This window comes from Lagenorhynchus albirostris, chromosome 2 (genome assembly GCF_949774975.1).
Source record: "Lagenorhynchus albirostris chromosome 2, mLagAlb1.1, whole genome shotgun sequence".
NCBI classification, from domain to species: domain Eukaryota; kingdom Metazoa; phylum Chordata; class Mammalia; order Artiodactyla; family Delphinidae; genus Lagenorhynchus; species Lagenorhynchus albirostris.
The window spans coordinates 79,664,003-79,808,181 of NC_083096.1; the positions used below are offsets into that span (position 1 = coordinate 79,664,003).

A 144,179-nucleotide genomic window follows, 5' to 3' on the forward strand; every position below is an offset into this window, starting at 1 on the left:
CCTCTTTCCTTATCAATTTTCTCATTCTTCCCCAGAATCTATTTCAAACTTTCTCTGATCTCAAGCCACCAACCCCTTTACTTCTCAGAGAAAATAGCAAGCACAAAAACCCCTCTGCTTCCTATCTTTATGTTGTTGACTCCCAGATCTACTTCTCTAGTTCAAGTTTTCTCTTCCGAGCTTCAGACACTTACGTCCACTTGGATGTCCCACAGACACAAAATTTTCCCTCTCTCCTCCTAGATCTGCTCTTCCTACAGCCTTCCCTATTTGAATGGAAGACGCCTCCACCATCCACTCAGTTACTAAACCAGAAATCTATCCTTGTCTCCTTCCTCTCACACTTTTCTATGTCTAATCAGTTAAGTTCTATCAATCAGTCCTACCTGTTTATTTCTTGAATATGCCTCCACCATCCACTCAGTTACTAAACCAGAAATCTATCCTTGTCTCCTTCCTCTCACACTTTTCTATGTCTAATCAGTTAAGTTCTATCAGTCCTACCTGTTTATTTCTTGAATACACTCTTATCTTTTTTCCTCGATCTTCAATATCCCCTCACCCTATTAATTGCTCTATTTCTTATTTCGCTAAGAAAGTAAAAGCAATCAGAAGAGAACTTCCATATCCATCACGCCACCCCCAACCTGCTAACCCAGCTGCATTGGTGCCTATAAGGCCCTCCTTCCTGTTACTAAGAATGAACCATCCCTACTCCTATCCAAGGCCAACCCTCCAGCTTTGCAGTAATTCCTACAATTATTTCTTTCCCTATTGTTAATTTTCTCTTCCTACCAGTTATTCCCATTAGCTTACACATATGCTCTAAAATCTGTCTTAAAAAGTTTTCCCATATCTTTGAACTACTATGCTCTTTTCTTCTTCCCTTTGTAGCAAAACTGCTCAAAAGAGTTGTTCATACTTGCCGTCTCTGATGCTTCCCTTCCCCTTCTCTCCTGAACCAACTGTGATTTGGCATTCACCCCTCCCACTCCACGGAAACAGCTTTGTCAACATCATCAGTGACCTCTGGGTGCTAAATCCATAGCCAGTTTTCAGTCTTCGTACTCAGCTTCTCATCGGCACTCTTGGGATATTTTCTTCATTTGGCTTCCTTGACAAATACTCTCTTGGTTTTCCTCATTTCTCAAATTCTCAGTTTTTGCTGAATCCACCTTCTAAAAATCTCTAAGCGTTGGAGTATCTCGAGGCTTAGTCCTTGGACCTTTTCTCCTACACTTACCCCCCTAGGTGATCTCAAGCAGTTCCACAATTTAAAATATTATTTACATAATGTCTCCTAAATTCATACCTTCAACCTGGACCTTTCCCCTGAATTCTGGTTCCATTTCCAGCTGTCTACTCAACATCTCTGCGTGGATATTTAAGCTATTTAATATGTACTGAACTTCCCATTGTCCATGCTAAACTCTCAGTTCTCATGCCTCTTCAACTTCTCCCACACGCTTCCCCATTGAGGTAAGTGGCATCACCATTAACCCAGCCGGTTGGGCCAAGAACTTTGGAGTTACCCTTAACTCCTCTCTTTTTCTCCTGTACCACATCTAATCCGACAGTAAATCCTACTGCACCTCTCTTCAAACTTTATCCAGAATTGACCACTTCTCGAGACTTCCATTGCTACTATTTTCATCCCAGCATCACCTCTCACCTGGATTATTGCAAAGTCTCCTGTTTCTGCCCTTTCCCTCTCTGCTAATTTATCCTCAACACAGGTGTTGCTTTTAAAATACGAGTCAGATCATGTCACTCTTCTGCTCAAAATTCTCCCCGGGCTTCCCATCTCAAAGCGAGAGCCAGTCATAATGGTCGTCAAGGCTTTTATGTGACTTCTCTCCTACCTGTCTCTTCTTACTTGACGCCGGCTGCACTAGCCGCCTTACTGTTCTCGTCTGCCAAGGACCCCCAAGTCGTGTCCTCACCTCAAGCTCTTTGCACAAGCTCTTCCCCTCTCTGCAGTGCTCTCCTAGACATGGGCATGGCTAGCGCCCTTTCTTCATTCAGATCTCAGCTCACTGTCATCTCAGGGAGGCCCTTCCCTGTTGTCCTACATAAGATATTTCAGATCCACCCCCTCACTCTACCTCCAGCCTAGTTACACTCTATCACCTTGTGTTATGGGTGGAATTAGGTCCCTTCAAAATTCACATTTTGGAGTCCTAACCCCCAGTACCTCAAATGTGACTATATTTGGAATAGAGCCTTTAAAGAGGTAGTTAAGGTAAAAAGAGGTCATATGGGCTTCCCTGGTGGCGCAGTGGTTAAGAATCCGCCTGCCAATGCAGGGGACATGGGTTCGAGCCCTGGTCCAGGAAGATCCCACATGCCGTGAAGCAGCTTAGCCCATGCACCACAACTACTGAGCCTGCACTCTAGAGCCCGTGCAGCACAACTACTGAGCCCACACATCACAACTACTGAAGCCCGTGCACCTAGAGCCCGTGCTCCGCAACAAGAGAAGCCACCGCAATGAGAAGCCCGTGTACTGCAACGAAGAGTAGCCCCCACTCACTGCAACTAGTGAAAGCCCGCGCACAGCAGCAAAGACCCAATGCAGCCAAAAATAAATAAAGTAATTAATTATTAACTTTTAAAAACCATAGTTCTCAACTTAAAAAGAAAAAAAGAGGTCATATGGGTGGGCCCTAATCCAATATGACTGGGTAAAGAAGAGAACATTAGGACTCTGACACAGAAGGAAGACCATGTGAAGACACAGGGAGAAGATGGGCATCTGTAAGCCAAGGAGAGAGGCCTTAGCAGAAACCAACCCTGCTGACACCATGATCTTGGACTTCCAGCCTCCAGAACTGTGAGGAAATACATTTCTGTTGTTTAAGCTACCTGATCTGTAATATTGTTACAGTAGCCCAAGCAAATCCAGGATCCACCTTGTCCTGTTTTCCCCTGTGGTATTTCTCAGTGCTTGATATTACACATCTGTGTATTTATTTATCTCCCTGATGAGAATGTAAACTCCATGAAGGCAGACTTTACCTTGTTCACCGATGTGTCCCCAGCACTGAGAATAATGCCTGGCATGCACTAGTGCTCACACATTTGTTGAGTGAGCGAGCACCTCTGACACTGCTCTCCTGGGCCCATAATCATCCTCCCAGGTTACTCAGTGCCTTCCTAACGGGTCACTCCCTTTCTTGTGCTCCGTTACCCTTTGAGACGTGGCCCCTGCTTATATCTCCAGCCTCGTCCCTCACGCCCCCTCATGCATCGCCCCCTGGCCAGACTGAACTCTTTCAAGAAAAGTTAGTCCCGCTCCTCTGGCTCTTGTGACACACTGTTTCCTACCCTGGCCCCCGACACACCCTCCCTTTGCCCATGTATCCCTCTCATCTTTTTTTTTTTTTTTAAATTAAGCAATTTTTTTTAAGGAGAGAGAGAGATATTTATTTTAAGAAGTTGGCTCACACAATCCTGGGGACCAGCAAGTCTTTAGGAAGTAGGCTCAGGTAAGAGATGGTGTTGCCATCTTGAGTCTGATGGTTGGAAACTCAGGCAGGGTTTCTACATTGCTGTCTTGAGAATTCCTTCTTCTTCTTCTTTTTTTGGCCATGCCTTGTGGCATGTGGGATCTTAGTTCCCTGATCAGGGATCAAACCCGTACCCTCTGCATTGGAAGTGTGGAGTCTTAACCACAGGACCACCAGGGAAGTCCCTATCCCTCTCATCTTGATGCCTCCCGTGTTTCTGTTTGTCCCTCAGTAGGGGGCTGCCTGTCTTGTCCATTATTGTGTTCCTAGAGCCAAGTACAAGACGTGGCACAAAGTGGACTTCAGCCAAGATTTACTGAATGGATTCTGACCTCTCCGTCTCCTTGTTTCCGCTTTGCACAAAGGGGCTTCTATGTACTCTTCCCCACTCACCACCAGGGGGAAGCATGGAGTAAAGAAAAACACGCGGCTTCTACTGGGTTCAAATTCTGAAGCTAGTATTTGTGACCCTTGGACAGGTGTCTCTGAGCCTGTTTTTCCTCTCATGTAAAACAGAGATAATTATACCTACTAATTAGGGTTGTTGTGAGAATTGAGTAAATATAAGGGCGTTCAAACTTTCCTTTTTGCCCTTTGGCTATTTCTTCCCCACTAGATTCTTAGCTGTAACAGGTTTCCTCAACTAGTAGGAAACTGGGATTGTTCTTTCCAGCCACCCTCTCCGTAGGCAGTGCCTGCCCTTACAGAGAAGAGTGAGCCTGTGTGTGCGGGAGAACTCTGGCCCCTCGCCCACCAGTTGTGCAGCTGTGGGCAAGTCATTTAACTTCTCTGAGCTTATGCTTTCCCAACTATAAAACAGTGACGTTGCTATTTGCCTCCCTGACGATTTGTTCTGAGGATGGATGTGCAAAGCATTTCATAAACTCCTAACCAGCCCTTGCCCTTGACTCCTTTCTCTTAATGCTTTTGAAAATGAGTGTTGTTAAGGTTAAAATAATTTCCAGAGGGGATCTCATCCTTGGATGGCAAAGTAAAGGGCCTCCCAGGATAGAGGAGAGCGGTCACTCCTCTTCCCCCACATAACCGGGCTCGCTCGGGTAGGCTGATTTCATGGGGAACTCACCTGCCAAACCCTCCTGAGGGCCTCATGGCTTATCTTACTCAAGAGCTCTTGGTCTGGTATGCAGTGGGATGAAATAGCTGTTAGTAGACAGGGCCAGGCATTGCTATATGCCGGCACCCCTTTAATAGTTGCATGTAGACAGTTTAAAAGAACAGCAAGGACATCAAAACTCTGAAAGTTCCACCTGGAGAGAGGGAGGAAGAAAGAGTTCCCACCCCACCCCACCCCCAGACCTCAGAGCACTGGGTCTTGGCATGGTGACCTGTTTGTATTTATTATAAGAAACTTGGGTCTTTGTAAGTGATACCTGGCACCCCTTTTCCTTAGCTGGACTCCTCTAGGGCACTGCCCGTGTACCTGCGAAGGAGGCTGGGAGGGGCTAAGAGCAACTACTTTGTTTACTATATGCCAGGGACGTATCATTCTTCAGCTTTGGGGCCAAGAGCTGTGGTTTGCTGTGTACCCTGGGTCTGCTAGGGCGAGTGTGAGTCCCTTTGGCTGGCTGGAGAATTGTCTGGGGAGAGGCTGTGTGCTCTGTTCAGACCCTGCCTTCTAGTGGCCAAGGGGACCAGCCATGCAGTCCTGACCCTCTCAGTCCACCCCGCCAGCCTCTAGGAACCTGGTCCCTGTCCAAGGGTGAGTGGAGAGAGGGGAGAAACGCTTTCCCCAATAAAAAGCTGGTCTTCCCTGAGCTCCTTTCTCTCCACCTGGCTTTTGAAATGTACACTTCCCTGAAGGTGGGAGGTGGTGGAAGAGGGCTGGTGGCATGGAATCTCCATTTCTCAAGCAAAAATCCAAACTAATGTGTAAGGACTTGAGAGAGAACTGGTCTTGGAGTCACGAGCTGTGAGTTCAAGTCCTACCTCTGTATGTACTTTCTGTGTGACTTTGGACATTCTGTTAACTTTCCATTAACAAGCCTGCGTATCCTCATTTGTATGGTGGGACCCAAATATAGCGCCTCCCTCACAGAACTATCCCAGGGGTCACATATGTAAAGCACTTCATAATGTAAAAAATGTTATAAAAATGTGAGGCATTGCTCAAATTATTGCCAGAAAAGCCTCTTTGTGGCTCCTTCTGAGTGTTCCTCAGGCAGCCGTGGCAGTGGGCGCCCCACTCTAGATGGGCTGCCATGGGGGGTTAAGAGCCTGGTGACTGTTTTAGAGGCACTTAAGCCACTTGTGGGATGGTAAGAGAGCACCCACCTTGGAGTAAAGAACCAGGAACTTGAATTCCAGCTTTACCACTTTCCTGGGCTCTGTGACCATGTGCCACTCACTTAACATGGCCAAGTCTCTCTTCATCTGTATATTGAGGATGATGATACTCTCTGCACATTGGAGAGGGAAAGGGGTGGAGAGTGTAAAGCAAAACCACTATATAAAAGGGCCTGGAACATGGTAGCTTCTTAAGTACAAACTTTGAATCTGCATCTTCATGTACTTGGGGCTTAAAGAAACTACAATTCAGCAGCTTGTTACATGCCCTGAAGTTTTGAGTTGCTCCTTGTGGTGTAGGGATGTTTAGAGAGTGCAAGCATGTGCTTTGAAATCAAAAGTAGGGCCTAGGTAAACCATTAAAGGAAGTGTGCTGCGGGGTAGGTCTGTTTATATTGGTTGGAAAGCAGGGCATTTTTCCCTGAGGCAGGTTTTCCATGGAGGAAAATCTGGATTCAAGAGAGATTAAAAGTCTCAAAGGTAAAGGAAAGATGTAAGAAAATGGCCTGTACTGAATCACTGCAAAGGACAGTATTCATCAGAGAATTAATTTGGAAGGAAATAGAGTGTGAAATAGCAGCAAGGCTTTCAACTCTGGCCTTAGAAACCCAGTCAGTGCTTCAGAGGCTCGCCAAGGCCCAGCCTGGGAGCTACCTCCAGAAAAGCAGCCGGGGGATGCCCAGAGACCACAAATTGCTGAGCTCGGGAGGAACTGATTGAGTGTGTAATTAAGGGGAGGGTTGTATAACACTTGGGTAAGTAGAACTTGATGGGGTCAAACCAGCAGGGCTTCTGGGAGATGAGAGAGCAGTCCCTGGAGCTGCTAGTAATGGAAGCCAGATGCATCATGTTAGACACAGCTTACCTGGGCCTGTGGGGAGAAGGATGGAAGAGATCAGGAAGGAGAAAGGTTGAAAGAATGATTGCTCCCTAGATCAAAGCGTCCCCAGATGCTTAACACCCTAGTGGCTCAGTTCTAGGTGTAAGGTAGCATTCTGGAGCAATGGGCAAAATCCCCAGAAACTGAAGATCAGAGAGGCTGTGACTTGGCCAAGATCCCATAGCACGATGCAGATGCAATGGATGCTGAATCTTGACTGTGGGTCCAGAGTGTGTCTTGGTATACGCCAGTGATGGTGACAGCTAGGAGGGAACTGTCAGAATGCAAAGGGGGCATCTTTGATCACGTGTAGGGATTAGCAATGGAAATCATTCATGTTATATTTGTGGAAAAAATGGTCATGTGGAGGCTGAACACTGAAGCAATTAGGCACATTTAGGAACGCTTGAATTCCTATAGCTGTATCCCTAGCATTCCCCTAGTACAAGAGGCCCCTCATGATAGGCCCTCTGCCCATCTCTCCTACCTCTTGCTCTTCCCTCAGTTCTTGAGACGTTGGCTCCCCCTCGTCATTCAGACCTCAGCTTAAATGCGACTTTTTCGTATGAGAATATTTCCTTATGTGTTTATGTGTATGTTTAATTTAGTGTTTATTTTTGCAGAGACACAATAGAAACTCAGTGGTTAAACAGACAGGCTCTGGAGCCAGACAGCCTAGGCTGATGCTCCATCCGTTAGGATCTGTGTGATCTCGAGCACGTGTCTTAACTCCTCTGTGCCTCAGAACACTTAATCTATAAAATGGGAATAATGATAGTACTGTATTTACTTCATAAGATTTTGTGAAGAATAAACATATAAAGTGTTTAGAAAAATACCTGGCCCATAGGAAATGCTCGATAAATGTTAGCTATTAGTAGTAGTAGTATTAGCATTATCCTGTCTCTCCCTCTATAATCAGCAGGAACCTTGTCTGGTTTGTTCACTGCTGTGTGTTTCTCCAGCACATAGATCATGACCTGGCGCGTGCAGCCTCAACACATATTAATTGAGTGAATTTTCTGAATTAATAAAGTAACTAAATCAGGGGTCAGTCATTCTTCAGGGAGATGTTTCATGTTGTACGGTAGGCCTCTGCCCTTTTGGACATGTTTTTTCAATGGTTTGCGTAAAAATATAACTGAATAAACATAGAGTGCAGGCTAGTCACATTTACTAAGTGCATAAAACTGGGAGGAACAGCTTATTGAACGAATGAATGAGAGTGAATAAATGATAAGTATGTTAGATATGTCCAGATATGTCCATGTTGATATCTTTCTTTTGTTCCCGGGCCAAATATTACAAGATGTAACTTACTGGGGATAAATACAGAGTTCTTGATCTCACAATCAGTTGCCCACAACAGTATAGGGGTTGTAGTGAGCAATTTGTTCAGTGTGAATCAATAATATGATGTGTTCCTCAAAATTCTAAGTGTGCTGTGTCTGCACTGGTCCCTGAAATGAAGGAGGTGATGGCCCTGTTTTGTCCTGCGCAGCCCGGAGCACACCCAGAGGGCTGTGCTCAGATCTGAGAGCCAGACTTGGTAGCAGAGACAGACAAACATGTCAACTGGAAAAGGACCATCAAGGGGGAGGAATGGAGGCGCCGAGGGAACATCGAAGATTTTTTTATGTGGATCCCAGGGACCACACTCAGACCAGAATGTAAGCTATAGGGACATGTAGACTTTAGATCAATATAAGGATAGTCGTTGAAATAATCAGAGCTGCCATGCATGAACTGGGCTGTCACTGGAGGATTTTGAGCTTATACTGGCATTTTGCCAGACTATGGAAAAGGGTCGCACACCAGCCAGGTGGTGGAATAAATGGCCTTCAAGTCTCTCCCCACCCTGAGAATCTGTGCTCCTATGATTCCACAGCATCCTTCATTCCCTGTGAGCAGTCTGAGTCAGAGGCAGGCCTCGTTTTGTTTTTCATGTGGTCAAGGATGGGGTTTGGTCCTCTAATTTGATGATTCTGAACTTTAAAGAAGAGGGGAGTGCTTGAGAATCTGGTGACCTCAGTATAACCCTGTTAAAAGTGTTGCTACCATCACCTTGGGCCGGTTGGGCTTTGAGACTCCAGGGAATAGTGGCCCTTGAAATAGTACCTTCTTGCTACTGCTCCCACCATCCCGTCTCAGAATTTACACTCTGGTGCTTCTTTCTCTAAGGCTTTTCTGTGCTGCTTTTCAGTGCCCAGGAGAGCAGCAAGAGGGCTCCCTGGGTCTCTCTTCTGAAAGAAGAAACACGATTTCCAGCTCCAGCTAGAACCTTCCTACTGCCCAGTCAGCACACATCTTGTGAACTTTTGAATTTACTCACTAGCGCAGCCATTTCAGATCTTCTCTTTTTGCATTGTGAGCCCCGGGATGAATCTCAAAAATGCTTTGATAACTCAGCTTGTACAAGGCATATGCATGTATGTTACCTGATATCAGTCTCATAAAAACCCTGTGACATCCAAATGTAAAGCTGCTGGCTCCGAGGGAACAAAGCTCTGAGGGATCAAAGTCAGTGTTCCAGGGAGAGGCAGAGGCAGGACTCAGAGTCCCACCTTGGACCTTGAGGTCAGCTTGGTTTTCTCCCCATATCCCCATACCTGTCCTCTGGGATGTGGCTTTCCTTTTGCTTTGCCTCCTTCACCACATGTGGTACCTTCTTCTTTTCACTTTCCAGTATCTTCCTTTCTCCAAAGCTTACATCCACCTGTGCTCTGGTTCCTTTTCTGCTTCTTGTGATCTTCCTGCCAAGGATGGTAGGAGTACTCTTGCATCCTCAATCCCTCCCACTCAATTGGTTCCTTCCTTTCTGTCTTAAAATAGTAATATTTCCATTATCTTAAACTTTATTTCTCCTTTCCTTCTAGCTATCATCTTATTTCTCTTGCCTAGTACTGCCAAACCTACTGAGTGTATTATAACTCACTATCTGTCTCCTTGTCTCTTTCACACTCAAACCCTTTTCCCTGATACTTACCCTTGCAATCTGGCTTCCTTTTTTTTTTTTTTTTGCTTTATCAAAACTGTACTCTGGAAGACCAAAGCATCATTTAATCAATTTTGAGGCCCATCCTTAGTGCCCTCTCATTCTTCAATTCCTCTGTACCATTTGGCCCTGTGGACCATCTCCTATTTCTTGAAAACCACTTTCCCCCCTCTCAGGACGTATACAACTCTATACATTTGTAGCTATTCCACTGACTGATTCTTTTTTATCTGGACAACCATTTCCTCATCAGTTACACGAGAGAGGTGGGCTAGATCATTTCTAAGCTTTCTTCCTATTCTATGAATTTCAGTTTCTTTGGTTGAAACTTCTCCCCGCTTCTGACTGTGCCAATCCTTCATGACTTAGTTCTTGGCCTTCCATGGGACTCTCTTTTCTCCCACTTCCATGGACAGATAATCTATACTCATCTCTATGTGGAAAAATTCACATCTCCATAACCAATCCAAACCTCTCATCCCCCTGCCTTTACTTCCAGCTGTGCACACATAGATGCCACATCATCACTCACTTCATACTCAGCACTTCCTCAACCCCCAACAAGCACTTCTCCCCAACTCCCCCAATTTTTATCCGTGACACCCGAGGCTTGGGTAAGGTGGGGTGAGGAGGGGAAGCTAACTGCTTTTAAACTATATTCTGAGAATATAATGAAAAAGTAAAATATAGGCCCAAGTATCTGGGGGAAAAGATTTAATAAAAGAGAGAGACAAAATGAAATCACTTAACTCCAAATCTCTTTGCTATAAAGGGAACCAATCTTCAAGCCAAAAATGGGCAAACAAACATGGTTAGGAGGGATCAAAACCTGAAAGAGGTGAGCACATAACACCGGGTTGCTTTTAATGACTTCAGAGCTTCATATCCGGTGAATAATACCCTGAGGTAGATAAAGAAGTTATAAATGTTACTTCAGAGAATTATCTATGAGAAATTAAGATATTTTCAGATTTTGAGTCTCAGAGAGCCAAAAATACAAAGGCAAATGTGGTCCTAGTTTTTTAAAACCCGTGAAATGTTAGATTCCAGAATCTGAAGACCAAGAGCTCCTTGGCCTCCGGTAGAGCCTAGAGTGGACTCTGAAACTAATAAAAGTCTGTGAGCACTTAGAGAAGAAAGCAATAATTACCATTCAGAGTCAGTACTTAGCTAAAGTATTTCTTTTGTTTGGGTTAACAGACCAATAAGTCAAAGATTCCCAAGAAATTGATAAAATCTTTTTGGTTAGTTTATGTTTCTCAGTCTTACATGTTGGCAGTTTCCTTTTCTTTCATGTCATACCTGTGCTTGTAATCACCTGTTCAGTGTCTGCCTTCTTCAATCAATGGGCTATGAGCTTGGTGAGGGCAGGGTGGGACCATTCCTGACCACTTCACTGCTGTATCCATAATTCTTAGCTTTGTAGGTACTGATTAAAAGAATAGATAAAAGGATTAATTGCTTAATGGATAGGTGGAAAATGTGAACTGGATGATAATAGATTTATAAGTGATTGCAAAAGTATACTTAAAATATTAATGAATTACTGAATTGATGCCAATCTAAAGATTAGCTCTAACTATAAAACTCTTGGAAGAAAACAGGAGGAAAGCTTCATGACATTGGATTTGGCAATGATTTCTTGGATATGACACCAAAAGCACATGAAAGAAAAAAAGTGGATAAGTTGGACATCATCAAAATTTTAAAAGTTTGTGCTTCAAAGGACACTATCAACAGTGAAAAGGTAGCCCATGGAATGGGAGATACAAATCATGTATCTGATAAGGAATTGATACCCAGAATATATAAAGAACTCCTACAACTCAACAGACACAAACAACCCAAGTCAAAAAAGGGCAAAGGTGACCATATGTGTGTGTGTTTATCTCTTAGCTTTCTATCCTGTTCCATTGATCTATATTTTTGTTTTTGTGTCAGTACCATACTCTCTTGATTACTGTAGCTTTGTAGTATAGTCTGAAATCAGGGAGCCTGATTCCTCCAGCTCCATTTTTCTTTCTCAAGATTGCTTTGGCTATTTGGGGTCTTTTGTGTTTCCATACAAATCGTGAAATTTTTTGTTCTAGTTCTGTGAAAAACGCCATTGGTAATTTGATAGGGATTGCATTGAATCTGTAGATTGTTTTGGGTAGTATAGACATTTTCACAATGTTGATTCTTCCAATCCAAGAACGTGGTATATCTCTCCATCTGTTTGTATCATCTTTAATTTCTTTCATCAGTGTCTTACAGTTTTCTGTATACAGGTCTTTTGCCTCCTTAGGTAGGTTATTCCTAGGTATTTTATTCTTTTTGTTGCAGTGGTAAATCGGAGTGTTTCCTTAATTTCTCTTTCAGATTTTTCATCATTAATGTATAGAAATGCAAGAGATTTCTGTGCACTAATTTTGTATCCTGCTCCTTTACCAAATTCATTGATTAGCTCTAGAGTCATGTACCACAATGTTCATTGCAGCTCTGTTTACAATAGCCAGGATATGGAAGCATTCTAAGTGCCCATCGACAGATGAATGGATAAAGAAGATGTGGCACATATATACAATGGAATATTACTCAGCCATAAAAAGAAAGGCAACTGAGTTATTTGTAGTGAGGTGGATGGACCTAGAGACTGTCATACAGAGTGAAATAAGTCAGAAAGAGAAAAATAAATACCGTATGCTAACACATATATATGGAATCTAAAAAAAAAAAAAAAAAGGTTCTGAAGAACCTAGCGGCAGGACAGGAATAAAGACACAGACATAGAGAATGGACTTGAGGACACAGGGAGGGGAAGGGGAAGCTGGGACGAAGTGAGAGAGTGGCATGGACTTATATATACTACCAAATGTAGAATAGCTAGCTAGTGGGAAGCAGCCGCTTAGCACAGGGAGATCAGCTTGGAGCTTTGTGACCACCTAGAGGGGTGGGATAGGAAGGGTGGTAGGGAGATGCAAGAGGGAGGAGATATGGGGATATATGTATATATATAGCTGATTTACTTTGTTATAAAGCAGAATCTAACACACCATTGTAAAGCAATTATACTCCAATAAAGATGTTAAAAGAAAAAAAAACGGCAAAGGACTTGAATAGACATTTCTCTAAAGAAGATATACAGATGGCCCATAAGCACGTGAAACAATGTTCAGCATTACTAGTCATCAGGACAATGTAAACCCAAACCACTTCACACCCATTAGGATGGCTATTATTAAACAAACAAACAAACAAACAGAAAATAACAAGTGTTGGCAAGGATGCAGAGAAATTGGAAGCCTTGTACATTCCTGGTGGGAATGCAAAATGGTATAGCCACTGTGGAAAACTGGCAATTCCTCAAAAAAATCAAGCTTAGAATTACCATATGATCCAGCAATTCTACTTCTGTAAGTTAATGAAGTTGACTTACATTAAAGATTAATTAAAGGGCTTCCCTGGTGGCGCAGTGGTTGAGAGTCCGCCTGCCGATGCAGGAAACACGGGTTCGTGCCCCGGTCCGGGAAGATCCCACATGCCGCGGAGCGGCTGGGCCCGTGAGCCATGGCCGCTGAGCCTGCGTGTCCAGAGCCTGTGCTCTGCAACGGGAGAAGCCACAATAGTGAGAGGCCCGCGTACCGCAAAAAAAAAAATAAAATAAAATAAAGATTACTTAAAAAAAAGTTAAAGCAGGGACTCAAACAGATATTTGTATACCCACGTTTATAGCAGCATTATTCACAATAGCCAAAAGATGGAAGTAACCCAAGTATCCATTTCCAGAGGAATGGATTAAAAAAAATGGGATATATACACACAATGGATTTACTCAGTGCTAAAAAGGAGGGAAATTCTCATACATGCTATAACACGGATGAACCTTGAAGAAATTATGCTAAGTGAAATAAGCCAGTCACAAAAGGACAAATACTATATGATAATTCCATTTATTCAAGGCACCTCGAGCAGTCAGATTCATAGAGACAGAGAGTAGAATGGTGGGTGCCAGGGGCTGAAGGGAGGAGGAAACAGGGAGTTATTGTTAATGGGCACAGAGTTTCAGTTTTGCAAGATGAAGAGTCCTGGAGAGGGATGGTGGTGATGGTTGAACTACGATGATATACTTACTACCACGGAATTGTACACTTAAAAATGGTTAAAATGGGGGCTTCCCTGGCAGTGGTTGAGAATCTGCCTGCTAATGCTGGGGACACGGGTTCGAGCCCTGGTCTGGGAGGATCCCACATGCCGCGGAGCAACTAGGCCGGTGAGCCACAACTACTGAGCCTGCGCGTCTGGAACCTGTGCACCGCAGCAAGAGAGGCCGCGACAGTGAGAGGCCCGCGCACCGCGATGAAGAGTGGCCCCCGCTTGCCACAACTAGAGAAAGCCCTCGCACAGAAACGAAGACGCAACACAGCAAAAATAAATAAATTAATTAATAAACTCCTACCCACAACATCTTCTTTAAAAAAAAAAAAGGTTAAAATGGTAAATTTTATGTTAGTTCTTTTTTAGCACAATAAAAAGAAATAGGTGAAAAAAAAAAGAGTAACTCTAATTGTGAACTTCAGGACTTTATTTTGGGCCCTTTCATCACTTGGAGAGAACCAAAACAAACAATGTTAGAACAATTTTCTAAGGACTTTAAGATTCTGGAATAATGGATTAAAATTAATATTGAAATTAAGGAGGAATAACTGTAAAATTCTGAATGCAGAATATAAATAAGCAAAATTTATATAGGATTAGGGCAATGACTTATTTTACATGAAAAAGATCTTGGCGTTTTCATTTCCTAAAATTCCAAAGTAACCCCACAGCAGAAATATATTTTTTTTAAAGATAGCTTTCCCCTATTCGTAGAACCGTGTTCAGGTAAAAGGAAGTAACAGTCTCACTGTGCTCAGTGCTGATCAGACAAGACTGGGGCACCACTCTCTTCAGTTCTCGGTATTGTACTTTCAAGGAGTTTATAAGCTGTAATAAAACAGGATAAAACTGTGAGAACTGTTAGGAAACTCAAAACCAGATCTCACAGTTTTTGGTTGATGAATAAGGGGATTTAGCCTGGGAAAAAGAAAATTAAGAGGGACAGAATAATTGTTTTCAACTATCTGAAAGGCTGGCCTGTGAAATAAGGACTGTCTTTATTCTGTATTTACTCTTAAGAGCAGAATTGGGATAGACAGAAAGCTAAAAGAAGGTTGATTCTTCGTGTGGCAGAATTTTCTAAATATTAGAACTGATGACATTCAGTAGAATGGCCTCCCCGGTACTGGGTGGCCACCTGTCAGGAACGCTGTAGGGCAGTAGGTGGGTCCTTTCCGACACCATGATTCTAGCTTCCTTTCATTTTCTCAGTCTTGGCATTGTTTGACTCCTCCTTCTTTCCCCCAATATCTAATGACGTTTTCAGGGCTCTTCCTTCACAGCCCTCTTGGCTTTACCCTTTACTCTTCACCGCCATTGCCAGCAGCCTTACTTCCTCATCCCTGGATGACTTGTGCGTGCTGCCAGTCAGCTCTTCCAGCTTTAGGGCTGCTTGCTTCAATCCATTCTGCATGCCCCTGCCAGACTCATTTTATAAAATATTTACCATGTAATTCCCCTGCTCAAGACCAAAGAGTGGTTTCCCAGTGCCTCCCATGTCAAAATGAAATTTCTTTTCTTGCCTTTTGGGGCCATTCTTATTTCCCTGTCTTTTCCATCTCACATTCTATTACTCAAATGATCTATTTTGGTTAAGCTGTTCGCTTCAATGTCAACTAGCCCGATTGTCTTCACCGGTTCATTCCCACTCCATTCCCTCATGTGTGCTGTCCTTCTGTGTATCCCCCGCCCCCCCACCCCCGCTTTATTATAGAGACCACCTCATGTACCACAACCATACAAAATCTTTCCTGGCCACCCAAACTCACGCTGATCCTTCCTTTCATTCACCGAATAAATATATACTGATTGCTCTTAGAATGCAGGTACTATGCTAGATGCTCGTGAACAAGTGATGAGCAAGAAAAATTCGGTTCCTGACTTCATGGAGTGGGTGAGATAGAATAAACAATTGCTGTAGAGGACACAAATAGGATGTTGTGCTACAAAATGATGATGTGCATATGTGTGTGTGTGCGTGCGCGCGCTGAGGATGGGTGGATGTTTTGATGGGGTAATCAGAAAAGGCCTTTCTGAGGAGGTAACAATTAAGCTGAGACCTGAAGGATGTGAAGGTGTCAGTTCTATTTTACAGCCATTGCTAGTATATATATCTCTTCAATTAGATGTAGGCTCCTTGTAGGCAGCTGTTATACTTTCCTTTTACTCTGCTGTGCCCAGCACAGTGCAGGATCTAAGATAAATGCCCAATGTTTCTTATAAGGCCCTTGCTAAAACCATGGATTCTGTTATATAATGCTAAAGACCATTTCTTTCCTGGGCCAAGTGACGCCTAGTTCATACTTTGTATGGATGTGATCCTTGTATTTCCTTATTGGTATTATTACACTTTTAAATAATAAAGATTATATTTTAAAGGCCTTGCAGACACTAAGTATAATAGGAATGAAGAGGATTGTAGGAATTCTCTAGCTTCATTGACAAGGAAAAGACAAACTAATCTTTATGACAGTATATTGACATTTCAAAACTAGCATTTAATTATTTACATACTGTAGTATATTAAAAGTACATATACATTTGTATAAATAAATCTGTGTGTGTGTATAAAATTTTTTAATAGCTCAACTACTGACAGCTGTAACAGAGAACTTCACCAAAGCCTTGGAAGAACTTTTGCAGTTTGGAGAACAAAATAAATCACAGTAATCCATGATTCCCTGTAACCAAATACACTTTGAATGAAGGCAATGGTGATGACTCAGTGTCTAGCAAGGTGCTGGGCCCGGCTGGACTGCATTTGATGCTGGGAACTGAGCCGCCAGAGGCCAGAGCTCCAGAGATTTTAAAGCCCAGCCGAAAGCACATGCTTAGATCAGACTGATTCATGGGGAAGGGCGAGAGTTTCCAGGAAAAGAAACTCTCGGCGGAGCTGTGGGGTTTCTATGTGGGAAGCGGGGAAAATGAAAGCTCCTGAAAGCTTGGCAAAGACTGAGAAATAAATACAGGCTCCCAGGAGTCTTCAACGGAAGAATCTTAGGCTGTGACCAAAAAAAAAAAAAAAAAAATTTTTTTTGAAAAGTTAAATCCACCCTCAACACTAATTAACTGGACACTGAATACCACTGAGATTTCTAAGTCCTTTTTGCCTTTGACCCTAGCTCCAGCCACAGGAGAAAGAAAGAGGGAGTCTAGCACAGAGCTGTGGGCAGGTTGTACAGTATGAAGAACCAAACTTCCTGGAGTCACACATCAAACCAGTCCAGTCCTGTCCCCCTCTCCCCACCATGGGGAAGACCTGCACTTTCCTAAGGCTGGGCTTTTTTTTTTTTTTTTTAACCTGTTCTTTGGAACCCTGGGGTCCCTCATAATTGCTTCAGGCTCTGAGGGGGGATTTTGCAAGGGAAGCCTGAGTTCTTGTATGTTTGGTGAAATAACTGAATTTTTCCATGCTTTAAATACGTGTGAGGGACACATTTCTGAACCTTCTCTTTATCTTCTTTCTGTGATCATATACTCACCTTCTTCCTCTGGCAGTATTTGTTGCCAAGCACAACTAAGCACTGAGCCAAAAAGTTAACAGTTGAAGTGTGGTTACCTATAGGCAGAAAACAGATCGGGTCTGTTACAGTAACCCAGATAAGGAGCCATGTGAGGGGGAGAGAGAGAGAGAGAGAGAGGCTTTTTTAATTTACACAATCCTCATAGCATACCTTCTTTTTAATCTAGTTTATGATTTAACTCCCTCCAGTATAAAATATTGGGCCACAAACTGGCTTCTGGGCTCTATAAACTGTTTGCTTTAAATGTGTCATTAAAATTTTACCACCAAATTAAGATTCCTTGACTTTTCTTAAATATAAGTGTTTGTGATGTTGAAAAACATGACTGGTCTGGGTTAGAGAAAAGAAAGTGACAGTAGGCTCAACTTATTTAAGCAGCAGAAGAAATATGATGCAATTTGATGTTTTTTAAAGCAAAAGAGATGAGTCTGTGAGTTTAAAGATTTCGTAGAATAAGCAAGTTTTTGCATGTGATCTTCCTGTGGTTCTCTCACCCCTCCCCCAGCCTATCCTCCACACCCCAGGGCAGTAATCTTTCTGCAGAGCCAATCTCATCACCAGATTCCCGTGCTTAAAACTTGGAAGTTCAAACTCCTCAGCGGGCCACCCCAGGTTATCCTGTGGCCTGTTCTCTTTCTGAGCTAATTTCTTCTCTCCACCCCCTTTGAAGAGCCCAGCCAGCTGCAACTAGCAGGCCTTTGCTGCCCCCACTTCCTGTTTAAAAGCCTACCACCACCCTCCACCAGGAAGTACTCCCTCCTTCAAGAGCAAACTCAAAACCACCTTTCGTGGAGTCTTCACCGTACCTTCTTCTCTGGCCTGTGGCACTCTGTCCGCACCTTCACTATGGCAATGCACGGAATGGTCAATTCACACACGCACTTCCCGGTCCCAGCCTTAGCACAGTTCTTGACACACACTAGGCACTCTCTAAATGGTTGCTGGTTGCTGAATAAATGAGTCTTTGGGTTAAATACAGCTTTCCTCTCCTCTCAGCACTTTAAAAGTAGTCAGAAAAGGAAAAGGAAGTGACTAAAGTGTAGACAGTTTAAACGGAACACAGTACCCACCCTGTCTAGGGTACTCCCGGCCACTGGGAAGGAGAAAGCAAGAATAAAGATAGAGACCAGGATCCCAGCTCTGCTTGGAGCTGCTGGAATTTCTCACAACAGCCAGGACCGGCTACTTCATCTGTGGGGCTCAGTACAAAATGGACATGTGGAGCCCCTGGTCAAAGATTATTAAGAATTTCAACATGTGGCGGCAGAGCATTAAACCAAGCCGGGCCTTGTGCAGCTGCACAGGTCGCATGGCCAGGAAGCTGCCCTGATGACAGAAGTTGCATCACGATCACAATATCAAGAAGTACAGGAGAGCAGGGAAGCTGGGAGAAATTTTGGATCAATTGTTTGGATCATAGCTTTAAAATATGTAAAATTGTTTTAAAACTTATTTTCTCTTGCCCCAACCCCTCATAAGGCCCCTTCAGTTATGTTTGCTTGTTTTCATTTATAAGTGCAGATCCTTTAAAAAAGTAATTTTATTTCACATTGTTTTAGGGAAAATACCACATACGCTTCATTAGTCCTTAAGAAATAATGCTATGATCCACACCTCACGACTTACCCCAGAAATGAGGTTACACATCATTACTGTATCTCCTTCATTTAATCCCAAAATTTTGGCAGGGGCAGGAGTGGGAGAGACTGCCTTGGCTTTCACGGGATTATGTTAACGTGAAACATCTTTATCACCCCTTCGCTGTTTTAAAAAATCTTGCATCATTAGTTCTCCATGCAAAAGCATCCAACCTCTCAAATGTGATTTTATTTCATAGCAAGAGTGGCAAATTAGAAATTGTTACATTTAAACCCCAAATGAACTTGGTTTATCAGATGTCATCATGATGAAATGTATAAGCTGATAATGTAAATGAATGAAGATTTATTGAAGGGGTCTTTTCAAAACCCAGCTCCTTTGAAACGGGTAAGTTGGTCTGCACTGCTGCAAGTTCTCCAGCAGGGGGCAGCGCGGAGCGCCACATCCCCAGCCTCTCCCAGCAAGGGTCCACAAGACTCCTGCCTGCCTTTGGCTCCCTCCTTGGGACAGACGCAAAGGGACCACACAGCATTAGTGACCACAGCACTATGAGATGCAGCAGGAAGTGGGGCTGCCCACGAAGCCGGACCAGTGGACAAACGCCAGGTCCCAGCCTTCCTTTCAGGGCTCTCATCTCACGCTCCCCATGCCTAGCTGTTTCCCTGTTCTCTTCTATTACTTCAAAGCCAGAGAACCTAGGAACAGGGCTAAATTCATGAAACAAAATGCTCGTTGTACTCTCCTAATTTCTCCACAAGGTAAAATTTTCACCGCCCAGGACCCTCTGTAAAGATCTGATTGTGTCAGAATTCTTAAACCAGTGAGCCCAGTTTTCTCAACTGCAAATGAGATGATTACGACCTACTTCCCAGGGCCCCTCAAGAATTTGCAAGGGAACGCAAGTAGAGTGGAGGTGACTGGTAGAGGAGGTGCTCAAATTAAATCTCACTTTTGTGGTCTGGGGCTCTTGTGTTACTGAGAAGATAGTGCTGCTGAAGGTGGAAGAGAAAATGACTCTCAGAACACTCTCGGGGAGAGAGAGAAACATTCACAGGTAAAACTCAGACTGTGGAACACCAGCAGAGCCCCATCTGTACAAGCCTGTCTGCAGACGACTCTGCACCTGCTGCTCCTCGCTTAGATTCTCTCACCTGAGAACAAACACGCACACAGACGCCCACTTGCTTAGCTAAAGACGCCTACAACTCAAATACACACACCAGAACAAACCTAACTGTACAGAAACACAAACAGCTGGTCCCTTAGAGGCGTACCTTGCGGGACACACGCTGACGTGCCGAAGGTGTGTGCGTGGAAGTGAACTGTGTAGACTGAGCAGGGCCTGCAGAGGGGACGCGGACAGGCAGCGGTGGGGAAGCAGAACGGACGACAGAGACCCACGATTGCGGGTGCAGTAAGAATACTTCACCTTGACAAGCTCCAGGGACATTTCATGGCTTTTCAAATAACTAAAAATATACCTTTGGCCTCTTAATTACTTCACGCCATTACATTGGCTCTCACAAAAATTCCCAGTAAAGACCATGAATTACCTCTAGAGGTGGGGCATGGGGACCAGGGCTGCTCTTCTGCCTATAACTAGGATTTCCTGATTGGGACAGAAACAGCACAGGATCAGTCTACACGGGTAGTTACTCCTCAACAGCAAGCAATACGCTTCATCTGCAAAAGCACTTTTATGTACTTCCCCTAACCTTCACCCAGATCAACTCCGATACAAAGCTACTATGCTTCTGGGTCACATGGCAACTAATAAGCCCAATACTGAACAAACAGGAATCCAAATGGACAAAAAAGGCAATTCAATTTTGTAAGAAACAATATATTTTATTTTTCTGACACCACAGCTCTGGTGAGTGGTTTTGTACCAAATTTAATGGAGGTTACACAGAACGTTTGACGCATGGGACGGGGAGGAAAGGGAAGGAAACACAAAATTAAAAACAAAAACAAAATCTTGGATAGCTTTTAGCATCTGTTCCACTCCCACATTAATAAAATTCACTTGGGAATTCCTAATAAAAGGAGAACAGAAAACAAGGTGGGCAGGGAAGGGTAGGCTGGGGAAGAAAAGACGAAGGGCAAAGAAGACCATTGAGCATCCCAAAGACAGACCTTTCCCTCCCAGAGCCGGGACAACGCTCGGCATGGAAGGCGAGGCTTCGTTAGATTTATTTCCCCAAAATAACACCGTGTATTGCAGCTGCCAAAGGGAAAAAGAGAGGAGGGAAGCAGGGGGTCACCAGTGGGGGACACAACAGGAGGAAACTCACTTAACCAAGAAGATAGGGAAGGAGAGAGGAGGGAAAACAAGAGAAAAATGTGAAGGTGGGTCTTCAGATTGGGAGAGACAGTGCTGAAGAGCACTTGAACTGAAAAACAAATGTCCTAAGCATCATTATTTTTAAAAAGAAAAATCTCCCCCCTCCCCCCACCCCTCGCTGAACTTAGTTCCTCTTTTTGTGCTTTTCATTAATACTCTGCTCTGAGGTCGTAGTTTGGTTTTTCTATACACTGGAGTTGAAAGAAAATAGTCCAAAGGTCTGAAGATGGATTCTCCACCTAAAGTAAACAGCCCAGCATTCCTGTTCTCTTGTCCCAAAGACTAAAGTCTCTGCTAAAGTCCCTTTTACAATATAGTACAGTACACACAAAAAAAATAAAGCCCAAAGCAAAAACAAAACCAGAAAAGAATCCTGGGAGAAGCCAGTCCAAAGGACGTAAACATACAGAGAATGGTGCAACACATGGCCCATGGCAATTCTCAAAGCACGGCTACAGATCCCCAAGTAGGTGCTATCATGGGATACCCAAGTCCACAAAAATAATTCTTAAAAAATAAATCTTAAAAAAACACACCTGTTGATTAAATGAATAATTTGTTTTCAGATAAATCCATACATTCTCGAGTTCCCCCCTCCCCCAAAGCAGCCCTTGGGTCTCTGTTCTCCTATTGCATGACCAACAGTACTCCTGGAACTCCCTCAAAGCAGCTCTCAGGACCTGGAATCTCATCTTGACAAGGATCGGCACATCCAATCTTAGCAGCTTAAAACATCATGTTTCCTGGGTTGCCAGGTCCTTGGCTAAATCCACCCATGCCCACGTCAGCGGCCATGCTCCGGGGCCTCATCTGTGGGGGGATCATGATGTTCTGTTGGGGTCCCATCATGCCCTGCATGGACATCATCATGCCTGGAGAGCCCACAGGCCCAGGGTGGGTGTAGAGCCCGGCAGGCCCTCGATCCTTGCCAGGAATCATGCCCACGGCAGCAGCTGGATTGCTCATCAGGGTGGGCTGGCCGGGCATTGTAGATTGTGCTGGTGACATCATCCGATGGTGAGGTCCCATCATGCCTTGCTGGAGAAAGGCTGGTGGTCTCATTGGGTTGTGGCCTGGCATGGATGGAGCTGTACCAAGAGGGATGTCCGGAGTTCCCACCGGCCCTGGACCTCCCATGCCAGGTAATGCTAGTCCCATTCTGGGGGCTTGTTCGCCCATCATCCCCTGCATGTGCGAAAACCCAGGTCCAGGACCCTGGGGCTGTTTACGGCCTGGGACTTCCCCTCGAGGGAAATATTGCAGTGTCTGGCTAGGCTTCTCAGATGGAATAATGCGAGACAGATCAAACTCAGGTATTCCGGTGGCTCCAGGTCGGATGACCTCCTGAAGATCTGGGTCTGTAAACACTGAAGGCATGCTGTTCCCCAGGACAGCGAAGGAGTCAGGACCCCCTGGGCCTCCAGGCTTGCAAAGTGCTGCATCTGCTGAACTTTGGGGCAGGTTGCTGGGGCGGCCGAGGGGCCCTTCTCCTGGGAAACCCATCCCTCCTGGGAAGTTGCCCTGCCCCCCACTGGGGCCATTGTGAGGAAATGGAACCTGCTGTGGAGGAGACTGAACTGGAGGGAAGCCCTGGGGGAAACCCATCCGTCCTTGAGGTACCATCGGAGGCTCCTGGGACCCATGCCCCATGATAGGATTGTGTGACATCAAGCCAGGCCCCATCGGGACCCCATGAGGAGGTATGGTGGGTCCCATGGCATTCGGAGAGGGCATCTGATTGGAGTGAGAAAGTGGCTGGGTCATTCCCATTGGACTGAGGGTTGGCATTGGAACCACGGGGTTTGGACCTGAAATTCGAGGATTCTGTGTATTAATGCCCAGTCCTAGAAAAATAAAGATATCAAAGGAATCAACTTAACCGAAAGCAACTCAGGAAAACTATCATAAATCAAATTAACAAAAAAACTATTGTGCATCAAGTGTGCATGGTACTGTGCTGGGGAAACATACAATGCACAATCTCTGCCCTCAATAAGGTTATAATACATTTTGGGGCACACAAACCAACAGCTCTACAAGACAATATATCATTGAGTCTTAAACTGTAGGACATAAAGGTATATAGAAGACAGCTAGGAAGAAAGTCTCCTGTGTGAAAAGTTACAAGTGAATATGCAAATGAGTACAGTCTTCTTCATTGGAGACATTTAATATAGAAGAAAACAATTTGCCTGGATGACTTAGTATGGTCCTTTTTGGAGACTAATCAGTCCTATGAGTCTAAGAATCAGCAATAACAACAAGGAAACCAAACAGGCCTTTTTCAATTGATACTGGACATCACTATTTTATATTACCTTACAGAGAGAGCATTTCGAACTCTACGTTACGTGAAATGGTAAAGAAAAGCCAACTTTTAATGGAAAAGGAAAACACACAGGTTCTACTATGGTCTCTGGGACATTTAAATATTTGGTCTCTCCATGGAGTTAACCACTGAGAATGGTAAGGATGGTGCTTGTGCCACACACAGAGCATGCCCTAACCTGCCTGATGATAAAGAGCATCCCTAACAATCAGAATGGAACTGGAACCAGACACCCATGGCTCAAAAGTCATGGTCTCTTTACTGACCACCTTCACCATCCCAGATCATGTCCTATTAGTGAGATTTGGGGAGACAGGAGGTGTAGGGGTGAAGGAGAACAGAATGAGTAGGGAAGGGAGGAATTTTATTCTCTCTCTAGTCCTAAAGAAAGTGATTCTCTAGGAAATAGGGGCTTTCCATTGTCTGAAATCCTGTGGCTGCTTGTGGTTTGAGGCTGCCCTTCCAGGAAAATATCTGAGGACTAAAGACATTCTGATCAGCATGTTGAAAAGATACCGCTCTCAATTTTGTGCCAGGAGGACCTCCCCAACCTCTACCAAAAAAAAAAAAAGCATCTAGGTACACAGAAGCATCAAAATTTCCATAAGAAAGTGACAAGAACTATAAAGAAGCCTGCTTTCTTATCAACAAACACTGAATTAAGCTAATAAAAAATACTGTGATCATTCTCTTCCTCTAGGCAAGACACTTTAGTTTTACTGAAACTAACTCAGATAGTATACTTTTCCAACTTGGTGAACGTCCAGCCATCAAGAAAAGACTTCAAGAAGTTTTTCTTTTGTCCAGAGCTAGCTCCATATCCTATCTTCCTGATTTCTTACCTGGCATATTATTCATTGATGGCAAGTTGGGAGAACGAGCTGGAGGGGAGTCGTCATCTGAGCTGGCCACGGTCTTGATGGCATCGTGGTATAACGGGGTAGAACTGGGCATTGCAAACTTGGACATTCGAGACATCATAATAGACAGTGGGTTCTGGGAAAGGGTCGGCTCTGGAGGCATGGTGTAAGGTGTACTAGAGGGAAGACTTCCCGGGATACTCACAGAGGCAGACTGGCTGGCTGTAGGAGGTGGGGGGCCACCTAGGAGAAGAAAGCAAAATAAAAAAAGGGCAGGGAATTAGATTTCTCTTGAAAGCTACTGGGCCTATCGTTATGAACGAGCAGGGCCAGGAATGAGACAGATGAACAGGACAGTGTTATTAGGCCCAGGACATGAATCATCAGTCTCTAGTCAAGCTCCGTGTGTGTGCAGAGGGAGACTGCAGTGTGAGATGGAGGTGACAGCTCAGCAGATGGGAAGACAAACGCACCAAGAATGCATAAGAAATATTAGTTCAAACTTGGGAAAACCATGGGTTACAGGCAACTCTTATGGATCTCTTTCCCTTGCCAATCACAATTTAGAATTCGACTCAGGCATTAGTATGCTAGGAAGCCAGATTAGCAATCCCACCCCAGGTACTAACCGAATCGCCCTACACACGCTCTTGATTGATTTTCTGCCACCAAGGTGTCTGAACTGAAAAGGTCTGAGGGGGCAACTCCACTGTACTGCTTTTGTGAACTGCTACCTAACGGAGAGACACACTTGAGCTTGGGAGGATAAATCTATCTTATTCTGATTCTAGTCTTCCTCAAGTGGAGACAGCACAGACCTAGTATTTATACCTCAGTGCTCATCTTCCACTGACCTCCTCTGGTCCCGTTCACAAAACCACCATCATCAGTGAGAGCTTCTCCTAGGAAGAAAATACTAATAAATTGTAGCTGATCTCTGAGAACAGCAGTTTACCAAGGAGAATGTTTCGGTAACAGTTTCTATGGTCAACACATATTTACGAGAACCACTCAAGTCTCTCAGCAGCCTCTCCTCTTTGCTTGGGATGATACTCAGACTCTCTTGACATGATGAAGGGCAGCCCTCTGAAGTGGGTGGATCTAGTATTTAAAGGCACATTTACCCACTGTTGAGACATTCTATTCCACCACCGTGAGTTCACTGTGCAAATGTAAATCATTCAGTGAAATGACACACATTTCCCATTTTCCTCCCAGTCCTATCTGAGAAACATATTCTGCACTAAGAGCATAACCCCATGGAAGTACGCACTCTGCCACAAATACGTCCATCTTGGCAAAAGCCACCTCCTTTGGTTGCATAATCAGGTTAAGACACCAGTTTTCTTAAAGGATGTAAATCAGGCTTTTGCAATCTCTGGCTTTAAGGTGCAACTGTGAGGATGAAAGCATACTGACCTGACTCTACACTTCCCAGCATGGCTGGGGAGGCCATGGTGAGGGGTGCTTTATGGTTTGGAGGGATCCCGGGGCTCTGAAGGGGAGGTTTTGGAGAGGAGGTCCATCCCGGTGACGGGGCGGGAAGTGATGGAGACTTGAGGTGAACAGGCGAAGCAGCAGCAGACCCCAAGACAGGGGGGGACTTAATGGAAGCAGCAGCAGCTGGGCCCGCCAGCATGCCTGCCAGCTGCGATGGAGTCTGGGGGGACTTGAGGTTCCCCGAGGGCGAGCCCAGCATTGGCGACTGGACTTGGCGCATCGTGGGAGATTTCAGAGGGTTAATGCCTGGGGAATGCACCTGGCTGCCTGCCACAGAGAGATCCACGGGCTTCCGCCCCAGGCCGCGCTGAACGGAAGGAGCGGTGTTGAGGCTAGTGGGGTTACTAGAAGGGTTGAGAGGTAGTGGTGGCATATGACTGAGCCGGCTGTTAGTCCTTTGGTCGGGCCCAATTGGTTCTCTGAGATTCCGCAAGCCACTGTTGCTGCCTGGACCCTGAGACATGGGGAGGAACGGCCTGGGGCCCATGCCATACTCTTGCTGAGGGTGCTCGCCAAAGGGCAGGGGCACCATCTTCTGCTGAGCAGGCAGCATGTCTGCACCGCCGGCGCGGAGTTTCATCATCTCCTCGGGCCCCACCCCAGCCTCTCTCATCTTCTGAGGTATCATCTGAGAGTTGGATCCCATGTTGACATTTAGACTGACATCTCCCTTCATCCCACTAGGAACCATCCCAAACTCAAGTTCCCGACCGGGGCCCATCTGTGGGGGCATTCCTTTTGGAAAGTCACCCCTAGAAGGGCTCAGCGGGCCCTCTACTGGTATTCGAGGGAAGATGGGATTACTCCCCGGCTCCATGTGTCGCTGGGAGCCAGGGATCAGCCTGTTCATCTCCATGCCGGGCCTGATGCCTTCCATGCTCATCCCCGGGGGCAGACCCAGCTGTTTCTCTGCCAGCTGCTGTTGAAACATCTCTTCAGACAATCCTTGGGGGTTTGGGAAACGTTCCCCTCGGCCAGGACCACTGAACACGCCCTGGCCAGGCGGGAAGTTTCGACCGTCTGGGATTTTTGGCACATCGTCTGGCCAGCTGACTCCAGAAAGACCTGGTCTAGATGCTGGGTTGGGGACATTAGGCCCCTCCATTTCAGAGTTCATCATTCCTGCAAATCCAGGGAGGCGCATCTGGCTACCTGGCATGTTGGGGTGGGGAGCCATGGCCCTCGGGGGCAGAGAATGGGGCATGTTGATACCGTCAGCAAAGGGCTCTGCACCCCCAGGCCCCCAGGCCTCACTGGGGGTCATCTGGTACGGAGGGGGAGGCCCTCGGACCACTCCCCGCGGCCCGTGCTGATGGACCATCATGTCCTGGAGGGAGCACTGCTGCACGACCACTTGCTCCTGCTTTCTCCTCTTCTCCTCATAGAACTCCTGCTGCAGTTTCAGCCACGCTATCTGCTCAGGGGTCATGTGATCCAGGTGGTCGGGTCCAATGGGCCCAGACTGGGAGTTCATGGAAGGTGGAACCATTTCATCCGGAGAAAAGGGCACATCTCTGTGTCCCTGAGGGCCAAATGGAGCCCCCACGTCTGTCCGGGGCCCAGGTCCCTTACCTAGGCTTTGGGATTGAGCCATCATGGCCTGTATTGGCCCTTCTGGTTTTTTCTGAGGTCCATCTAACACCCCAGTATTCTGCTGGGGTCCCCCACTCTGTCCTCCCGGGAATTCTTTCTCATCAGGGAAAAGCATGCGCTGGATATCTCTGAGTGTTTGTAAGGAGCGCTCCCGGTGCTCCAGCTGCTCCTGAGACAGTCCGTCGGGGTTCTCTCCCAGCGGGGGCGGCTCTCCACTGGACACCGGTGGAGGTGGGGGGCCTTTGGGATCTGCTGAAGAGCTACTGCTCCCCTGGGAAACGGGAGTCACCGCTCGGTTGTTGGGCGTCGAGTTTGGCCCGGTACCGTCTGGCGGCAGTGGAGTGGAGCTGGCAGGGCTGCCTACAGAAGGAATCAGTTTGTTTTCTACCCCAGGACTATCCCGGTCCAGGGGACGCGGGGGGGCGGCAGGCTTGGGTGCTGGTGCCGGAATGGGTGGAGTTGGCTGCAGTCTGGTGTTCTGGGAGGAAGTCTGGTCCTGGTTGGCTGGAGTGGGGGGCTGTTGTGGGAGAGGTTTCGGATCATTCCGAAGGGCAGATATCTGTGTGTTCTGAAGATAAACGAGATTTTAAAAATCATTGGTGAACTGAACAGAAGGGCAATGAAAAGAGCAAGATATGTTATAAAGGACTTGTCCCAGCCACATAAATCTACACTGACACTTGCTGTAGAAACTGCTCATGTACAACCCCACTCTGGACATGCAGACATTTTGATTTCTTTCTCACACTTTGCTGTCAAACGGCATCCTCTTTCCCTTGCTGAATAACTTTAAAGCATGCCAAGGGAAAGCCACGCTGCCAAAGTGAATACATTTGAGTATCTATTTCGAGGAACAGGTTTGATATCACATGTCTACTATGTGTTTCTGATTCAGGGAGAGATTAGTTTCTTGGTATGTGGGAGGCTGTACCTAACACCTTTTTCTTTCCCCGAAAGTATAACTGGATATGTAGACTTCTCATTGTCAATCAAAAAGTCTGTTTTCAACTGAAAGAGAAAGTCGTTGTCACCTCCAGCTCTGTACTCTGCCCGTCAGAGGCGGGAGGTACGGCCGCTCCACTTCAGTGTTTCCCCTGGCACGGTGACTAGTGAGGTACTCCTATCCTCGAGTTTCCAGGGGCCTGACATCTCCGATTTCTGTTTTCAGTTTGTGATCACTGATTCCATACGAGAATTTGTACATTAACTGTAGTAAGACCATCTGTAGGCAGGAAGGGTCTGCAGAGAAATCTGAGGCTATCTAGCTTGTGCTGTCCCTTGATCTGTTCTTTCTAATAGACAGCACGCGGCCCTTTCTACAGGCTGGATGATCGCCTTATTATTATTTATTAAGTACCGATGCTATACTAAGTCCTGGGTAAAGGCACGCTCACCTACAATAGGTGACACGGACACTGTCAGTGTCTGGAAGAGGGACTTGTAATGTTCTGGGTCTACACCTCGGCACTGCTGGAGGTACTGGTACTAGAGAAGGGCGGTAATGAAGAACAGACAGGCCCAGTCTAGCGACTCCATCAAGGGATCTCTCACCAGCCTCCAGTGAGCCGCGTGATCCCTTTTTGATGTTCACTTGCTCCTACCTGTTCGCTTAATCCAGCCTGTATTTCCAAACCCCTAACACTCTTACTTACATCCCCACCTACTCTCTGGAACGTTTATCAAGGCGCAGATTTGTACAGGAATCATCATACATATCCCTGAACACGAACAGTTCACGTTCCGTGGGTATGTATGCAAATGTTCCACTTGCTGGTATTCTCCATGCATCTGTGTCTGCAGACCGAGACTGGTGGGGGTAAGACTGGCTGAACTTGGATGACTCTGGATGTTGCAGTGTCCTCTGTCTCTCTGACTCCTTAACTGGAGTGTGGAGGTCACCTTAATTTTCTCTCCAGTGCTAGTTTAAGTTTGGTTCTGTTGTTAAGGGTGGTCACTGATTTCCTACAAGGTGACCGTGACAGAAGGAACAGTTTAGTACCACCCTTTATATTTTAGATTTGGAGCAATGGTGATTGGACTATTCCCAATTCACTCCTTATAAACTCCTTTTCTGATTTCATTTTAGTACCAGAGAAGGTGGAAGTGAAAACTGTCTTAATGACTTAAGATCTGTCATTAAGTCAATAAAATGTCGGTTTGAGTTGCAATGTACCCCGTGCATTCCGAAATGATATAAATTATAAATAAACAAATATTTTTAAAGTATAAATTTAAAAATATATACATTTAAAATATTATACGTATCCATCGTCTACCCTTGAGTAGCAGAGATGCAGAGTGACATGAAATTCTTTTCCTAGGCCTAGGAAAGCCTAAGCCTGCTATGTCACAGGGGGGACTTCTATGTTCATATACAACAAGAACGAAATGTCATCCATTCTGTATTGAATTGTCACTTCAGTCGTTTATTGTCATTTAACTTTTCCCATGTTTAAGACTCATCCAAGTTTTAGATTTTATGCTTCCTGAACTCAGGGACTGTACCTTGAACCTCTAGTGTCCCCACAGCATTTGGTGCAATGCCTTGACAATGTAAGACACAAGAAATATCTTTTGGTTCAATTTGGAACACTACATGTATTAAAACAACCATTATATGCATTTTCTAATGTAATTTATAGTAGGTGCTTAAGTTCCAGAGAGGAAACAGACTAACATTTACTATAATTTTGGAAATATCAAGCAATTAAAAGCATTCAATGGTTCTCTCACTTTGAAATAAATAAGAATCATTTTGAAAGTCACTGAGACCTTAATTATGGTATCATCAGCATGTACTCCAGTACTGCAGTTTTTGTTGCTGCTTTTTCTCTGTTCTTCAAGTAACTCAAGAGTGTTTGCTATTTTTTAAAATCCTGCTCTTTACAGAGGGTCTGAATTCAGAATTTCCCAGAGATGGCTACATGACAGAAATCCTAAGATATCTAAATATCTCCTTTTTTATGTTGTACCTCTTCTCTCCTAGTAATTCATCAATATATCAGCGTGTTAATAGAAAAGGCCAATGCAGTGTGATATGCCTAAAACCACACAATTAGGTTAAATGCTCAGAATGTAGTTTATACCATCAAGATTATCTCCCATTGAACCTTCATACACTGTTGGTGGGAATGTAAATTGGTGTAGCCAATATGGAAAACAGTGTGGAGATTCCACAAAAAATTAAAAATATAACTAACACACAATCCAGCAATTTCAGTCCTGGGTATTTATCCAAAGAAAACAAAAACACCGATTAGAAAAGACATGTACCCTTATGTTCACTGCAGCATTATTTACAATAGCCAAGATATGGACACAACCTAAGTGCCCATCAATAGATGAACAGATAAAGAAGATGTAGTACATATATACAATGGAATATTACTTGGCCATAAAAAGAATGAAATCTTGCCATTTTCAAAAACATGGATGGACCTAGAAGGTTTAGGCTAAGTGAAATAAGTCAGACAGAGGAAGACAAATACTGTATCATTTCACCTACATGTGGAACCTAAAAAACAAAGCAAATGAACAAACCTAACTAAACGGAAACAGAGTCATAGATACAGAGAACAAACAGGTAGCTGAAAGAGGAGAGAGGGGTTGGGGAGAGGAGAGAAATAGGTGAGGAAAATTAAAAGGTACAATCTTTCAGTTACAAAATAAATAAGTCACGGGTATGAAATGCACAGTGTGGGGAATACAGTCAATGACTATGTAATATCTTTGTATGGTGATAGACAGTAACTAGACTTATCATGGTGATCATTTTGAAATGTACAGAAATATCAAATCACTACGTGTATACCACAAACTAACATAGTGTTGTAGGTCAATGACCACAAAAAAACAAACTCATAGAAAAAGAAATCCGATTTGTGGTTACCAGGGAGGGAGAATTGGAGGAGGGTAGTCAAAAGGCACAAACTTCCAGTTATAGAATAAATAAGTACTAAGAATGTAATGTACAACATGATAAATATAATGAATGCTGCCATATGTTCTATATAAAAGCTGTTAAGAAAGTACATCCTAAAAGTTCTCACCACAAGGAAAATATATATTTTTTTCTATGTCTTTAATTTTGTATCTATATGAGATGATGGTAATCATTTCGTCACATATGTAAGTTAAAGTATACAGTATACAGCACAGTAGGCTGTACACTTTTTTTTTTTTTTTTTTTTTTAGGCTGTACACTTTTAACTTATACGGTGCTGTCGGTCAGTTGTATCTCAATAAAACTGGGAGAAGAAAAAAAGACTATCTCCCACCTTTACAGTCACTGCAGAACCTTTAAACCATTATTCCGTTTCCAAAATGACATACCAGAGGGGCTGTGCTTCTCTCTGTCTTGCTGTTAGAGATGTTCTGGATGTGGAAAGAGACAATAGTTTCAACCTGGCCCTTCAATACAGCTTCTGCAGCTCTGCAAAGACAGAAGAGATGCACACACTAGGACTTGTTCCTATTTCACTAACTGTAAATTTAAAGCACTTTAACCGATTAAACTGGTATAAGAGAGGAAGGAGAAGTATAAAGAACCACCAGCAATGTTGAATGAGAAGAAATCAAGAGAAAAAGGTTTTCATTATTTGTCTATCATTTATCATCAAACTTCTGAAATTAAAAGATAGCCATTAGCAAATCTCAAAAAGAGGTACTAAAAACCCCCAGGATTTTCTCCTTCAAAGTCATCCACTCTAGTAGGTGTTTTATAGAGCATCCTAGCTCAAAATCCCAACCCAAGAAGGGTAAAATGAATTCTCACACCTAATAATAATTAAAGGCTGCCAAGATTCATTCTATATCTCAATTTTTGAAACCTTAAATGAAAAAAACTAGGGTATATTCACATTTTAAATAAATAAATAAATATCCATTGACCCATCCATCCACTAGAGACATATGTACCAAAATGTTCACAGTAGTTATCTCTGTAAATTCCTGAGATTTTTTTAGTTGTTTACATTTTCTAATTATTCCAAAATGGACATTACTTGTGTCATTTTAAAAAGAATACTAAGTTGCAGAAAAGTGTATATTGTGCAATCAATCCCTTTTGTGCTTAAAAAAGTATATATATGTATATTTGTACAAGCACAAAAAATTTCTGGAAGGAAAGCCAAGGAAGTAGCATCAATGGTTGCCTCTGGGGAGTAGGGGTGGGGAGGTTTTATATTTTATTTTACCTCTTTCTGTAGCGTTAACTTTAAGTAATAATACAAGTGGGCAAAAAAAGGATCAATCTTCAAAGGGAGTAAGAACTTAGATGCCCAAACACACAAGCCACGCCAACAGCAAGACATAGCCATCAACTTACTTATTGGCCATCTCAGTAGAAAACACATACACCACTTTGGCGGGAGTCTTCTGAGCAGGTGTGGGCTCTGGGGCAGTAGTCTGGCCATGGGAGGGGGTGGAAGACCTGGGGACTGTAGCATTTGACGGGGTCATCGAGTGTGGCGTGTGCTGGGAATCCTGGGACTTTATGTGGTCAGCAGAATTACATTCTAAAAGAATGAAAAGAGTCATGTCATAGAAAGAATAAAACTCTTTTTTCTGCCAGCATTTACAGCATCATAATGCAAACACCTTGAGAATTTCAAGGAGGAAGTACCTTGCTAAGAGGAAACCTCTTCTATTCATAAAAACACTTCTCCCTAAATGACTAATTACAAAGCACTCTTCCCCCACCTCCTTACTTCTCTACTATGCATTCTTCAGATATTAGCATAAATGTCCCTCCTTCCTGGAAACCCCTTTTGGATCCTCCTGGACTGGCTGCCCCTGCTAGTTGAACCCATAGCCCCCGAACTCCCCTTATTTCAGCATTTATCAAATTTACTGTAATTGTTTAATGATCTGCTGTCTAGGTGCATTCAAACCCTTGAGGATAGCAACTGTTTCTGTTTTGCTGACCATGGCACCCCCAGCCCCCAGCATAGTGCTGGTGCTTGTAACAGGCCTCCTACAAATACCTAAAGAAGAAAGGAAAGACAGGGGAACGATCACCCAGGTTCTCATTTCAAATTTGGGTCAGGAAGTAACACTTCCACTGCTTGAATACTAGTTTCATGTTCTGGCCTATAGTTACGATTTTTTACTTTATACTAGGAGGAAAAAGCCTAAAACCACAGCCATTGGTCCTATACTCTTTCTGGCTCACTCCATTTTGGTGCCTACTGTATCTCTACTACATGTAGCCACTCGTTCCTGCCACACTGAAACTGACTGTGACAAACCTGGACTAGTGCCAGGGCTGCCTCTTGTGCCTACAACTCTGGCCAAATGGCAGCCAGAGTGCACAAAACCCAAGTCTTGAAGGATAGATTTGATGGAGAGGAGGAGTGTCAGAAAGACCGCTCCAGGGTGGACCTTGGCATAGACAAGCTGGAGCTACCGGCTTGACACTTAAGTACCAAGAGTACGGAGGCCAGAAACATCCACAAGAACGTGGCTAGGGCCGTGGAACATCCTAAAACGCTTGCATCCTCAAGAGCAAGAAGTCAACAAGGTGGTTCCAAACTATTCTTAGTTAGCAGGAAAACGACCAGAAATAGTTCCATCTTAAACTGCGAGAACTCCTGAATCTGACGCGCCTACTCTCCCCACTTGGCTGCTATTAGGCTCTCTGGCATCCACCAATGTCAGAGGCCTTTCCTCAGGAATACCTACTTCCCTCTGAGTCTCAAATATCTTATAGACATACCTTTCATGTCAGAGTCATCGTTTGGAGTCCCAGGATCTCTCTGATCAAAGGAGTCGGCGGAAATACTTCGCTCCCTTTTCCCCTTGCCCTTGGCACCATTTCCAGCCCCATTCTTCAGCCCCATGCTCCCACCTGGGCCAGGGAGTGCTTTAGGGGTATGGCCCCCACTCTTGGAGTCACAGGGGGATGGCTGGGATTGGCTGGCTGAGCCCCCCTGTTTACCCTGATTGGAGAATTTGGAATCCAGCTGGGGGTTTCCAGATGGGGACATCACTGTAGGGGGACGGACCATCACCTCCTGCTTTGACTTAGGGCTACTAAAAGAGACAAATAACAAAGGGAGATCAGACACCGGATGCAACTGGGCAGCACAAATTAGGGAGGACTGATTTTTATCATGGGTCAAGGAGACCTGGATCACTAAGTAACCACCCCACCTTTCACCGCAGCCACTTGCTTGCTCCCTCCTCCCCGCTCTCATCTCAGAGCTCTCAACAGAGAGGAGGATCAAGCAGAGTGGCCTGCCAGGCCTTGGGAACCCTAGAGTCACATGGGGACCCATCTCTAGGGCTTCTGTCAATACAGGACAACGGTTTCTATGTACATAGAGAAATGACTCTACACTAAGACTAGCTCAGAGTAAACAAACAGACATCGTTAAGATCAAAATACCACCCGCCCCTCAGCTGATGACAAGGAACAGCTGTAACAGGAGACTAGCCTCCCTGCTGGAAAATACGAGCAGGTCCAGGAGAGCGCGAGGAAACCTGCCCATGACTGGCAGGTTAGGGAAACCCTCCAGGACATACTCCCTGAACAAGCAGGATCACACCAGAGCAGACACACTAACCACTGCCGCCAGGGGAGAAGGAAACAATTCTTTTAGGGCGTCAGCTTAACTTCCATGGAACAGAGGAAAAAGCCTCACGGTGGGAGTCCAGGGGCTGGTGTTTCAGTTCTAGGACCTTAGGCCTCCTCACCATTCCAGGTCTCGGTTTCCTCATTTGCCAAGTTTAGCTCACTGTACTGGCTGGTCTTTAAGGTCTTTTTCTTTATGTTTTGGTGAGGAGAGGGGTGGTAAATAGGAGCAGCCAGGTAATAATGGACAAATAATAACAGAGGAAAACTCTAACCTAAACTCTGATTCACTATTCTATCACTATTTAATTATCTTTTTTTCTTTCCCCATTCGCTTCTAATTCAACATGTTGTTCCACCAGTGAGCATTCCTGGTCCACTATGACATCCCAAAGGGGCAGCTGGGCCAGGCCCTAGCCCTCACCTCTGTGTGTTTCCTGACGGAGAGTTCCTCACTTTAGGGTTACTGGAATGCATTGATTGAAATCCTGAGCTTGCAGCCACAAACAGGGACGGGCTCACCGAGTTCCTCTCGGGCTGCAGCAGAAACAGCTGCTGAGGACAGCGGCAGTGGCCCACTGCTTGTTGGGTGAGTCCCTTAGCGCTGGCCACCTGCACGCCTTTTTCCTCTTTGTTTTTCTCCGCTGTGGAAGTGGGTCCTGTCCCCTTGCGGCTCCAGCATTCTCTGGGTGTGTGCCTCCTGCTGCCAAAGGAAAATCTCGCATCTCCAGGGCACACTGGGAGCAAAAAGAGCAAAAACAGAGACATCAAACACCCTTACAGCAGGACCAAGGCTAAAGCACCGTCAACTTGATGGCGCAGAGCTAGATGGTTCCTCAGCTTCCATCAGGGTTAAAGGAAAGGGAGATGTTCATATTCCGGCCAAAAGGCCCTGGTGCTAATGCAGCTAAAGGGTGACTAAGACTTTCTGCCAAGCATACAAGCCTCCCACCCAAGCTTCGTGTACCAGGCGTTTGTAAGCAGATGAGAAAGACATTTTTATCTTTAGCCGTATATCCTCCCTTACATTTCTCTACGTCCAAATACAAAACCCTCAAAAACCTAGGTTTTTCTTTCTTCAAAACAATGCTTTGAAACCACTGAGTACTCCAAATCCATAGCAACTATCTGGTGTTTCACCTCTGATGGCTCTGAAATGTAACCAACCCAACCCAATTTCAAACCATGAAACAAATTACTCTCTGTTTATATTCTCAGGGCCTCAGGGTGGGGAGACATTAAAGGAGGTACTTCTGAAATCAACTATTGAGCCAATACAATCAGTTCTGTCCCCTGATTTCTATCATCTTTCTACTAAATTATGCTGAGTACGTGTCCTGTGTTCTCACTGCTTAATGACAGGAGCTGTAGGCATGGGTAAGCATGGGAATGATCCATAATGCGGAAGGTAAAAGAACATCTTTGAAGGCTAAGATATTTTTTGAGCCAATTTGCAAGGCTAATTTGAAGCATAAAGGTCAAGAAAATATTCCCAAACCTAGCCAGAGAACAAATGAGAAAGCCCTTTATTTAGGGAAGCCTAAACAGGGAAAACCAAGATATACTTTCAGTCACTGGTCCTTCCAGGGCAGTTCCAATGTGGTTTTTTGGTAACCACTGTCCCCCCGCACCTCCCGCTCTACCTTCTGGTATCTTATCCATGGGGTATAGGACTGAATGAGGATATTAGATGCAGGATTAGTGGCTAAAGAATCAAAGGGAGTTAGAAGTAGCTTAGGTGTTACATACACTTTGAGAGGCTCAAGAACTGGACTAAAATTGGGAGGGTCCATTATATTCTAGGACTTGGCACTGAATATGATCATTGTCAAGTGTTAGATGTCTATTTCTTCATTTAGAAATTTGCAACAGTCCCAGCGATTTTACCTGAGACCATGAGAGGAATTTATGGAAGTTCTGAGTGCATACAATCACGTTTTTTTCTTTTAAATGAAGAAGTCAGGAAAAAGAAATAGAATACAATGTTACGGAATGTTTCTATGCTGACCTTGGGAGAAAGCATCCTAAAAATATTTTGGTCTTGATTATATTTAAGGTTGTATGTTTATCCCCCACCACCTTTAGCTTTTTTTGTTTTTCCAGTTTAGACTATAAAACTGATTGTGGCTGTCAAGTTCAACATAATATATGATCATACACCATATTGTAACCTCCCACTAAACATCGGGAATCACTGGTAAAACAGAAGTGGTAAATGAATCTTGCATGGACAAAGCCATCAGAAAACATTCACCTCAGGAAAAAAAGAAGTTATCACCTATACAGTCCCCTTCTGTAACTTCTTCTGGTACTTTCTGTCTACATCACACATTCTAGCACTCAATCATACGTCGAATTGAATAGTCCCATGTGTATTTTTTTTTTTTTTTTTGCGGTACGCGGGCCTCTCACTGCTGCGGCCCCTCCCGCCGCGGAGCACAGGCTCCGGACGCGCAGGCCCAGCGGCCATGGCCCACGGGCCCAGCCGCTCCGCGGCACGCGGGACCCTCCTGGACCGGGACACAAACCCGCGTCCCCCGCATCAGCAGGTGGACTCCCAACCACTGTGCCACCAGGGAAGCCCCCATGTGTATTTTTTATCTCCCTATGTAGACTATGCTCTTTGAAGACAAGAACCTTGTTTTAAAGTTCTTTGGTTTTTCTATAATACTCAGCGTGACGTACTAAGAATGTGGTTGGACTCTTGGTGATGTACCCAGTTCCTCTCAGAGCAGAAACACCTGGCACTTGTGTTGCACTCTCCTTCCAAAGAAACTCTAAACATATTACAAATATCAAATCCCCTCAATCTGCCAGGCATTTCTGATGAGCTGGTAGCAAAGATTATTTCTAATAATAATAATCAATGGCATTTTACATGAATGAACGGAACACACAGGTGTGAATAGGCTTCTCCCAGGTTTCGCATCAGTGCTCTCTGACCTGCTCTTTCCTCTAAGCCGTCTCCTTACCATTACTTTACGGGTGGAGAGACAGCACAGAAGGCTGAAACAAGCTTGTGGGCTCACCTAGTGATGGGAATAAAATCCAGGTGCTTTAACCCCTAATCCAAGGGAGTTGTTGAAGTAAGTCACCCTAGCTTTAGCCTGACACCAAAAACAACCGAGCAAGAAATCTGCCAAGTATCTTATCATACAACACCAAAGAATAAAATGAGGCTCTTTCAGCTCCTACATTTTCAGGTTAGTGCTCAAATGTTTACCTTTAAGGACTAGAAAAGATCTTCCACAGAATGGTTAATTGTAGCCAGAGTGAGATATTTCCCCAGTATAACTAAATCTCCTAACTCTAAGATCTGCTTATATAATTTTTCTCTCTTTTCTTCTTAAATAATACTTAAAATTTTTACTATGTGTACATACTAACTCATTCACAACAACCACAGAAGGCAGGTCCTACTACTATCCCTATTTTAGAGATGAGGAAACTGAGGCTCTGAAACAGTAAGTAATTTGCCCAAGTAAGTTGGGTCGCACCCCAGTAAGTGGTGGAGCTGGCATTCAGCCAGACACTGGCCATGCTCTTCATCACTGCAGTGCCTGGCTAAGCATGGACTTGGTGGACAAGGTGAGCCAGTACACAGAAAATGCTTAGCAGCACAACATAAACATTCAGGTTAACCATGACTACTGCCATTCTCTAGCAAGCTCACCTATCCTGCCTAATGGCATTTCTTACCTTCGCCGTCTCCAACCATCATCCCCCTCTCCTAGTGCATGGCCTTGCCCAGGACTTAACAGGGATAAGAGAAGTCACCAGGCAGGATTCCTCACCACCAAATCTGCAAATCTCTTTTTATCAGTACCTATCCCATCTTTCTTCCCTATTAATGAAACCGAAAAAAAAGCCCACTTCTCCCCAAAGGTCAGTTCTACCACAGGTGATCTAGGTCCCATCCCTTCCAGCTTACTGAGCACCCTCACTCTCTCCGGTGGCCACGTCTCTACGTCCTGCATCTCCTGGATATTTCCAATCAGCTTTCAGACATGTTGTGGTATCTTCCAGATTAAAAAAAACAAAAAAATTAAAGCAGAACAAAACCAGCTCTGGCATTCTATTCCCCTTTGGAGCCAAGATTCTCTACCAGAGTTGATGAGACACAGTCTTCAGTTCCTTACTTGCCATTCACCCTTTAACCATTTTAAATCAACTTCTACCCACAGATCACAAAAACCATGACTTTTGTTAAGGTCACCACTGACCGCTTTTCTAACCTCATCTTACTCCATCTCGTAGACTCTGCCAGTTGATCACTTCCTTCTTGAAACTCCCCTCTCTTGGTTCCCATAATACCACACCTCCCCAGTCTTCCTCCTTCCTCTCAAGTCACTCTTCATCTGCTTCCTTTGCTGGCCCCTTCTCTATCCAATCTCTACAATTCTGAGTTCCTCACGACTCTACCCTGGGGTGTCTTCTCTTCGTATTCTATAAGCTCTTTACATGCCAACAACTCCCAAATTTCCATCTCCGGCTCAGCTTCTGCTCTGCTGACCTGTATACACAACTGCCAACTTGACATCTAACTAGATGTCTGAAACCTAACAAAGACAAAGATGAATTCTTCTTCTGTATATAGCCTCCCTCCCAAAAGTATTTTCCCTTCAGTTTTCTATGTTTCAGTAAATGGCACCTTCATCCACCCAGCTGCTCACGACAGAAATTTGGAGTCATTCTTGACACCTCTCTCCCTCACCCCTAACCTTCCATATCAAGTTGAATATTTTTGCTGAGTGAAGAAAATCTCAGCTTCAGTGTTTCTTCTTCAGAGAGAAAGGATACTGTATAGCCACTAATCTAGACGAAATTCTCCATTACACTCTTTTCATAGCATCCTGTGTTTTTCCTTCACAACATTTCCCATGTTGTATGATTATGTGATCATTTGCGTAACATTCATCCCTCATGCTAGACTCCATGAAGGCAGGGATCAAGACTGATTTGTTCATCCTTGTATTCCTAGCACTTACTATAGTGTCTGACACGTGCTATTTGCTCAAAAAATATCTGTTGAATAAAAGTTGAAGCTTTCCCCCAAGATCATCTTTCTAAGCCACGCATGCTCTCTAGTGCTATCATCCGTCAGGCTACTCACCAAAACCCCAAGGGTCACGATACAGCAGTGCTCATCCTGGAGGGGAGGAGCTTGCGGAGTCCAGGAACCCCTGTCTCAAAGGTGACCCTCACCTGGATGAGGATAAAATAAAGAAGAGTTTCTAAGTGATTAAAAAAAAATCAATAGTATCATTGTTACTATCTTAAGAGAAGAACAGGTTTCCTATTTATTCTAGAGTATTAGTTTAAGAGGAAGTTATCACCTCCCATGTAAACAGAACCACCTTCCAATTATTACAGGGTATATTATCCAATCTGTAGATATCTCAAGGGCCTTGTGACTTTCCCTCCTTCCCAACTGCATATTTTCTTTTCAGAAACTGGAAAAATATTAATAGCAAATAAAATCAATTTTTCTACTTTTCTGAACATTTAGTAGGAAAAAAAACCCTCACATTTTTGCTTCTTCCCATTCCTAATTAGTACAGAGAACTGAGAGCTGACTGTAAAGGTGAAAGATTCAAAATTCCAGATACACTTTTGAATTCACAAAGTGCACACCATTCACAGTTCCTCCCTACTCTCAACTGTAACTCTACATGGCAAGCATGCAGCAAGGAAATTTATTTTCACATACTTTTGTGGGAACATATGACTGAACAACAGGACCAGATGATTTCCTTTGCTTGAGAGCCTACTGTGTGTGAAATGCTATACTGACTTGAGCTAGATAATTCAATAAAACACTAAGTAACTCACCAAGCAGAACAATTTCCAACATTAGTCCTTGTAAACTAGAATTATAACACCAAGCCTCCCCCTTTGCCCAGAATTTATAGTTTTGAAATGGCAAGGAAGAACCAAGTTCCAGATTGTCCTAAGGTCGAATTATTTAGGAATCTTTAAAAGGAAACTCTATAAGGTTACCACAAAGTTGTAAATAAATTCACAAATTAGTCTAACTTAGGTCAGAATCACCTCTATAATTCCGATTTCAACTCTTCCAATGATCCTTTTCCACTCTCCTGCTCTAAGAAGTCAAGTTTATTACAACTATGTCATGTTTAACAAATTTCGTTTCTATGCTATGACCACTACACCATAAAAGGCATAGTATCAAACTTAGAATGTGGAACTAAAAGGCCTCAGGATTCCATTCCTAGCTCATTCTTAACTTCTGGCATGCCAACTACTCAAAGGCTTCCTCTCAGAAAAAGCACACAATAGGAAGAACCAATCTTTCCCAAACATGTGGAGAAAAGAAAACTATACTATGGACTTATATAGAAAACTTTGGTCCAAACAAAATGCTAATATATGTTTTCATATTCAAAGAGTAAAAACTCACCTACTGTCCTTCAAGCTAACAAACTTCAAGCAAGCAAATAAATTTATATCAAGCTCAAGAGTTTCGACAGAATTTAACCATTCAAAAACGAACGTCATCTGTCATCATTTAGAGTAATGGCTACCCAAAGTAAAATGTCAGCACAAATATCCCTTCTTTGTGAAATTTTCCTTGATTCCAAACTATCCCCAGGAATGTCCTCCATGGCCCCACAGCATTACATTCATGACACTGTTAGAACACTTTAAAAATTGTTTCCCTGTTATATATAGTCAGGGAACCCCCCCTGAGGAAAGGGTCATCATCTCAGGGCCCAAAAGAAACTCAATAAATGCTGGTTGATTTGTGTATTATAATGAGCTTGAGGCTTGTGTATTGCTACTCTTGCCTCACATTCATACAAATCAATGATGACACAATAAATACTTGTTTAACTTCTTACCATCTGCCTTTCCTAGGAAATAATTTATTGCAGAAGTCCCTGTTCATAGAAAAGTACAAGGTAATTGCACTTACAGTTATGACTTGCATTTAACTTGATGACCTCTGCCTTGGGAACTGCTACAGTAATGAACAAATATAGTTTTAACTTACAAGAGACCCTACAGAAGCAGAAACAAAATCCAAAATGCAGACTGAATCACAGAAGTTGCGTGCTCATCATCGGGCTCTTTACCTTTCAAGATGTCCAATTTGCTCTCTCTTCTAACATTGGGACACAGAGGAACTTTCCAAGAGTGATCTCTGCCTCCCAAACAGAAAGGAATTTTTAGGTCAAAGTGGAGTAACACCAGCTAGTCCCACATTCAGTCCTACAGGAATGAGAAGAATGGAAAAGTTCATAGCCCATTACACCATCGGCAAAGAAAACCACCCATTCCCCAATGCTCTGTGACCAAAACAATATTTGGAAGAAGGAATAGTAAGAAAATAATTAGGTCAAAAATGGGGAAGGAAGGCAAAACCACTAAAACTCAAAATGCAAGAAGCTGGAGCACTATAGCCTACTTCTATCCTATTGAAGACTGGGAAGTTTAGAAAAGCAAAATCCATCAGGCACAAAAGCCTCATTCTAATCACTGTTTTTAACTTTCTCCCTAACCAAGAACAGTTATCACAGGTTGTAAAATAGACTTTTATTTCATATCTTCTCTATGCCCTTGTTCTTAGCATGGTGAAGATGCTGAAAAAAAACTATAAACCTTAAAAGGCAAGTGGCCATTAGATAATTCAACTTTCAAAAATCAGCTGGTCTACAGCAGGACCTCTTAACCTGGGATCCACGACCTCTTAAGGGGTCTCTGGAGAGACTTGGGAGGGGTGGCACCTGTGAACCTGGCTGGCGAAAATTTTGATCTTCACACTCACTAACCTCCAAGTAAAAGTTAGCACCACCTTTAACTGTGAATGTAGGTAACAACCCACAGTAGTATTAGCAATCCCCTGACTATGTCACCAAGAGGAACCACAAAACACTTCACATCACATTACAGTTGTTGCAGATCTCTCAACATAATATTTACACTCATCACTACTTCAAAATTATAGTATCATTAGGCCTGAAGCTACATTTTGTTATTTAATGTGTTGTAAACATACAAACTACTGTACTACAATTGTTTAACAGTTTGATAACTGTTTCCGTGTCATTTGTAATTCTATATATTTTAAGTCATACATTTAAAAAACATGATTCTCAGAAGGGGTCCTATGCTTCATTAAATTGCCAAAGGAAAACATGGGACGTAGAAGATCAAGAACTTCTGATCTAGAGCACATAAAGTTTCTATAGACCCTAACATAGTCACCAAGGCAGACAGACAAGTAAGTCATTCCATTAGCAGTACTTCATAGTTGAAGAAAATTAAGCCACCAGGAAGCCAAGTAACATGGCCAAGGTCACACAAATTTAGAGTCAGCATCAGCCTAGGTTAACACTCACAGCATGTACAGTCCCACTCTCTCATGGGGACCTTTGCTTACATTTCTACAATTGTCATCACTATCCTGTTTTACCACTAAATGGGGAAGAGGTATCACCTTTCAAAACTAATATAAAACCAAAACCTGGACAACAGAACAAGGTAGATGTATAAGGTACTCCTTTTTGTTCCCTGATCAAGCATGCTGCTGTAATTGTTACAGAAGCTGAATTTGGTCTGTTCCAGAGATAGCAGTTTTTTACAAGTGAGAAAAAAGTTGGGCTACGTAAACTTTCATTCCCAGAAGTGTCCAAGGCACTGTGCAGATAAGCATTAACTTGTTAAGTGCTGCAATGCATTGTGAGTGGTTAGGGCAGTGGTATCCCCACTTCATAAATGGGAAAACTGGAGAATAAATATGAGAGATTTGTTTAAAGTCACACATAAGTCAAAGCCAGCTTCCTGATTCCAAGTTCAAGGCTCTAACCACTATACCAGATCACCATGATCAAATATTAAGTTGATTATAATGCTTGTGAAACCTCTGTACTTTTTTCCCCTACAAGCCAGAGAGCATTTTCTTTTTTTTTTTTTTCTCTTCAGTACGCGGGCCTCTCACTGTTGTGGCCTCTCCCGTTGTGGAGCACAGGCTAGGGACACGCAGGTTCAGCGGCCGTGGCTCACAGGCCCAGCTGCTCCGCCGCATGTGGGATCTTCCCGGACCGGGGCATGAACCCGTGTCCCCTGCATCGGCAGGCGGACTCTCAACCACTGCGCCACCAGAGAAGCCCAGAGAGCATTTTCTTTTGATCCATGGGAACAGACACACTTTTGAAGGCTATGGGAAAAATATCCCATAGAATAAATTCCAAAGTACGTAAGTGCTTTTTCACTTACACTAGTCATCTAAGAATCCAGGTCAGGAATCCTTAGCTCAGGAGCCAAGTTACTACATAAAACCTGCCTTATAAGAAGAGAACAGTATGGAAATTGTTCCTTCATCTTTTAGTCAATGACCTTCTTATCGATCTACCGTTATGTTTAGGAACTATTATCATCTTACATTCAACACTGTTATTACAAAATAATATTCTAATGGTTCAATACCATTAGATCCTAGATTCTAAAACTATGAAAGGTCATCCCTATCTCAACTCTGCATTAAATTTTCTCTTATCGAAACCACTAATTAATGGAATCCTCATTCCCCAAAGCATCCTTATGCCATCTAACTGCTTTTATTAACCCATTTCTGTGTTCTACAGATTGGGTCTTTTTCAATAGTTAGTAAGGAGGTCTTTCTTAAATTTGTACTTAGGACCATAACATTGTTCACACTAAATCCTTGTTAAACCTTCCCATATCATTAGTATCCAGTCAAAAACCTAAATCAACAGAACAACCATGTTGTACAATCTCCATGAAGAGTGAAAAGTTCTTGTCCACACAGGAGTCTTATCTACCAATATTCATTTGCACCCCCTACCCCTTACTCTCAACGACTTATCCTTCCTACCTGCTAATTCTGATTCATCACTTTGTGCTCAGTGTACAAGAGTCCAGATCTCTGACCTAAGAATAAACACTTAATTCTTGAATATATCAAATGCTAACAAATACTCCATCACACACCATTGATCAAAATGTAACTCTTTACACAGCCACTCAATCATTTTCCCACTAAAGTCATTGCCAGGGATCTGTCCATGTCTGCCCTAACCACAGTCTAACTCTGCACCAATTCTACCCCACCTTAGTCTCTCGCTACCAACACATAGTTATGTCCATTTCTCTACTTTGTTTAGTAACTTTAATAGTCCCCAACTGTCTGCAGTCTAGGCTCTAAGTCACTCCGCTCTATCACAGGGCAGGGCTCTGGAGGACAGATTTCAGGCCTCCTCCTTCAAGGCTTGGGAGCCTTCACCTAAGGCCCCCAGCAACACTGTTATAGGCCTCTGGCCCTTCCCTCTGAACATAATAACCAACCCTGCTGTTTTTTCCTTGGGATATCTCCATTTCACCAGGCTCGCCCAACACTAACCAGTGACATCTTAATAGTCTTTGCAACTTTCAAAGGTTAATGGCTACAGCTCCACTTTGGAAACCACTGGTGTGTCCACGACCCCCACAATGACTCAGTGACCTAGACATCCCCACCTCACCTGTTGGAGCCCTTTACTACACGAACATTCTTCTTCGCTTTCACTTCTCCCCAACCCTCCAACAAGTCACTGGCCTGCAAAGTCCCCTGTACTTCACTATCCATCTCCGGGGTCTAACAGACCCCACCAGACTCAACTCGAATTCCCTCATTTAGCTCTCCATCTCGCCCCTCGAATGCCCCTTCATCCCAGGACCCTGGGACCGTCCCATCTCATCGTTTAGTCTCTCCAAGCACCGCCTGGGACACATCCTCTAAAAAATAAACCGAGAGATGCCTCCGTCTCTCCCCACCACTCAGTGAGCGGTGGGCAGAGGACGCCCCCCCATCTCCCCCTACAGGTTTCTCTAGACTCAACTCTAAATCTACGACCTCGATCCCCACCGCTTCTCTCCCCTCACCCCACCCCCCCAGCCCTTCGCAGCTTTCGCTACCCCTGCCCTCAAACCCGCTCAAAACACGCGGACGCGGACCCGGCCCCCCCACCCCCGGCTTCGGTCCTTCCCCTCCCCCTCCCCCTGAGGTGCCACTTACCCCCGAGGCAGGAGTGGGGGAGGGGAGAGGAAGAACAGAGTAGGGGAGGGGGCTTCGGTCCGGGGCGGCTCTCAGCCCCGGGGGGCCGGGGCCCGGGCCAGCGGCAGCGGCGGCGCAGCGTCTCCCCCCGGCGGCGGCAGCGGCGGCGGTGGCGCCGTCCCACTCCCGCAAGCACACATAGGCTCCATTGTCCGCCGGCGCCTCCCCCTTTCCGGCACCCCCCTCCTGGTACCGCCCCTTCCCCCTCCCCTCGGCCCTCCCCCAGCCGCACCGCGCCACGAAAGGTACCGCCGGCCCCGCCTCTGACGCGAGCGAAGGAGTGCCCCCTCCCCCCGGCCCCGACGTTCCGCCCGGCGGGGGAAGGGGGAACGCCCCTCCCCGCCTCAGTAAGGGCCCCGCCGCCGGGAAGGGCCCGCCCCCCTCCAAGGGAATGTCACTTGTCCCCCTTCCGGAACGCGCGTAATGGTACCAACCGGCCGCTTCCTCCTCCCCCTCCCCTGCCTTCCCGAAGAGGCACCGCCCCCTTCGCCCCGCCCACCAAGTAGCCTCGCCTCCTCGACCCCGCCCCTCCCTCCAATATTTTACTATGGGGCCGCCCACCGCCGGCACCACCTCCTGCTTTGCATGGACACGCCCACCAGGTCCCCGCCCCAGTTCGTCACCCGGCCAGAGGTGACGCCTATTCCCCACCTTAAAGCGGCAGAGCCCCCTTTCTCAACTAAAAGAACCTCCCAAAAGGCCGGTGGGGTGGGAGGGGCGGCCAGGGAGGGTCGCTTCGTTCCCGCACCTTCCTCCCCACGCACACACTCACCCGGACCTCCCCACCGCCTCTCGCAGCATTGAGAAGCAACCCAGTGGAAAAGGCGCGGAGGGGGGAAGGGCAGCGTGGAATTTGGCCATCTTTGACAGAAATACATTGGGAGCTGCCAAAGGAAGGGGTCTTTCCCTCACACTTCCCTGCTGTCCTGGTCCCGGCCTAGTCCTCAATCTTCAAGGCGACCCCCCGCGCACCTCCCGGATGCGGTTCCACCCTGCCCCATCCCCTCTCCCGTCCCTTGTCTTCACCCTTCAATCTCTGCACTGCCTTTGCTGTTGCCGGCTTTCTCCCCTCCCAAGGGTGCAGGCCCCTCTTGGGGTTGAACTCTCCTCCAGCTTCTCCAAAGCACATTCTCGCCAGGTCCCGCAGATGCGTTGGCTGGTGCAGGGTTTCCCCTTCCTTATGGGGTCCGGCCCAGCCCCGCTCACGCATCGCTACCTAGTGCCCATTGAGGACCTCCACCTAGATCCTCGAATCGCTTCACAACCGCTTTTTTAATCGCAGCATCACTTCCCTGATTTTTGGAAGGCCTGTGCTTTGGAGAGCTCAAAGCCCGGGCATCCCGGCACTGTCCCCTGTGAAGTGAGAAGGTAACCCATTAGACTGCACTTTTTCTTAGAAGGAAAAATGATGGCATCATGGTGAGCGCATGTTGCTGAATAAAGCTCGGATTCCCACTACTCCTGTTTTATCTTTGTGGCCCTTGTTGCTGCCCTGCCCAACTGTTATTACAGACCTGTCGGCTCCACAGCCCTCCCCAGAACACAGTGTTACATCTCTGTGTTTGTAGAGTCTTGATCTAAGATGTTTCTGCAACTATATGCACTGGCCCGGCAGCTTTTCTGAATCAGTTAAGCGAAGACTGCTTATGTTATAATGTACTGCGTATTCTCCCCGAAGATAGATGGAGGCAACATGGCCAAGAGAAGTAGATAAATTTTCTTCTGCTTTTGCTTCTATAACCATGGTTTTAACCAGGTACTTATCTCTATGTCACTTTCCCTGTCTAGAAAATAGGAAACCTTCCTTAGGGCAATCTTTTAACGAATGGTGCTGGTTGTAAAGGATGGTACAGGAGAGCCCAAAATGATAAAGCTTTAGAAACCATTTAAAACTGTAAGCTGGTCATGTAAGTTTCTATACCATGGCTCCCCAGCTTAGATTCTCTGAAAAACTGTTTTTTTCATAGCAAGATGTTTTCTCTTTGTCTTCTGTTATAACTGAGCATATAAATAAAGAAAAAAGACAAAAGCAGGTATAAACAACATAAATTTAGGATCGATTGAAGGATTCCAAATGGGAAATAATTAAAATGCTTTCTTGTCAAATTTTGGTGATAGAATATTTGATGAAACATAGTAGGCACCTCTGTAAAAGAAGGCAGGAGGAAAAAGTCAGGTATGGACATATGAAAAGACAACTAAATCCAGAAATACACAAGAAGCATTTGGGATTGCTAAGGTAGATGGAAAGAAGGGATTCACAGACTTATCTGTAAGAGAAAACCACTATTAAAATAAACTCTGGCCTGGAGTGTTCCAGACCAGATCACCTCTGCTCAGAGAGCTCAAAAGACAAGCTCATTATAATAATGACACACATGCAAAAAAGTCTTAACCATTTTACTAGGCCTTACACCCTCACTTAACTTTGACACTTTATATGTGTCAAAGTTCGGAATTATTTATTGAACCAGAAGAAAAAAGCAAATGAATATTAAATGTGCAACACTAGGCTAAAAGAGCAATAATACTAGAATTTAAGCAAGCTGAAAGTCATGTTAATTTAGCTACCTTGCGCAAGGGATAGAAATGCACTTTAAAATATTATTTATTGTAATGAAATAGTTTATCTATTTTTACTAGAATTCTTTCCTCTGAATTTTCTAACTTCCATGCATTTCCATCTCACTTGAGAAAGAATTCTATTTTGCTGTACAGGTATCTAGTACACTGTATATACATAAATACTAATGGATAATGATGAAATCATTGTTAAAAGCATCCTCTAAATAAAAGCTTCAAACTATTTCTGTCACTCTAGAAATTCTAAGGTAAATCATTTTTTAAAATCCAAATGGTAGTATTGTTAAAAATAAAAGCTTTCAACACTAAAGAGATCTGGGTTTGAGTTTTTACTTTCTGAAATTTGCTTCTCATAATGATGATATGCACTCACTGTGATACAAACATGGATTGTATGTCTGGCTTCTTAGTTCTTCAAGTAATCACAGCATCTGTTATTTAAGTGTGCCGCCAGTCTTTTCTACCTGTGAACTCCACCTTCGAAACACTTTTGTTCTCTCAGCTCTTGATAAACGTATACCTAAATTTTAGGGTTGGAAAGAAATACCTCCTACTTTACAGATGAGAATTCTAAGACATAGAAGTTTAATGACTTGCCAAAATTATGCCCATTTTTAGGGACTAGAATTTAAGTCCAACACTCTACAGCACTGTTCTAACCTCCAAGGATTATTCATTCCTAACAATATTTACTATTGTAGGAGAGAACATGAAATTCTACCTTAGGAATGATGAGATCAAGACTCAGAAGGGTTGAACCCACTCAGGCAGCTGCTGCTAGGTTTATAAGAGGCCCTAATAAATCCTGGCCTTGGTCAAAGCCCTTAGTTTGTCCACGATTTCCTGCTGCTTATACTGTTTCTTACCAATTCATCTATCTCATTGTCTAAAGCAAAAGTGGCAAATTTCAACCCCAAAGGAATACTACCAAGATAGTCATTTATGACTGAAAATGAGGGGTTAGAATGGAATGGCATCTTGACTTTCACAGTGCTGTAATAAAATAGTCAGGAAGGGATTTCTTCTTTAGGTTGCCCATGGAGGAGAAAAAAATCTCCCTATCCTAGCTTTCACCAGTCCATTTAAGCCAATGGGGAGTCCCAGAGCTTCATCCCCACCAGGAAAATTGAGGGCTAAGTGTCTCTTTTGTAAGGAAAAAATCAAAATTCCCACCTCCTGCCTTCCTGCAGCTCCACCTGGGGCCATTGGCACTCTGATGTGAGCTTGGGTCTTGTTCTGTGTCCCCACATATCTGCTTTCCACAACCTGGGAATTAGAGGCACCCTATCTGTAAAAGCTCTGACAGATCTGTGATGTGACACTCAGATCCCTTTAGACAGTACCACCAATGTTTCTCCTTCACATTCACACTCAAACCTTCATGGTTGTGCCTCCTACCCTCATTGCCTGCCTTCTAAAAGTCAAGCTTTGTGACATTCAGCCCGCAAATTCCTGAGCCCTAATTGATTGATATATTAAATGCTGATCCCCTTCCCCAGCTTTCCAATTTAGCCATAGCCCATCATGGCTTAACAACCTATGTGTTCCATCTGCTCTAACCATTTCTCCCCAGATTTCTTGGTCTTCAGGCCAGTTCTTCACATCTGTCCTTACAGTCTCATGTCCCCTTTCCTCTTCAGTTTCCACTAATTAACTATTTCATTTCTTATTATTAACCTCTTTCCCAAGAATAATTCTGGGAGAGTATTTCTACTACTTCATTTCATTTTACTCTGCTAGACATTTCTCTAGGAATATTGCCCCTCAGATACACTTATGTTATTTTTCCTGGGTTCTGCCTTCACTGCTGAACTCTTCCCACTTCCCACAATCTCTTCCCAGCCTCTCTGTGATTGGTACCCAACTACTGCAGCTTTGACCTCACCTCCATGGTTTGCATCCAGGTTGCTCTTATTAGCCACGTTGCCTTTTGGAATCCTTGACCACCCATCATCCCAGCAATGGAAATTCCTAAGGCTGAGATGTTCCTACATTTGTTTCCACTCCTGGGCTGGCAGACATTACTAGAAAAAAACCATGAAAACAAGAAAATGGATCTCAATCAAATTTCAAGTGATGAAACTTCAATTGAACTTTATTAGTTTTTACTTGGCAATCCTTTTATGCATCCTCATTGCCTCCTATGTCATTTCCCACAGCAATTATTCCAAATTTTATCCACTACTTCTCCTACATTGCAGGACCAACCTTGTCATCTCATCTCACCTCAGAAGGGTTTTGCTCAGTTCTCTCTCTTCCATTTACTTTCTCTTTACTTTAGTATCTTCAGTAAAATCTTTCGTACACAAATACTCTTTTTCTCCCCTTTCTTTTCATTCCCAACTTATCCAAAGGGTAACCTACGTTCTCTGCTACCACAATTCCTTTTCTTCCTCTGTAATTAACCCAACCACTTACCAAAATTCTTTCTCCAGTATGGCCAAACCTAATCACCAAATCCATCCAATGAATATCCTTTCCTTACTCTCTTACACTTTGAATTCCAAGATACGATGATATTCTGGTTTTTTCTCCCTCCCCACCCACCAACTTCATTGAGATATAATTGACATATAACATTGTATAAGTTTAAGATGTACATATAATGATTTGATATATGTATATGTCGTGAAATGATTACCACACTAAGTTTAGTTAACATCCATTATCTCACATAGTTACAATTTTTGTGTGTGTGATGAGCACTTTTAAGATCTACTCTCCTAGCAACTTTCAAATATGCAATACAGTATTGTTGGCTATAGTCACCATGCTGTACATTACATCCCCAGAACCTATTTATCTTATAACTGGAAGTTTCTACCTTTTGAATACCTTCACACATTTCCCCCAACCCTCTACCCTCTGCCTCTGGTAACCACCAATCTGTTCTCTGTTTTTGTGAGTCTGGGTTTTTTAGATTTCACATATAAGTGAGATCACACAGTATTTGCCTTTCTCTGACTTATTTCACTTAGGATAATGCCCTCAAGTTTCATCCAAGTTATGGCAAATGGCAACATTTCCTTCTTTTCTATGGTTGAACTATATTTCATTGTGTGTGTATATATATATATATAGTGTATATATATAGTATATATATATGCGCCACATTTTCTTTATTCATTCATCTCTTGATGGGCACTTAGGTTGTTTCTATGTCTTGGCTGTTGTAAATAATGCTGCAGTGAACATGAGGGTGCAGATATCTCTTCAAGATCGTAATCTCACTTCCTTCGAATAGATAATTAGAGGTCTGTCTTCTTTTTTTAATTTTTAAATTTATTTATTTTATTTATTTTTGGCTGCGCTGGGTCTTCGTTGCTGCGCGCAGTCTTTCTCTAGTTGCAGCGAGCGGGGGCTACTCTTCGTTACCGTGCGCGGGCTTCTCATTGTGGTGGCTTCTCTAATTGCGGAGCCTGGGCTCTAGGTGCGTGGGCTTCAGTAGTTGTGGCATGTGGACTCAGTAGTTGTGGCCCACGGGCTCTAGAGCGCAGGATCAATAGTTGTGGCACACAGGCTTAGCTGCTCTGAGGCATGTGGGATCCTCCCGGACCAGGGCTTGAACCCGTGTCCCCTGCATTTGCAGGCGGATTCTTAACCACTGCGCCACGAGGGAAGCCAGAGGCTGTCTTCTTTCTTGATTTTAATACTTCCTTGACCTGAACATTCCCTGAATGTTCCTTAAACTCCTTGGTTCTTTGATCTTTTCTGTCTCCACTTCTCCCTAGGATCTCTCTCTCTCTCACTCTCCTAACTTCAGCCATCACCTCTTTGCAGGTGATCAACACATCTTCAAGTCCAGCTCAGCGCTCTCTTGAGCTTAAATCCTGCGTTTCTATCCACTCAGCTTGCCCACCTAGAAGTCAGTTTAACACATCAAAAAACAAACTCACCGTCTTTCAAAATTGTCTCATTTCTGAATTCACTGCCTCTCACTTAGGCTCAAAACTTTGGAGTAATCCTGACTCAAAGTTTCCAGCTGTCTATGTATTTTTCTCAATCACCAATGTCCACAAATTCCCACTTAAATCAATTTCTTGTTTTCTGTTCCCAAGTTGAGACTGACTGTTGTAATAATTTCCAAGTAGACATTCCTGCCTCCAGCTTTTCCCCCATCAGTCAATTCTCCATGCTCTTTCCAGATAGAGCTTCCTAAAAGACGTGTGTGTGTGTGTGTGTGTGTATAATCATCATATATAATGATATATGATATCATATATGATATCATTATATATGTGATATAATTATCATAATATATATATAATATGTATATTATCATTTGTGTAGTACCTATTCGTCTCTAATTACCCTAGCCCTACTGGTTCTTCTGGGCCCAGCTAGGGCCCCTCTACCCTAACATCTCAACAATGTCGTATAGCAGGAACAATATTGGCTTTAGAGTCACCTGGACCTGGGTTTGAATATTGGACTGCATTTTACTGGCCAAATAACTTCAAACTTCAATAGGAAAAAACGTTATTTTCTTTATCATTAATTTCAGTCGTAGATGTCTATATCACCAATTTTAGAACATAGCCTAGACACGCAAACTTTTAATGTCATCTACCTTCAATTGTAGTTGCCAATCCTCCCCTATATCCTGAGAGCAGAATCTGACACCTCTTTGTGTTTTGCAGTCATTTAGTCATTGCTATATTTATTGAGCATCTACTAGGTGCAGGGCATCTTGAGGGGGTCAAAAAATGAATCAGATATCCAATTTTGTCCTCAAAGTATAATTAGACTTATATGGAAGATTCATTCATTGGGAAAAAGAAAAGTTTAGTAAATGCTTAATTTGTGCCAGGCATTGTGCAAAGTACTGAAGATTCAAATAAGAGGACATGTTCCCTGATGTTAGGATCTGGGATCTATCTAGTTAGGAATACTAACAAGTAAACATTTATAATCAAGTATAGTAAATGCTGTGATATGGATAAATACCAGGCATTTGGGGCACACAGAGGAGGCGTATCTAATCCAGACAGCAGAGTCAGGAAATGCAATAAGACCTGAGTGGAATCTTAAAGAATGCGTAGGAGTCAGCCAGGCAAAGGACTCAGCAATGTGCAAAGGCTCAGCTGTGTGACAATGTATATAAATAACCACAATGCAAGATAGAAAGTAATATAATAAATAAGTGGCAGAGCAGAGGCAAAAAGTGGCTGTCAGAGGAGATACATTATTGGGAGTTCCATGAGGTGAGCAGAAACTGCTTTGTGGAAGTGGAGGCATTTGAAGCAACCTGAAGGGTTCAGGGGTCAGGTTCAGACATGCCGTGGAGCCAGATGCCTCTTTGCCTTCTCAGCATTCTATGCAGTGCCCTGTACACAGTGGCACAGTGCCTTGTTTGCTGTGATGATGGTTATGATTATGATGATGATGGTGATACCTAGGTTTTTCTCATGAAATTGCCACTTCCCTCTTCCCAGAATGTTTACAAGGGGAGACTCATGATTCAAAAAAGCCATTTCTGGGTGGAGGGGCTCTCAATCAGACTGCCTAGCTTTGAATCCCAGCTCTGCCATTAGAGGGCTGTGCGACTCTAGAAAAATTACTTAACTTCTCTAGGGTCGAGTTTTTTCTTCCATAAAATGGAGTAATGATAGTATTTCCTCACAGGGTAGTATGTGGAACAAATGAATGACTAATGTAGATGTCTAGGAATAGTGCCCGGCATACAGTAAGTGCCCAATAAATGTTGGTTATTATTATTACATTTGTTCATCTCTGGATTATCCACAATGGGATTGGCCTTCGGAGAGATTTTTGGAGCACTAAAAAGGCCATCTCCTCAATACTTCACTTATTCTGACATCAAATCTCACTCACTGGTATCTCTTCAACTCTCCGAATACACTCCTTTAAATTCTATCATTAGAAATTCATACCTTTGGGGGACTTCCCTGATGGCACAGTGGTTAAAAATCTGCCTGCCAATGCAGGGGACACGGGTTTGATCCCTAGTCCAGGAAGATCCCGCATGCTGCAGAGCAACTAAGCCTGTGCACCACAGCTACTGAGCCCGTGAGCCACAACTACTGAGCCCACGTGCCAAAACTACTGAAGCTCGCATGCCTAGAGCCCATGCTCTGCAAAGAAAGAAAGAAAGAAAAAGAAAGAAAGAAATTCATACCTTTGGATTTAAGATGTCACTTCCCCAATCCCTTGGGAAGGAACATAATAGGGCGTTCGCCCTGTTTTATTTTAATAATTTATCTGGCCAGACCTCTATCTTTCTTAACTGCCACGTGTACTGAGGAAATATTATAGAGAAGAAAGAAAAGGCTAATTCTGAAGCTTGGAGAACCTTCCCCAGAAACTTAGGCTAGGAGATACTCAGAGGGCTTTCTGAGGGTAGTAGGTCCTCTGGGATTGGAGAAAGAGGTGAGATAGGAGAGAGATGACAAGAAGTAATGAGGACAACAAAAACAAGGTCATTTGTGTCAGTAAAGACAGGCTTTACTAACTTAACAAACAGTGCTGACCTTGACTTTGGAACTCTTCATCCACCACTCCTTTCTCCACTCTGTGCTGTGTTTTGGAATAAATCATTCTTTTCAGGATACATCTTGATTCTTATTAATGAAGGAGACTATACAGTGCCCAAGTATCCCTGGTTTTAAAATTCTATAATGACTTTTACATGTTGGCTTTCTTCATGATCAAAAATTAATAAATACCTACTGTCTTAGTGCCAAATTAAGTAGAGTGAGAATTTCATTAGAGGCTGAAGAAATAGTCCCTCTCAGGGACCTTACAGTACAATTGAGGAAGCAAAAAGATTTCAGGGCTTCCCTGGTGGCGCAGTAGTTGAGAGTCCGCCTGCCGATGCAGGGGACGCGGGTTCGTGCCCCGGTCCGGGAAGATCCTACATGCCGCAGAGCGGCTGGGCCCGTGAGCCATGGCTGCTGAGCCTGCGCATCCGGAGCCTGTGCTCCGCATCGGGAGAGGCCGCAACAGTGAGAGGCCCGCGTACCGCAAAAAAAAAAAAAAAGATTTCAATAACAATTAATTCCTAAATTGTATTACAGACATGACACAAACTCTAGACTTGAAGGAAAAAAAAAAAAAAAGCAGTGAGGAAAACCTGGAGTAGCAAGCAATAATTTGAAGGGTCAGAAGTTGAACTGGGCCTTGAAGAATAGGATTTGGGCAGTTCCAGGAGGGGACAATGACCCCAGAGGAAGAGAGACAAGGAGCAAGCCAGGGACTGAAAAGAGAATAGCATATGTGTGGACCAAAAATTACAACAGTAAAGGTCATTTCCAACAACCATAATGACAGCTGTCCATTATTGAGTATTTAGTATGTGCCTGTAACAAGCACTATTCTGAGCACTATGTTTATATTGTCTCACTTAATACCCATAATAACGTCATGAGGTATGATCTGTTATTCTCATTTTACAGTTCAGGGCTCAGATGGTTCAAGGAGTATGTAACTGTCCTAAATCGTGCAGCTAATTGGGGGCTGAGATTATAACCCAAGTCAACCTGAGGTGAAAGCTCTCAATCACCCCACACTACAGCCTCTCTTCAGTGCGGGTATTAGGATGCAATGGGCATACAATTGGTTAAATAAGTTGGGAATTCATGACACAAAATATAATTTAGAGAAAGCATGCAAGAAGGATACACTGTGAGTTTAAAAAAAAGCCACATAAGGGCTTCCCTGGTGGCGCAGTGGTTGAGAGTCTGCCTGCCAATGCAGGGGACGCGGGTTCGTGCCCCAGTCCGGGAAGATCCCACATGCTGCGGAGTGGCTGGGCCCGTGAGCCGTGGCCACTGGGCCTGTGCGTCCGGAGCCTGTGCTCCGCAACGGGAGAGGCCCGTGTACCGCAAAAAAAAAAAAAAAAAAAAAAGCCACATAAAATAAGCTATAAGGATAGATTCTACAACATGTGGAATGTAGCCAATACTTTATAATAATTATAAATGGAGTATATATAACCTTTAATAATTGTGAATCACTATATTGTACACCTGTAACGTATATAATATTATACAGTAACTATACTTCAATTAAAAAAAGAGTAACAAAAACCCTAGTATTATAAAAGTAACATGCTTACTTTTTCTTCATGATTTATTCTGTTGGTAACTTTCAACCAAAAGATTGTTCATTCTAAATAAAATAATATTGTAAAAAGAAAAGTACCGTGCTTAAAAATTTACAGCCTCAAAAAACAAAACAAAAACAAAAAAAAATTTACAGCTTTTCTATGAATAATTTTTATAATGTCATTTACTGGTAGACATTTAACAAAGATACGTGTATTTGAAAACACTAGCAAATATTGCAATAGATGCCTATATTTATCAAAACAGAACCAAAAACATGTGTATATATGCATTTATATAGCTAAAACAACATTTTAAATCTCCACTAATAAGAAAAAGTCATAGTGTACTGAACACCGCTCGTGGAACCAGGACCTTCCTTTCAGTATCATCCTGCATGGGATTTATAATTACACCCATTTTACAGGTGAGAAAACCAAAATGAAGAGGTTAAATGGCTTGCCCAAGCCTCACAATAGTTAAACAGCTCAGTCCAGACTTGAATGCTAGGCTGGCGGCAACGCCTGTGCCCTTGCTGCTATCCTACACAGCCTCTCTCTTTGAGCAAGGGAAAAACTGTGTAATAATAATACCACTGCAACATACATGGTATTTTTCAAAGCATTTTCACATTCATAGCAACAGCTGGTCCTTATGATAACCATGTGACAGGTTTGGAAGATACCTCCAGCATAGTGAATAATAATAGTAGTCATAATAATCATTAGAATAATAATATTAGCCAGCACTGATTGAGTGTTCCCCATACACCTGGCACTATGCTAAGACCTTTACATGGATTGTATGGTTGGTTCATAACAACTCTATAAGATAGGCTCTATTATTATCCTTACTTGCACATGAGGAAACTGGGGCTCTCCTAACTTGGTGTTAAGAGAGGTTACGTAACTTAATGAAGGAGGCTGGGCTCAGATAAGTTACAGAACTAATTCAAGGTCATGTGATAACGAGGGTGATTCCTGGACTAGAGCACAGATCCCCAGATTCCACATCCACACATGCCCTTTTCATGTTACTATTCTAATAATGAATCTGCAACTACAGGAAGGACAATTTGAAGAGAGAGCTTCAACCAGCAAGAAGAGCAGCTGGAAGACTAGTGTGTAGAGATGATGCAGAGCCAGGTAGCATAGTGTGAGGGGGAATGAAGAGGTGGCAAGGCCAGGGGCTATCTGAGGAAGGTTATAGCAGCTCACTTCTGCAGCATGTAAATATAAGAGGAAGAAAAAATAGCTTAAGTTTGGCTTCTAGCCATAAAATTGGTGAAAAGAGGGGCATTGTGGCCAGAAATGAGAGTGGTTCAAAAATGGTACTGGTCCACAGTAAGATAACACTACACACCAACATAGGATGGATTTTAAAAAAGACAGACCATATCAAGTGTTGTGACAATGGAGAGATGCTGTAACTCTCATACATTGCTGTGGGAAGGGAAAATGGTACAGCCGCCTTTGTAAACAGTTTAGTAGTTTCTTAAAAAGTTAAACATAATTTACCATATGACCCAGCAATTCCACTCCTATATGTCCACAAAGAATTGTATGCGAATGCTCTACAGCGGCATTATTCTCAATAGCCAAACTATGGAAACAATCCAAATATCCATCAACTGATGAATGGATAAATAAAATGTGGTACATCCATACGATGGAATACATTCAACAATAAAAAATAATCAAGTACTGATACGTACTATAACATGGATGCCCCTCAAAATCACTATGCTAAGTGAAAGAAGCCAGATACAAAAGATTATATATTGTATAAGTTTATTGACATGAAATGTCCAGAAAAAGCAAATCTATGAAGACAGAAAGCACATTTAGTGGGACTGGGAATAAGGATCAACTGCCAATGAGTATGAGGAATCTTTTGGGGTGAAGTATATGTTATAAAACTGGATTTTGGTGATGGCTGCACAACACTGTAAATTTACCAAAAAATCATTGAGCCATACACTTAAAATGGGTGAAATTACGGTATGCAAATTGTATCTCAATAAAGGTGTTCTTTAGAAACGTGAAGCTGGTTTGTGAAGGCAGAAAGAGAGTTTTAGAATCACAAGTGACCATTAAACACTAAAGTGGAGATGTCCCACCAGGTAAGAGGGTAGGCTAGAGGTGCAGAGGTGAAAGCCAAAGCCATAAAAATGGATAAGATCACGAAAGAAAAAAAAAAGCACACAAGACAAAAGGAAGAAAGGAAGATGCCAATGGCAAACGTTTGGTGTCACTACCATTTAGGGGCAAGGATGATGGTTTACCTGGGCTAATGTGGTATTTACCCTGGTAGCGACGCATCTATAGCTAATATTCAGATTTACTTGTATTCTCTAAGCATATACCCACTGAGAGCAAAGGTACGTGCCCCACAGCATGGCAAACAGTAGGGTAAATCTACTTGGGGGAAAATTGCCTCTAAGTGACTAAGATACACAAGGATAACTGGGAATGGACTGAATATGTTCCCTGTATTTTGATGTTAAAAAGAGAACTGAACAAAAAAAAAAAAAAGAGAGAGAACTGCACAAACACTTTTACCCAAATTAGAAGTAACATCAGCATTAGGGAGTGCAGTTTTCAAGAGCAATGATATTTCACTTAGTTACTAACAACAAAGAAGACTCGATATTATGCTGGACCACCCCTGGAATCAGACTCTTTGGCCCCAATATTGACTTCTGAATTTAGGAGCCAGCAGAGACTCAGGTAACCTCTACAACTGCTTTCTCACCTCAGAATTAGTGGACCCTTCCTCCTCCTGCCCCCACCCCATCCCTACCCAAAGCTTAGAACTTTGGGGAGGAGACCCTCCCAGGCTAGGGACTAAAGATGTCTTCCCTCCCCCAAGGCCTGACAATCCTTTTTGTTTCTCCTTCTGTCACATTTCTGGTATAAATGAAGCAAAATTAGACTACAGACCTTGGCTGTGAAAATAAAGGATTAAAAAAAAAAAAGATTCAAAAAATCAGGGAGCTCGGGCTTCCCTGGTGGCGCAGTGGTTTAGAGTCCACCTGCCGATGCAGGGGACGCGGGTTCGTGCCCCGGTCCGGGAAGATCCCGCGTGCCGCGGAGCGGCTGGGCCCGTGAGCCATGGCCGCTGAGCCTGTGCGTCCGGAGCCTGTGCTCCGCAACGGGAGAGGCCACAACAGTGAGAGGCCCGCGTACCGCAAAAAAAAAAAAAAAAAAAAAAAAATCAGGGAGCTCAAGATAGGAATGGAAGCCCAAAGTTGGAACAACACTGGCTTCAGGACCACCGACCACCCACATCATATGGGGGTGGGGGTGGGGTCAGCTCAGCAGGGGTTCTCAATCCCGGGTGCAAGGTGGACACCAAGGTAGAATTTAGATGAAAGGAAAATATACCTTTATTTTCACTAGCTTCTAACTGAAATTTATAATTTCCTTCAATTCTGAATGTAGGCAAGAGTTCAAGGTAGAGCAAATCATGACTTTTTACCAATAGAATCACAGATATTTTCACATCATCTTACAGCTGTGGCAGATATCCTAAATATCACTTACACTCATCACTACGACAAAATTACAGTAGTTATTAGATCTGCCAGTAGATCTTTTTTATTAATGCTCTAATAAAGAAACACATGTAATACTATATCACAAATTTGATGCCTTTAATATTTTGATATTTCATTATAACTATTTTTGTTCACAATTTCTTTGTTTTATGTGTTTAAAATCATTATTCTGTCCATAGGCTTCACCAGACTGCCCAAGGGGTTCCATGTCACAAAAAAGGTGAAGGACTCCCTGGCTGGAAAAACTCCCCAGTCCTCATCCAGCACCACCAAAAATGAGCCTCCCTGCTGCGCCTGCGGTCCCACCATTAGTGAACATTTCCTTTGGGTTTTTAAGATTCCCATTAAATTGCAAATGCCCCCAGATGAGAAGAACTTCTCCAAGTGTTATTAGTTAACCCCTTAAATGGGGCTGTTTAGCAGCTAGCTGAGCACAACACCCTACAATTCAATTAAGCAAACATTTATTGAGCTCCTGCAAGCGGTAAGGAACCAGGCTTGGGGATGGCAAGCGAAACTCTGCAAGGTTTCTCCCCTCAAGGGTGCCAGCAATCTAGTAGGAGGCATAAAACAAGTACAGAAAAGACAGCGGAAAGAGAAATGCTAAGGGGAAAGTGCAAAGAGCAAAGATCGTTCTGGGGGAGGGATGGTTCGGGAGGAAAGAGACTCCCTCATGCTTGCATTCCAGAAGGAGTGACTGAGTGTTCACTCGGTGCCCGGTCCACAGAATACAACCTTAGTCAAGGTCACTGCCTAGGGTTAAGTTAAACAGGTAAAACACGAAGTAAGCTACTGGCATTGAGTTCTCTATGGGGTATAAAAGGCCGGGGAAGCACAGAGGAGGGAGTAACTCAGTGCCGGTGGGGGCGGGGAGAGCCTAGAAAGACTGTTGGTTGCGATGAATGTGGCACGGAGGAAGTGACACATGAGCTGAGTCTAGTAGGATAAGTTTTAAAAAAAAAGGGAGAGGAGAGAGAGAGAGAGAGAGAGAGAGAGAGAGAGAGAGAGCGCGAGATGGGGGAAGGGAGGAGGAGGGGGAGGGGCACCGCATTCCTGGCAGAGGTATGTGTAAAAGGGCCTGTTCTGAGAATGCATTTTCAGTAGGAGTTTAGGGATAGTGGAGGAACCCGGCAGGAGACAGGGGGTGGGGGTGGGGGACGTGGAATTGTATAGCCGGGCTGTACTGTGTGAACGGACCTTACATTTAATGCTGAGGAGTTTGCATCCTCTCCCTCTGGAACAATCAGAAAGGCTTCTTGAAGGAGGAGACATTTGAGCTGGGCCTGAAAGCCTGAGAAAAATTTCAACAGGTGGAGATGGGGCAGGGAGGGGAGTGTTTCAGGAGAAACGAACAGCACAGCCAGGCACAGGGCCGATAGCATATGGCTTGGTAAGAACGGTGCTGGAGCCGCGCGTGATCCAGAGCGCGCGGCACGCGGCGTACCTGACGGGGGTTGGGGGATGGGGGGATGAGTGTTAACAATTCAGGTTCCCGGCCGCCACGCAGACCCGCCTAGTCGGGACCTCTGCCGGCAAGCGCGTGGTTACCCATATCTTGACGCGCAGTTGTTTAGTGACTTAATAGGAGAGAAGGCTAAAAGGATGGTAGGCTTTGAATGCACGGTAAGAATCTGCATTTAAATCGGAAGGCAGTGGGGAGCTCCGGAGAATGGACCCAGAGGGAGAGTGGTATTTATCAAAGCCGTACTTACGAAGATTTAGAGACAGGAGAGATGAGGTTGGAGAGTGCGGGGACCGAGGTAAGGGCTGTTACAGACGTCCAGGTAGGGAGTATAATGAAGTATGGCAGTGGCAGGGGGAAGAGGAGGGAAGGGACAAACGGAAAGACGTTCAGATGACAGACTCTACATGGCTCACTGGGCAACTGAAGTGGATGGAGGGTCTGAGTCACAGAGGACTCCAGGGATTTGAGTTGGGCAGTGAGGAAAACAGTAAGGCCTTTAAAAGCAAAGGAGGGGAGGAAGACGCCTTTACTATAAAGCAGGTGAGGAAGCAAGGTGTTGAGGTGTAAAGTGGTGGCACAGAGTCAGAGGCCAAGAATAGTGATATTTCTTTTAAGGGAGCAGCCACTGGTTACTGGTATACAAAATTAGCACAGGTCGCACACCAAGACTGGGATGGGGCAGAGGAAGGCTGCAAGGGCTGCCTTTATCACCATTTTGTTGAGGGTCCCCTAACAAGGTGAAGGGCAATCTGAGCTGTAAACCCAGGCAAGCCCCTTCTGTTCTCAGGAGCTCCCGTTTCCTCCTCGTTGGAAAAGCAGATGATAATAAAACTTATCACCCACTCATCTCATGGGAGTGCTGTGAGAGCAACCAATATACATACATAAATAAGTCCAAGGCACTTGGCAAGAACAAAGTGTGCTGGAAACGCTAAACAATAATAAATTCAGCCACTTCCTCGTCATGATAGTAAACAAGGTGTCTTTCTAAAAAGCAGATATGGTTAACCAGATACTAAATTTGAGGCTGTCTCTAACAACAGGTAATTAAATCTAAACTCTTGATTTTCAAGAATTCCTTCACCAGAGAGTCTCAGAGTGACCCTAATATCTCTATCAAACTGAGGCCTGGACCAGACAGCAATTAATAAACATGAAAATTACTTTATCATCCCCCTCTGCCATTCTTAGTATCAATATGTGACTAATATTAGCATCCAAACTACAGACAGTCCCCACCAGCCCCCTAAACTGTACTCTTTGTCACACCCCTGAGGTCCCTCTCTTGGCAGAAGGGTGCTGTATAAAATATTCAGATCCTAGGTAGGATATGCGCAACCTACACGGGAAAGAAGGCTGTCAGACAGAAAAGAACAGTACTCCTAAAATGACAAAGATAGGACATCCATTTTAAAGGAACACATCTCTAATTATATGTTCCATGCATAGCAAATCTCTTAATAAATCCCACCACAATCTCTGCTCCCCTAAAGAGCAGACCTGATAGGTAATAACTCCCCTCCTCTGTGGTAAAATCCAATTTTCACACCTGGTAAATGAAATAACTCCACTGTGAACCAAGGTCGGGTTGGGGTGAGCCGTTAACAGAAGGTTAGGGGCTGTGCATCATGTAACAGCTCTTCTGGGAGCCCCTTCCAGAGATTTGCTCCTTTTATGCCAGTTGATACTACTTGGCCAGAAAACCTCCAATCTCCTAGGTTACAAATGCTATTTGTCACCTGGAGTGGTTATAAATGAGTACTACGGTTCTGGGGTCACATAGGTGCAAGGCCTGGCTTTGGCCTTTATCTCTTGTTTGGTAGGAAGGTTCCTTACCATTTGTGTACTTTTAGGAGATAAGCTTATACCACATTCCTGACAAATTGACCACGAGAAGGGGAGATGCTACTGAAATTTACAATGGTAAAGGAGTAAAACACTGGAGGAACAAAAAAATATAAAGCCAAAAATCCAGCCAGGATGTGTGTACTGTACAGACTTAATCAGGAACAACAAAAGTGGACATCCACAAGGAATACACACACACACACACACACACACACACACACACACACTCACACACACACTTAAAGATAACTAGAATGTGGGCCAGAAACACATCTCAGGATACATAAGAATTTAGTAAAGGGGATATCACAGATAAGTAGAAAAAGGAAGGCTTGCTCAAGAAATAATGTTGAAATAATTGTCCTACTGTTTGGGGAAAAAAATTCAGATCCTTATCTCACATCATATAATACAAAATTCCAGAGGGATTAAAGAGATAAATATAAAAATGAATTAGTTTTTTTAAAAAAAGTAGAAGAAACATAGATGAATATTTATCTGACCTTGGGGACAGGGAAAGATATTCTTAGAATAAAATCAAGGGAAAAAAATAAATAATTCAGTAGATTTGACTACATAAAAATGTAAAATTCTGTATTTAAAAAAAATCACAAAACTAAAAGTCCAACAACCTAATGAAAACAAAATATTTCCAACAAGTAAGATTTCAACAGCTGTGACTGAAAAGAAGTTAATATTCTTAGTATATAAAGAACTCACACAAAACAATATGAAAAATGTAAATACCTGAGTTGAAATTTAACACTTCACATACACAGAAAATTAACAGAAAAAAAATCACTTGAACTTACGAAAAATTCATTCTAGCTAGTACTCAAAAAAGTAATATAGGGCTTCCCTGGTGGCGCAGCGGTTGAGAATCTGCCTGCTAATGCAGGGGACACGGGTTCGAGCCCTGGTCTGGGAAGATCCCACATGCCGCAGAGCAACTATGCCCGTGAGCCACAACTACTGAGCCTGCGCTTCTGGAGCCTGTGCTCCGCAACAAGAAAGGCCGCGATAGTGAGAGGCCCACGCACCGTTATGAAGAGTGGCCCCCGCTTGCCGCAACTAGAGAAAGCCCTCGCACAGAAACGAAGACCCAACACAGCAAAAATAAATTAATTAATTAATAAACTCCTACCCCCAACATCTTCTTAAAAAAAAAAGTAATATAATAAATAAATCATATTTTCTATGCAGGCCTGGCACAGGATAAACATGTGGTAAATATTTGTTGACTTGTTCAAATTAACAAAAAATAAGAAAATCCCAATGTTCAGTGTGTGGTCAAATGAGTGCTCTCACATGCAACCTGTAGGATTACATATGAAAGCAGGGGTCAGCAAACTGTTTCTGTAAAGAGCAGACAGTAAATATTTAGGGGTTTGCAAGCCGTACAATCTCTGTTGCAACTATTGGGCTCTGCCATCGTAGGATGAAAACAGCCAGAGACAGTATGTAAATGAATGAACATGACTGTGTTCCAAAAATATGCTATTTATGGAAACTGAAATGAGAATTCCAAATAATTTTAATGTCATGAAATATTATGCTTCTTTGGATTTTCCCCCAATCATTTAAACATGTAAAAACCATTCTTATCTCATGGACTGTACAAAAACAGACCATGGGCCAGGTTTGGCTTATGTGTCATAGTTTGCCCTGTCCTAGAGCAACACTTCTGGAAATCAGTTTGGCACTATATATCAAGAGCCTTTAAAGAGGCCATACACAGGCTTGCCAGTATTAAAATAATCTGGTACAAATAATTTTTAAAATGAAAAGTGGAAAGTTTGTACTCTTTTCCCTAATTGCCCTGTAATTCCCTTTCTAGGAATTATTTATAAGGAAAAAGGAAATGAGGAAACTCAGACAGAAATTTATGCAAAGAAGTATCTAAACATCCAGCAGACTGGGAATGGTTAAATAAACCTTGGTACGTTCACAATGAAATATGCAGCCATAAATCTTTTGCAAAAAGTATTTTATGACATTTGAAAAATGCTCGTGATAAAGTTATGTGAAAGAGGCTGGATATAAAATGTATACATTGTCCTATCCTAATTTTGCAAAACATATGTACATACAATTTATATAGATAGAAATATACACATATATGTACATAGAGAAAAGACTGAAGGAAATGCAATAAAATGTGAATGGTGCCCTGGATGCTGGGTTCATGAGTGATTAAATTTTTCTTTATTCTTTTGTTCTAGTAATTCTCTACAATAAATAGTTATTACCCTTGTACTTAGGAAGACACTAATATTGTATTTAAAATAAAATAAACTGGGAAAAAAATCCAGAATCTGAAGTTTACACAGAATAGTCAGAGAAGAAAAAAAAAAAAGAGAAAAGCTTTTCCAATGCAACCTAGATGTAAAATCTTGACAAAATCTGCAATGAAAAACAGACCCAGGCAACTGAAATTCGCCTGGGTCTAAAACTCAAGCAAAATCACCACAGGAGGAAAAAAAAAGTTCTGATCGAAAGCAGCTGAGACCTGGAATCTATGACTGACCCTATACTGAACATATCCCCCAAAGAAGCACAGATTAAAGGACCTGTCCTTGTGCACAGTGTGGATGGGGGCACTCAGATGCTTCTTTTTCCTCCTCTTCCAACAACCGCCCTGCCCCCTGCCACCCCCCCCCCATTGCCAACAATAAACCAAAAAACAACCCCTGTCTCAAGCTTTAGAAAGACAGAATTCTATAAGGAAAGCTTGCTTCTTTTGTTTTGTTTTTAAAGAGGTATGGCTTTTGCTCTTCCAAGTGCTAACTAGCCCTTTACACTTGGATGCATCTTTTGCTGGAAAGAGAGTGGGGAGTTAGGGCAGGAAATGGAGCGTTCCCAAGCAAACTTCATCTCTTTCAGTTTGGTCCAGAACCTGACCTACACACAATTAGTGTATGGCTATCTTTTGGGGAGGTTACTGTTTGCTACTTGATATTCTACCCCTTTATGTTGGTTGCTTCATTTAGTTCTAATAAGAAGCCAGTAAGGAGGACTTTACCCAACATTATCTAAGCAATTGTCATACCAGTCAAGACCTACCAGATAAGGCCTAGAGGAATCAAATAATTTGTCCAGGGTCATCTAGGTAATAAGGGGCAGAACCTGGTTTCAAATCTTCTAAGTTTGTGGCATTGGTGGCTGAGTTTCTAAAGCCAGATTTTAAGGAAAGGCAGGGTAAAGCTCAAGTGTTACCATCAAACACACCTGAGTTCAAGGTTCAAGATCATAGTATGAGTTGATTTTTCTTAGCCTCAGTTTTCTCACCTATAAAAATGGGGATAATAACACCTACTTCTCAAAACTTTTGGAAGTTCAGAAACAATATAAGGAAAATACCCAGCACATTGTAAGTGCTCAATGAATGGTTGCTATTAGGAGAACACAACTACTACCAATTTCCTTTGCTAAGTCAAAACTTAATCAGAAGGTTTCTTCTAGGAAAACAAAGGAGAGTTAAAGTAAAGTAGGGAAATTGCTAAGGTAACCTGGGAAAAGGCTTTTCCTTCCCCTCATTTCCCAGAGAGCTTTAATTCTTTTCTATTTAAGATAAGGGAAGCATGTTTGGGAGAAGTTTGGAAATGGGAGAACGTTATGGCAGGTTCATGCCTTAAAAAGCAAGTCTAAACTCTTTAAGACCACAAACGACAGTGCATGGTGCTTTTCTAGAAGGGTAGAAGCAATAAACATATTCCTGTAGGAAGACTTAGTCTCACAGAGCCCATGAGATGAGCCAAAGGAGAATCTTCTACCCACAAAGAGGAAGGTGGTAACGTCCTTCACTTCCTTTGTGGTTTTAACCTAAACCACAACTCCTCCCTGTTAGTTATGTCTTTTCTTTACATACATTCAGATGTGTGTTAGCTTTCTGCCACCTAATATGTCATTCCCTTCCCTGCCATATGGAAAAACAGCTTCTCTCCCTCCAAAGAAAGCTTCTTCAGCACACAGAAATGGTTTTGAGCTGCTCTCACAACCCATCTATTCTATCCAGAGCCGGTCTGTTCCCAGAGACCTCTGGAAGACTCCAGAGTTCTTCCAAAGCCTGGGCCTGTGGCTTGGAGGCAGAGGGTGTGAATACATGTACTGTACATCACTCAGGCAAAAGAGGAAAAGCCTTGCTCTGAAATGAACGAGGACATCAGGGCTTTCAGTTGGGGACAAATCGAGGAAATAGAACGTCTTGTTTTGTTTTTGCTTTTTTTTTTTTTAAGGAGGAAAGAATGAATGAAAGGGGAAATAAGCACAATGTTCAAGCCAAGTAAAGGAAAATCAAAAAATACCCCAGAAGTGGTAGGTTCAGGAAGGTGGGCGGACGGCTGTCTCCTAACTGCTGCTGTAGCTCCTGAGTTAATATTTGCCAGACTGAGCATTCCTGTGAGTGCCGGTGGGATAATGGGCCCCGCTCAGCATCACGTGAGTTCTCCATCTCAGCCGAGGGACGGGATTTCAACCATATCACACACAGCTCTCATTACTTGTAAGGAAATGATCTTACTGAGGAAAGCAGCACAAACCATAAACACATTTACTTAAAAAGGCAAAGCTGTTAGGTGTACCCCTTAACTTCATGACTAATACCGTGTGCTGGTCTTAGCTGCCGATGTCCTGAGTCCAGAATAGCAATTCCCAGAGCAGATCTGAGAGCCCTTTCAGGTCATGGGCTGTGATATGAGAGGGGCACACTCGGGTTTAACTTTCTTGCCAGAAGGCGTAGAATAACGGTCATTTTCTAAGGAAGAATTTATTAAGCACCATCAATGTCAGGCAGTATATCTCTTCCATAGTGTAGGAAAAGGAAATTCTTTGCCTTTGAGAAGTCTGTAATTTTGTTAGGGAACCAGTATGCCAAATATCAGAGTTCTAAGCCTAGAATCATTTGATCCATTCTCAACTTTTCCCTCCCTCCATCTTTTAGATTAAACAACAATAACATTGAAACCTAGGGAGGCTGATTGACTGTCCTTGGTCACTCAACCAGTAAATTAGCAGAGATAGAACCAATGTTTCCTAACTCCAAGTCTGGGTACCATTCCCTTATGGTTCACTTTTGATACTTCAAAAGGAACAGCTAGAACAAATAACTACACAAGTTAATATGATACAAACCATGTGTACAGCAGTACTGTGGAAGACAAATTAAAGGAATGCAAAGTCTGAGTTGAGTTAGTCCAGAAAGGTTTCTTTGGAGGAAGTTCTGAAGGATGTGTTTGGTGGGAATTGTCAGAAATTCAGTTTAATTCAACAACAATTTTCTGAGTGCCTAATGTGTACCAAGCACTTGGCATATAGAGGAAGAAGCCCAAAAAGATGAATATCACACAGTGTGTGCCCTGAAAGACAGCAGTACTAACTAAATTTATTAATGGCAAAAGGGGAATGACTGAGGTAAGTTACACAGACAGTTATAAGACAGCAGGAGGAAAAAGCAGATTCTTGGAAATATTGTGATGGCAAAGAAAAGCTGGCCAGGAACCATGAGGAAATATACAGTGAGAGGGAGAATTCAGATTGTATTAAGGTTTTACAGAGAGGCAAATTTTTCTAAATTTAAGTTGGGTAAAACGGAAACAATCAATTAACTTAGATTTCAAAAATTTTGGAGTTCATCCTTATAGACATAATGTCTTGATTCATCACATGATCGTAGCCAGATTAATTCAGAGATTGATATCATGGAGACATTTTTTTAAAAACCCACAATGAGACAATAGGTAGAAAACTTTGGAAGCACCGCTCCAAAGCTCATACTGGTAAAATGCTAAAGACAAGAGGACTTAGAGATCATTTGGTCCAATGTCTCTTTACAGATGGAAAGATTAAGGTCCAGAGAAACAAAGCAAAAACTTACCTTTTCTCTAAGGAAAGTGAGAAAGGGTTGGGCCCAAAACTAGAGCCACTTTGTTCTAACTCTAGTGCTAATATTTTCTAAGCCAAAAATTGGGACACAAAATACAAGAGCATTTACAGGCCTAATGGAACAGACTATTTAAGATAAAAACAAAAGGTTACTGTGGTCCTTGATGATGCTTCCAGAACATTCCACTGCATTGGTCCTCTTGTTTTCCAGAGGCACGTTTCAGAAGGGAATCACACTCTACTCAGAGTCATGAGAGACTTCCACAGTCATAAGAGAAGCATCAGAGTCTGTCTCCACCCAAGGTGAGCCCTGGATGAAAAGAAATGCTAGAGGGACTACAGGCAAGTCCTTCATAAACAGAATGAGATGATAAATAACATCAGAGTATCAGTTCCCAGGGCATCAGATTTTCTGCAAAGCCTAACATGCGCAGGGCTCAATAAATTCTAAATATAAACTAAAGTAAACTGATGATGACCTTGGCCAGGGCACTCCTTGGGCATCATAAGATACTCATACAGCAGCAATTTTAACCCTGTTTATCTGTTACTTGTATAAATGCAAATCCAATTATTTGAATATCATGGTTAGATATTTCTCATTATTCAAAAGCCAAAACAAAAAAAAATTCCCCAGTATTAGTGTAATAACTGCCAGAAGATTTGTGGGTTATTCTTGCACTAAAATAAGTCATCCAAGATATGCATCAAGCCCTGTCCACGCAAAATAATATATAATGATGATGTCCTTTATATAGACATTTCTCTTTCGATGGTAACAGATTTGCATGAATTCATACTCATTTTCTCACTTAACTCCCCTAGAGACAGAGATCAGCAGTAAGTTAAGTTGCTAACGTTAAGTGACTGGAACCCATGGCATCTGCCTCATTATGCTGATATGGAATAAACAGCTGTATAGAAACATCATCCTAAGCGTTAGAACAGAACACCCAGGCCGATGCAGGACTCACACTTGACGATGTCATTATTGTCCTAAGTCACGCAGCATTTCTCATTCATTAGGACCATATTTCAAATTTCAATAACCATGATGTTTAGTAATAGTTTCTAAGAATACAGACTTACAGAGCTTTGTGCTTTTGGTTTCTATATATTGAATTCCTCCCTCTCACTTCCTGTTTTTGCCTTGACTAGGAAGTGAGCTAATTCACTTTTATGATTCAGTGTGTACTATGGTGTGTTATCAAGAAATAATACCTTTTAAGGACTTCCCTGGTGGCGCAGTAGTTAAGAATCTGCCTGCCAATGCAGGGGACATGGGTTCGAGCCCTGGTCCGGGAAGATCCCACATGCCGCGGAGCAACTAAGCCCGTGCGCTACAACTACTGAGCCGGCGCTCTAGAGCCCGTGAGCGACAACTACTGAGCCCATGTGCCACAACTACTGAAGCCCGCGTGCCTAGAGCCCGTGCTCTGCAACAAGAGAAACCACTGCAATGAGAAGCCCACGCACCGCAACGAAGAGTAGCCCCCACTCGCCGCAACTAGAGAAAAGCCTGCGCTCAGCAACAAAGGCCCAACGCAGCCAAAAATAAATAAGTGAATAAATAAATTTAAAAAAAAAAGAAATAATACCTTTTTAAATGTATATATTTGCATATTCATCAACTATCTCCAGAAAAACATGGAAAACTGGTTATCTCTGAAGTGGCTGGGGGATGGGACAAGGTGGAAGGGGGGCTTTTCATTTTTATCTTTTTGTGAATTTTATACTTTGGATAAGTATCATCTGTTCATTTAAAAAATATGTTTAAAATTTTTTAATGAATAAACAAATATTCTTGTCGAGCTTCTTAATCCCAAAATATGTTGCAGCTGTGACCAAGATTAACTAGCAGTTGATTTCCAAAGTTTTAAAGGCATTGGCTCCATTCTGATCTAGCTTGCCTCTTATTCCTCCACAATGTTTCTTGTGCCACATTTCCTTTTAAACATCCAGCAAAGTTAACTTGAAGAAAAACATCCCAAGAATTGTGTGTCACTATTCAAAACAACTGGACATTCTTGGAGTGTGCCAAAACTCTAGTCAGGAATCAATGAAATACAGATTCTGAGAGTGCTAGTTACATTTTTAAAACTTTGCAGAATCCAGTGGTATATAAACGCACATAAATTTTATCTGGTTTACTCCAATTCTCTTGGGCTTATTAGATTCAATTACCAATTATTTGACTATGGGCAAAAATCTCTAAATTGTAAGATAAGGTTGAAGCATTGAATAGATAAATATGGTGAATGGTTAAGGGACTTATTGCAAAATTGTAATACAGCACTTTAAAATGAGAGGAAAGAAAATTCCCTATCCCTCCCCTCCAGTGTTGTACTTGTACCACCTAGAGACTTAACCTTGGAATTTTAAAAAATAAAAAAAGGAAGCATGATGCAATGGAAAACACACAGACTACAGGACCACACAGAGCTACGTCTGAGTCACCCAAGTTATTAGTTGGGTGTCTTTGACAATTCATTTAGCTCTTATTTGTTAAATACCTGCTACAGTGAAGGCACTTCGCTGGGTGCTGGGCACTGGGCATACAGCAGAGAACAAAGGAGAAATGAGTTTATCATTTGGTGGGGAAGATGGACAATTAAATTATAATAAAGTTTGTGAGGGAACGTGACAAGGAGCTAACCTAGTCTAGGGGTCAGAGTTGGCCTTTTGGAGGAGTGATGTTCAAGGTAAGACCTGAAGGATGACCTGGAGTTATCAGGTGAAGCAACTCCCTCATTTTCAGGTCCTTGTCTGTAAAACAGGGGTTATGACTGCTATCTCAGAGGTTTTCTCTGAAGATTTAATGCGTTTTGATATCTAAAGCGTTTGGTGCAGCAACTGGCACATAGTAAATGCTCAATAAACGTCAGCTATTATTATTTGTTCATTTTGTACAGCCTTCTCCAGTTTATATATGAGGCTGTGCTCAAAAGTGTAAAACTTACAAAATGAACCTTCAGCCGAATACTTACGTTCTCCTGCACGTGCTACACAGGAGGGGAAGGGATAAGCAGGCCAAGTACACATCCTCTCGGCAGGAATGCCCTCGGGCTCAGGGCAGCACACTCACCGTGACCATGGAGGCAGGGCCCCAAATCTTCTTTGTCACAGGGCTAACGTGTTATATGAGTCAGATCTGAAGTCCTGGCCCCCTAAAAGGCTGCTGGGTCTCCCTGTTTAATCAGACATGAAACAAATGGCGTGCCGCGGCAGAGGCGTACAAACACGCTTTAATTACAATATTGTAACACCAATTAGAGATCTGTCTAATCGAGGACTCGGCACTTCCTGCTCGGATATTACTCCCATGTTGGGATAATTACTGCTAATTAAGCTTGGAACTAATTAGGCTAAATGATCTCATTTATACCAACAAAGATGACTTCTAGGAGTTCATAAGAAAAACTAGGGTGATTTTATCATTCCTGGACTATTTGGCATTTCACACTGGAAATGAAACACCATCCCCTGCCACCAAGGTGTGCAGATAGTTTACTCCTCTGGAATTCTGGTCCCAGATGGCAGCAGGTTCTTCATTTGTCTATGCAGATTCTCCTACACAGTGAAACAAATACTGTAAAAACGCTGTCCTCTCAGATCATGCTGTGTCCTTCCACAGATGACAGTCTTCTCCCCATGAAGGGGCAGCCACTGAGATCAGTGACAGTAGTAAAGGGGGACTACTCACAGCCTTGTTCAGAGTCCCTTTTGCTTTCCACGTACATTTCATGTACAATCAACAGTCTTACCACAGTCTTCAGAGCATACAGTATGACACGGGTTTGGGTAAATTATTTATTCTACCTAAGTCTCAGTTTGACAGCTCTAGTGTAGAGCTAATGATAATGCCATGCAGCATTTCTGTGAGGATTAATAAGGTAACACATACGGAATACAGGATGGTACTTGGCACATGGTAGCCCTCAATAAGCAACAGGACTTTCTTTTTCTTTAAGGCACCATAATACTCACTTCTGGTCTAAGTCCTCATGTTACCTGTCTTGCTACTCTTTTCTGGCATGGTGCAGTGGTGATGGAAAAAGCACATGACAGGGAGTTAGGAAACCTAGTTATTTTCAGGTTTATCTCTAACTAGCTGTGTGACTTGAGCAAGTCACTTCTCCTTCCTGGAAAATAACGACACTTTGCTGCATGTACTGAGCCAGGGCCAGGATTGACTGTTTCACGTGAATTTTTGGACTTAACCTTTATAGCAACACTCCTCATTTTAGAGATTAGGAATCTGAGACCTAAGTAAGTAATTTTCAAAAACAAAAACAATCTGTCACTGTTGTTATATGACAAGGTCAGGAAGTGAACCCGTGTCTCACTCCAGAGCCTGCCCCTCTTAATCACTGTTATACTGAATTGCCTTTTTTTTCTTTCCCATTTGTAACTGAAGCAACTAGAGAAGGCTTCTCTGAGAATCTGTGGTTCTGTCCTATGGGGTGAACCTCTCAACCGTATTCTTAGCCAGCAATACTAATCAATTATGAAGTCTTTATTGTGTGTCTAATACATGCGGCATTCTAGGGAAAATAAGATGCTCCCTCCCCAACACAAACACCTGACGAACTTCATTATTAGACTACCTGCCTTAGAGTTCCTGTGCTTTGACAAATGTTTGCCCCTATCAGAATTACATATCTTAACTCTTTTCACAACTATGAAACTAACTTCCATCTTGTGGAAAATCCTCACTTATGCTATCTTCTTTGGGCTCTACCACTGGGGCTTTTGTTTTTTTCCCTCAGAAAAAAATTCATGTAAAACCATGGACTCTGGTTCTCTTTTATCCTCAGAGTCTAATTAGAGACTGCATAAATATTGAGTACTTATACACAGACAGAAATTCTTTGCTGGATTGTTCTACTGGGGAAAACAAAACCCATAAATAAAGCCCAAACCTCTGTTCTTAAATAATAGAGAGAATTGAAACCTTCAAACCATGTACCTTTTCTTCTAGAGAAGTGTTAAGGCAATCAAAATGCAAAGGCTGGCTGGTCACCTATGGTCAGTTCAGATCAAGAATTTCCTGCAGCCTATCTTGGAAGTGATTTCTGTTGTTGCCAGAAGAGCCTAGAATGGAAATACATCGGCCACCTGACTCTTAGGGGCCTTTGCAGCAAAAGCCTGCCTCCAGTCTTTACCCCACTAGAACGTAAACTCCAGGAGGACAGAATTGTTTTGTATCGTGTTTCATCTCCAGTACCCAGAACAGAGCCTAGCATATAGTAGATGTTCAATAAATGTATGTGGAGCCCTGGGTTCCAGTGCAGGACTTTGGGGCAAAACCAAAGAAGCTTCTACACCTTTTCAGACATGTGGAGCTCTGGGAAGGTGCATCTTTTCTCCCCTTTGGTGCATGATTCTGGCATCTCCTCAGGAGGTAACCTTAAATAGCCTGGGCTGTTCTTTGACTCCTATGTCTGCAGGGCTGCCCACGGCCACATCCTGTGGTGAAGGCAGTCCCTGGGTCTGATTCCCTCACTCTAGGGTCTCTCTGTGGAGGAAAATGACATGGGACGAGGGAAGAGGATGCTTTCTCACCTGTTGAGGAAGAATCCAAGGACCTCAACATCACCCTGCGGAGGGGCTGGTGGGTAGACCCTGCCTGAATGCCCAGAACACTGAGCATTTCCCAACCCAGGAGCTTGGCTTTGACGGAAAAGTGGGTCTCTGTCTGCAGCTAACTCTTTGGAGATTGAAAAACACTTAACTACCCTTGCCTCTGTCTGAAATAGACTACCCAGGGGCAATGTCAAGTTGGTTCCTCACTTGCAAGGTGAGAGCCTTAGTTATGGTTGGTCAGAAAGCACAAAGAGAAGGAAGAAACAATGGAGTTGGGAGCAGAAAACTCAAGTCTCAGACTGGGTAGCTTAACTTTCTTCCTGTGTAAAATGGGGGTAATAAAAGCAATCCTCCCCACCTCAGAGTTATAAGGACCAAAAGGGGTAATGAATGCTACCACTGACCGCACACTGCAAATGTCACATAACAGTGAGTTATTACCTCTTGCCCACTAATTAATTGTCTCTAATTGTAATGGTACCTGCTTGGGAATGTCTGTGACCCACTGTGTCCTCAGGGACGCCTGGGTGGGCCCCATGGTGTATGGCTGGTGGATGGGAGATGCGCAGGCAGGTTCCCTGAGACCAAGTGTGAGTCTGTCTTTGCCAGAGATTGGTTTGGCTGCTCATCTGGCAGGATGTTTCCAGAGATTTACACCCAAGCAGCAGATGACACACACAAGGCCTTCTTGGCCTCCATCTCTTACTTTGCTGGAGATGGATCTATATGGCTGAAGACCTATGGGAGCTAAGGAGTCCTTCCTTATTTTCTACCGGTCACAAGGATTGGTTCCTTACCATTCCTAAGAGCATGGGCAACCCTAGCAAGTGAAGGACTTAGAGAAAGGCCCTTGGTCACAGGGAACCCCAGTGTGACATATTAGAAGAGCACAATTTTAAGGAATCCTGAAAGGGAGCAAAAATTAGCACAGGCTTTAAGACATAATAGGTGATTAATTTGAGGATGAAAAATGAATATATTAATGAATAAATAAATATTTGGGTAAAGCGAAGAAACCTTTTATAAGAGGAATCATCATGCCATTCTCCTGATTTTCATTTTGTCTTTTGTGTGAATACAGTTTCAATGTATCATTTTTGTTTTCTTAATACAGCTGAGATAACTCAGCTTCCGGTGCTATCTAGGGCATGCCAGACAGAGAGCCAGGGCCTCTGTGGCTAGGGTGGTGAGGGAAATATTCTGAATCCCCAAATCACAGCATAGCAGGTCTAAGGGAGAATTTGGGTAAGTCAGCCAACCCCTTCATGTGACAGATAAGAAAACTGTGGGGCTTCCCTGGTGGTGCAGTGGTTAAGAATCCGCCTGCCAATGCAGGGGACATGGGTTTGAGCCCTGGTCTGGGAAGATCCCACATGCCGCGGTGCAACTAAGCCCGTGAGCCACAACTACTGAGCCCGCGCTCTAGAGCCCGTGAGCCACAGCTACTGAGCCCACATGCCACAGCTACTGAAGGCCGCGTGCCTGGAGCCCGTACTTTGCAACAAGAGAAGCCACCACAGTGAGAAGCCCGGGCACCACAACGAAGAGTAGCCCCTGCTCGCCGCAACTAGAGAAAGTCCGTGCACAGCAACAAAGCCCCAGTGCAGCCAAAAATAAATAAATAAAATAAATTTATAAAAAAAAAAAGAAAGAAAACTGTGGATCAGAAAGGTTACATGATGTGCCCAGGTCCATAGAACTATGCCCCTCTGAAGACAGCATGTTGGGATATTTGCCTGAGAAAACATACCAGCTTTCCTCATCTGAGGCAAAAGAAAAACAAAAGTGTTTTACATTTGTTGCTACAGAAGGGAAAAAAAAAAAAATCAATGAAGTTGCCAAAAAACAAGGCCTCCCATTTAAAGGCGTCAGAGAAATGGCCCAGTGAATATGGGCCTCCGAGCAACCCAAGACTGGTTCCTACAAATGACAGAGGTACCGGGAAGTTGCCTGAGGCAGAGGTGTCAGTGAGACCATGTCTTGTCTATTCTTTCACCCCATTTAGCCAGGAAAAGCCCCAAATGGGGCTGGTATCTTTAGGACTATGTACGTCCATCCATTCCCCTTTAACGACTATGACTGTCCCTGAAAATATGATCCACTCTTGCTTCAAGTATCTGTTAAAAGAATATGATCACACATCTGGAGGGCTGAAGGGCTAGAATCTCCCTAGTAAGAACCTCACCATGAGGCCTAACTTTAAAATGGGTCTTCCTAAAAAGTCCTTGAAGTTAGTCTTCCCTGGTAGAAAGAAAGTGGTCCTTCTTTGAGGCTGGGGATCTGATTGACATTTCTCTGCATTCAAGCTTTTGCTCTTTATTCATTTATCCACCTGGCACTTATTGGGTTTCTATTCTGAGCCACAAAATAGGGTAACTTTGGGAAGACAGAATCCCTGAAATGAAGGGATCATTACTCTCCGGTAATTACCCATACCTCTATACCCCTGAAGACTAGATTATCTATCCTTCTTCTTATCTGAGAAATGTTTTCCTCTGTTGAAGGGGTGAAGAGGGGCAAATTTTAACTGGTTGGTTTAATGCATCCGATCATATTCGGGCAAAGGTCACGTGTCACGCAACTGGAGCTAAAGTGAAGAGGGAGGTTGGCAGGCAGATCAGAGACCAGAAAGGGCAGACCACAGGCAGAGGAAGGGTTCCATAAGCTTCTGGACAGTAAAGTAAATGTCAAATATGAAAAGGTCTTGCCATTCATTCATTCAACAAACACGTGATGAGCATCTACCGGGTGCCTGATACTACACTAGGGGCAGAGTTATAAGATTAAATAAGTGGACAACCTTATTCTCAAGGATCCCAGGATTTAGAGGAAGAAACACGAACATACACAACATTATGATGAAATGAAATAAGTTCTAGAAGAAATATGTACACAGTGCTAGATGGAGAAAGAAAATGCTGAATTTGGATATATTTTTAAGGTACAGTCAGTAGATTCTCATGACTGGAAGTAAAAGGTGAGGGAGACAAAGAATTCAATGAGCCCAAGAGTTCTAGCTTAGGGGACCAGATGAAAGGCGGGATTATTTAAGTAGGAAAGGGAATACAGGAAGAGATTCCGGCTTTTTAGATGAAAGTGCATGCATTTTGTTTTGCTCGTGGTGTCCATGGGTGGTTGTAAATGTGTCTGGAATTCAGGAGAGAAATCAGAAAATAATGTTGTATTTGGGGAGGGGGTGCAAAGGGATAAGATGAGGAAGAGAGGCAAACGTAGAGCATAAATATATAAGAATTTGAAAACATGATCCCTGCCCCTACGAAGATAATGCAAAGTTCCCTTCTACCCCATTGCTTTCATGTAGGTCACAAATGGCTTCAAACTGTCAACTGCAGAAGGCACTTTCCACCCTATCTCCTGCCTGACTTTGCAAGATTCACACTATTGACTCCTCAAGGCCTCTTGCAGTTGTCTCCCTGTAGCTTCTGTGATGCCACCTTTCTAATTCTCTCACTTCCCATTTTTTCCCAGCTTTCTTCTACTTTTTTTTTCTTTTTTCTTCTTTTTTTTTGTGGTACGCGGGCCTCTCACTGTTGTGGCCTCTCCCATTGCGGAGCACAGGCTCCAGACGCGCAGGCTCAGCGGCCGTGGCTCATGGGCCCAGCCGCTCCGCGGCATGTGAGATCTTCCCGGACCGGGGCACGAACCCGCGTCCCCTGTATCCAGGCGGACTCTCAACCACTGCGCCACCAGGGAAGCCCTCTTCTACTTTTCATGAAGTATCAGGGATCCCCAGACTTCCATCTCAAGACTTCTCTTTTCATTCAACATGCTACTCCTGGGTGATATCCCATAGCTTCAATTGCCACTTACAAACAGATGGTTCTCAAACCAATATCTCTATCCCAGACATCCTCTGAACACAATAGGTGACATATAGAAAGTATATAATCAACATTTGTCTGTTGAAACTAACTGAGCTTTAGCCGGACTTTTCCCAACCACAGACTGCATTAGGACATCAGGATGTCCCATAGTCTTCAGATTCAGCATAAACAGAAGTAATCTTCTCCTGTGGCTGATCTTCCTTTTTTAACCCCTATTCTTTTCTTTAAATTCAGAAAATGGCACCTTTAATACCCAGGTACCTAAACCGGAGTCCAGAGTCATCCCAGGATCTACTGTCTCACTACCATGTTGTCTTTCAGATTCTACCTCCAAAATGTTTTAAATACACCCCTTCCTCCTCATTCTCACTGCCAATGACCTTCCCCCCTTCCCCCCCAGTTTCACTGTGAGAGTCGGCTATTTAATATCTCTGGCTCTAGTCTTGCCCTGGTCCAAAGTGCTGTCAGAATGATCTTACAGGATAAATTTCAAAGTCCTTGTGGTGGGACAGATCCTTTCTCTCCTGGCCTCTTGCTCATTTCTGTCTACTCTCCCCAAAAAGAATCCTTTTTAAGAAAATATTTACTAAGAAGGCTTGGTTCTCGAGTGGCTTTATGACCTCACACATTCTGTTCCCCCTTAGTGGGTGCCCTTCCTCCACTTGCCTCCGTTCCGCATTTGTTCACCCAGAAGGCTCCTCTAGACCTGTAAAGCTCACTGTAAGAGTTTTCTTCTTCCCCTGCTTCCCCCGGCTGCCTGGTGGTCACCTTCCCTTCTCCAGAATTCTGTTTATCATTTTTTGCCACTTTATATTGGACTGTTTATTCATCACTACACAGTACGCTCCCTTAAGGGAAGACAATTTATCTATGATTCCTAGGGATCCCTAGCACCTGGAACAGTGGTAGGTACTCAGGGAATGACTGAATAAATGAATGAATGAACGAGAATGATGGGAAACGGGACACACGTATAAAAAAGCCGTGGGAAAAATGTAAGCATGTATACAACGATACACATAAAGAAATGCACCTTCTCTTGGACAACTTCTGCTCTGGGCCTATATAGAAGGTAGCCTTTCTTCAAAGATGTCCTCAAGTCTAATTAGTTCACTTACTATGTCTTTTAGAAAGACTGTGGGAAAGAGGGAAGCAAGTAAAAGAAGTCTGCTAAAAGTCCTCTTGAATTTGCCCTCCCATTTCATCTGATCCCTTTCTATATTTGAAAAAAAGAAAAAAAAGGGCTTCCGTGGTGGTGCAGTGGTTGAGAGTCCGCCTGCTGATGCAGGGGACACGGGTTCGTGCCCCGGTCCGGGAAGATCCCACATGCCGCGGAGCGGCTGGGCCCGTGAGCCATGGCCGCTGAGCCTGCGCGTCCAGAGCCTGTGCTCCGCAACAGGAGAGGCCACAACAGTGAGAGGCCCCCATACCGCAGGAAAAAAAAAAAAAAAAAAGTAAAAGATTCCCACTCAGATAGGTGTATAGAAATCACGAACTATTAATTTTTGTCCTGTTTGGAACCAAGTAAAATGACAAAGAGACTGGCTTGTTTTTGCCTTTTTTCCCCAACAAGCTTTCTGGTTCAACATTGCCCAGGTATGAAATTTAATAAGAGAAGGGTTTTAAGCATTCAGTGAGATGCTGGACCAAATGTGATTCCTTGCAACTCTGAAATTTTGTGATTTCATGAAGTCCAGCATTCTAGGTTGAATGGTCAACAGGGTATTTGTTAGGAAGAATTTGTTCTGCTAGGTTATAAAGCCTCTAAAGGCTGTGGAACTCACCTTTTATGAGATAATTTGGCCACATTTTTGCCCTAAAGCACTTAAAACAGAGCCCTATTGGGAGAAGTAACGTGACTCGAACTTTCTTGGGATGAGTGGGTCCCTTGGAAGTCTGAAAAGATAAGGCATTGGCTACAGAGGTCAGTGGGATCATTAGCATATCAAAAGCTTGATACACAAGGCCTTCCAAAAGAAAGGAGACAGTGCTTTATCAAGGAGAATGAATGGGGTTTACCAGTGTTCGTGTGCGCAAGTGAGTTACAGAGCAGTATGCGTGCAATTTGAAAGTGCGAGATTATTAGAACTGAAATGAAACATAAAATTTGAAATAGATAGCCAGCAGTTGAGCAGAAAGGCAGTCAGACCTGCTGGGTCACTAGCAATGCCACCCTCAAAGTAAATAAGGGGATCTCTGCATTAGGAGGAGGAAGAGATTGATTCTTGAGATTGGGGTGGGGGTGGAAGTCGTAGGACAAGAACGGATTTAGGTTTCATTATGCAGGAACACTACTTGCTTTCACTTCTTTTTTTTTTTAATAAATTTATTTTATTTATTTATTTATTTTTGGCTGCACTGCGTCTTTGTTGCTGCACACGGGCTCTCTCTAGTTGCCACAAGTGGGGGCTACTCTTGTTGCGGAGCAAGGACTCTAGGCAGGCGGGCTTCAGTAGTTGCGGCACGTGGGCTCAGCAGTTGTGGCTCGTGGGCTCTAGAGCACAGGCACAGTAGTTGTGGTGCACAGGCTTAATTGCTCCGCGGCATGTGGGATCTTCCCGGTCCAGGGACCGAACCCATGTCCCTTGCATTGGCAGGCGGATTCTTAACCACTGTGCTACCAGGGAAGCCCGCTTTCACTTCTTATATTCTCATAATTTCCTCACATATTTTCCTTCAACAGAGTTAGGCACTACTCCCTACTGAGTGTCAGTTACAAGCCAAGTTTGATGCTTTAAAAAAATATTGATTTTTGTACCACTAATTGTTGAACATATCTGTTTTTTTAAAATAATATATTTTCTCCTTGCTCTTACTGGACTCAAAAATAAATGAAAAAAAATGAATGGGTTCCATTTTGGTCTTGCCTCCTAAATTTCCCTTAGACATATATCAAGTATGTGTGAAATGTCAACTCAATTAGAATATTTTGGAAATAAATTATCTGTGATGGTGAAAAGCAGGCCAGAGTAGAATTGCTATTGTAATAGTAACATGTTAAGGAGATTTTTTAAATCTTACCCTGATTTCCTAGCTTCTGTACAGTCAATGAATTCACTTTTACAAGAATTCATTATCTAAGCCAATGGGTTTGTAAAATCCACTTGTTGGAGTTGTGTGTGTGTGTGTGTGTGTGTGTGTGTGTGTGTGTGTGTGACGTGAGGGAGGGTTAGGAAGGGGTTGCTTTTTTTAGAAAACAAGAGAGGAAAAAAAGAATACAATATCACTTCATTGAGTCAAACACAACTGCAAACAGGCAATGTTAGTATTTGTCCCTTTCCCACATTGGAAGATGTTCTTTTCCCCCCTTCAGCTTCCTAACCACCCATACTCTATTTCCCACAGGGTCCAATTCAGCCATTTTTTCTAGCTTCCATACAAGATTAGTTAATAAAAGACGCCTGATGCAATAACCTCCCATATCCAGAATCCTTCTCTGATTAGCTTTCTCCCAGCATCCCCACTACACCTCCCCCTCCCCCATGGGATATCATAAACATAAAGAAACCCTCATAGCTAGGTCTTAAACCTATAAACAAAAGACAAAAGACAATGAAGCTTTAACCTCACTTTCACAGCTCCCCTCCAGGGTCCTGCGCCTAATTAATTTTGAATATTCTTTTCTTCAGGAGCGTCCCCCAAATTGAATAAACTTCAGGTTCCCCCAAACCTGGACCCACCTCTGCCTATACATATATTTGGTTCTCAAGTACCCAGCTAACCCCTTTCCCAATAAGGCCCCAATGGCCATTTCACCTGAAGAATGGAACCCACAGTTGTTTAATCCACACAGATGTATGAAGGGGCAGGGCAACCACACAGCGCAGATTTTCTGGTATGCTTCCTATTTCAAATGTACCCTCTTGTCTCTAGAAATGCTTTCATACCAACCACATTCTTTGTCTTGATAAATTCTTAAAATATCTCCCCGCCCCCACCATACCTTTAGAACGGTTCATATACAGGGCCCTTGATTGTAGGCTCTCAAAGAAGGTTGATCAAAGGGATAAGAATTTAAAAAATAGGGCTTCCCTGGTGGCGCAGTGGTTGAGAGTCCGCCTGCTGATGCAGGGGACACGGGTTCGTGTCCCGGTCCGGGAAGATCCTACGTGCCGCGGAGCGGCTGGGCCCGTGAGCCATGGCCGCTGAGCCTGCGCATCCGGAGCCTGTGCTCCACAACGGGAGAGGCCACAACAGTGAGAGGCCCGCATATGGCAAAAAAAAAAAAAAAAAAGAATTTAAAAAACAAAACAGGAGTTTGGGGTTCTAGCAGCTTGGAAATTGCAAGTGTTACGTTGGTTATCTAGGAAAGGGCCAGCAGCTGGGTGGAGCTGGAGGGAAGGGAATTAAACGTCTACTGGGCACCTACCATATACCAAGAGCTGTTTACCATTTTACAACCATATTGCATATAACCCTGGGAACAACAATCCCCATTTTAAATTCCCTAGCACTTTGCTTAAAGATCCAATATTTTCATGATTTAAATGATTGTAGAGGAAGTGAGGCCAATCTCATGGAATTTGAGCTGATCTGGGGAATTTATTCAAATTCTCAATCACAGAGTACTCTGGTTCTCAAGGCAGCCAGCTTTCTAGGGTCCTTGTAACTTAACAGAGGCAGTCTTGGAAGGGTGTGCTCCCCAGCTTTCAGCATATCTTCACTGTGACATAGGAAGGGCTCACCAGCAGCATTTGGCCAGGCAGGAGAAGGATGCTGAATGACAATAGCAAGCAACTTGTAAATTCTGTCTCAGGCATATTTTCTTCTGAGATGGATGGTATTAGCAGCCTTGCAAGAGGAAAAGAAGCCTACTGTATTACTTATGTGTCCACAGTTCAACTGTGAAAAGAACAGTGGAAATGCACTGAAGAGTTGTATGAGCTCAAGCAAGTGATCTCACCTCCTTGGGCTTAAATTTTCTATTGTATAAAATTAGGAAGTTGGAATAGATGACGGCCAACATTCTTTTGATCCTTGATATTCTATCATATAGTTGTTTGCAAGTACATTGGGTCTCAATTTCCTCATCTGAAGAACATCTATCTTGGTTTTATCATGGCTATAGGGCTATGAGAAAGAATGGAAAATGGAACTCAAGAAAATCAACAACAGTGCTACCCAATGGAACTTCTTACAAAGATGGAAATGTTCTCCATCTGCACTGTCAAATTTGGTAGCCATTAGCTACACGTGGCTATTGAGTGCTTGAAATGAGGCTAGTGTGACTGAAGAACTGAATTTAATTTTATTAAATTAAATGTAGATGGCCACAGGTGAATATTGGCTACCATACTGGATGGGGCAGATGTAAACTTCATTTAAGACAGAACTTTATAAAGACAAAAGAATAAGAGAGTGGTTTGAGAATTATTTCAATGGAAGAATAAAAGAAGGCATGAGTTTAATTCAAGCAGTTTACAATCAGAGCACTATTATTGTTTTAGACCTTCTAAAAAGAAGGATTTTTTGTAATGAAGGCAATAATAGTATCTTACAACTATATATGATTTTATGCTCTCCAAAGTTCTTTCGTGACAATAATTTGGTCCTCACAACAACCCTGTGATGTAGAAGACAAATAATATGATCTCATTTTACAGAGGAGCAAATTGAGACCCGGATGCTTGCCTAAGGTCACAGATTTCAAACAGTAATGAAGCAATACTTTAAATCAGTCAATACAGACTTCATTTCTCTGGTTCCTTTCACAGACAGTACAACCTCCAATCCTACCTCTTGGCTAACTTCATTGTGGAAGTGGTAACAAATTATACAATACTCTTAAATATGATAATAGGAAAGATGAGGAAAAGCAAGGGACTCAATCTACCAACTAGACCATCAAACCCTAAAAGAATCAAAAGTTAGTTGTGTCTCTTGTGAGAAAAAGAAAGGAGTGAAAAATTAAGTCCCACTGTGTGCCAAGTGTTTTGTAGATTGTACGTGACAGAACAAGTTCTATGAGACAACATTCTCAGCAGCGTTTTATCGTTGATAAAGTTATTAGTCTGAGATCACACGTCTATTGAGTGGTACAACCGGGATTCTGTTCTACAGCTCCTGGCTGTTTTCAGAAGTCACATTCACATTCAAAGGAAAAGAAAGATTCCCACCCTCCCACAAACTCTCCCCATACACACACCTCACCACAGAGCATGGTGCAAAGCGGTTAAGCATGCAGGCTTTGGAGTCACTGAAACTAAATTTGAACTTTAATTTTGACATTTTTCAAGGATTTTAATGCTTCTGAGTCTTGGTTTCCTCAATTGCAAAATTGGGGAACCTTTTTACCTACTTTACAAGGTTTTAAGGTGGATTAAATGAGATAATATGTGAAAATACTTAGTACAGTACCTGGCACAAGTGCTTAGTGAATGGAAGTTATTAATATTTTGCATTATTATTAAGGTGCTACAGACTCTGTGGTCAACTCTAAAAAGGTATTCCAAAACTATTTCAGAAAAAGTAGCATTTTTGCTAAAGTCTACCAAGTAGACAATCTCTGGAGGACAGAATACACTCACTTGGACAATGCAGGTTGAGTCGGAGATTGTAGCTTTAGGATCAGTGATTGAGGCTGAAACATTAAAGTGATGCCTTTGCTCAAAAAGGCCCTGGAGCTGTAATATGTTTCCTGACTTTTCATCTCCCGGAAGACAGATGTCAAACCTGGGCCTGTCTTGAGCTCTAGTCCCACATATCCAATTCTTTGTTGCCCACCTCTACCTGAATGTGACACCTGAATAAACAGCCAACATTCTCCAAAGAGAATCCATGCATTCATTCGTTCATTCAGCAACTATTTATGAAGCACCTCATATATGCTAGGCTTGATTCTAATAATTGAGATATAGTTATGATATGGACACAGTCTTGGAGCTTATTTTTGTTAGAGGGGAAAAGATACAGTGTACACAAACAAGATCATTTCAGATTATGGCAAGTGCTGTGAAGAATAAAAGCAGGATGACGTGATAAAGAGTGGCTGTGGGCAAAGGGTATGGTAATTGATTGATTAGGAAAGGCCTCTCTGAGGAGATAACATCTAAGCTGAGACCTGACTGACAAGAAGGGCCAGTTATGTGAGGGCAGAGTGTTCTGGGCATAGGGTACAGCAAATGCAAAGGCCCTGAGGCAGGAATAAAGTTGGCGCATTTCAGGGACTGAAAGAAGGCCAGTGTGGCTAAAGCTGAAGTACTGGAGAGGGTGCCAAGAGATGAGGTTAGAGCGAACCGGGGCCAGATCATGTAGAGCTTACACTAGGCCATGGTAAGGAGTTAGCATTTCATTCTAAATGCAGTGGAAGGCCATTTGGAGATGATTAAGCAGGGAAGCAATGGGATCTGATTTGCCTTTTAAAAAGATTATTCTTAATCCTGCCATCCCCTCTCCCAAACACATAAATGTAAGTACATAAGTGCATGCATCCAGTTTCTCTTAGGAGCATCATCATTTTGCCAGTTATCTGTCATGCGTGAGTCTCTCCCCACCCCCATTTAATCTGTTGCCAAATCCTATCAAGTCGGCCTCTTGTGTTTCTGAAGTTCAACCCCACCGGCGCATTCCCAGGGCCATCATCCTAATTCAAGTCCTCACCACTTCTCACCATTACTCTAGTAGCTCTCTAACTGGTCTTCCAGACTCTTGACTGACGCTTCCACCCCACATACTACTGCCAGATAAATCTTCCAAAAGTAAAGGTCTGCTTATGTCACTTTTCTTGCTCAAGAACTTTCAATGGCTCTCCACTGCCCTAGAAACTCGATTATAATTCTCTAGCCCAGTGTCTAAGATCCTTCGCTAATATCCTAAGCTACTGTTCTCTCCATACGTGCCTACATTCATCCTATGCTCTGGCTAAACTGGTCTATTTACTTTTCTCAGCACATGGCTTGCTTTTATTTATGCTGTTTCCTGGGTCTGAACGGATGCTTCCTCCAATTACATCTGTGAGATGCCTTAGACTGTTCAATCCCTGGAGTCAAATGATACCATCTTCGCGATGCTTCCTCTGCTCTTTCTGACTAGATGTGAACCTCCCACAGGGTTTTGCCTGACTCTTTTTAAAGCATTTATTAAATTGTTCTTTGTATTATAGTTATCTGTGTCCATGTCTTACTCTGTACTAAATTATTAGCTCCTGGAGGATGTTGACTGAATCCTATTCATTTTTTATGCTTGTTAGTCCCTAGCAGAGAACATAGTGTACAGGAGGTACTTGATAAATATTTATTGAATGAATGAATGAACAAATAGACAATTAAACCTAAAATTCATCTTTAGGTGGCATCGTTCAGTAAGATGATTTTAGAAAATTATGAATAATCATTAGAGGGAATAAGAAGGGCCTAGCCCTTTAATCTTCACCATGGCATTTAAGGGCTCCCGGGAAACACAAATAAGCATGGAAATAGGTTTCCATTGTTCTACATGGAATGGATGTGAGAAAAAGTCACTTGGGAGTTGCCTGAAAATCATATACTGGGTTAACAGTGCCGTAGGACACAGATTCTGTGTCTGTGGCTCCCACTACCCACAGCCCTTCAATCCCCAAGGTCGGTTTATGGGAAATAATGTAGAACCATTGCCCTTAGCAATTAATTTTGAGTTGAGTAGTTCCTTTTTAGAAAAAAAGATAAAAGTTTCAGCTAATTCCCTAATTCTTCACTCTACTATATTAGCATTCCAGAAAGACTGAATTAGCGTGTTGGGGTTTACCTCAATCAGCTGTGTCGGTGAGTTCATTTATCTTCAGCGACGTTGCTCTGGAAGAAAAGTACTGAATGAACTTCCTCACCGAGCAAAAGTTTCTCTTTGCGTAGAAAATGGGCACAACACTTGCTTGGGAAGCAACAAGGCAACCTTTCCTCATTCACTATCTTTTGCTTCATGCGCAGACCTTGACTCTCTTTATGAAGGAGGATAATCAGATGTCCCCATTGTTATTTAAATTATACATATTGCTAGTGCATGGTTTAGTTGCAAACCACCTGTTATTAATTACATCTGAGAATCATGATGCTCCCATGAACTCATGGTGCCTTGTTTTTATCACTATTTAATGGTTAAAAAGACTCCTCCTGGAAGGTTAAGGAATCCACCAAAGATCTTCCCTCAGCGAGAGAGCAACGTGGCAGTCAACACTTCCTCAGCGTATGGCTCACCTCACGCTGGAGTGGCGCCCCCTTATGAATCCCATCCGTGCCCACACACCTTCTTCCCTACCAACAAGCTGGATGCCAGTCATGATTTGAGCAGTATCGTTGGTTCCCTGGATCTTCTGTGCATCACTTCTGTTGTTTTCTTTTCCTTTCTTTTTTAACTTTACAACTGTAATTTATTTTGAAATACGAAGTCCTCATATCATGTGCTGAGGACTGGAAATTGACTTTATTACCAAGAATTTAGGTAGCTAGCTTTTACCAGCTTCTTAAAATCTCGGTTTTCTCTGGGCCTAGCTCCTGGCCTTCAGGACCAACTACTGTTCAATTGCCCAGAGGGTCCAGGAAAGAATCTTTTCTTTCAGACGCTGTTTTTGTGTCTAAGAGAGATCAACAGGAAGGAAACGCTGTGAGTCCCACCTATCCTTAGAGAGGAATGAGGTATGCACTCGCTTGGCTGCGGTTCGCCGGGGGAAGGAGGAAGAGAGTGCACTTCTTTTATGACGTTTGGCTCCTTGAGGTCGGAAGTACTCTCCTGCAGTTCAGGAAAATGAAGTAAAAATGCCATTTCTGGATTTTAGCAAAGTCATTTGCAAGGGGTACATCCATGGGTGGAGGAGAAGGGACGTGAAAACATGGGTGCAAATCCTGGTTCTGCTAACAAACAATCCTGGGCAAGCTCTTTCACCTGTCTCAGGCTCAGTTTGCCTAACTGTAAAACAGGAACAGTAATATCTGGTTCATGGACGTTTTGCCCAGGTTAAATGGGATGGCATGTGTAAGGCCCCTGATAGTCTTATAAACAAGATAGAGAAATATAGGGTATGACAGAAGAATTTGGTGGATTGGTACCGAACAACTAAAAGATTTCCTACGACCTCCCAACCAGCTCTGTCTTTGGCTCTGTCTGGCTCGATTTGTATAGCAATACTTTTGTTAATGCTCGGAGAAACCTTTTTTAAAAAATCTCATTTGTGGATGTTACAGAATTGGGAGAGATGAGTGTCAAATGCAAAAACAAAAAACAAACCCCAACAAAACAAAACAAAAGCCCAAAGTAAAAAATCCTTAGAAAGTCAATTCTAACAAAATAAAGTTTAAAGTCCAGGTTGCCTACATAGCAGTAGGTATTAAAAAAAAAAAATAGAGAAGGAGAGTAAAGAAGAAGGGTCTGTGGAAGGAGAAGTTTATACTTCTGTGATGAGGTGCTGGAAACATCAAATATACTCAGAGGTGGTACCAAGAGAAGTATTGTTCCTAAAGCAAGGGAGGTGATAGTTCTCTATTCCATACGAAACAAAATGATCAATTCTGAATGCCTCTCTTTAAAAGGGATACAGACATCAGAATAGCGGCCAGAGAGATTTCTATATCATGTCCTACAAGGAACTCAGATTGTTCAACTTAGAGAAAACAAGTCTTGGAAGGGCCCTCATACTGGTTTTCAAATACGGGAAGGGCCACGTGGTGCTAGGACAGTGTGAGGTTAACTTTAGATGTCTCCACACATAGAACCAGGACCAGTGAGTAGATGAAAGCAAAGCTCACAAAAGGTGCACTGAGCTGCCCAAGTGGCCCTGCCCTACTGGTGCTTCTCAGAGGCCACAGGGCTCCTTGGGGGAATGTCATCTTCGGGGTTCAAGCACCAGACAAGAGACTGAACCAGAGGAACTCAGATTGTCCTTCTCCTCTGAGAAATCCATGGCTCTCTTTGACTCCAGGGTCTCTCAGTTTTCCCCTGAGAAAAGGTTTTGGGGAGACAAGTCCAAAAGTAACTGTTTTTACTAGAATACATTGTTTTTATTATTTATTTTCTAAAATCTCTGAGTCCTGGGCAAGCACTGATTTCCATCAGCGGCATAGTACTATGGAAAGGGCACTGGATTTGGAGACAGACTAATTTGGGTTAAACTCCAGCTCTAACACTTATCTGCTACTTCACTTCAGGCAAATTACTTGACCTCTCTGAGCCTCACTTTCTTCATCCGGCAATATTAATACTTAATTTAAGGGTTGTTGGGAGGATTGAATGAGATACCACATCTCACTGATTCTAAGATGCATATTTTTCACGTTCAATAGTTCTGAAATCAAGATGTATTTTAACATTGATGGTACGCCATGGTTTAATTGGGAGAAGTTTTTTTTTTTCTTTCACAGTGTCACATAAAGTAATGTGGATCTTACAAAAATCAATTGCAACTTATATTCAAAGGAATATGCTCACATATATTAAACACTTAGCATAATAACTGGCATACGAGTGCCCAATACAGTGTTAATTCCATTCTTCCTTTTCTAGACAACTGCTTCAAAACCTCTTGAGGAGCAGGGAGGGCCTCAAGAATTAATTATTGGAATTGGCCTACAGATTCTCAATACAGAAAATTAATGAGAAGGTTCACACCAGATCCTATGGAGGGTTATTTCTACTCTACACACACACACACACACACACACACACACACACACACACACACACACACACACACACACACACACTACACATTGGGACTTCCCCGGTGGCACAGTGGGGTTAAGAATCGCCTGCCAATGCAGGGAACATGGGTTTGAGCCCTGGTCCGGGAAGATCCCACATGCCACAGAGCAACTAAGCCCGTGCGCCACAACTACTGAGCCTGTGCTCTAGAGCCCGCAAGCCACGACTACTGAGCCCATGTGCCACAACTACTGAAGCCCGGGCGCCTAGAGCCCATGCTCCGCAACAAAAGAAGCCACTGAAATGAGAAGCCCACGCACCGAAATGAAGAGTAGCCCCTGCTCGCCGCAACTAAAGAAAGCCCACGCCGCAACTAAAGAAAGCCCACAAAGACCCAACACAGCCAAAAATAAATTAATTAATTAAAAATTAATTTAAAAAAATTAATGAGAAGGTTTACACCAGATCCTATAGAGGGTTATTTCTACACACATACACATATACTATATATGTATATATACACTCTTTCTCATCCCATTTCCTTGTCATATAAACTTTCTGTACTTTTCCAACTGTGCTTGTTCAGTTTATTTTGTTTCACACATTCTTTGAGCGTAAGGCTAAATGTTTTTGCCCACTTTATCTTAGGAAAGAGGATATCCCTGCCATCACCAACACTCTACCCGCTTCTCCAAAACCTACCATCAAGTTTAATATCCTTCAGCTCTGACTTCTTTCCTCTTCTGGTGCTCAATTCAAGATGCTTTACTTTGTCACAAGAAGCATATAATAAACTCAATGCTGCAAGGATACATCAGTCAGGGAAATTTTTTCTTGACCCCGCTGGTCCAGAACATAATCATCAGAGATGTTTTTGTAGTCAAATACTGTGGTTATAAATGTGGATTTTTCCTCATACAAGAATATTATCTGGGCTTCCCTGGTGGCGCAGTGGTTGAGAGTCTGCCTGCCGATGCAGGGGACACGGGTTTGTGCCCCGGTCTGGGAAGATCCCACATGCCGCGGAGCGGCTGGGCCCGTGAGCCATGGCCGCTGAGCCTGCGCGTCTGGAGCCTGTGCTCCGCAAAGGGAGAGGCCACAACAGTGAGAGGCCTGCGTACCGCAAAAAAAAAAAAAAAAAAAAAAAAGAATATTATCTAATCCTTTATAAGATGTTATCAAGTGTATTGTCTCACTATTATTTTGTGTTAGTGAGTTACCTGGGTTAATTACATATTACACAAAATTCACTTCTTTATAGCTGCCTTCCATTTTACTACTTCATGGTGATATAGCATCTCATCTTACAGCAATATTAGGAATTCATTTGCTAGCTCTTTCTCTCTAATCCAACTTCTGCACAGTGGATTGGTGCTCAGGACCCTCACCAGAAGATGTGCAGCGGCAAAGCTGAGTTTTGTTTTTGTTGGTATAGTCAGTTAGCTAGTTTATCAACGTTTATTGAGGGCCCACCATACACCCACCACTGTGCTAGGTTCTGGAACTAACCAGAGAGGTAAAAGCTAGACCTTCAAGGTATTCATCTTCTAGGCCAGACATGGAACAGAAGCCATACTGAGCCAGGGCTCTCTTAAGTGCTGACACTTAACTGACTAATCTGTGGTCTCCATTCCCTCTGCAAATGTAAAGACAAGGCCTGCGACATGCTGAGTGATCACAGCCAGTAGTGGCTACTCTAGCAGGCCTGCACCCTGCTACTCCCACCTGTGGAGTTGTCTGCTCACCAGAAGCCAATCTGTTTGTTCCCAAAGTTGTTTATGTTAGTTCTTCCTATTATCGTAATAACACAATTTAATTAAAGTTACTTAAAGTAATGAAATATGAGTGCAAAAGAGATAAGTTGTTTCTATAAGATCCAAGTTGAATGTTTGGGAAAGGCACATAAAGGTGAATTACTGAAAATGTACTGGCAACTTAGGCGTGGGAGAGCCAATTGTAAAACATCATTAAATCTAGGGCTTCCCTGGTGGTGCAGTGGTTAAGAATCTGCCTGCCAATGCAGGAGACACGGGTTCGAGCCCTGGTCTGGGAAGCTCCCATATGCCGCGGAGCAACTAAGCCCGTGCACCACAACTACTAAGCCTGCGTTCTAGAGCCTTCGAGCCACAGCTACTGAAGCCCGCGAGCCTAAAGCCCATGCTCCGCGACAAGAGAAGCCACCGCAATAAGAGAAGTCACTGCAATGAGAAGCCCGTGCACTGCAACAGTGGCCCCCGATCTCCGCAACGAGAGGAAGTCTGCACACAGCAACAAAGACCCAACGCAGCCAAAAATAAATAAATAAATTTATTTTTTTTAAAAAAATCATTAAATCTGGAAAAATCGGATTGCCTCACAAAATGTCTTTAAGATCTCACTCCACTTTAAAGAAACTGAGACAAAATGATTGTGAAAGCCTCCGAGGTGTGGCTTATACGAGAAGTAGGATGCAAAGCACTAACGGGAAGACCTAAACTCAAAAGACAGGCCTTGGCCCTACATCAAAAACTTGAGGGATGTTTTAAGTTGAAATAAAGGCTTAAGGAATGATTCCATCATTTTGTATGATTCTTGCTTTAACTAACTTGTTCAGCTAAGTCACCAGCTATTAACTGAATAGGGTATAAGGGTTTCTACTGTTGTTAACATAATAGCCTGTTAAGAGCTCTAATACAGGGTGTGCAGGTAGACAAGATGACTTCTTCCAAGGGAGGAGAGGGCTTAGGATGGGCTGTATGACGGAGGTGAGTACTGAACTGTGTGCCCGAGGATAGAGTAGGAGTTCCTAGGGGAATAAGGAAAAGCCAGTCACTTTCCAGGGAAGGTACTGTCACATGAGTCTGTTTTTAGACTTTTAAAATCAACCCAGAGGCAAGTTAGCATAGGTTTGATTCTTTATTCTGCCATTACTATCTGTCTCTAAGCAAGCTGTCTGTGCTTCAGCGTCTGCATCTGGAAGGTGAGGATAATTGCAGTATGCACCTCAAAGGGCTATTGAGAAAATTACCGGAGATGACCTTTAAATAATCATGCATTAATAAAACCAGATGCAAAATTATCTTAAGGCTTTCTGGGAGCAAGGGAATAGGCATGCTGCAGATGCTTCTGGAGATGATGGAAATGTTGCATACCTCTTCTAAAATCTCCTGCCACTAGCACAAGCAGTAGAAGATTCAAGAGAAGGGAAGGTGTGGTGTAAGCCCCCAGGTGCTGGGAGGCATGTCTGCTCTTGAGATGGGCAAGACAAGTAGGAAGGCAGGTGCACTTGACAACCAGCTCTCAAATTCATACATTACCTCTCACCAACCACTTCCACTAGCTTATTTAGTTCTTTCAACAAACCCGTAATTTTACAGATCCTTCATTTTACAGATGAGAGAACTAACTGGGTCTCATAGAAGTTAAGCATATCACTCAAAGTTGTACAGATGATAAACAGAAATGATAAAATAGAACCCTGCTCACCTTATTCCAAATTCTGTGTGCTTCCCAACACCCCAGACTGTCTTTCTCATGAGCCATTTAGTTGACAAACCATGGGCTGCTATGTCTTGTATTTATTCATCTGTTAAAACTTTTCATAGGACAGGATGCTGCAACTAATAGCTAAAATGAGGGTTGGAGATTATCAAGGATTTCAATTGTCCTGCCTATCTCTGACCTCCATTACCAGGGATAATCAGAAGCTAGCTCTAGCAATTTTCTGTAACTTTCATTAATTTTAAATAAATTTATACAATGTCATTTTCCCCCCTTTATCCAAATTAAAATGTCCTTGTCTTTTCAGTTTCTCATTACAGGCAAATCCCTTGTATGTCTTGCAGACAGTCTGTTGTTTTTCTCTGGATCCTTTGTATTCCTGCTTTGTTTTCTTTGAAATGAAAGGACCCAATGCCGAATTCTGATTTTAAGGTGAAATCATAACATCAATGTATATCATTAAAGTGTTTTATTGTAATTACAGAAATAGTCAATGCCAAATTATGTGCACTATATTATTTTCTGCATTATTCTTTATCCCATTCTCAAAGTTAATACAGCCTATTATATCTCATTCATTCTTCTGACTACGGCTGCACAGCAAGCAGATGTCTCCATTGAGCAATCCACAATGAATCCGAGATCTTTTTCCTGAGCACTTACAAGTAGAGTAATTCAGAGCCCATCAGTGAGTGTGAGCTGTTTCAATTGTTCCTTCCAGTGTACATTAGCGTGTACTTGTCTACATAAAATTTCAAGGAATCACAGATATTGGAGATGGAAAAGACCAGTTTGTTTACCAAGCCTGAAGGAAATAATCCTATCAGTTCATGATATTTTAATGATGCTTATTAATAATAATTACAATAACTGTTTATATTACATGGTTTCTTTCATTCTAAAATCAGTAAGATGATACTTTTTTTGAAAGCAACATTTCTTTTCTAAAAGGGAACTGGGGCTCGGACATCAGTGTTAACCATACCCTACGCCAATCCAACGAAGCCAAGAATTCGACTCAGTTCAGTTCAATAAACACCTCTGAGCACCAACCACTTGTAAGGCAGGGACCCTATTGGGTATTTTGAGGGACACATCGGTGAATAGAACCTAAGGCCCTGTCCTCTTGTTTATTATCTGTTAAGGGATTTGTGATAGTGAGCACGTATGTATAGCTATTATGATCATTCCAAGAAAAATACAAGTAACATGGACACCATGGAGCTGGAGAGATTTCTCAGGCTCCAGGAATTGAGAAAGACTTTGTGAGGAAGGTGACATTTGAGCCAGGCCTTGAAAAAAAGATGAGCATATAGTCCATTGACAGAGCTTGGGAAAAGGGGACTTGAGCAAAGAACCAAAATAAATCAAAACAATAGATCTTAGCTGGGTTTCTACCTCACAGCATAAAGACAAGTATGGACATTCTCAGTGCAAGTGGATAAGGTACGTATGCAGAAGATGTCTACTTGGCCTCTATAAACAGGATTAAGATGTGGAAACTCCATTTAATTAACAACCTGAAATAACAATCAGAACACACAGACTACCGATCATGAATATACTTATGGAGACAAGACAGAATGTTTTAAATTAGGATGTCTCAAAAAAATTTCAGAAATCCTGGTATTGTATGTAAGGAAAATTGGGAAGTCCCAATTGCAGAGAAAAATCTCCAGTCGAAGTGTAGATGGATAAATGACCTATCTGCCGGGACCTTAGTACTACTTAATACCACTCAAAACAGCTGAGAACTGATACTGGTGTACCATTTGGCCATTGGAGGGATTTGCAGGCCCTTGCTGGTTTGCTGGACAACTATAGATCCCCAACTGAGGATGCACAGAATAGAGGATTCCATTTTATGATTCCTTCAATAAAAATATAGATAAGTATAGACGAGAAAAATGCCAATGTGCCTCTATGATTTTTTCCTTTAATTTTTAAAAATTTTAAAACATTTTTAAATTGAAGTTTAGTTGATTTACAATGTTGTGTTTCTGCTGTACAGCAAAGTGACTCAGTTATACATATATATATTGATACATTCTTTTTCATATTCTTTTCTATTATGGTTTATCACAAATACTGAATATAGTTCCCTGTGCCATACAGTAGGACCTTGTTGTTTATTCTCTATGATTAATCAGAGTAAATATTTCTCCACTTTTAGTCAAAGAGCCTAATCTTTGAAAACTCTATCATCTGGCAATATATTACCACAGTAGTTAGCTACTTTATACCACCCTTTATAAAACCCTTGACGTGAAGAAAAAGGAAGCTATAGAAGCCTTCTAGTACTTTGATATTCGTCCCCTCAAAACCATTGCAAATGCCAACTCCATCATGAAGCCTTCCCAAGTTCCTTCCACCACCATTCCCTTCACCACCAAATTAATGTTCTCTCTCTTGATTCCACAGTCCTTCGATCCATTGCTATATGCTTTATCATTTGTTGTGTGAGCATCTATCTCCCTCCACCAGAATGAAAGCACCTTAAAGAGAGAGATTCGGCCTTACGCCTTTTGCATTTCCACAGTGTCAAGCCTATTTTTCACTGCCTGACCCACAATAGACATTCAACACATGTTTGTTAAATCATTTCACCAGGTCTGAGAGACCTTATTTTGACATATTTTAATTACTAAAAAAATTTTCCCTTTAAACCCTTTCCAAAATTTGCCCTTGCTGTCTAATCACAGCACTCAGATTCAGATGCAGCATAAGTGTGTGTATGGCTACCGCTATTCTTCATCAATCAGCATGTTTGTCTGGTAGTGAACTGCAGAATTATTGCCCTAAATCAGACCTGAATCTTGACTTAGTCACACTCACATTCATCAACTCTGTGATTTTGGAAAACTTTAGAGTCAGACTGACCTAAGTTCAGATAGACTTACACACAAGCTCTGGTTGTCACTTACTAGTTGTACGACTTTGGGCAAGTTAAAATCTCTAGACCTTAGTTTCCTCTACTATGAGATGAAGACATGAATAGCACCTATCTTGGTTTAAATATGACAACATGTGTAAAGCTCAGTGCTTTACACATAGCAAGTACTCCATTAAGTATTGTTATTGTATCCTCATTCATAAAGTAGACATAACACCTGAAACTTATATAATACTGTACATGTACCTCAATAAAAAATAGAAACAATAATACAAGACCTGCAGGACTGCTATAAGGAATAAATGATATGACAAGCAAAATTTTGCCCAGCACATTGTTTAGTCAATGTTCCCTTCCTTCCTATGTGCTAGAATAATTGCTACAATTGACTGAGCACCTATTACATTCTAGGTAATGTGTACCAGTCACTTTAAATATATTATGCCATCTAATTTAATTCATATAATAAGCTATTGAAATAATAATCATTAGCCCTATTTTACAGATGAGTAAATTGAGTTTCAGAGAGAATAAATAACCAGCCCAAGGTCCCATCACTAGTTGATGACAGATTATTCCAGAAGAAGCTAAAGATAAGAGGAATCAAGTACAGAACAGAGAAGTAGAGGAAGAAAATACAGGAAGAGAATACAGGCAGAAACTCCTTAACCTTAGTATTCCTATTTGTCCTCTAGCCCCCAATTCCAGGATGATACTTGCTTTTTTTTTTTCCATGGCTTGCAGCATGTGGGATGCGGGATCTTGGTTCCTGGACCAGGGATGGAAACTGTGCCCCCTGCAGTGGAAGCATGGAGTCCTAACCACTGGACTTCCAGGGAAGTCCTGATGCTTGCTTTTTAAACTAGCCTCTGGGATCTATACCAATATAGTCTCCCTTTCACTATTCACCTACTTTCGTTTTCAATAAATATATGAAATGATGTCACTCATTAAGAAGTAACTCTAATACACTTCCCTCTCTCAATTTCTTTCCTGGTTATAAATTTGCTATTTGTTCCCACAGTCTCATCTCAGTTATAATAATCATCATCCATGAAACATTTTAATTTTTAATAGTCTGGTTATCCTTAATTTCTTAGACTTCCATAATGGGCTCATAATAGACATGTCAAGTACATTTGTTGCCAGCTACATGGAAGGGAAGATGGTCCTTCCATAGCTCCTCCTAAAAGGCAATCCAGTTTTGTACCGAACGACAATCCCCCGTTCCCACCCACCTCTCTTTGCTATAACACCCTAGACTAGAGGTGTAGTTCTGACCCTTGGGCAACTCCAATCACAGGCTGGTTAAAGTCCTGTAAGGAAGGGCAATGGAAAGATGAGTTGGATTCTTTCTTGGGAATCTGAATTAGGGAATTCTGAGAGAATGAAGCAATTAACAGGGAATACTACAAATGGAAGAATATAAGGACAGAAGCTATGAGGAAGAAGCCAGGAAGGAAGTAGGGTAGAGATAGTAGGGTTTTGGACATGGGGGGATCTTGGCAAGTCAAAGAAGCAACAATTCCGTGTAAGCAAAAGCTGTGAGATTGAGAGCAGTTACTCAGAATAAAGCTAGAAGACCAAACCAGCAGGTAGCAAAAGGAGCCCAAGTAAAGCAGACACACAGTGAGAGGACGGGATGGATAGAAGACAGAAAGTTGTCCCTAGAGCTGCTTCAGTAGCTGAAAGGTTTCTAATTCTGATTCTAGGTTCCATCTGTGAGCATGCTCACAATGAATGCCCCTTTTCTTGAGGAAATTTCAGTGAGTCAGTTCTTTGCAACCAGAATGCCTTTTCTAGAGGGTTCAGCACTTAAAACCTTTTTTAGAAGATGAAAGTTAAGTTGTACTGTTCCCCTTCTTTGTTTCAGATGGGTCACAATTGCGGATTCCTGGAAGTCAGTCACTCACCTTACTATCCTGATTGTCCCGACTTCCCCAAATATCTCTATATTTTCCCTGTTCTGAGATAGAAGAAAGTTCTCTTCAGCTACTACCTAAATATCAAAAACAAATTTCACCAACTCATTTATCACCTGATTCTTTGAAATAAATAATAAACTCTTAGGTAAGGGAAGCACAAATCCAAGAATGGGAAACATGACAAATAAGCTGTAGGGGAGAAAAACTGGACATAAGAAAAAGGGGATTCAAGGGTATAAAAATACTTCGTTATGAATGTGTAACTTATTCTTTGCAAGGGGGGAGAAGAATGAATACCCTAATATAAGAAGTTTCCGTTTTTTAAAATGTGGGACATAAGATTGTATAATTTAAGATTTTTACCTGTCATTCTTTCTGTATTTAGTTAAATTTATTAAGAAGCTATATTTCAATATAAACTGCTTATTCATTCAACAACATTTATTGATCACCTGCTCTGTTTCACCCGATGCTAGGCATTAGGGGTACAAAAGCCAAAGACAGCCCCAGTCCTCGATGGGGCTACAGACCAGAGTGGGAGCCAGACGATTCCAGTGCAGCGTGATAAGGGCCACATAAGGGAATGCCCAGCCCAGGAACAGTGGAGCAAAGGTAGGGTGGTTTGGGTCTAAGGAGCTTTCCAGAAGAAATGCCCAGGATCAGTTTTAAAGGAGTAGCGGGAGTTGGCTTGGAAAAGACAAGGCAGAAGAATGTTGCAGGCAGAGGTGCCTGGGCACCGGCACAAGAGCTAAAATCCTGCATTCTTTAGAGTATGGTTGCCTTAAACAGCCCAGTATATCATGGATTTCTGTACAATAAATCACCACTCCTCAGAGCAAGTGTGCCCTTGACCTGCATTCAAAAAGTCCCTTGTCCACAGACCCTCAGTGAAATTTTCCTCCTCAAACATATACTAACTACACAAGCCCCAAGGGTTATAGAGAGTCCAATATATCTAGTATTAGGCAAGATAAAGCTACCTCAAGATTCACAAGTTTCTCTTCTGAACAAATGATGGCTTGGCTTCTTTCAACCACCATTACTGTTAATTTTGAGCTTGTGAATTTATTTTTCAAGAAAAAGAGTGATTCTGGTTTTCATGGAAATCATTTCAGTTCTCCAGAGCTTTAGATTAGAGGCATGCTGAATCTTTAAGTGAATAGCATAAAAATGCTTTTGATAATTATTTATATCATTAAAAATTAGATTGACAGCAATAATATGTACAGTATTATTTTCCATCATAGTTTACCATTTATCAATAACCAAACATTACACATATTTCTAGAGAGTATATTCTTACATTCTAAAAAGCGTGCCGGTATACTATTTCACAAACCTATTCCTGTTTCCCATCTTTAAAGTCAATAATGTCTTTCTCTTATGTATCTCCTTCCAAGGATTGTTATGTAAGGTTAAGCAAGATATCCAATGTCAGAAATTTTAAGCAATCAAGAATAAAAGAACAATATAAGTGAAAAAATTATTACATGTGGTTTTCAAAATTCCCTTCCCTAGTTAGAAAGTAATTATATATTATATACTATTTTTTTCCAGACAGAAATAAGACCATTTCAAAGAGAGTCAGTGATTTACTAATCGTCAAAGCAGCCTTGAACTGGTCCCCCTTGCTATAAGGAAGATGATATTTCTAAAACATGGCAGAAGAACTTACTCTGGGGTTTTAAAAATTGCATTAAAAGCTACCATGTAAAATTTTTAAATTATATCTTTTCAAAGCTTTAGCCAGTTTCAAATGAATAGTGCTTGGAATTACGCATAGAAAACATGCTTAATAAAAATGTCATTCACTCTCAACCCTCTTTGTCCCACTCTTGGCCACATTTCAGAAGCAATTTATTACTCACATCCTAAAGGCATCATATATATATATATATATATGCACACATACATTTATTTATTTATTTATCATCATATCAGCAAGTCTTCAGCAATATCCTTCAGGAGTTGCATATCATAAAGATCATCAACAGTCCTGTCATCCCCAAAAGCATAACATTAAACATACAGCATGTATCATAAACACTATAATTGCTTAAACTGGTCCCTTGCATCCTCAAAACAGCATGTAAGCATAATGCAAAAAGGAACAGCACAATTTCTGTGAAAAAGCTGTGAGAATGGTGAAGCTAAGAGATGTACCCAGTGCCCGTCCATTTTAAATTCATACTTATTATACAGGAAGACATGCATTCAAAATCGTCGATTCTTTTGAAAATGGTTCTTAAGTCTCCTTGCACATGTGCCTACATGCTGACTGGCAAACTCCCTTAACATCCATAAGTTAAAATCCCACATTTTCCTATTGTGCTTTTCACTTCAAAATGTCAACATAGTTTGGGTGTAGAGGAATTAATCCCATATATCCACAAAAGTCACATTTCCCCTTTGGTAACCATAGTTCTTGAACTGGGCCTTGTGTAAGGTGACCAAAAGACCAGATTCATGGAAGATCCTATGCATAGAATCAGAAAAATACTCAATAATGCAGCTGGAAGGAAACAGAGAGGATTTAGTCCAACTCGTTCATTCTAAAAGAGGTCCGGAGAAGAAGAACGGGGAGTCAGTCCTAGGTCATAGATTGGCAAATCCCAAACCAGAAACTGGTCCAATGTACTTTGTAAAAAAACATGTAATTATTCAATAAGAAATGGGGATCCCTCTCTTCTGATCAACATTCTAAATCTTAGTCTTTAAAAAGGGGGCCAAAACCAAAGCAATTATTTTGATGCCATGTCAACACAGTACTTTTGACCTGAATATCATGGTGGTTTGGTGACTGCCTCACCCCTTTGCTTCTCAACTCTTGAAGAGATTTAACCTAAATGGGGAGATTTAAGCAGTTGGCCATCTTGCCCCTATGTTCTTGTGAGTCCTTGGATGAGACACATAACCTTACTCAAATATAACAGAAGGATAACAATATAATTAACTAAACAATATTATTTAATTACAAGAAAGGACTAAGCAGATATCATTTTAAAGTGGATTACCATGTCAAGACTTAAAGGAAATGTAGAAAATTTCCATTTTACATCTTATATGTATGTCTCTTTGGGAGTGGGTGGGGCCACAAAATTTCCTTCAGTAAAACTACATGCAAAAGCAATGCTTGTAACCAAGGAGTTTGGGTACTGTCTTCCATGTTGTACTGGTTTTAACTTCAGTAGGACTAGAGGCTCTAGCACTTTTATTTATACAAGTATCCACACACTGTACCTTTTAAAATATCATCACAGTCTTCATTCTTATTCCCCCAGAGTTAAGGATGACTGGGATCACTGCTGCCTGGCTCCCCAGTTCTGTTCAATCTTTTCCCCAACCAGATTCTTGTTTTCTTCACTTCTTAACTCCCCACTCAGATTACCCCTCTCTTTGGATTACTCTTCCAAGGCAACTGGAGCGTCTTCCCCAAAGGCAGCTCCCCAGTGAGTAACAAGGGGGGTTGGGGGGAGTGTCTCGGAAGTGATCAAATACATGCAGATGAAGTCATACAGCTCACAGGAGAAGGCAGTGGCCACAGGTGCCAAATGCAGGCGACTACCCAAGCGCCGCATAGGGCGGTTGCGACAATGTGGGTCAGCAACCTCACTGAGTAACAATGCTGGGTGCGTAGAAATGACTCTTTTTCACACGACTTGACCACACAACCTGTGTGGAGTCTCAAAGTATAGGCGCCAGACCTATGATTTATGTGGGGGTGGGGGGCATATGTGTCCTCCTTTTAAACTACGAAATTAATCTAAAAAACGATGGATTGACAACATTGAAGACAACACCTCTGAGTACTGAGAAAGACGCGATGTAGAAAATAGTGATACAAGCGTTAACACAAATCTGCCTGCAAGGAAATAACTGGCATTTCAATCAAATATTCTCTCCAAACAAGAACGTAAGTGGGGTGTCGGGGTGCTCCTACCTTTGACCTCATAAAACCAGTAGGATTTTAATAACCCAACCAAAAGGCGACCCATGGAAGAGATTTTAAAAATGTTCTCCCTTTATAGATACGTGTCCTTGTTGGTAGGGATGGGCAAAGCCATTTCATTACACTACTATCTTTGCAATTCCAAGATGACAGTGATAACGGAGGAGTGGCCTGCAGCTAAGTGTTTAGTATCAACTGGAAGAACTATGGAACAAGTACAGTGAGACAAGAGCCTCACTAACCACATGTCCCCCGCCCATGCGCATCTGGTTTAACAGTGCACAGAGGCTATAGCTAACGTGAATCACCCAGATAATGACAGTTATATAGGCTGGCTCACAATGAGCGTGAACTTGTTTAATAGTACAAGTGTAAAAGGGTTAGCAGACATTATTTGTGTCTCTGTTGTATTGTGCAGAGGAGGGTGGGGGGAAAGAGAGAGAGGGAATTTTCTGCTGTCTTTGGAAACACTGGACTCCGTGTGAGTAGGAATGCCACCAGCGGAATGCAAGTTGGCCAGGGCAAGAAGTGCTCGACCACAAAGGCAAAAAGACAGTTAGCTTATGCCTAGTTACAAACTTCAGGTCAATGACTTATACAACTTTATGCCCTGCATTATCGTATCTGCATGCTGTTCAATGTATATTATCAATCTTTTAATTACTAATTTGTTTATGCACTTAACGTTGATTCTACCACCAAGACTGCAAGCTCCCTGAGAGCAAGGGTGCATCTGCCTTGTTCTTTCCTACATCCTCAGTGCTCAGCAAGGTGCCTGATACATAGCAAGTGCTCCTAAAATACTAGTTGAATAAACAAGTGAATGCACGAATGAATTCATGCAAATTCATGTTGTGACACATGTTTGCCACGTTTGTGCCTTGAGCAGGGCTGAGCGTGCCGTTATAACAGAGCACAGCAAAAAGAACTCCAAAAGGCGCCTCTCTTTGGCTGGCCCAATGCTGGGGTAGGCAAAGTCAACTGCGGAGGCCAGGTAAGGGTGGCTGGCATAACGACTGACAGGCAGGGCACTCTGAACCCCAGGGTGTGATCCAGATGCAACCACAGCTGCATTGAGCCCCCTCAGATCGTTGCTGGGCTTTAGTGTCCTCATTTAAAACTTGAGCAATAACCTTTCTTTTCCCTTGCAGTTCTGAAATTCTAACCATTTAGGAAGATATCTGGACCCTGAAATCTTGCCAGAGACAAACCATGGTAAGACCTTCTGCTTACAAAGTAGAAAACAATTAATCTCTAAACTATGAAGTTCCGTTCTAGTTCAATGAAACATATTGGGGGGTAGGGGTGGCTTCTTGCCAGATCCCAGCCAGTTAATACCTTCCCTTCATCCTTTCCCACACCCAGAAGTCAGGTTCTCTAGGCCTCAATGGGAAGAGCATAAATATTCTCAACCAGGGCTGGTGCTTTGCTTCAATCTCTAGCTATCACAGGGAGTCAGTCTGATAAACATTTGCAGTTAGAATGGAAGGAAACACAGCCTCCCAGACTTTTACCGATTTTTTTTTTTTGGACAAGTGGCAGAGTCACAGAAAACCTAGAATTAGGTAAGAAAGCAAAATTCCTTCAGAGAATTCAAAGACAGCTACAACTGAGAGCCTTGAAACAATCACTGTTATAAGAACAGAGGAAGGGAAACCCACCATTCAAGAAAATAAGCAGACCTCTTTTTTTCTCAAAAAAATTTTTTATCTGACTATGAGGCACCGATTTTAGTCCTTTACTCGCATCTCTCAAGATGTCACTTTCAAAAGCTAAGGTTTTATCCACAAAACCACCAGCGAGTAAACAGCCTTCTCATTCTTGCCCTCACACACACAGTAAGATATTTACTCTCTGATAAACAGCAATTGTAAATAAACCTTGTTTAATCTCTAAAAGCCAAAATAAAAATCTTTAACCTCCAAGGTAGAGTTTATAGATATGCCTGCACGCCCTGCCAGCGCCAGAAAACACAAGGTCTTGAATAAACTCCTATAACGGGAGGCGTATTTTCTGTCTCAAGCATCTTACATTGACCTTCTTTTTTAAAAAAATATGTACCAAGGAGGAGGAAAGGGGAAAACCCAACCCCTCCCACCCCATTCTCTGTACAAATCGGCCAATAAATCTAACGAAAAGACACAAGAGAAAAGGACAGAAGCCAACAGGTGGAAAAAGGCTTTTTGTTTCCTTAGAAATGCTCAGACACTTGATCTGTGTTCCCCGGTCTATTTGTCTCAGGGTGTCTTAATGATGGTTTTATTATCGTGATGATGATGATCAAGAACAATGATAACACTTCTACTTTGTGATTCCACAGCATTTCTAGCTCGAAGCTTTCTCCACGCGTTTGAGACAGAATGGTATGTGTTCCGTTTTACCAAATCCCAGGGAGGCATGCAGCATCCCCGGTCGGCTCTCTGGATTTTACAGCCGGGGAAACTGAGGCACGGGGCAGCCCACAACTGCTTCACGGTCCCTACCACCAGAGAAATCCCTGAGACGGGAAAAGTTTCTGGATCGTCTGGCGGCAGAGTTCTCTCGCCCTCCCTCCTAGCCTGCCATGCCGCTCTTCCTCGGAGCGTCTGGGCTCGGGTGGTAAGGATTGGGGTACCTCCCCTTCACGACGAGCCACGCCAGGGCAGGGTGTGGGAAGTCCACACACGCACACGCACACAGGCACACTCGCACACACAAAGCTCTGTGCAATCTCTGCAGGCACTCGGCAGAGCGTCAGACGGCCCTTGCTCAGCCTGGGAAGGCACAGCTCAAGCTTGCAAGGAGGCCTCCTTGGGCTCCGGGCTGGGGCTGCTCCGAACGAGGGCTCTGCCCTTCTCTCGCTCTCTTTCAGGCTGCTCTCTCTCTCTTTTTTTCCCCCCTCACACCCTCCCCCCTCACACCCTCCTCCCATCCCTCTCCATCCACCCCTTCTCCCCCAACAACCCAGAGGCACAGATCGTGTTACTGGGGTTCCCTAGAAAGAGGGGCCATCCCCAGCTCTGAGCGCCTGCAAAGACTTCCAGGGGCAAGGCTAGAGCTCCAATTGCAGGACCCCAGCGCTCGTCCTGAGCAGCGCAGAAATGAGACCCCGACTTCCAGGCACGGGCGAACCAGCCTGCCACAGAAGAAGGAATTGTTAGGTCTCTTACCTTTTTTATGAGGAGAAATTCTGGAGAATCATTTCTGAAACTGAGGGGGGAAAGTGAATGAAGACAAAAAAGACCCTTTTCCTGCAATCCCTGGCCTCCTGGTATCAAGACACTAGGACAACATCAAAGCAACTTAGGGGGAACACTTTAGGGGCCTATTGTCTGCTCTGGTCTGATCTGTTTTTCTTCTGACTCCCCCTCTTGCTGCGGTGACACTTGGTACGGCCCAGGCATTCATGCCAAGTAGCTTTCACACATGGAAGCTTGTCTCAAGCAATTGCTGACAAGCCACAAACAAGACATTCTCCCTCCCTTCTCCGCGCCCCCCTCCTCCCCCCTCCACCTTTTCCTCCCCCCCCCCACCGTCTCCCCTCCTCCTTTCTTCTGAATGCAAACTAAAACTCTCCAGTGACAGGCAGGCTCGCAGGCTTGGCCTAGCTGCGCACGCAGACACACACACACACACACACACACACACACACACACACACACACACACACTCACACTCTCTCTCTCTCTCTCTCTCTCTCTCTCTCTCTCTCTCTCTCTCTCACGCAAGCAGCTCAGCTAGTTGCTGCTGCACTGGTGGAGTTAAGAGACAGGAAAAAGCCTAGGCTGAGTTGGGGGCAGGGAGAGAAAACGAGAGGGAGAGGGAGAGCGGGAGAGCAGCCTCCTGTGTCCTGGTAAAATGGCAGAAGAGAGGTGAGCCCTCTGCAAAAACAGCAGTGGCCACTCACGTGTGCACACAGACACACACTGGGAGGCAGTCTGAGCTCCAGGAAGAGTGAAATCAATGACTCCACAAAGGAAAAAGCCTTGTCCCGTCAGCTGCAGCTTGGGGGAGTGGGGAGATAAGAGAGTGGGTGGACCCAGGGCTGGGGTTTCTGTTGAATGTTTAGGTGGTTTTCTTCTTCACAGTAGAAAAAAAAAATGTGTTCCCTAAGGATCTAGTCTTTCTTCACTGCATAATGGAGTCTAGAACTGAGCTACTAGTTAAAATAAAACCAGGAAATGTGGTAAATGTGTGAGTAAACTTAACTGTGGGTTCAACTTGTACCCAAGATATTTTTAAGTGGAATTAAAAATAATTTTTTTTTTTAGCAGAAACCCTAGAGAGCGGTAGCAAGGAGAGTAGTAACAAGTAGTATAAACTCTAGGAGCTGTGAAGTGTGATGCTAAAGTTACTGATTGCCAAGCTGCTGGAATTTATGGAGGGTGGGCACTGAGAGTTGGAGGGGGGAAGGGTGAGTCTCTGTGAGCTGTTTTCGAGGAATGAGGGGGGAATGAGGTAGGATAATGAACATGGCAAGAAGCAAGCAGGAATTTGATTGGTGTGGAGGGAGGAGGAAGGTGGGGGTGTAAAGGAGGGAAGAGAAAGAGAGGAGGAGAAAAACCACCGCATTAAAAACGAAGAAGAAAAATGGAAGCCCAGAGATTGAAACATGCGGAGTAAATGAGATGGCAAAAGAAGGCATAAAACGTGAGCAAAAAGGAGCACAAAGGATGCGCAAATTTGCAGATGGCATGAAGTCAGGAGGGCCAGTCGAGATCAAGAAGAAGGACGGGATGATTACGTGACATTCATATTTTTAGCCAGTTGTGGAGTTATAAACCTGACAAGGTGTTCTTTGCCTGGGCCGGGATGGTTACCCTTCTACAAGCAAGACCTGAATGGAAGCTCAGCTCCTAACTGGAGCTACCAAATCTGTGTTTTGCAGGAAGGTTATTTATATTCTAGTCCTCTGACTCTTCCTCTACAAAATGCAAATTATGTGAACATACAACACTCATTCCTTCGTTGGGGTACAATAAAGAATAAATTATGACTTTTTACATTTAATGCTAGCTAAATGGCTCGTCACTACCTAAAACTCACCGCATCAGACACATCCTTGTTCCTGCTACCTTTTCCCCTTAGTTTGCTTCTCCATTATGGCTGATCCCTAGAACTGTCTGTTCCGACCCATATTCACGATAATAATGGTGATGATAATGAAAATAGTTCCTTGTGATTGAGTATTTACTTGATTCTCAGCATTTTCCAAGCATTTTTTTACCATGAAGTCATTTCTATTAAGACCACCTCTATCTACAGATGATAAAAAGTGAGGCACAGAGAGGTTAAATAACTTGCCTGAGGTCCCACAGCAAGGTAAAGATGGAGCTGACATCAGACTCAGGTCTGTGTGATTCTAACACTCCAGCATTTACCCACCATTTTATGTCCTCTGACCTGAGTAGCACAGGTTCTCCATGGCACCCCAAGTCCACTCAGCCATATAAGTGCACGGTTTCTTTCTGCACCCCATGGCTAGGTTTGGATCCTCTCACTTTGAGCCAGGGGACCTTCTGACCTCTCCTTAATGGGCTACTGATTCACCGTCCACTTCCAAGTGGTGGTGACTCACTATATACAATGAGGCCTCCTAGTCAAGAATTGCATAAAGGGTCAACTTGACCTTTAATGACTGTATGATTTACAGATTGCCAGGCAATGGAGAAAGGCAGCTAAGACCAGAAAGGCTTTCCTTCCTTAAAAAAATTTACAAAGCAAACTAAGAACACCCACAAGGTGTTGATGGTAATGAAGATGATGACAAGAGCTAACATGTATTAAGCACGTATCTATATTAAACAACCCCATAAAGTATAAACTATTATTGCTCCCATTTTCCAGAAGAAGAAGCTGAGGCACAGAGGTTCCGTAACATGCTACGTTCACTCAGTCAGGAAGTGCTAGCTGAGCTATGGTCCCAGGCAGCCTGCCTCCCCAGAGCCTGTGCTCTCCCCCACTCCGCTGTACTGCTGAGGGAGTGAAAAGAGTAGTTCCAATTATTAGAGTGAAAATCTAAGTGCTCAGTGAGAGAAAGAGGAGAGAGGCAATAATAATCTTCATATTTTCACATGTTCTCCATGAGTAGCTAATGAAGAAGAAAGCATGTACCAGGGCCCCCAAACAGCCCCAGTTTTCTAATTCCTCCGCAGTCCCACCTGGCAGAGGACAGAGAATCTCCAGCCTCTGGGTCAGACATGTTGGTAGGAAGAGCAGGTCAGACTGTCTTGCCCCCAGCAGTGATGGCTTCTACCTGCCACCTCTAAAGAAAGAAAAGAGAATCCAAGTGGATAAGTGAACAAGGTCAATCATGAGTGTTTCTAAGTTTACTCTGCAAGACTTCTGAATGTTAAGCATGGAGTGTAGAAGAAATTACCCTAGATTCTTGGGCAGAAGACCTCGTGCCAATTCTACCGCTCACCAAGCCCTTGTCCCTGAGCTTTGTTTCCTCGATTATAAAATGAGCTAATGACATTAGCTCTAGAACTCTCTCCAGCGCTGAAATGTCATCATTCTAATAATTGTCCAGTTGATGAGGAAAAGGTTAGCAGCCAAGGTAGCTGATGAGATGTGTGTTTGTGTGCATGTGTGCATATGTGTACTGGAGAGGTTGGTGGCATAAAAGGATAGGGCAAGAAAGACCCCTGTTGGGCTGGTCTCCCCACATAATGGCGCATCCCTTCCAAAATACCTTCTACATAGTAGCTATTTTCACTTTGTTTTGTTTCATTGCTAGAATTTCCACCAACTACAAATGTACATGCAAAACTAATAATCTTTTTAATTGAAGTATAGTTGATTTACAGTGTTGTTCCGATCTCTGCTGTACAGCAGAGTGACTCGATTTTATCCAGATATACGTTCTTCTTTTAATATTCTTTTCCATTATGATTTATCCCAGGAGATTGGATATAGTTCCCTGTGCTATACTGTAAGACCTTGTTGTTTATCCATTCTAAATGTAATCGTTTGCATCTACCAACCCCAAATTCCCAGTTCATTCCTCTCCCTCCCCCCCTCCCCCTTGGCAACCACAAGTCTGATCTCTATGTCTGTGAGTCTAAAATTAATAATCTTTTTAAAAAGCAAAACTCTAGAGGGAATAAGGAAAATCAGCCTCTTATACTTCAGTGTGAATTATTTCATTAGTCTGCTTTCCTCCAAACACCTAGTTCGTATCCAACAGTCATTTAGATTGGAGGGTGAAGTGGAAAGACCAGGGGAGGAGCAGGTAGATAGTTTTAGAATTTAGAGGACTCCTTGGTGTAAGGAAGGCCTGATCTGGAGGTTGCTCAGAGCAAGAGAAGATAAAGGGGCACTAAAAGAAGGCATAAACTATGAGAAAGAGAGGAAATACTAAAAGCAAATAGTCTGTTTCAAAATTACTTCTGGGGCAAGGCTGGAGTTAAAGCAGGGAGAAGGCCTTTGCTTCATCTCCCTCCACACCCCTTTCGCCCCCTTCCCTGCAGCTGGCACATACGTATGATAGGTTCCTCCGGGGTCATTGTGGGGCTTAAGTTCCATCTAAAAGACGGTTTTTATGAAGGAAAAATGCTCAGCTTTCCAAACATCCAACTTACAAATTCAGCCTAAAAAACCCAGCCCATTCATAATTTGATATCTATCTATATGTATATGATTCATAATAGATATCTACAGGATATCTATCAACACATTTAACTGCGGGGAGAAAAATGTGGGAGTCAGGAAAAAGAGGCTTTTCTCTCCACATTTCTCAAAGGTGAATTGTCTGACGTAAAGGAGAGAATCAAGCAGAAAATCAAGAAACAAGTTTCAAGATTTCCTAAGATAAGGCAGCAGTTTAGAGGCAGGAAGGTTTAGAACTCAATCTAGAAAGAGCCACCTCTTCTAATCATAATTTTAATAAATTATATAAAAATATACCCCCCCCCATGATTAGAAGGCAGTGACGTTTCTGTGCTCTGGAATTAAAAGAGCCGAGTTCCCATATCAGTGTGCTTATAAGCTAAATGACCTTGGCCAAGTCTTTTAACCTTTCTGAGCTGCAGTTTTATGATACTTCACATGATATCATGAAGTAATGATCTACTATGTCAATGAGCTTTATAAAGAGTAAAGTGCTACACAAATTTTAGCTGGTAATATGTAATAACATGTAATAAGAATAAGAGCACTAACTACGTGCCAGGCATGCTCTTTTCCTGCATTATCGCATTTAATCCTCAGAACTCACTTTATGAGTAGAGTACTACTACAGGGACACAATATAGTGTGGTGTTTACATACTTGGTCTCTAGAGCCAGACATGGCATTGAGTTACAGACTCTGCTACTCTGTGATTTTGGACAAATTACTCAACCTTTTTCAGTTTCAATTTCTTCATTTGTAAATGAGGATATTAATAGTACCTTCCTCATAGGATTATTTTGAGGATGAAATGAGATAATGAGTGCATGTGACATAATTAGCACAGTGCCCAGCACATAACAAGTAATCAACAAATGTGAGATGTTATATTAGTTCTCATTTTACAGACTTGCTGAGATTAAGTGCTTTGCCCAAGGTCACACAGCTCATAAATATAAGGGTCCCAAAACGTGGTTCTGTTTGATCCAAAGCTCCTGCTCTTTACTGTTTTTTATATTGTCTATCTCACCATCGACGTTTTTGAACCACAGATAATTGAAAGGACATACTAATTGCATCATCATTTGTTTTACCTTTATGAGCTTCCCACTTGAACTATTAGTCTGCAAACATAAGCAGTCAGGGAATATATTTTCCATACAGAGCATCTTAGAGAAATAATGTTATCATTTAAAAATACTACTTGAAAAGATCCCTCAAAGTAATCCAGAGTGGAGTTCAAGCATCTCAGAAAAGTACTGTGACAAACTCATGTTTTAGAAATTTTAAATTATTAGTTTAAAATTTTCTTTCTTTCTTTTTTTTTTTTTTTTTTTTGCTGTGCCGCCCAGATTGCTGGATCTTAGTTCCCTGACCGGAGATTTAACCTGGGCCCTTGGCAGTGAATGTGCGCAGTCCTAACCACTGGACTGCCAGGGAATTCCCTCATCTTCTTTTCTTAGCTAAGCTTCAGGTCAATAAAGAGCATTTAGTGACCAAAAGCTACAGTATAGAAGAAAGAAGAATAAGATATCCGGGTAATCCACAAACTGTAATATGCCTCCCCCCAAACTTTAAGAGATGGGTAGAAAATTGAGAACTACAATTTTTACAGGCCAAAAAAAAAAAAAAAAAAGTTTAAAGGAACACAACTAAGTTGAAATCACGTATTAACAAGAGATACACATTATTGAACTCTGAAGAGAGATAGCAGGTAAAAATAGACCATCATTGTAGTGGGAAATAGAAATTCCCCTCTCCTTCAGAATAAATGAATATAGCTTCTTCATTCTTTTTAAACAATAAATCAGAAGAATGGACTCACATGTGGGTACACTGAGAGGATAACCATTCTGAAAGTGACCAACAGATGAAATGCCCCAAGGTCTTAACAACATTTATTTTTTGTCCTTCTAAATGAATTAGAAACTTTAATTGTCAGAATCAAGAGAGTAATACAACCAGATTTTATACTTGAGACTATAAAAAGGATGTTGCACACCAAAAAGTACAATGTAATTTACATGCTATTTGCTATAGTTACCAAAGGTTGTATACAAGCATTTGTGAAAACACTACCTTTCAGAATAACTATGAATCACAGAAGAAATTATCTATGCCATTCTCAGAGGACTCTGGCTGTGGTAGGGCAGACATGAGAACTGGCCTGTGAATCAGATCAGGATGTTAACACCATTTTTTTAAAGTACAGTTATTTTATTTTATTTTATTTTTCTCCAGGCAACTTTCTGAAAAAGCTTTAATTATTGCCAAAGACCTATGGGTGCTTTCAAAGGAGTCTGATTAGGTGATCAAGGATAGTCAGAGATCTGCTTGAGTTCATATGTATTTGATTTTATTTATAATTGTTATTTAAGTGGGGTAACTAATGATAAATTGAGTTCTATGCAGTTCATGAGATGTGGCACATATGTATGTGCACACCCACACACAGTCCTCTTGGGAGAAAGTTCAGCCTTGAACTACATTAAGTACCCCAACATTGAAAGTCTTAAATTGTCTATTATGAACAAAGTATATATGTAATAATACAACTGGCATTTTAGTGGGACGGAAAATCCATTTTGTCTTGTCTCCTCTCCCTTCTGATCAGGATGTAGAAGGGAGCTTAGAAGAGCCTGAGAAAGGCCTCAAGAATCAATGTCAGCCAAGGCAAGGAAGGCACAAACTAGAACATGGTGCATTTGCCTCGGGCTGTGTCTGTAACGCCTCTTCCCTGAGATCAGCTTCTGCGTGAAGCTTGCAGCTCATCAGAGCAGAAAGAGGCAGCAGAGCTACGGGTGGGAGCAACTGGTTTTGGTAAACAAGGAGCCAACTTCTCCCCCAAGGGAGCAGATCAGAGGAGAAATAATAAACGGTGGAGAGAAGCTCTCCAGCAGTTACAAGTCAGCCAGGAAAGGGCCGCCTCTCCTGATTGACCTTGGTGGCTGCAGCAGCTGAGCTTCCCTGGCCTTGGTAAAAGGGCAGAGGGATTCAGGTATGATCTGGGGCACTCAGCTGCTCCCAGGCCTGCTTAGAAGCCAGCATAGGCAGCAGCTACCTAGGCCACTAGCCACAGCTAAGTAATTCTCTGCTCAAACTGGCCTTGAGTTCACTTTGGGCTGACTCTGAGAGGGATACATATAAAAGGATTCCTTACTAGCCTGGCTCCAGAGCTCAAGTTGTTCCGCCCTGCAGAGCTGGAAGGAGATAATTGCTCTGAAACTATTATAGTTGCATTCATAGTACATCTGGACCTGAGGTTGTTTGACCTCTGAAAACCTGGAATGGAAATAATGCAATTACCTGAGCTAAAGACAATTTAATTAAAAAAAACACAGAGGCCAGGAAAAGAAAATTTATCTTTTACGCCACAAGTCTTTTGCTTAGCAATGGAATGTGTACCTTTCATAAAGATGAAAGATGCTTAAAGACTGAATAGAAGGTGATGTTTTCAATTCAATTCAATAGCAGTTGCTATTACCTGTTGTGTGCAAAACACTGTACTGGAACTGGGGACACCAAAATGAGTGAGGCTCTGTCCCTTTTCTAAAGGAGCACGCTGTCTAGACAATGGAAAAGAGAGACACACACAAGTAACCACAAGCCATCATGTGACAAATGAAGCCAGCAAGTATCAAAGGCATTTTGAGGCGTCTGCCCAACACATTCCCTCCGTTCTTGGCGAGTAGCTCCTGGACTACCCACTCAGATAAGCTTCAGCACTTATCTTTATACTATGCAACCAGTGCCCCCAGCCAAAAGATCCTCTCTCCCAGAAATTTAAAATTAGGACTCTCAGAAGTGAGTTGATCTGTGAGCTCTTGAACTGAGAGGACTGCTGAGAAAAGAAAAGTAATGAAATCAGCCTAGTCAGAACGGTAGAGATGGGAGTCCATGTGGCCTGAGAGAGAAAGAAGATCCCTGGTTGTCAGCTTTGGAAACCATGGCTTTAGCTCTGGTGGTGGCTTCCTGAATTTAGGTTCCTTAAGATGTTCCTGATTCTAAATCACCCCCCTCCCTCCCTCCTCCTAGACTAGAGCTAATGAGTTCCTTTTTCTTGTACCCAATAGAGTGAGAGTGAAGCTCAATAATTCGGTTCAATCCTTCTCGGTTGGCAAGCACTGTACGAGTTCCAGATGCACACCAAATAAACTGAACTCACAAGACTTTGAGGCCTAGTAGGGATTCTGGCAGTGGGGAAAAGTACACTATGTAGTGCTATAAAAGAAGGGCTAAAAGAATCTGAGAGGGGAACAGCATTCATTTCTTCAAGGGAATTTTGGGAAGCCTTCACAGAGGATGCGCATGTGATCTAAACCTTGAGTAGGATTTTAGTGGATTTGGTGGAATAATGCATTTCAAGCAGAGGAAAGGGTGCTTCCTACTGAGAAAGCAGGAAGGTTATATTAAGATATTACTTCTACGCTTCACTGCCTCTCTAATTTTCAACCAGGCTCCAGAATGGCAAGCTAGTTTGCTCCCTATGACCTGTGGACCAAATCCAGCCTGTTGCATTGTTGTACAGTACAGCCTGCAATCTAAGGATGATTTTTACATTTTTAAACTAATGGTTGGGAAAAAATCAAATGAAGAATAATGGTCACGACATGTGAAAATCATATGAAATTCAAATTTTGTTCTCCGTTAATAAAGTTTTATTGGAACACAGCCACCCTTATTCCTCCACATGTGGTGTACAGTTGCTTTCACACTGAAATCACGGAGTTAAGTAGTTGCGAGAGAAATCATACGGTCTGCAAAGCCTAAACTATTTCTATCTGGCCCTTTGCAGAAAAAGGCTGTGGACCCATGTCCTATACTTCAGCCTCCAGAGGTTTCCTTTGAACATCTGGGATGTGAAGTTGTAGCCTCCAGAGAGGGTACATCAAATATCCATTTACAGACAAAACGGTGTATCAGTATGTACTTTGTAGGGTTGTTTTGAGAATCGTCCATAATATCTGTCCAGTGAATAAAGAGATGTGAAATAGTTTACATATTTTGGATCCCATATTATATACAGACACAGATATAGAGATATCGGTATAGATAGGAAAAAAACTGAAAAAAATATGCAAAGAGCTATCGATATTGATTACTTCTGAGATGTGAATTATGGAGAACTTTATTTATAACACAGCAATGTTAATAATATCAATAATAATCACCTTTAGTGACTGCTTACTGTGTGCCAAGCACCGTGCTCAGGGCTTTATGTATATAATATCTTATTTAAATTTCCCAGGAGCCCTATGTTATGAGAAGTATTATTGCCCTCATTTAACAAATGAGGAAACTGAGGCACAGAAGAGTTAAGTAACATGTCCAAGATCACCCAGTTAGTATTAGTAGAGCCGTAACGTAAACACAGGCAGTCTGAATCCAGTGCTTTCCCTCTTTCCAGCACACCACACTCGCACTTCTTTTGCTATGTATTTCTTGTTAGATATTTTTAACACTGACCATCTATTACTTTTGTAATTAGGAAAAACACATACTTTATAAATAAATACGTAAATACATAGCATGGTGCCCAGGCACATGGTGATTGTTGACGACGATGATAAAGAGGAAGATGATGATGACAACTTACATTTATTGACCTCTTCCTATGATCCAGGTTCTGGTACAATGTACCAGGCACTTTGTATGCTAGTTTAATTGAGGAGGTATTGGATAACTTGTTATTCCTGTCACCGTCAGGTGTTTCTCAGAGCTCCAGAGATGGGCTGGGGCTGTGTGGGTCTGGGATGGAGCGTGACATCACAAGTCTCCATTCCAAGGGCTAGGGAGAAGCTGTTCTTAATACTTCCCCCACTTCCTTGCCATTTTAAGTGGCCTGGGAATGAACAGGTATATACAGGTGGACCAAATGGCTGCTGGGGTCCAGTGAAGAAGGGTTCTAGTCTGATTCCAGCACCTATTTTTCAGCTCTGTGATCTTGTTCCAGGCCTTACATTGTCACAGTTGGGCATATGTGTCCTGTTTCTCCAATTCCCCCTTGTGTAGCAGGGCGGTAGGTGTTCGAGGCCGCTGGGGAAGGCCCTGCTGCCCTACTGGCAGGCCTCCCATAGCCTGAGAATCTCTCATGAAAGATTCATTCCTTTGGGTTAAAGCTTTGCCAAGGAGAGGTGACACATTAAGCCACTGACACCGTAGCGATTTAATTTCATGGAATCATAAGATGTTAGAGCTAGGAGCCTCGTAGAGTCTAAAGCCTCATTGTTCCTACCTCTAAACCCATTCTTTTCTTTTTCCCTCTACAATGGGAGAGGTGTCCCTGCTCCCGTCTGAGCTAATCCTTCTCCTTGTACTCTGAATCCCACACCCCCTCCTTCTCAAAGACCTCCCTTTATCCATTATACCTTCCCTTTCCGTACCACCACCCCTCCCCCTCTGCTGGCTTCTTTCCATCAGTATTTAAATAAGCTCAGGTCTCCCTCATTTTAAAAAATAAAATAAAATAAAAAGCCTCCTGGGGCTTATACCCCTCTTAACTACTACTGCCCTACCTCACTTCTTTCCTTCTCAGCCAAACTTCTTACGAGAATTGCCTATAAACTCTAAGGGGCAGACCACAGAACTCCAGGTTTTTAGGGCAGGCATAAGTTTTGGGGGACCTGGTTTATCCTGGAGGAGGAAGAGTAAGTGGCACAGAAATAGGCTGAGGAAAGGAGGAGAGGAAAGTGGGAGGTCCCTGTGGACAAACTGCCTATTCCATACTTTTACCTAAAATCAATACTAATCCTTCACAGCAACAAACAAGTTATACTGGTTTGGGTAACTTTTCTGAGTATGCTACCTAGGTACAATGGGGGATACCGTCTAGTAATACTTACCACATCACTGCCTTTGAATTGTTCACAGTTTCATCTGGGAGGCAGGATATACACACTCAATGAAGATATCAATACCAGAAGTGCGTGATTAAGGTTAAATGAATGATATAAATTCGTGGTCCTCAGACCACAGCATCAGCATCACTTTGGAATTTGTTAGCAAGGTAAATTCTCAGGCTCCACTTCAGGCCTACTGAGTCAGAGACTGGGGATCCCAGCAATCTGTGTTTTAAAATGCTCTCCAGGGCTTCCCTGGTGGCGCAGTGGTTGAGAGTCCGCCTGCCGATGCAGGGGACACGGGTTCGTGCCCCGGTCCGGGAAGATCCCACATGCCGCAGAACGGCTAGGCCCGTGAGCCATGGCCACTGAGCCTACGCGTCCGGAGCCTGTGCTCCGCAACGGGAGAGGCCACAACAGTGAGAGGCCAGCGTACCGCAAAAAAAAAAATGTTCTCCAGTAAACCAGTAGACAATTTCAGATCATTTCCAAACTTAATTGTACTTCTCTGCTGGTGGAAGAGCAGGAAGGATCTGAACTGAATTGGGAACTTGATTGTTAACAATACTCATAAACTAGTGTGTGACACGGGTACACGATGACGGGTGTGGGAACAGGAGCTGCCACTCTGCAATAGCCCGAATTTTGTCCAGTAATAAGTTGGACCTGAGTTTAAGCCAAATGGAACCAACAGGTTAGAGATTAATTAATTAAATAATTAATAATTAATAAAATGCCCTCCAGGAGATCCTGATGCAGAGTCTAGAGACCCAGTGGTGTAGGCAACAGGGACCCCTGGGGCTGGAGGATCAGGTCAGACTCATGGGGCATTGGGTACTCAAATCTGATTCAATGAGATAGAGCGAAGGGTAGAGGGTGATCCAGGAGGGATGAACCGGGTCAGTGAAAGTATAGGGGTTGGAATACATAAACTACATAAAGGCTGGCGGGAGAGGGTATGGTGGATGAGGAAGGTGGGGAACCAGAAGCTGCAGCCGGGCCGAAGGGGAGGTCCCTGCAGAGGATGAGGGCGGGGCCCGGGAGCCTTAAACGCAGCTCTCCTGTGGGGAAATAGAAACCTCTTCTGGCTCTCTCTATAGACAGGGCGCCACCTCCCACATCTCATTTCTTTCTCCCCTTTACCTTCACAGGCATTCTCTCCCAGCCTCTCATCTCCAGAAGCGAGGCTCGCCCCCCTCCTTTGATCTTCGCTGCTCTGATCCAGAATGGTCTCTTTCCCTGCCTCCCCATCAGTACTTCCTCCTTCCTCCTCCGAATCCGCCCCCTCGCTCCTGCTACAGATGAGAAATTATAAACCACTCCTTTGAAAAAATGTTCCTAAAGAGGCTCCATGATTTGAACAAGTTCCTATTGAAAGCGTCAGGGGAGCTACACCTGCCTCTTAGATTCTGACAGTGCGTACCAGGGATTCATTCAGCATGAATCAGAGGATGGTCGTCGGAGCAGGCTTTTCACTGAGCCTCACGGTTAAGTTCCACAGGGCCCCGCGGAAGGCTGACGGTGTGGTTGGAAGCAGCTCTCTGTGGGAAGTCCCTCCCGAAGCCCAGAGGAATGCTGTAAGGCCGTGTGTCCTTGTTTCCCAGCGGGACCTTCTCTCAAGACAGACCCTCCAAACGCACCTTTAGGCTCTGATGTTTAGAGCACCTTATTCCCGGAGAGGCAACTTGACGTCATGCGATGTGCAGTGGGTGATGAATGCGCAAGGGATTCCTTCTGTCTTAGGAGCTTTCATCAGAAGGCCAAGGTTTTGTTTGCTTGTTTGTTTTTGGCTTCCAGCCTTGTGGGATCTTAGTTCCCCCACCAGGGATTGACCCTGGGCCCTCGGCAGTGAAAGCGCAGAGTCCTGACCACTGGACCGACAGGGAATTCCCAGAAGACTGAGGTTTTAAGTTTGAGCTCTTCTGTCTGCTAGCCAGGTGATTTGGTCTAATGCAATTATCTTCTCTTGGTTGCCTTATCTGTAAAATGGGGATAATGAATACCACCTGACAGAGTCACTGTGCAGATCAAATGAGAGGTAAGAGTGCATTGTAAATGACACCAGCCCGTATGACACCCCAGTGCTGTGGTGGCCTCTGAATCGGTCCCCTGTTCTTCCATCTTCTCCGCACTCCTTTAGAGCTTGTCCACTGTAGTGAACTGGTTTTCCCAAAATGTGATTTTTATTATGTGGCAGGATAATATTCCAAGATATTATCTCTCCTACTCCATTTCATCTACCAATATTTCTTTTCATCCTCTACCTTTCAGTCACTAAGTGGTATAAGGAACAAGAAAAACAGAGACAAGCTGGGACTCCTCCAGCCTTTCACCACCTCCAAACCCGGAGACACATCACAGCCTTGACAAGGAGCCTGTGGCTGGGTGCCTCGTGGAGCTGGCCTGCACTCCTCAGGAATGGAGATGTCTCAGGGGCCCCAGCATGGAAAGTAACAACAGCCAAGGATCAGCTGCTGTCCCCAGGGCTTGCTAAGCCTCACAGAACTTGGTCTCCACCCTGCGCATGGCAGTGCTGGCCCATCCTTGCTGAGGTGTTATTTTCACCACAGGGTGGAACGGGGGCTGGAAATAAAGTTCTGTTTTGGTTCTTGGATATTTTAGTTTGATGCTTGACATTTAAAAAGCTGTTGCTGACCGTGTTGTTTCCCTCATCAAAGGGCCTCAGTGACTTCTTACTGTCTTCACACTCAGGTCCATATGTCATCCTGTCATCTAGGCTCTCTACTGTCTAATCAGCCCTTTACACATCCTAGCCAGTCCATCAGATTTCCTCCAGCTCAGACCTGGCTCCTGAGCTCCTGTTGAGCCTAGCCCACTACCCACTAGGGTCTCCACCCCAATGTCCTCAATGCATCAGCTCACACACTCTTCCTTTACTTCTTCTGGTTCCTGTCACTGCTGATGGCCCCACAAGAAATACAGCTATAGGAGCCGAGCTCTGGGAGTCACGCTAGTTCTCTCTCGTCTTTAATCTATGTATGCATCAAATTAATCACAACACCCAGTAGGACCTACTTCCTGAATAGTTTTGGACTCTGTTTCTTTCTCTTCATTCCCACTCCCACCGCTTTAGCTCTGGCCTCATTCTCTTTTATTCTGACTGTGGCTCTGGCTCCTCCCCCCTCCCATCCCCAGCCCTCCCACACCGCAGACAGAGAGATAGCGGAGCAGACAGAGAGGTAGCAGAGCGTAGGGGTTAAGAGTTTGGTCTTGGAAACCCAAAATCTTCTTACTGCTCCTACTGCTTGAGTGACCTTGAGCAAGTTTGTACCTCTCTCTGGAGTTGATAAAGGTCATCGTGAGGTTGAGGTTTATAAACCGCAGTTGGCCCTAAATAATGTGAGACATTGTTCTCATTATCTTTCCAAAATGCAAATGTGGTATGTCATCTCCTCTGAAATCTTTCACTGATTGCCTCATCCCCTGAATAAAGCCCAAATTCCATAGAATGTCCTCTAAATGCCTCAAGATCTGATCTCTACCCGTCTAACTACCTTGTTTCCCATCAGTCATTATCCACCCTCCACCCTGGCCTCCAATGTCCTTCCTAAAGAGCCTTTACGTGCTGTCCCTTGTGGATGCAGGGCCTTGGCTCCCCTGTGAGCCACTGAGCCCCCACCTCATTCCCCAGGAGGATGACACCCTTCTGCACCTACTTTACACAGGCCTCTATTGTTACACTCATCACACTCTGATATACTTTTGTTCTTCATGTGTGTGCCTCCCCCATTAGACCAGAAACTGCTTGAGGGAAGGAATAATGTCCTATTCATCTTTCAGACCCATAACGGATATTTCCAAAAAATTTTGTTCCGTGCATTGATGAATCAACAAAATAAAAGCCGTGTTCATCCCTGCTAACGTGAGTTTCCTCCTAGCGACTTCCCACTTGGCACGCCACCCCGTACCCCCATCTGTTTAGATGATACCTTCAAATCAAATCAAGTCTCACCACCCTCAGAAAGCCACATGAGACTATTCAACTAGACTCCTTGGTTAACACCAAGCAGGCCTCTTGGGCATGACCCTGTTCTGCCCTGTATTGGAGCCATTCTCATACAGATCACCACCAATTCTTTATTAAAGTATCGGTTCTTTGAGGGCAGCATTTAGCTTCCTGAGCTCCTTATCCTTTATGGCCTTCAGCACAAGGGGTGTTCAGTGTCCATGAAATAATGAGTCAGTAAATGAATGTATGCAAGGAGGAACAAATGAATTAATGTCTCCCGTGTCTTAACTTACTGTAGCAGTTGCCTGTTTTGACACATCTGGGGACATATTCATACATGATCTCATGTATTCTCTCTGTAAGAGATTGTAAGCCCAAGACTCATACTGCTTTCCACTGCTTTTCTGTTTCCCGTAACCCTGATCACTGTGCTGAAAAAAAAATGGTACAAATTTCATAAATACTTCTGGAGGAAATGAATCAGCCCCTCTGACTAGTAATGGAAGTAACAGAATGTACAGAAGGAGAAATTGGTCTGATGTATTACAACACGTTCTACCCAGTGTCCTGCTTCTTCACGTCACTGTTTTTCTCCTGTTCCACTCTTGTTCAAGTCTGTTTCTCTAGCCTGCGGCTAAACATTACAACCAGCTTGGTTCCTACTACTCTCACCCTATTCAATACCGATAGCAGTTTTCCTGGGGATCCTTCCTCAGTTAATGCCTGCCATTGCCTGCTCCTATTCAAAGTCAACCCTGAAGATGAACCTGTGGGCTTATCATCAGCCTGCAGGCCTGGTGAGATCAGAATGATTTTCTTATAACAAAAACAGCAGCAACAACAATAATAATAGCTACCATTTAGTGAGAGCTTGCGATATGACAGGTGATGAGCTAACTGCTTAAAATATTTTTATATTTAAAAATATTTAATAATAATATCTGCTTCTATTTCATCATAAGAGAGTTGCATCGTTTAGGAGTATATAGAATAAAACATCAAATGCTAAACAACAAGGTCTCTCTGTATAGCACAGGGAACTATATTCGATATCTTGTAATAAACTATAATGGAAAAGAATCTAAAAAAGAATATATATATTTATATGTATAACTGAATCACTTTGCTGTACACCAGAAACTAATACAACATTGTAAATCAACTATACTTCAATTAAAAAAAATTTTTTTAATTAAATAAAAGATCAAATGCTGAGCATTTTTTCTGGATTTTATCAAGTAATTCTCCTAACAATCATAATAGCTAACTGATAAATAGCCAGGCACTATTTTGTACATTTCACATATATTAACTTATTTTAAGCCACACCATAATCTGTGGAGGTAGATGTCCTATTATTATCCTCACTTTACAGATGAGGAAACTGGTACAGAGAGGCATAGAGAGATTTACTAGCCTGCTGAAGTTACACTGGTGGAAGTGGCTGAGTTTGAATTCAGGTTAAGGGAGTCTGGCTCTACTGTCCATGTTCTTCATTACTATGTTTATTGCCTATGGAGTAGTGCTAATATTATTCTCATTTTATAGGTTTATTTATTCATTCAGCAAATAGGTATTCCTAGGTGTCCTAACAGGCTCTAGGAATATTACAGTGAATGAAGTCAAGTCCCTGTCTTCATGGGGCTTCCATTCTAGATGAGGAAACTGAGGCTGGGAAGTACTTGCCAAGCGAGTACTGCTGTTCAGGCTGAATACAACAGTGCTGGGACCCTCGGGTCTGACTCTAAGGCCAATGATCTTAACCTTAGACAACACTGCTTTTCTGAACAGAGTCCATATCAAAGGGCCCGGAGGACCTTGTAAGGATTACTGGAGGTGGCAATGGGTGGTGACTCTGAGCTGTACCGACAGCGATCTCTTTCACCTTTCCTTTCCCACTGTCCTCTCTCCTTCCGCCTCTCCTTATCACTTTCCTGCACCTTCAAGTGCACAAAGGTAGAATTTACCTCTGACGGAGGCATTCAGGGCCAGAGAGATTGCTGAGGAAAAGAAGCTCAGCACCACTGCTGACTCTGGGCATTGCTTTTCTCACCTTTAAACTATCTTTTCTCTTTTAATATGACCAGAAACACTATTTAGTAATCTTCCTCTCTTCAGCCTTCCTGATGATCTTCCCACTCCCACCTCCCCAGCAAATTCAAGAACTTCATGGTCCTTACAAGGAAGAAGTTCCATCCGAGCTCAATCTTTCATACACTGTCCCATTCCTCTGGTCTAAGTCAGCCTGCCTGAGTCACCAGGACAGTTGGTGTCCCTGCGCATCTTTCCTTTTCACTACGTTGAATCACTCCTGCTCCTCTAGGCATTCAGCCTAGATCTGTTTCTCAAACTCACATCCCTGTGACATCTGCTCTAAGTTCCTATTATCATGCTTCACTTGTGAGGCACAAAACTCAACATGGTCTGCATTCAGGAAGAATCAGGCCTATGGCCAAGAGCAGAGGAAGCCAGTCTGATGGCCCTTCTGAGCACACTTTCTGGTGAGGATGCTATAGGGCTGAGTGGTCTGGGGAGCCTGGCTGTCTGTAGCCCGAGCAAGTGCTTATCTGAGGATGGGCTGAAGGTCCTGGAGGGATCTCAGCCTTCCTTCCTGAGCGCTGAGATCTGGAGACTTGGAGAGGGAAGGAGGGATGTACAGGAGTCCCACAAAGTGTATTGCAGGCAGGCTGAAGTTCAGCTTAACTCCTCCCTGCAATCCTGGGCCTGGGAATACAGGAACCCCTTTCAGCTTTCACAGACATCTGGGGAGAGGGGAGGGAACAGGGCTTGGCTGCCTTGCCCTCAGTAAAGCGTCCTGTATGCCACAAATGTTGTATTCCCCATTACTCAGGGAGCTCTCTGAAGGTCCCTGGTGACTCTAAGTCAAGTCCCCGTAGAACTAACGCAAAAGAGGAAGTTGGTCAGAGGCCTGATAGGTGTGGTAGAGAGAATCCACACCCCCTCCCTGTGTCATATTGTGTGACTTACTCCTGTCTCTGAAACAGCTACTTTTCAGGGATATACAGAAAACGCACCAAGTTCACTCTTAGTCTTAATCCAGATTCCCTCCAAGGCCGGGGCTTGTGTACTGAAGATTAATTAGGGGAAGTTATGCTAAGGAATAGGATAGGGAGGTCTGTGAAGATCGAAACAGGGAAGAAAGAGAAGCCAATCCATGATGACTTTTGTTATCTGATCATCACTGTGGGCAACCAGAGCTCAGTCCTACATAGGACCCTCTGAAGAGCCCTTGTACAGTGCCTCTAAGAGTTGGCAACCTGCAGGGTGGAAGAAGGAAGTATTAGTCCACAAGCTTCTGCTCCCTGTTGATCAAGTGTTGTTCTTTTGGTGTTAACATCCACACACTTCCAGGTTTGCCTGTGTATCAGAATGGCTGAGCAGTTTCCTGCGGGCAGCGAGAGCAGAGAAGCCGGGAAGAGAAAGCCAGTGCTGGTCAGGGCACCTGAAGCTACAATGCTGCCAGATTTCTCTGGCCTGCAGCTGGTTGCCACAGCAATGGCTGAAATAGTAAGGTGGGCCCAGAAATGTAGGTGCGGCACTGAATTCAGAGGAGGAATTCTCTTTCCACTCCCTCTGCCTTCAGATTCAGATCCCCCAAATCCTTCAAAGTTCAGTTCAGTCCTCTCCCATGAAGATTTTCCAAAGGAATCTCATCATAGCCAACTTTTCTCCTTAATCTCCCGGAGCACAGTCACTTAATTAGTATTTTTTTTTTTTTTGCTTGATTTATGTTACATACTATAAAGTTTTCACTCCTTGGATTATAACTTGAAGGCAGAGACAATTCATCCCACTCCTAGGGCCTTTAGAGTAGTAGATGTAAAACAGGCCTGTCAATCAGTGTTCATTGAATTGAATGGTATAAACATTATTAGCAATAAGAGCTCTGCAGTTTTCAAGCATCTGTTTGGAAGCGTTTGCTTTTTGTTGGCATCATAGACTAAGCTGTAGGGATGGAGGAGGTGAATGTGGGTGAAGGTTTTGTTTAGGGCTCTAGATTATAAACTTAGCCACTGGAACCAGGACGCTTTCCTACTCCTCAAAGTCTTTAACTTATCTCCAGCAGAAAATGTACCCTGTGACCTCCTCTTTGAAGACATGACATGTGCTGGACTGAATGTCCCAGCCGGTCATTTCTTCCTGTGCCCTTGCTATCACTTCAGCATGGCTGCCTCCCTCTCTCCTTCGTAAAGCCTTTTGGGGCTAGATCTACTCAAGTCACTGAATATTGACCCAGAGCCTTCTATAGGTAACTCCATGGATTCTCTGTCCCTTCTCCTGAGAAAAAAATAAAAATAACAAGATTTTCTTCCCCATGCTTCCTAGAATAGTGAAGGATTTGCTCTGCTCTACTCAAATTCTTTTGCCCATTCCTTGCTGTTGGCCAAGGCACTAGTGGGCAAAATAGCAGATTAGAGGAGTGGCCTGTATCACTGGAACTAAGATTGCTACTGTCTTAAGACAAAGGTAACTGGTCTTTTTGAGAATTGAACCAATGACCTTGACCTCATTGGCACAATGCTTTAGTTGACACAGGCTAGCCCATCACGTATTCCTTGTTATCTACACTAAAGAAGGGGAGCCCTGGACATGAATAATAGAAGTCATAGGTAATTCAACTCAACAAGCAGCTAATGAGGCCGTATGGCATGCCAGGCCTTGTGTTATACAGGAAGGTGCTGTGAAAAGACCATCATATTTGGTATCAGAATTCCTGGGTTTGAATGGTGGCTCTGCCACTTAATATCTACGTGCCCTTAGGTGACTCATTTGATCTCCAAATGTCTTAGTTTTCTCGTGGGCAAAATGGGGACAATAATTTTTTGTTCACTGGGGTTTTCGTGAGATATTATATGTGAAAGTGTTTTTAAACAGTTGAGTCTGAAGTATTATTAGTTTTTATGTAAAGATGAACAAGACCCAGTCTCTATCTTTTTTTTTTTAATTATTTAATTTATTTATTATTTTTGGCTGTGTTGGGTCTTTGTTGCTGTGCACGGGCTTTCTCTAGTTGTGGCGAGCAGGGGCTACTCTTCCTGCGGAGCACGGGCTCTAGGTGTGCAGGCTTCAGTAGTTGTGGCGTGCGGGCTTCAGTAGTTGTGGCTCACAGGCTCAGTAGTTGTGGCTCATGGTCTCAGTAGCTGTGGCTCACAGGCTCTAGAGCGAAGGCTCAGTAGTTGTGGTGCACGGACCCAGTTGCTCCGTGGCATGTGGGATCTTCCCAGACCAGGGCTCGAACCCGTGTCCCCTGCATGGCAGGCGGATTCTCAACCACTGCACCACCTGGGAAGCCCCAGTCTCTATCTTTAAGGCTCTTAAATTTTTGGCTGAGCCCGATGGGGCTAAATTTCTCCCAGAGAGAAAAATGTCCTTGAGGAATAAAGTCAGGGCCCCAGCCCACTTGAGCAGAAGACAAACCTTGTGGGAATAATTCTTCTTCCCTCCATGGGGGTCTCTCTAGCTTCCTAGCCAGGGAGGGGGCTGCCCATGTTAGGCCATTTGAATGGGCAGCAGCTAACCACTAGGTGAGGGGCCCCAAACCTCAATAATGTGTATACAACTTATGCAGAATTGACAGATATATTTGGGTAGACCCCCAAGTAGGATATATGTAGATATTTTGGAGCAAACTGTTCTAGACAAATGGTTTAAAAATCAAATTTGCTGCTATGACTGAAACCTTCTCCCCACAAATTCTACCTGATTTGAGAAGATATGTACATTCTGACTGGGGACCAGTCAGACCTTTTACAACTAATTAAGTTGTAGAAATATGCAGTCATGAACATGTTTGCCTAATATGTAACAAAACTTATTAAGTGAGAAACTAGAGTTATCCAAATTTGGGAACCCTGTAAAATAATTAGAGTTCAGAGAAGTTTGACAAAAAAAATGGAGACCTTTAAAAAAATCAAGACTGGGAAGATTAGGGGATTTATTTCATTAGAAAAATCATGAAGCCAGGAATAAATGAAAAAATTGAGAGATGAATGAAAAAGTCACATCATTTACTGCTTTGACATTTATTGAGTGTGATGGGGCAGGATATGTTCTAGCTGCTGGGGTGGGTAGCAGATCCTCGTCACCTGGAGGGTGTACCCATCTGCCAGCCACTGAGGACCCACAGCTGCATCCTTTACTGGAGACCGTAGGTGGAAAGAACTCCCCGCAGTGATACCTGGGAGGTTATGCCCCCTCATTCCCACCCCCACCTACACATACTCAGGGGGCAGCCTGCAGATGATGAGATGACTGATGTTTGGGGGGGGAGTAGTGAAAACTCACCCCCTTGCCTCAAGGTGGGACAACTCTGTGTTGTTATTCAAGACCCAGAGCCCCCTCCCCCCTCCCTCCATTAGACTTAAGCTAGACTTCAGCTGAGCCCACAGCTGATCTCCCCTTGCCCTATTCTGTTTCCCTCATTCCACGGTCTCACCTGAAAGTACTCCCTCAATAAATCACTTGCATAAGAATCTTCATCTCGGGCTGTGCTTCTAAGGAACCCAACTGAAGGCGAAGAGCAACACTGAACGGATCGGCAGCAGTCTCCACCCTCTGGGAGCTTGTTTCGCTAGAGGATTCCGACAAAGGTACTTCCAGCGTAGAGTAACGGTGATATTGTCAGAAAACACACAGTGCTCTGGGAATACGGGTGCCCACAGAGGGCTTCTTAGAGTTGAACATTTCTAAGCTGAGAACTGGAGTGCGACTCCGAGCCGGCTGGGTAAAGAGGTGGGAAAAAGAATTTGCCAGGGAAAAGAAAAAGGCGGCATGGAGGTACAAATGGGAGACACTGCAAGGTTCAGCCTCACGATTGCAAAGGATTCAGCACGACTGAAGCCGAGGCAAGAAAAGAGACCCAAGAGGTTAAGGGGGTCCAGATTATGAAGCGCCTAGTGAGCTACTAACAAGTCTGTAGTACTGTACCCAGGCAAAGGAAAAACAGTGAGGTGTTTTAAGCAGAGGATACACCATGATAAGACTTCCATTTGTAAAAAAAAATCCTGGGCTGTAGAATGGAGAAAGAACTTAAAAGGGCCAGGCTAATTGTAGGACACAACACCAGTCAATATTGCAGTTTTAACGTAATGGTTAAGGGCTAGAGCGTTAGCATTAGAGAGGTAGGGGTTTAAATTCCAGTACCAAGACTTCCCAGCTTGGGCAAGTTACTTATTCTCCCTGAGCTTCAATCTCCTTAACTGTAAAATGGGACTATTAACAGTACTAAACTTTCAGAATGGGCATGAACATTGAGGAATCTAATGTATGAAGAGGATTTTATTTTATTTTATAACGCTTGGCACCATGAAAACACCATCAGAACTCTCTCTTATTATCCATGTGGTCTGACCTAGGGCAGAAGCAGTGGGAATGGAGAGAAGTAGATGGAGTTAAAAATTGTGGGAGGAGGAGGAATTGAAGGGACATGTGACTGTTTGGATGTGGAAATCAAGTAAAGAAAGGTGTTGAGGATTTCTGGTTTGGGCAGCAGACTGCAGCACCCCTCATAGAGATGAGAGTTTTCAGGAGCAGGTGAGGATTCTGAATGGAAGCCATGGCTAGTTCTGGGCGTGTTGATTTTGAAGAGTCTGTGAGATACCCAAAGTGGAAATGTCTGGCGAGTAGTTGTCTAGTTCAGGAGAGAACTCCGAACAGGAGATGCAGTGGTGGGTGGAGTGTGTACTGAGGACAGAAGAGAGGGTCAGGCACTGTGCTGGACCCAAGAACAAAGGTGAGGAGACATGACTTGCAGCTCAGGGAACTCACAGTCTGGTGGGGGAAGCAGATAATTAAACGTTATTACAATACAATGGATATATTTTTGAACTGAAGCTATGGGGTGGATCCCAGGGGATGAAGGAACTGAGGATGGGAGATGACTCCAAAGGTCAGAACTAAAACTGGAGACAGTCAAGGGGTTGGAGGTGGGGCAAGGAAGGAAAGGGTGGGACAGCTTGGAAAGTATTTTTTAATACACTTAACTCAGAGACGAAATCATTGACTGTAACATCGTCACAACATCAGAAAGAGTTTTAGTGCCCTTGAGTTCCGTGCCTCTCAGAGTTCCAGGCCTCCTCAGGGTTCTGAGGGGTCCCCGTAAATAGAGGCCACCACAGTGTGGGGAGCTGAAACCAAGCAGACACCCCCTATTGAACAGAGTGTCTGTCATGGTTTTGGAAATTGGGACATCGTGTGCAAGCTTTCTTTGGAAAAAGCTGTTGTAGCAAACAAACAAACAAAGCAAAAAGCTATTGACTTAATAAGTCAATGTACAGATAAGGAATCCGAGGCCAGAGAGATGAATTTGTTTAAGATCATACAGCTAATTAGGGGTCAAGCTGGGCTTACAATCTAGGTTTGCGATTCTCAAGCTAGTGTTCTTTCTTGCTATATCTGAAATCTTGTACTTCTAATGTGCCCCGTCCACATCAAACTGCACCTTCAGATTTTTCTGAACTGTAGTAAAAGAGGTGTGTACTTTAAATCACAGGAATAACGCATGGGAGGAATATTCTTGTGGAGTAGCAATCAAAATCATTTATGGCACGTGGTCGTTCACAGTGAAAGACATTTCACAGCTGAAACCCCTTTCGATTCCTATCAGGGCAGCAGCAGAAACTTAACCCAGGTGGAAGGCCCTCAGCCTTGCTTAGGACCCAGACATTCCTTCCTGTCAAGGGATCCCATTTCATTAGAAATGACCTAAATTTGAACAAATACCACAGCCTGATGGTGGTATGAAAGGTCTACTATGACCTCTGTTTAAAACATCATTCTCAAGGAAAGGTAGAATCATGACTTAACAGATTTAGAATGAACACTCATTAGAGATTTTATTTAATTCAATCAGTGAGAGAACTAAGTAGATGTTACAACTGGTTCAAAAAGGAATCTGAAAGGGAACAGACCCATTTCTAGATCAGGCATATTGACATGAATGTGCAAAAAGAAGCAAAACTAGCTTCTTCCTCAGGGGGGTCTGGGAGTCATTTGAACCTCTACCAGAAGCGATGGAAATTTGCACGTCTATAGACAAGAATTATATTTGCAATGCTATCAGTTATCTATAATGTACAGAGTTGTATAACGTACAGCTCCCATTGAATCAAAATCAGATAATACAAAATGGTGTGCTATAGGACTTCCCTGGTGGCGCAGTGGTTGAGAGTCCGCCTGCCGATGCAGGGGACACGGGTTCGTGCCCCGGTCCGGGAGGATCCCACATGCCGCGGAGCGGCTAGGCCCGTGAGCCAAGGCCGCTGAGCCTGTGCGTCCAGAGCCTGTGCTCCGCAACGGGAGAGGCCACGACAGTGAGAGGCCCGTGTACCGCAAAAAAAAAAAAAATGGTGTGCTATAGACAACACATAGTTTTCCAGTGATGCGAAAATTTTCTCCTACACCTATGAGGAAAGCAGAGACACATTTCACAAACAAACATGGGGAATCCCAGGTTCCTTTCCCTGTTGCATATATATGTATACATATATATATATATATATACACACATACAGATATATACACACACGTGCACGTGTGTTTACATATAAATAAAAGTTTCACAGAACGTTTAAGTACTTAGCCTTACTACATGCAATGCATCCTGATATTTTCTACTCTCATGTTAATGCTGGTACCTACACAAATTAATTTCATGACTCATCAATGCGTTGCTACCCAGTCATGAATCAAAGATTCACAGTTTGAAAACAGGGGACTAGATCAGTGCTCCTCAAACTATCTGTTATGAAGAACCCATTTTGAATTTTTTCTTTTTACAATTTCCAGTCCTTCATATACAGTTGACCCTTGAACAATGTCCAGGTTAAAGGTGCCAACTCAGCGCAGTTGAAATCCAGGTATAACTTTATAGCCGGCCCACCCTACCTGTGGGTCTGCATCTGAGGATTCAACCAACCAAATCGTGTAGTACTGTCATCGTACTTACTGAAAAAAATCAGCATATAAGTGGATCCATGCAGTTCAAACTCCTGTTGCTCAAAGGTCAATCGTACTGATAATTTTGTAAAACACAATAAAAATAAATTACTAGAAAAATGAACTGGAAACTCCCCACAGATTTACAAAACGCAAGCTCAAATTTTTATTATGAGATTCAACAGACATAAAATTGGATGTTGGGGCAAGGTCAAATTGCTATTAAAGTTTTCAAATGCTTACTTAGTTTCTATTCCTATTTCCCACACACTGGAATGGTGGTGGATTCCACTGGTCCTTGGACCACACTTTGAGTAGCACTGACGAGGTGATTCCTAACCAGCTCTGACAGTCTTGGGATTTTTTGTTTTCCAGGAACCAGCACTCCTTAGCATACCTCAGTCAGTGGGAGATTATTGAGGCATACCTGTGGCAATAAGAAGAGAGACACATCATAGGAGCATCTGGCAACAGTGAGTGAAATGCCATATGGGCACTGGGCGGACTAACCCCAGAGGTGGTCCTTCATCTGTGTACTGTTCACCACAAGCATGACCAGGTTGTTCTCTCCAGCTGCTCTTCTGTGTTCATTCTGTGTTCATCTGATGCACCTCATGGTACTGATTGATTTTTGGGGGAGTTTCCCAGTTCAAATTCCTGAAAGAACTTTACTGCCCTATTTAATCATCACTCCTGTTGCTGCAGAACTTCGTGTACTACTGGGGTTACTTGACAAAATTCAGATTTCCTGACTTTATATCAGGAGTCAACTATGCATTCGATCAGAGGGCAGAGAGAAGGCTCTCGTGGTAGAGAACATGGCCATCCTCATTCAAGGCACAGCCAGGGCCTCTTCCTTCAGCACAGCCAGGAATGGAAGGATGAAGCCAGTTGTCCTTTGAAGAAAAAATTGACCCATCCAAAATACATTCTGTCATTCTCCATTCCAAACTCTGAATAATACTGAGATATTACTCCCCCCAGAGACTTAAGAAGGGCAAAGCTGTCACAGCAGCAGCTCTAAAATAACTGCACATACAGGCCCTTCTGACTCCACCACTATCCTACCCTAGAACTAGATAATAAAAAGACTTTGGAGAATTTACCTCTACTTGTGGGGTATTTCCACATCTCTCTAAAATCAGGAAACCCTTTGCCTTTGTGAAGTATACTTCTTAAGATCTCTGCAAGTCTTCAAGCTCTCAGTTAAAACAATAGTTTATACTATCCCCCATAAAATGCAGTAAAGCATCATTTCAGAAGAATGATGACAAACTCAATGAAACATATAGAACAACCAAGTTGTACTGAGATGTAGACAGTGGGCAGTGAACAATTTTCTCTCAAAAGCTGAGAATCATTGCCCAGCATAAGTCATTCTGGTATCTGAGTAAATTACACATTAATCCATGTCCTCCACTTTAAGGGCTGCTCATGAATAGTCATAACTGGTTATGTCAAATCCTTGAATGCTGAAGTTCTTGTACCTCAAATCCATATCCTTGCATTTACTTCATTTCATACCAAATGAACAGGCGTATTACTGGATGTTTAGATTCTTTGGCTTGTCGGTATTTCTCATAATAAGACGTAACGTGTATAAAGTGCTTAATACTATATCTGCCACATAGCAAACACTCAATATACGTTAACTCTGACATACATATATATTAAACCTATACTATCTAGATTGCTTGAGTTATTTCTTGTGCATGTGGTTGTATTGCCGCCTGCTTAGGTTACAGCTATCTTCACTATTCAATATGATTCTGCTCTCACATTCACAGAGCTGTTGTTTTTCTGTGGTGGTCTCTTCCACCAGTTTTCAAGCTCATCTTAGAAGGTCTTTTACAGTCTGGTTAACTCCCTGCACTTATTAGTACCAAGAATGCTCTGTGCACAGTGGGTACCCAGCAAAGGCTGCTGGCGGGCTGACTGAGTGATTTGCTGTCACCTCCCCTCCAGCCCATTATAAGCTTTCATCACTGCAAATATAAGAACCTCCTTATCTACATCTCCTGCCATCCAAAACAGTCTTCCTAGATCTCCCTGCCTCATTGACTCACCATCTCATTTCACCCTTTCTTCCTTTTCCTGGACCTTCTAACTTCGTTTTTCTCCCCAGACTATCATTTTAAGTCAACGAACACACTATTGTGGAAAATGTTTCCCATTTGCTCCTGTGTCTTAATTTGGCTGTACCCATTTCTATGGAGCCTAGCTGTGTAAATGAGACAATGGCTCCAAGAGCCACTTGTAAAAAATGAAAAGCTCCATGCAGACTGTCAGGGAAATTAAACACATACTTTAGACCATAAGCTGAATCTATGAGAGGGAAAGCTTCCTTAGCTCTTCTGTGAAGCTGTATTTGGGTGAATGTTTTCAAAGGAATGTTCTGAATATGGAGGGGGGTGGGGTGGGATGAAGCCTTGGCCATCTGGATGAGAAAGATTCAGATGCTGAAACAGATCTCTGGAGTTAATGAATTTCACAGTCCTTTGCCCTTACTTTGCTTTCAGTCTCAGTCTAGGAACAGACACCTGGTTTGAGCTCGTTAAGTGGCAGGAATAAGTAAGGAAGTGACACAGAGTTGAGGCAAACTTCTCTGCAAACCACTCTCCTTCTGAAACTAGGCAGGGAGCTCTAGGAGTGAAGGTAACTCAGGCAGCCTCCTGGCTCTGTGCTGAGCGTGGCACCAAGGTTCACGCACATTTGCGCACACCTGCAGCTTTGTTTTTTTAAAATCAAGTCTGGGCTAATTACAGAATTTCATTGTATTTTCATACATATAATAATCTAGTTTACTCTGTAAATGATTCATCTGCAATTCAATTGAACAGCCAAGGAGAACAAAATGTTAAAATAAACATGTGTTTAAATAAAATACAATATGTATAATTAGACATAACAAGTCCCCATATCTTAGTGTTTGATGTGCACAATAATACAAAACAGGTCATTTGAGGCTATGCCAAATATCAGGGATTAGATGACCTTTAAGTTCCTGCCAAGCTAGAGAGTCTATGATTTTGTGATCTGAATGAAAAATGAAAAATTCAGTGCGTCATCCAAATGTTTACAATAATCCAGCTGTTTTTGACGTCAGGTAGACAAAACACCCAGACGACTGACAGAGGCATTTCATTTTCATCCAGATGTTTTTGCATTGTGTTGATTTAGCCTGACACATAGCAAAGTTAAGTGACTTTCTCAAGACCTGTGACAAAATCTTCTGCATATACTGGCAGTAAAATTGTTTAGAGGTTTGCCGTTTTAGTATCTGTAGCACCAATGTTTTGCTACTGCCCTACTGATAGCTTCTGCATCCGTGAGATGAAAACAGTCACTTCAGTTCTCTTCATTCTCCAGGTCTTTGCTCTCCTCATTCTGCCTACCCCTCCCCAACTAAGGTCTGTGTTAATCTGGTCTCTGACCCATGACAAAGTGGGATCCTCCATCACAGGGCTGTGCATCGTGGCCTTTGTCTTCGAAGCTGCTTCCATTCACGGCGATCATTGTGTCTCTAGGACATCATTATCTGGGCCAAGGGCTGCCAGAACAAAATTTCTAGCCATCTTAAGTGTTGATTGCAGAACAGGCAATCACAGCCACCATTCATCCTCCCATTATCATGGTCAATTATACAACTCATCTAGATTTGGCTGTGATTCACAGGACTGGCTGAGGTGACTGATGCTGACCAAAAGTCCTATCCACACTCCATAAATCTAAATGCTGTCCTTGAGTTGCAGCTGCAGCTTCTGTATGCAAAGCCCTATGCTGTTTGCAAATCAGCCCCTTTGACTCAGCTTCTTCCGGTTGCCTTGACTCCCAGTGAATCTCCCAGTGCCTGATTGCTGCCCATTCCAGGCCCATCTGGTACCTCTCATGCCCAGATGTCTCAAGCTTGACCATTCGGTTTGAAATTGTGCTGCTCTGGCGTCTTCCCCTGCAACATTTCCTGGCTTGTTTTCTTCCAGCACCCTGCACCCTCACTTCTTTTACCATTGCCTCCTTCCAGCCCTCTGCACAGACGCTGCTGTTGCTACTCAAGTCCCTCCTGAGTGTGGATAGTGTGGCCTTGGCTGTCCAGAGAGCTGGTAATAGACCAAACTCCCTATGTGACCTTGAGCAAGTCACAACACCTCCCTGGGTCTCACTGTCCTTATCTTAACATGAGAGCATCGGACTAAATCAGGTCTGAGGCCCGCTTCAGTTCTAAAATTATATTATCTCTTTAATACTGTTAGACTGGCTGCCTTCCAAGTTGTCACTGCTTATCATTCTATCTAGTTGTTATGCAGGGATTTTGGGGGGCGGGGGTGAAAAAATGAGGCTCTGGGACGAATATCTTGAAAAATTGTAAAATGCATCTGCTCCCCTTCTCCTCTTCACGAGCCCCCTCCTTTTCTTCTCTGTTGAATTTAAAACTCAGAGACTTAAACATACACATTATGACAGTTCTGTCACTTCCCCAAATTACAGGGTAAAAAACAGAAAAAGGTGCAGGTAAGCTTAGCACTCTGAGTGTTATACAAGCCATGCTGCTTCTGGGCCCAGGATGGGGTTCGGGGGTGGACAGAGGCTCTGCACAGGGAAGCCAGAGGGAAGTGGAGGAAGAGAGACATAAAGGGACTGAGGGAAGGTGCCTGCATTCATGTGAATATAGGAGAGGAGTGTTCACCTGGAGCATCCAACTGGTACTGTGTGTAGAGTTTAGATTTGTTAATTTCAAATGAATATAACATTTACAAAAAAGACGTTTAGCATATGTACAGTGTTTGGATGCTTCCAGTGTTTAGACTGCCAGAGAAACAATCATCTGTAGCAGTAAAAGCTTGTCCATTCCTGATATGGGTGGTCCAGGGAGATCATGTTAACTGCTTTCTCCTCACACATTTCTACAGGTAAAGTCAGGTTAATCAATATCCAGGGTAGTTTTCAAGATGTCACAAAGGGTGTTAATCTGAGGAGGGGGTGTTGACGTGGAGAAGAAGGCACTTGCTTCTATAACCTCTTCTTATGTGAATGAAACAATAGGGTTTTGGCTATTGTGATTGTTTTTATAATTTGAAACTGCCAACTGATACAGTGATTGACTTTCCCACAACATACACCTGGTGGTGATTTAAAAAAATCACTTGACATTATCTCTGATTTTTGGCCTCTAAGCTCAGGAATGGTTCTGAATAAGCAACTCTGCTTCCAGATTAAATCGTAAGAGATCAAATGTACGTCCTGTGTTGGGTAGCACTAGATGAGAATGGGACACCCACCTCTGTTTGGAGCTAGCCAGAGACATTATCCTGCTTTGGTGAGATGGGCTGTTGTCAAGGGAACAGTGTATGACCAGGGAGGATGGATTTACTATGCTGTTCACCCAACAACTCTTCTACCCTCACATATACTCCTTGTTTCTCTTTCTCCCTTTTCTCATATCATTTCCGATCTCTCTCCCCTGTAATCCATGGATTGAGAGTTTGCTTTAAAACTCTTTCAAGCATTCTGTTCCTCTCCACATCAACTTCTCCAATGGCCAGGATGACCTCAGGTTATAATATCCCCTTTCTAACAGTTTCTGGAGTGAGTGAAAGCAAGAGGGATTTAGAGTGGTTAGGAACAGAGATACTTATCCTTAGTGCAAAGGCAATCACTAAGACTCCCAAGGGTGGGGAGGATCAGCCTAAAGAACTGAATTGGATTAGACTAGCATGGAGCTGTAGGTATGCAGGGGTGAGTGTAAGGTTTTGACGCAGCTGCTGATTGAACCAAGCTGGGGATGGAACTGACAGAGATGATATGGAAGACAACCTGAGCAGCTCCTGGATCAGAAAGGAACCCCCAAGTGAGAAAGCACAGGACAAGTCTCAGCTGATGGGACTCTGATACATCATGACCTCTCAACTGTTGAGGAGATGGTGGGTCCAGAAAGAGGATGAGGAATCTGGAAAAGTAGGGGAGATCAACCATGCATAATTTTTTTATTCTTGTGGGGGTTTGTTCTACAATTTCACAGCTTACAAAGTATAATCACAAATACTGGTCCATGCAATTTCCACAATTACCCAATATAACTGAGAAGTAGTTATAATTAACTCTATTTTGCGGTTCATTCATTCATTCAGTATACTTGGAGAGACTTTTATCCACAAGGCGCTGTACTAGATATTCAAGATACTACAACAGACAAGACTACATCTACAGTTGAAAAGTAATTGCAGTGAGTGAAGTGTGATAGATTATGTTTGGGGAGAATAAGAGTGACAGCAGGAAGATTTAATCTGGTCTAGGGAAGTATTCTCAAAAGAAGTGACATTTAAGATGAGAACTGAATGGTAGGTAAGTAAGGTTGAGCTAGATGAGGGGCAAGGGATGGAAAATATTGCAGTTAGAAGTACAATGGAAAACAAACAAACAAACCCAGAGACAGGAAAGACAGAGAAAACAAGCGAGCTGGTTCATTCTAGGAACTGCAAAGGTGTGATCACAGCAAGGTGAAGAAATGTCAGGGGATGGAAGAAACAGAGCTGGAAAGAGAGGCAGGAACCAAGTCTTGAAGGGTCTTGGAAGCCGTGTTAAGGAGGATAAATGAGAAGTGAAAAAGATGACCCTGAGTTTTCTGGTTTGGACAATTGGTGGATAGTTGTGTGATTTTACTGAGATAGGAAGTCTGGGAGGAAGACCAGGTCTTGAGGGAAAGATGACACGTCATGTTTGAGACATCATATGTCACTGTGCCTTGGGCAGTTGGAGAAAAAGGTCTGGAGCCCAGGAGAGTACCATGGGCTGAAGATAGCAGTATAGTAGTATTTCTCCATAGATGGTTATTAAAGACAAAGAAGTGGGTGAGATTATCCAGGGAGAGTTGACAGAAAGAGGAGAAACAGGCCCAGGATAGAGTTCCCTGGAACTCTAAAAGTAAAGAGATGGGTAGAGGAAGAGAGCCTATAAAGGAGTGTGAGAAGCATATTGTTTTTGTTGAAAGAATATGCTTTGGAATCAGACAACTCTGGCCATATGTCTCTGGGCAAGTTACGTTACCTCTCTGAGCCCTGATCTCTTCCTTTTTAATTGGGTAATAATAGTACCACCCTTGTGGAACAGCATCTCGGAAGTTTAGCATAATCTAAACTATACTATACTTACTATAATCATAGTAAACATCAATTAATGCTAGCAATTATTTTAATAAGAAAAATAAGGATGATAACAATGAGAGGAAACAGCAGCTACAGAAGTCAGAAGGTGATATCATAAAAGCTGAGGGAAGAGTGTTTAGGAAAAACTGGTCAATAGGGACAAATGTGATGAGAGGTCAAAACTAAAAGGCTGAAAAAGGTCTACTGTATTTAGCTGTAGGTAGGACATTGATGACCTTTGCAATATGTTTCAGTGGCATGGTATGAGAGGGGAAAGACCTGGAGACAGTGACTGGGGGAAAAACGGGGGCTCAGAAGGGTCTGGTGGCTTAGTGGAGATCACGCAGCCAGCAAACTCCATTGTCATATAGTGACCAAAGCTTAGATCATGAGACTCCAAATTTGGTTTGCTTTCCACCTGTATTACTCAAAGAAGGTGATTTAGTAAGTAAACATGACTCCATGACTTGTGCTGAGTTAACTGAGGAAGGGAAGGAATGAAAAAATAAGAAAGGATGGGAGAGGGGGTGATGGGAGTATCCAGCAAGGGACAGAATGTGTCAAGAGGGGTAGTTAGGCAGACCCATTCCCAGGAAGGGGTTATGAAATCAACAAATATTTATTGAATGCCTATCATGTGTTAAACATGTGAGGACTGTTGATGAAAATGACAAGACATGACTCCCGCTTCCAGGAACAAGACATAAACTTGTGAAAGATGTAAGGGCTAAACCAGTTGTTAAAGGCAACAATAGAAGAACCATCCCCAAGCAATATGTGATTTATTGTCAAATGAACTGTAGCATTCCATGAATGAACAAACTTCTTCAGACCTTTCCAAGGAAGGCTCACCCAGTGAAGGCAGAATTCCAAATTGCCAGTTTCCCCTAGATGAACTGGCCGCCTGTCAGCAGGGGGCAGGTACTGAGGTTTCTGGGAGTCGCGTGATAAGAATGGGGCTGCGGAGAGGAGTGCAGGGAAACAAGTCTTTGTGGGGTTAGGGCCCAGAACTACTGGTCCATAATTAGGTTGTAGATGAGAGTGCTGTTCTCCACCTGGCTTGGGGGGTGGGGGGTGGGGGGATAGCAGAGGGAAACTAAGAGACAGAAAGACACAGAAACACAGACACAGAGATATAGAGAAGAATATATCAAAAAAAAAAAAGGAACGAAGAAGAATACCCAGCACATAGTCGGTACTCATTGGATAAATGAACAGAAAATCCAAGGAGACACAATCCACAGCATATGGGAAAGGCTGAGCCACATACTGGGAAAACTTCGAGGTCAGACTCAAACCTAACTCTTTATCTGTATACATTTAGACAGGTTTATTTAATTTTCTGGGCTTCCTTTTCTTGCCAGAAAGCCGGGGCCAGCAATGCCTTCTTCGCCAGCCTGTTGTGAGGCCTGAATGAGATAATACGTACATAATATCCAACACACAGTCTGATCCAAAGTCAGTGCTCCATAAATTGTCATTTGCCAATGACAGTTCAAGGTGATTACAGATGGTCACCTTTCGCTGAAGAAGTTCGAGATGCTTTATAAATATTAGAATAGGAAGCCTCCTAAGACCCTGGAAAGGTGGATAACAAATGTTATCATCCCTCCTTTATGCATGGAGAACCTTGGCTCTGAGAATCAGAGTTTTGCCAGAGGAATAAGCAATTCTGTGGGAGGATGGGGAAAGGAGGAGGAGGAAGAAAAGCCCTCAACAAAGATTCTTGAAGCCCGCCTTCCTTCCCTACTGCCCTCCAGCCAGCCGTCCAGCCAGCCAGCAGGTGGTGGGGTCAGATTACACTCTCTAACCGGGCCCTACCACTAGCCGTGACTGGAGCTGGCTGGCTGGGGAGTTTGCAAGGATGCAGTGTAACCCTGGGCATTTATTTCTCCAAAAATCAGGCAGCATTAAGAGAATGAGCTCTGATCAGACCCAGCATCGGCTCCTTTGGAGAGCAGTCTGCAAATCAGGTTCTCTTTGGCAAGCTTTTCCCATCTCCTCCACGACAGCTTGATAATAGTCTGTCCTGGTGGAATTTTTCTCCCCCAGGACATTCCTGCAACTGAGTTTCAAAACACAGGAGAGCCGAGCGCAGAAACTAAAACAGCCTTCCGTTCTCATTAGCGCGCTGTGTTTCCCTGTTGTTCCGATTTGCCCCTGTGGTCCCTATGTGTGAATATGATCACTTGTTAGAGTGGTCTGTTTATATGGTCCTTCTCTTTAATTTAGCCCCATTACTCAGCACCCTAGAAATCAAGAGAAGTCAGTGCATCGCGCTAATGATTTCTAAGGCCCTGGTTGCTAGGTGCGCCTGCGGAGAGCCGGAGCCGAGAAGGCTCTCAGCGTCTGAACCAGCGCCACGCCGCCTCCGCGAGCCCATCCTCAGACGCACACTCCAGGGAGGCACATCGTCGTCATGGCTGACTTGAGCGTGTGTGTCAGAAATAGGCTCCTGGAGAATGCCCAAGAATTGAGGTTGAATGGGACCTGCACGCACACGTGCACAATTGTGGCGCTTTGGAAAGGCCTGGCAGGGAGGAGAGGCCTAGAATAGCAATGAAGTGTAAGACCTTCAGGGGGGGTTGGCAAACAGTGGGTGCTCAGCAAGTAGTGGTCAAATGTGAAAAAACAGAACCAAAGCAACCAGGAGAATGGGCCAGATGCTAGATTCTTAGGCCTGAGACTTGGAATGAATCATCTTCTAGTCCCCCTGGGCCTTGGTTAAGCCCCCACTTGAGCAGGTGGACGTAGCTCTCTACAATTTAAACCTCCAAAAAGTAGGAAACAGGAACCCCCTCCTCTTCCCTTAGAACTCGGTACCTCATCCCTTATCATGAAATTCTTCCCTCCTCTCTGCAGCAAGCTCATTTCCCCTGAATCCGTCCTCAGACGAGATGGAATGGTACGTTTGTTGGCATGTTTTAAGGACCCTCCTTATGCACGTATATGTGTAATGACTCATGCTGTGACTTCGTCTTCTCCCTGACAGCTAGTCTCAGTTCCTTTTGGGTTTGTCAGGGATTGTACTAACTGGCTACTTACATCACAACTCAAGGAATAATCAGGCTGGATATGATGAAAAAACTGGAATGCTACTCGTCTGTCTTGTTCACACCAATTTAGGATTAATAACAATGGCTAAATTCATAGAGCACTTGACCATGTGCCAGGGCTATGTGTGTATTATCTCATTTTAACTTTCAGCAACTTTATGAGGAAGGTACTAATATTATCCCCAAATTATAGACAAGAAAAACCAGGCACAGAGAGGTTGGGGGAGCTGCCCAAAGTCACACTTTGGAGTGGCAGAGCTTGGATTGGAACTGGAAGTAGTCGAATGTCGGAGCTGGTGTTCCTGACAACCCTACCATGAAGCCTCTCTATCGATGTCTGTATATCACACTTCCTCCCCAGCACTGCCACTGGCCATTCGTGAACCTGCTTTTGTTCAATACTTTCTTTTCTGCTCGATCTTTTTCCATCTCTGAGTGAGCATTTTATCTTTCCTCTACAAATTATTTCTGTATCCACTTATTTGTTCAACAAATATTGCTTGATTACCTCCTGGGTGCAGGTTCTACGGTATTAACTGTTGGGAGTTGCAGCGGCATCTTCTGGTGGCCTTCGTCTACTTTCCTCCTTTTCTCATCTCTTGCCTTTCCTTACTTTACTCCATAGGAAACAAAGTTAAGAAGGATTTTCAGGGTGTGACTTTGAAAGGCTCTCAGAAATTATCTACCAACCCATTCACTTGACCCATGAAGACCCAAGTCTACAGAGCTAGTGTGTGGCTGAGTCTTGTTCTAATTAAAACTTATTCTTCTCCCTCTTCTCCTTGCTTTAACCTTAGTACCAGGTACATCATAGATAATAAGTATTACTTGGACATCTGTATGATTCTGTGACTCAATTTTTTTGTCTGTAAAATGGGAATAGTATTGCTACTTACCTCTTACAGTTCTAGTGAGAACTAAATGAGTTAATACATGTAAAGAGCTTAGATTAGTACCCGAATTAATAAATGTTTGTTTATTATTATTTTTTTTAATTCCACTTCAGCATATTTCATTATTTATTTATTAAGCCAGTATTTCTAGATATTTGTCATATTAAGATGTTTTTGTCCTGAACATGGAATTAAAAAATGAACTTCAGTTGATCTTAACGTTGCTATCAGTGAATTAATAGAAGATACTGTATATAATTTAAAAAGCACTATGAAGGCTTCTCAGCCCTCTTTTCCACCCAGAGACTTTGGCAAGGTCAGATCATGTATTTTTCTTGGCCTCCAGACACCCTGAACATTGGATCCTTACTGGTTCCCACTCCCACTCCTACTACACTGTGGGACGCTCGAGGACATAGCCTAGCCCTGTTTGTCTTTTAATTGTCAGCTCCAAGCACTCAGTAGCTGGCACCCAGTAGGTATTCAGCACAGACTTGTTGTCAAATGAAAGAATGTAGTATCTGCAGACTTGTGTTCTTCCCTCCCCACCCTTCTACTATCATTCCCCAACTTCTTTTTAATACATATGTATTTTTTCTGGCTTGATGTTTAACTCTTTTTCTAATTACCACAGAGTTTAAAACAAAAATACAAACATCCAATGCAGCCAGATAGGTGGCTTACACAGAGACCACAAAAAGGAACATGTAAGCAAAAATCAATCAGAAGTCTCCAGTGCTATAGAGGGGAGAAGGTGATCCAAGTCCAGATAATGCCAGCTTTTTAGATAGCTCTGAGCCTAGAGAGACGGGACAGAGCGGGTGGTTGAGAGCGGTCACCTTTGTAGTTGGACGCACCTGGCTTGAATGAGTGCGCTGACCTAGATCTCTAAGCTTCTGCTTTACCACCAATAGAATGAGGTGATAACTGGTACCCCTCTCCTAGGGCTCTTGCAAAGACTGAGATCTTTTCTGTCCAGTGCCTGGCACATTTAGAGGCCTTGATAAGTATTAGCTGTAGAGGGGAAGCTGGCCCTCCACAGTCCCCACCCCCATCCCAGGCAGGTAAAATGGTTCCTTGAGAATATCCCATGCCCTTTATTCTAAATCTGTGGTCACAAAGCGTTTGGTCTCTTGAGGGAAACTGACAACTAATTCTGGAGATTGGTGAGGGATCTCTTCTTTTCTATGTGAATGTGTTTGCATTCTGGTTTATCAATCATTTCTAAAAGGCATTTCTTACTTGAGCCTTGCAGATCTTGGACCAGTGGTGACTTTCCCTCTCCCCTCCCTCCATACAAGAAGCAGCCACATGGAGAGAACCTGTCAGAAAGAGCCAAGCATCTCTCACCATGTAAAGAGCGACAGCAGTCATTTTCATCACGACCATCACCATCATAATAGGTTAATAAGACGCAAGTACTTAAGGACAAATGTGAACCATACATATAAGAATAATAATTTAAAGAAAATAAGATCATTCATTTTAACTCTACTCTCCACTCTCCTGAGCTTTGCTGAAATTATACAACCAAACAAGCAGCAGGCAGACACCCGGTTGAATATGGTTACCAGAAAAAAAATCCCTGCCTTTGCCTTGTGATTGGCTGAGTGTCTCCTGAGGGCCGAGAGCTTTTTAAGCAGCTGGTGCAAATGGATGCCTTTCTGAAATTAACCAGTTGATGAATGTCACAGGCATTAGGCTCCATTCCAGGGTTGGGCCAGGCTGTGCTCAAACTGCATGTTTTCCTCACAGCCTCCAGGGTCTATGACTAACAAGGAGATGAATGGTCCAACGTGGGTGGAATGGGATGAGGGTCGGGGGGCAG

General features: G+C 43.1%; 2 protein-coding genes across 4 annotated transcripts; both read right to left on the bottom strand.

Annotated features, from left to right (window-relative positions):
• Window positions 1–20,829: 20,829 nt before the first annotated feature.
• Window positions 20,830–35,694, bottom strand: BCL9 (BCL9 transcription coactivator). 2 transcript variants are annotated; one of them, XM_060139144.1, is made up of 7 exons: window positions 35,572–35,694; window positions 34,512–34,606; window positions 32,901–33,090; window positions 31,907–32,006; window positions 25,901–28,142; window positions 24,464–24,724; window positions 20,830–23,136 (listed from the first exon to the last, which is right to left on the bottom strand). In XM_060139144.1, exons 1-7 carry the CDS (start codon window positions 35,622–35,624, stop codon window positions 22,019–22,021), a joined length of 4,059 nt encoding a protein of 1,352 aa, XP_059995127.1. In that variant the 5' UTR covers window positions 35,625–35,694; the 3' UTR covers window positions 20,830–22,018. The 2 variants fall into 2 exon arrangements, with proteins under 2 accessions (XP_059995127.1, XP_059995126.1); XM_060139143.1 differs by having other exon boundaries at window positions 34,290–34,606.
• On the bottom strand, window positions 35,666–106,228 carry LOC132514452 (uncharacterized). 2 transcript variants are annotated; one of them, XM_060139148.1, is made up of 4 exons: window positions 106,057–106,228; window positions 42,245–42,380; window positions 40,261–40,352; window positions 35,666–35,884 (listed from the first exon to the last, which is right to left on the bottom strand). In XM_060139148.1, exon 4 carries the CDS (start codon window positions 35,870–35,872, stop codon window positions 35,666–35,668), a length of 207 nt encoding a protein of 68 aa, XP_059995131.1. In that variant the 5' UTR covers window positions 35,873–35,884; window positions 40,261–40,352; window positions 42,245–42,380; window positions 106,057–106,228. The 2 variants fall into 2 exon arrangements, with proteins under 2 accessions (XP_059995131.1, XP_059995132.1); XM_060139149.1 differs by lacking the exon at window positions 106,057–106,228 and adding an exon at window positions 46,186–46,297.
• Window positions 106,229–144,179: the final 37,951 nt, after the last annotated feature.

Coding starts and splice junctions, on each gene's coding strand:
- LOC132514452 (XM_060139148.1), bottom strand. CDS start 35,872: ATGCGAGATTTTCCTTTGGCAGCAGGAGGCACACACCCAGAGAATGCT.
- BCL9 (XM_060139143.1), bottom strand. CDS start 35,624: ATGCATTCCAGTAACCCTAAAGTGAGGAACTCTCCGTCAGGAAACACA. Junction 34,607..35,571: donor CCGTCAGGAAACACACAGAG/GTGAGGGCTAGG, acceptor TGTCTCTTTTAG/TAGCCCTAAGTCAAAGCAGG. Junction 28,143..31,906: donor AGAGAAGCACAGCCCCTCTG/GTATGTCATTTT, acceptor GTTTATCTTCAG/AACACACAGATATCTGCCCT.